This window comes from Heterocephalus glaber, unplaced genomic scaffold (assembly GCF_053883595.1).
Source record: "Heterocephalus glaber isolate CG9 unplaced genomic scaffold, H.glaber_assembly_v1.0 deba00001795, whole genome shotgun sequence".
Lineage (NCBI taxonomy): Eukaryota > Metazoa > Chordata > Mammalia > Rodentia > Bathyergidae > Heterocephalus > Heterocephalus glaber.
The window spans coordinates 2,178,265-2,283,108 of record NW_028258476.1 but is presented as its reverse complement, the minus strand read 5'-3'; the positions used below and the strand labels follow the sequence as shown (position 1 = coordinate 2,283,108).

The 104,844-nt window shown below is 51.5% G+C and overlaps 7 protein-coding genes and 1 non-coding gene across 25 annotated transcripts; 3 read left to right on the top strand and 5 right to left on the bottom strand.

The window, feature by feature from the left end:
* The first annotated feature begins 3,481 nt into the window (after window positions 1-3,481).
* Window positions 3,482-20,115, top strand: Slc25a44 (solute carrier family 25 member 44). Of its 6 annotated transcripts, none has more exons than XM_013067976.3 (5): window positions 3,495-3,644; window positions 3,775-3,961; window positions 9,191-9,828; window positions 15,359-15,486; window positions 17,605-20,115. In XM_013067976.3, exons 3-5 carry the CDS (start codon window positions 9,204-9,206, stop codon window positions 17,794-17,796), a joined length of 945 nt encoding a protein of 314 aa, XP_012923430.1. In that variant the 5' UTR covers window positions 3,495-3,644; window positions 3,775-3,961; window positions 9,191-9,203; the 3' UTR covers window positions 17,797-20,115. The 6 variants fall into 6 exon arrangements, with proteins under 6 accessions (XP_004871247.1, XP_087059566.1, XP_087059565.1 ...); XM_004871192.3 differs by lacking the exon at window positions 17,605-20,115 and adding an exon at window positions 15,771-16,276; XM_004871190.3 differs by lacking the exon at window positions 3,775-3,961 and having other exon boundaries at window positions 3,482-3,644.
* A 142-nt stretch (window positions 20,116-20,257) lies between these two features.
* On the top strand, window positions 20,258-30,869 carry LOC101706757 (uncharacterized). 2 transcript variants are annotated; one of them, XR_015448144.1, is made up of 8 exons: window positions 20,258-20,461; window positions 25,923-26,028; window positions 26,619-26,719; window positions 27,331-27,526; window positions 28,680-30,235; window positions 30,311-30,349; window positions 30,460-30,529; window positions 30,614-30,869. XR_015448144.1 is itself a non-coding variant. In XM_087203442.1 (7 exons), exons 1-7 carry the CDS (start codon window positions 20,307-20,309, stop codon window positions 30,741-30,743), a joined length of 735 nt encoding a protein of 244 aa, XP_087059568.1. In that variant the 5' UTR covers window positions 20,258-20,306; the 3' UTR covers window positions 30,744-30,869. The 2 variants fall into 2 exon arrangements, 1 of the variants encoding a protein (XP_087059568.1); XM_087203442.1 differs by lacking the exon at window positions 27,331-27,526 and having other exon boundaries at window positions 30,102-30,235.
* Window positions 30,870-30,957: 88 nt separating this feature from the next.
* On the bottom strand, window positions 30,958-34,639 carry Paqr6 (progestin and adipoQ receptor family member 6). Of its 7 annotated transcripts, none has more exons than XM_004871195.4 (8): window positions 34,347-34,630; window positions 33,506-33,580; window positions 33,183-33,310; window positions 32,921-33,123; window positions 32,722-32,848; window positions 32,120-32,216; window positions 31,857-32,007; window positions 30,958-31,647 (listed from the first exon to the last, which is right to left on the bottom strand). In XM_004871195.4, exons 1-8 carry the CDS (start codon window positions 34,521-34,523, stop codon window positions 31,373-31,375), a joined length of 1,233 nt encoding a protein of 410 aa, XP_004871252.1. In that variant the 5' UTR covers window positions 34,524-34,630; the 3' UTR covers window positions 30,958-31,372. The 7 variants fall into 7 exon arrangements, with proteins under 7 accessions (XP_004871252.1, XP_021105190.1, XP_087059564.1 ...); XM_021249531.2 differs by lacking the exon at window positions 34,347-34,630 and adding an exon at window positions 33,858-33,987; XM_087203438.1 differs by having other exon boundaries at window positions 32,722-33,123; window positions 34,347-34,639.
* Window positions 34,640-34,734: 95 nt separating this feature from the next.
* Window positions 34,735-67,408, bottom strand: Smg5 (SMG5 nonsense mediated mRNA decay factor). 3 transcript variants are annotated; one of them, XM_021249530.2, is made up of 22 exons: window positions 67,244-67,408; window positions 57,857-57,955; window positions 56,437-56,560; window positions 55,981-56,137; window positions 53,338-53,427; window positions 52,120-52,209; window positions 51,458-51,536; window positions 47,486-47,611; window positions 47,333-47,401; window positions 46,675-46,883; window positions 45,990-46,127; window positions 45,262-45,867; window positions 43,624-43,799; window positions 42,085-42,160; window positions 41,399-41,574; window positions 40,621-40,779; window positions 37,367-37,426; window positions 36,919-37,078; window positions 36,265-36,355; window positions 35,944-36,018; window positions 35,656-35,794; window positions 34,735-35,566 (listed from the first exon to the last, which is right to left on the bottom strand). In XM_021249530.2, exons 3-22 carry the CDS (start codon window positions 56,533-56,535, stop codon window positions 35,483-35,485), a joined length of 2,859 nt encoding a protein of 952 aa, XP_021105189.1. In that variant the 5' UTR covers window positions 56,536-56,560; window positions 57,857-57,955; window positions 67,244-67,408; the 3' UTR covers window positions 34,735-35,482. The 3 variants fall into 3 exon arrangements, with proteins under 3 accessions (XP_021105189.1, XP_004871255.1, XP_021105188.1); XM_004871198.4 differs by lacking the exon at window positions 67,244-67,408 and adding an exon at window positions 62,811-63,035; XM_021249529.2 differs by lacking the exons at window positions 57,857-57,955; window positions 67,244-67,408 and adding an exon at window positions 62,811-63,035.
* LOC147820820 (U6 spliceosomal RNA) lies at window positions 44,400-44,502 on the bottom strand. Its single transcript, XR_015448236.1, has one exon. It is a non-coding gene; the product is annotated as a U6 spliceosomal RNA (small nuclear RNA).
* On the top strand, window positions 64,683-70,518 carry Tmem79 (transmembrane protein 79). Of its 2 annotated transcripts, none has more exons than XM_021249534.2 (4): window positions 64,683-64,825; window positions 65,525-66,303; window positions 66,693-66,742; window positions 69,519-70,518. In XM_021249534.2, the coding sequence occupies exons 2-4, from the start codon at window positions 65,553-65,555 to the stop codon at window positions 69,705-69,707; spliced, it is 990 nt and encodes a 329-aa protein (XP_021105193.1). In that variant the 5' UTR covers window positions 64,683-64,825; window positions 65,525-65,552; the 3' UTR covers window positions 69,708-70,518. The 2 variants fall into 2 exon arrangements, with proteins under 2 accessions (XP_021105193.1, XP_004871254.1); XM_004871197.4 differs by having other exon boundaries at window positions 66,529-66,742.
* Window positions 70,519-70,731: 213 nt separating this feature from the next.
* Glmp (glycosylated lysosomal membrane protein) lies at window positions 70,732-73,610 on the bottom strand. Of its 2 annotated transcripts, none has more exons than XM_004871201.4 (6): window positions 73,418-73,610; window positions 72,792-73,046; window positions 72,408-72,491; window positions 72,071-72,289; window positions 71,435-71,691; window positions 70,732-71,352 (listed from the first exon to the last, which is right to left on the bottom strand). In XM_004871201.4, exons 1-6 carry the CDS (start codon window positions 73,535-73,537, stop codon window positions 71,187-71,189), a joined length of 1,101 nt encoding a protein of 366 aa, XP_004871258.2. In that variant the 5' UTR covers window positions 73,538-73,610; the 3' UTR covers window positions 70,732-71,186. The 2 variants fall into 2 exon arrangements, with proteins under 2 accessions (XP_004871258.2, XP_004871256.2); XM_004871199.4 differs by having other exon boundaries at window positions 72,408-72,605; window positions 73,418-73,609.
* Window positions 73,611-78,175: 4,565 nt separating this feature from the next.
* On the bottom strand, window positions 78,176-95,133 carry Cct3 (chaperonin containing TCP1 subunit 3). Of its 2 annotated transcripts, none has more exons than XM_004871205.4 (14): window positions 94,932-95,133; window positions 92,555-92,616; window positions 91,886-91,936; window positions 91,738-91,800; window positions 90,077-90,173; window positions 88,624-88,741; window positions 85,910-86,096; window positions 83,516-83,665; window positions 82,879-83,011; window positions 82,684-82,765; window positions 80,422-80,602; window positions 79,132-79,377; window positions 78,787-78,918; window positions 78,176-78,462 (listed from the first exon to the last, which is right to left on the bottom strand). In XM_004871205.4, the coding sequence occupies exons 1-14, from the start codon at window positions 94,960-94,962 to the stop codon at window positions 78,358-78,360; spliced, it is 1,638 nt and encodes a 545-aa protein (XP_004871262.1). In that variant the 5' UTR covers window positions 94,963-95,133; the 3' UTR covers window positions 78,176-78,357. The 2 variants fall into 2 exon arrangements, with proteins under 2 accessions (XP_004871262.1, XP_087059560.1); XM_087203434.1 differs by lacking the exon at window positions 94,932-95,133 and adding an exon at window positions 92,806-92,908.
* Window positions 95,134-104,844: the final 9,711 nt, after the last annotated feature.

Below are 104,844 nucleotides of genomic sequence, written 5' to 3'. Positions count from 1 at the left end.
AGTATCCAAAGTAAATGAAATCAGTATCCACACTTCCATGCTTCATTTGGCATTATTCTCCATAACCAAGAAATACCAGACATAGTGATTCACAGCTATAATCCCAACACTCTTGGGAGGCTGAGGCAGGAGGAGTGCCATGAGTTTGAGGCCAGCCCAGGCTACATAGCGACTTTAAGGCCAGCCTGAACTGCATAGTCTCAAAACAAAAACAAACAAACAAATGAACAAAAACTACTAAACTTTCCGTCAACTGAAGGATGAAAGAAAATATGTCACATATATACAATGCATACTGCACTGCCATAAAAAGGAAATTCTGTTATTTGTGACATTGTGAATGGAACTGGAGATCATAACATTAAGTGAAAGAAGGCCAGTGTAGAGAGATAAATTCCATATACTCTCACTCGTTTGTGGGATATATAAAATTATCTTAAAGAAGTTGTGAGTAGAATGGCGGTTCGCGGAGGCTGAGAAGAGTTGAAGGGAAGGAGAAGTGGAGGAATTTGACAACAGCTACTAAATTACAGCCAGACAGGATTAAGAAGTTCTAATGGGCTGAGGATTTAGCTCAGTGGTTTCGCCACCTGCTGCACAAGTGCAAGGACCAGAGTTTGATCTCCAGTACCAAAAAGAAAAAAAAGAAGTTCTAATGTTGGGGCCAGGGATTTAGCTCAGTGCTGCCGCTGCATGCCTCAAAAGCGCAAGGTCCTGAGTTCAATCACCAGTACCAAAAAAGAAAAAAAAAAAAAAGAAGTTCTAATGTTCTTGCATGTAAAGTGACTATAGGTAACAATTATATAATGTATTTTTTTTTGTACTAGAGATCGAACTCAGGACCTTGTGCTTGCCAGGCAGGTGTGGTGCCATTGAGCTACATCCCTGGCCCTATATAGTGTATTTTCCAAAAAGGTAGAATCAAGGACCCTGAATGTTTCCATTATAAAGAAATGATAGGGCTGGGGATTTAGCTCAGTGGTTCCAGTGCCTGCCCCACATGTGCAAGGTCCCGAGTTCGATCCCCGGTACCAAAAAAAGAAAAAAGAAAAAAATGATAAATGTTGAGGAGATAGATATGTTTAACTTGATTTAAAAATTATACATGTAGGGCCAGGGATTTAGCTCAGTGGTTTTACCGCCTGCCTTGCAAGGGCAAGGACCTGGGTTTGATCCCCAGTACCACAAAAAAAAAGTATACATGTATATATGTATTGAAACATCACATGATACTGATATAGGGGATATAAATGTAACTCCCAACCTCCTAACTGTTAGATGTGCCAAGTTTGTGTTCCCTGAAGAGGAAGAATGAATTTTAAGGAACAACAGAGGTTCAAAGTGGAAACTTTATTGAGGAACAGGAATGGGGAATAGAAGTGGGGGGTAAGAAGGGGAATAGGAATAGCTCCTGAGAGACAGGAGGGGTCCTGAACAGGCTGCCAACAAGCACACTTCTCTGAGAAAGTTTTATAGAGCAAAGTCACAAGGGGAGGGTACAATGTGGGCCAAATTATAAGCAAATAATACAAATACAAGTAGAGCTACTTAGCTAATACTGACCCAGTAGAAGCAAGGGCATATGGATGAGATCAGTAACCTTGATGGACAATCTGTAGTCTTAGTCTTCTTTTTAGTCTTAGTAGTCCTAGTCTCAGTACAGTGAACCCTGGAGCTACAACGGGCCTTACATATGAACAACTTGGGTTACAACCAGAATTTTAAGTTTTAACTTACAAGGTCTTGAGTTACAACCTGAATGTTGACCACTTGTGCTTCCAGATGTTCTCAGATACAGATTTATCCCTTAAAAAGTTCTGGAAGGAACATTACAACATCCTTTCCCGTGTGGGGTTGAGAAATCCTGGGTCAATGTCTCTCTAAGGACGCTGAGATCTACCTATGTACAGAAGAGAGACTTTGAAGGCCATGTAGAGGAGTCTGAGTCTTCAGTTGACCAACTGGAGTTACAACCAGCAGTCCTATTGGGTGGGAGAAGATGTTCCACCCCTAATGAGATAATGGTTTATTTACATGGGAAGTCTCAAAAGGGTGGTACCAATAATTTTAAACTTCCGTGGCCAGGCATTTAGCCCAGTGGTTCTGCTGCCTGCCTTGCAAGTGCAAGGTCCCAAGTTCGTTCCCCGGTACCAAAAAAAAAAATAATAATAATAATCTTAAACTTCCTTAGGGAAGTATGTATACCTGGCCATTATGACTTTAATCTTCTATGTGACTCCAGCCAGTTTTTGAGGTGTTCTTATCTTCTGCACAGACTCCCTCGAGGATCTAGCCCTGTCTGACTGTGACTGCCTATACTATTTCTACATAACTTAGCTGTCTATAATATTACTCCATATATACAATTTGTTTGTTTGTTTGTTTGTTTGTTTTGGTACCAGGGATTGAACTCGGGACCTTGCGCTTGCAAGGCAGGCACCCGAACCACTGAGGTAAATCCCTGGCCCAATATATACAATTTTTAAAAACAATTTAAGTTTGGACCGGGGATTTAGCTGATTGGTTTCACCACCTGCTGCGCAAGTGTAAGGACCCGAGTTCGATCCCCGCTACCAAAAAACAAACAAACAAAAAACAACAAAAAAACCAATTCAAGTTAGTAAAATTGAAGGAAATAAAAATGGAAGAATGGAAGTAAGAATAAACAAAATTTAAAACTATAGATAGGCCGGGCATGGTGGTGAACGCCTGTAATTCCAGCACTTAGGAGGCTGAGGCAGGAGGATCACAGAGTTTGAGGACAGCCTAAGCTACTTAGCATGTTCAAGCCAGCCTGGACTACACAGCGAGACCTTGTCTCAAAAACAAAAACACTATACACACACAACAAAAAATCTATACAAAACCAGTCCAGAGTTAGATGGTAGTTCTTTTTTTTTTTTTTTTTTTTTGTACCGGGGATAGAACCCGGGACCTTGTGCTTGTGAAGCAGTCGGCGGCACCACTGAGCTAAATCTCCAGCCCCAGATGATGTTCTTTTTCCCAACTCCAGGGTATCCCCTATTCCTGCCTTTTTTTGAGTTCCCAAACCTCAATATAGGTTATCTAATTTATCTAACTTCTGTCCTTCCTGCTTCACTTTGACCTCTATTTTAGCTCTAGAAACAATGATAAAAGTAACACAAAAACTAAAGATTAGATTTTAATGTAAAGATTTCAACAAATCCTGAAACACAAGGTGACCCATTTACAAGCGGATCTTCAAAAAAGTCCCCGTTGTGAAAAAAAAAAAAAAAAAAAAGTCGCTCAGTTTGCACGAATTAGAAAGAGCCCAAGCAGAACACGCACGCGCTGTTATGGGTGAGGGCACAGCGAAGCTGAAGGGGGCGTGGAGACTGCCCCGTGCCAAGATGGCAGTCAGAGCCTTCCGGCCTCGCTCCCGGGGGAGGGTCGAAGGCTCAGGACGCCATTGGTGAATGGCTTTTTCACGCCCTCCTCAGGGGGCGGTAATGACAGCGTCCCAGTTTCCGGTTCCGGCAGCACCAGGATCCGAGTCGAGATGGAGGAAGATGCGACCGGAGGCTTCCAGTCGCTGGGAACGGGGAGTCCAGCTGGGGCTGCGCCCTAGAGGTCCGGGCGTGGAGTGCGCCTCAGACGCGGGGGAACCTCCGGGGTCTGAGAAGGTGAGCCGGGTTTGGGGTGCCTGACGGCCGCGGTCTGAGGACCGGGACCTGTCAGAAGGTAGTGTGCAAGGTGCTGGGCTGCAGCGCCGGGGCTGAAGGGCGGTCCAGCGGGCACCTCTTCCTGCTGCAGGAGCGTGAGATTCGCTGACAGCGACGGAGCTGGCGAGGGGCAGATCTGAGGACCCAGCATCAGCTGCGGGGGGCCAGGACGGAAGATGCATAAAGGAGAGTGTCACATGGAGTGCATGGAGAGGCTGTCACGTGGTGTCTGTGATGCGTGATCCCGTGGGCACCTAAGGAAGACCAAAGAAGGCCGGGTGGGATTCTCATCATGTCTGAGGGAGGACATCGTCGTAAAGGAGGGGGTCTGTGGAGGCATGGCCAGGGATGTCACATAAGGAACGTATATTCAGTAGGACTGGTGAGCAAGTACGCACATGTATTCCCGGATGCAGATGCAGGGGGACAGAAGGGATAGAGGCTGTCGGCCCCTTATTTCCATCTCCAAGTGGGGATCCATGGTTGTCTTGTGGGTTATAGAAGGTGAGTTTTTTTTTTGAGATAGGGTCTCACTCTATAGTTCAGGCTGATCTTGAACTCACTGTGCAGCCAAGGTGGCCTTGAATTCAAGTCCATCCTCCTGCCTCAGCCTCCAAGTGCTGGGTTTACAGGTAGGCACCAAACCACCCCCAGCCCTTTTTATTTTTTGAGATAGGCCTCACTAAGTTGCTCAGGAAAGACTCTAACTTGTGATCCTCCTGCTTCAGCTTCCAGAGTGCTGGGATTACAGGTGTGCGCTACAATACTTGGCTTGCAGTTCTTATTATAGTGACAATCGATAATAACTTTGATATGTGTAAAAACCATCTACAGATATTAAATATTGCTTCATAGCTGGCCATGGTGGCCCACACCTGTGATCCCAGCACTTGGGAGCTTGAGGCAGGAGGATTGCCTTGAGTTCAAGGTCAGCCTGAACTACATAGCAAGACCCTGTCTCAAAAACAAAGAGACAAACAAAATTTTGGTTCTTATCCAGCAGATCTGTAGTACAGCCTGAAATCCTCTATTTCTAGCTCAGATGATGGCCAGTACTGCTGGTCTGTGGACAACACAGAGCATCATAATGAAACAGAACTTTCTGCAGTAACAGAAGTGATTTCCTGTTGACAAAATGCTTTTTACAGATATTAGCTCCTATGTGCTACAGCACAAATTGTCATTTAGCCATGGCAGGCTTTCTTAACCCCACTTCACAGAGGAAGAAACTGAATCTCACAGAAGTGACTTGGGTCCAGTCTCTTGATAATGAGTGATGGAGTGGAGTTCCGACTGCATCTCTGACAACTGCTGTTCTTTCTGTTGTCTCCCAGTGGACACTGCCTTCTAAGCCAGAATCTTATCTAAGAACCTAGTGGGATTTGTTTTGTGCAAGGAGAAAAGTGGAAAAGAGGGTTACATACCTGGGCCAATGTGTCCCTTTTCACTGGAGTCATCAGTAGGGGGAATTCTGCCTCCGACATTTTACTTAATGACTTCAGTACAAAGTGCTGTACATTTGGGCCTGAACAATTTTAAAGGTGAAAGAAAATCTGGAATTGGAGCCATGCATACAAGCAAGAGTCTGAGAAAGGGCTATAAAGAAGTTGGGCTCCTGTAATCCCAGCACTCTAGGAGGCTGAGGCAGGAGGATCAAAGGTTTGAGCCCAGCCCAGGCAACTTATTGACTTAGCAAGACACTGTTTTAAATTAAAAATTAAAAAAAAAAGCTGTGGATATAGCTCAACAGGAAGGCCTTGGATTCAATCCCCAGGGGGGAAAAAAAAAAAAAAAAGGTTGAAGTTCTTGAACAGAAGGCTGAAGGGATTTTGAATACAGGTGTCTGCAAAGAGGATTTTCCATAGGGTAAAGAAGAACTGGTTTTATTTATTTATTTATTTATTTATTTATTGGTACCGGGGATTGAACTTGGGACCTTGTGCTTGCAAGGCAGGTGCCGGAACCACTGAGCTAAATCCCTAACCCAAAACTGGTTTTATTATTTCAGCAGGAAGTTTGAGGGTTATGTAGCAGTGAGCAGTTTGAGATCCAGGCTTCTAAGAGTGGCCTCCTTTGGAGGGAACGGAGGCTGGTGCAGCACCCTGATCCTCTGAGGCGTGATGCTTGGTGACTTCCAGTACTGTGACAGTGGTGGCAGTCACCTGCTTCCGAGAGTCCCTGCTTCTTTTTGGGAATTTAAAACACACTGGCACATATGAGGATGGAACAAGGCGGGAGTGGGGCCAGGGGTGTTGCCTGTGGATTGCTCCTCAGGAGGTGTCCGGAAAGCCAAGTCCCAGAACAGAGCCTGTCACCACTCTGCCCTTCTGCCCTGTGTGCGTGAAGCTGGCGCATGCCCAGAGGAGGCCCTCCTGCATGAGCCTGCTGTGTTTGTCCTGTGACAACATGTGCCTGCTCAACCCCTGCGTTCAGCCACCCCACGAGCTCACTGGGAGAGAGGCCGCACTTGCTTTCTGTACAGAGCGGAGAGAGTCGCTGGGCAGCTGCATGCCCAGGAGCCAGTGGGTAACCTGTGGTCTGAGGGCATTAACTCTGGTTTCCACTGGTGGGCATGGCTTGGCTTTAACCTGAGCGGCATGGCTTTGGATTGGAGTCTTCAACTCCCCAGGGTGGAAAGCAGGACAGAGGAGAAGAGAAATCTTGGCTTGGATTCTGCTTCCACCACTGGGCAGCTGCATGACTTTGGGCCCATTACATTTAATCTCCCCAGCCCTCCATCTCCTCTTTACCGGGAGTATCTGATGGGCATGGGTTAAGCTGGAAGGATTGCAGGAGGCAGTAGGTATTCCAGAAATCCTAGTGTTTCCCATACATGTCCTGATCTGTTAATGGTGTTGGAAACGCAGTGACCACTTTCTCTCATGGCTCCGAGGAGATTGCCCTGCTAGATCGCCCGGTAGCTTAGGCTGGGCCTGGACAGGCAGGGCCACCTGTGTTACAGCAAGTGGCACTGTGTGTTTAGGAGTTCTGGTGCCTGTGGAGCCCCATCTTTAGCTGATTTCCCACAGCCTTGCTTTCCTCGTTTGGCCAACACCTGACTTCTCTTTTCCCTTCTCCAAGCAGTGTCCTCTCAGTTTCACTGCTCACAGGTTTCCTCCTTCGCTCACCTGCTTTGTCCTCCAGGAAGCCTGTGGTGGTTCCCTGTGTCCCTCCCTGTCTCAGCTTTTGGGACAGTTTGCACCTGAGTAGCCCACTCTTTGTGGAAGTGATGCAGTGCGGGTCAGGGATTCTCCAAAGCCAGTCTTGCCCCCCACTGGCTTCCACCCACACTGAGCGCAGTTGCCATGGGACACGAGATAACTGCACCCGAGCTGGGCCTCTGGTTGGGGATGAACTCTGATTAGACACTTGGGTAGAAAAAATCAAGATGGGTAAAAGGGAGACAAGGAAAATCATAATTTCAAAGTTGTGTTTTTAAGAAGACTGCAAATTCAGGACAATGAAAGTTATTCAAAGTTATCTATAGCTGTACTCCCTAGGCTTGTTTATGTCACTTTTCTTCCAGGCCTGTGAGACCCCAAATCCCTTAAAGATACTGTAAGTCCATAAATTAACTTCGTTGATAGAGGAAAGGGCAGAAACCTGAGAAACAGATTCAGAGAGTTAAAGAATGTTTTTATGCAAAAACATCATAGATCACTCACTTTCAAAACTAAAAGAAAATAAATAATACACCAGGCCCTGCCTTTCTCCTATAGTGGCCTGTTATTTGTTTTTTTTTTATAGGGTCTCCCTATGTAGTTCAGAGTGCCCTTGAACTCATCACGTAGCCTAAGCTGGCATTGAACTTGCAGCAATCCTCTTGCCTCAGCCTCCCAAGTGCTAGGGTCACAGGTGTGCACCACCACGGCCAGCTGTTATCTTTTTCCTGTGGGTGGACCATCTTTTTCTCCTGTAGACCAAGATGAAACTTCCTAAAGATTCACAATTTCCCCAGCCCCCACCCCCAATATTCCCAGCTCCAGAAAATAATGCTTCTCATTCTCTGAGCACACACATGCCCCTCTGAGTGTGTACTTTTCTTCTAAGTATATCTTTTCCGTGCCTTCTTTTCCTTGGTACCGGGAATCGAGGTCAGGGTCTTGCACTTGCCAGGTAGGTAAGGCACCACTGAGCTACATGCCCGGGCCTCCATTCCTCTTACTGACAAGTCCTGAAAATTATTTTTCTGTGTCAGACTCAGCGTGTATTCTGTGGGTAAAGTAGCTCCAGGTTCTTCGCCTCTTTTGGAAACTTTGGCCCTGCCCTGTGACAGTGTGGGGTTTGCTGCCAGAGCTGCTTGTGTGGGATGTGTCTGTCCTTTAGACTCCTGCCTAGGAGGTGGCTATCTCCTTCCCTAAAACCCAGGGGCCCCTGACTTCTCCCTTCTGGAATTCAGGTTCCCACTTTTCCTGTCTGGGTGAACATTTCCAGCACCCTACCAACCTGGTGCACATGACATTACCACTGAGAATATTTCTAATATATGGTGTCCTCTGACTTCACATTTCCTAAATTTGAAGCTCCTGGTTTCATGCGATTATCATATTAGTAAGCTTATTAGTTTTGTTTGAAATTTTAGGCGATGGATAAACTCACATGTGGGCTCCATCCATGCGCATTCATTTGCCCTGCTTTCTTTTCCTCTGTGTCCTCTACCCACTCCCTAGAAGGCTTTGCTGTCACCTTGGACAACCTGTGAGTGTCTCGAAAGCGGCGTCTGTCTTCTCTGTCCCTTCTCTGCCCTTCATTCTCCAGGCTGTGCGAGTGGGCGTGGCGTGGGGTCGACAGTACCTGGTCCCATCTGTCCTCCACCCCTTGCTTTCCAGGCTCTGCAGGGAAACTGTAGCTCAGGGCTCTTCTCTTTCTGGAGTCAGTTATCTGCTAACCGGAAGAGGATTCTGACCTTTGGCCTGCTCCCTGCTTCCCCCTTCTGTCCCTGGAGGCTGGCAGGTGGTAGCGATGCCCTGTGGCATTAAAGCCTTTGGACTCTTCCCCACACTTTCTTCTAACGCAGGCTGGGGAGACTGAGTGTTCCGGGAGCTCAGAGGGGCTGTGCAGGGATCTAGCGATGACCAGGCCAAGGCAGTGGGGAGTGGTGCTGAGGCGCCGCTGCATCCTCAGGGAGCCCAGGGGCCTCCTCCATGTCACTTGGAGGAGTCACCTGTGTCCTGCAGGTGCTTGGCTTGTCCACAGCGTGCTGTCCTGTGGCTGCATGAGCCAGATAAGGAGAAGGGTCCCTCCCCAGGGCTGTGCCGCCCTGGCCCAGACAGACAGTTCAGGGCACATGCATCCAGGCCAGGGCAGGGGGCTGAGGTGCGAGTAGAGCGGGGGGAGCCCCAGGTGAGGAGTGGCTTACGGAGGAAGGGACTGAGTTGGGAAGGGATTGGGGCAGGAGTCAGAGCCAGGCAGGGAGCTGAGCTTTGGGGAGCCGCAGCCTGAGGAGAGGGCTCTGGCGTCTGGCCGGGAGGGGAGCGCACAGGTCCTGACACCCGCCCCAACCCCAGTTCCTCAGGCGAGATGGAGGACAAACGCAACATCCAGATCATCGAGTGGGAACACCTGGACAAGAAGAAGTTCTACGTGTTTGGCGTAGCCATGACGATGATGATCCGCGTCAGCGTCTACCCGTTCACCCTCATTCGCACGCGCCTGCAGGTTCAGAAGGGCAGGAGCCTCTACCACGGGACCTTTGACGCCTTCATCAAGATCCTGCGGGCAGACGGGGTGACCGGCCTGTACCGGGGCTTCCTGGTCAACACCTTCACCCTCATCTCTGGCCAGTGCTACGTCACCACCTACGAGCTCACCCGGAAGTTTGTAGCCGACTACAGTCAGAGCAACACAGTCAAGTCCCTGGTGGCTGGCGGCTCGGCCTCCCTGGTGGCCCAAAGTATCACGGTGCCCATCGACGTGGTGTCTCAACACCTGATGATGCAGCGCAAGGGCGAGAAAATGGGCCGCTTCCAGGTGCGTGGGAACCTAGAAGGACAGGGGGTCGTTGCCTTTGGCCAAACCAAGGACATCATCAGGCAGATCCTGAGGGCCGATGGGCTTCGAGGCTTCTACCGAGGCTACGTGGCTTCGCTACTTACCTATATCCCAAACAGCGCCGTCTGGTGGCCCTTCTACCACTTCTATGCAGGTAAGCGGGCAGGAGGGGGGGGGAGGCCAGCGGTGGGCGACATCGGTGCGTGTTGGGGTGGAGGCAGCTGCACCGGGGAGTGGGCTCCACGCCCAGGGGACCCACAGGCGAGGTAGGTGTGGTTCACAGGGCACCGCACATGCCATGGGGCACTGGAATCGACCTGAGGCAGCCGAGTATGGACAGAGGGTTGGGAGGTGTCAGGGGACAAAAGCTGCCTGGTGTTTGGGGTCTGCGGATAAACTGATGGGTAACCTCGAACTTAAGAGCCTCAGCATTGTCAAACACAAGCAGGAGAGAACATTCAATCTTTTGACTCCCACAGTGTGTCTTTGTTAATAAGACATTTTATTCAAAATGTTTTCCAGAAGCTGGGATGCTAGGTCAAAGGACCACGTTTTATTTTTTCATTTTTCATTTTTTATTTTTTTGGCACCGGGGATCGAACTCTCGGGTCCTTGGCCTTGCACAGCAGGCGGTGGAACCACTGAGCTACATCCCCAGCCCCGCCCTACCATTTTTATTTGTCATTGCTGCGTGTCTGCAGCAGCAAAGATGGCATTGCTCACGGGGAGCTGGCGCAGGCCCGGGAGGGACGCGTCTTGACTCTGTCTTCACCCCTTCTCCCTCCCGCGCCCCTCCCCCATCTCTTGGCCCCTCCCATTTGTAAAAGACCCTGTCTCCGCTTTCCTGTTACCTGAAGGAAGAACATGCTCTGAGGCCCCTCAACAGACACACTGTTGAGCTGCTTCCTGAAAGGGCCATGCTGGCCCTGGCCCTGCGCGGGACCTGAGCGAGCTGCTGCCTGAGGCCCAGGCCGACTGGCTCCCCTGGGTTAGGGTGGTCTGTGCCTTGCAGCCCCCCTAGTCCGCTGCTGGTGCCTTACCTTTTGTGGTGGCCATTCTCTGTCCAGCTGAAACTTTGAAATGACTTCCTAACCTGAAATCATCTTGTTTCTGTGGCGCTGTACCTTTCTAGCGCTTCTTCTATCCTGACGATATATTCTTTTTTTGTTAGCGTTCTCTTCTTTTGTTTTGCACAATCTTTCATTTAATATTCATAAGCTATTTATTAAAAATTTGGATTCCTGAGCTGCACATGGTGGTGCACGCCTGTAATCCCAGCACTCGGGAGGCTGAGGCAGGAGGATTGCTTCCAGTCTGATGCCAGCCTGGGCTACATAGTGAATTCAAGGCCAGCCTGAACTACATAGCGAGACTGTGTCTCAAAAAAAAAGGGCCAGGGATTTAGCTCAGTGGCACCACGCCTGCCTCCTAAGCGCAAGGCCCTGAGTTTGATTCTAGGTACCAGAAACAAAAAGACTCAAGATGAAACACATTGAAAGAGTCAGGGTAGCTCAGTGGTAGAGCAGCCCCTGGGTTCCATCTACAGTACCACCAAAAAAAAACGAACCCAAGAAGAAGCTTCCCAGGAAAGGTGAGCATTTCCTCTGCAGTCTGTGTCTGTTCTTATTTGATTTCACTTACAATTACAGCTCATTTCCCTGTGTTTCCAGCATCTCCGTTCTCACACTAACCTGTCCGGAGTTGCGGCAGGTGTTCCTTCTGGGTGCCAGACCTCCTGGCGGCTGCCACATGGCTCAGGCATCTGCCTCCTTTTGTTCTGTTGTTCCTCCTCTTGCCCAGCTCAGGGTCTGGGAATCAAAAAGGCTTGGCAAGTGTTTTCCGAGTGAGTAGACTGGTCATCGTCCTCCTTTTTGGTACACATCTGCCAGTGCTGAGGGCATTTAGGGCAAATCCACTTCCTTCCCGCCACCTACACGGCCGAAGAGGAGTTTGTTTCCGTCTGATGTTCCAGCCCCAACCCGTGCCACTGGTCTCCAGGCTCCAGCCCGACCTGGCCATGGGCTCAGGTCCTGCTCTGTCCTGTCTGCCTGGGACACCTTTCCCCTGTTCTTTGTGTGGCTGGCTCCTCCTTGGGCTTTGGGGCTCAGATTTGCAAAAAAGACTTCTCTCCCTGCCCCATGAGGAAGAGGATTTTTTTGGTTTTCTTTTTTTTTTTTCCTTAAATTCTTTTATTGGTACATTGTAGGTATACAACACATTTACATTTCTCATTGGGAATTGTATCTTTACATAATGCATCTTGGTTCTTATTTTTTCCCCATTCCTAGCCCTCCCTTCACGCCCTCCACCCTTCCCTATTTACAGAGACTTTATTTCCATTTTTTCCATTTCTCAGCATTTTTCCTTTCCCTTCTTTCTTTTCCCCTGCCCCTCCCACTACCCCTACCCCTTTGGACCTTTTCTTCCTATTTTGCATTCTAATCATTGGTACATTTTAGGTATACAATATGATGACATTCATCATTGGAAATTTGCACCTTTACATAATCTCTCTTGGTTCTTATTTTTCCCCCTTCCCCTGCCCTCCCTTCAACCCCTCTTATTTACAAAGATTTTGTTCCTATTTTTCCATTTTCTCATATTAATTCCATTCCCTTCTTTCCTTTCCCCTACCCCTCCCACTTCCTTCCCCTTTGCCCCTTTTCTTCCTATTTCACAATATCTATTATACATTTAGTCCTTATTTACACTTTCAGTTTCTCACACCAGAGAAACTATTTGGTATTTATGCATGTGTGTCCTATTAGCACCTTATTTCTTTCTTAGCACTTGTCATAATTTGGAATATTTTACCCCCAACTTCCAAATCCCATATATATATATATTTATTTTTATTATTTTTTTTTTCTTATTCAGACACTTTATTTTTATTATTTATTTTTATTTTTATTTTTTTGGTACTGGGGATCGAAGTTGGGTCCTTGTGCAGCCCCTTTTTTTCTTTTTTGTTATTGGGAATCGAACTCAGGGCCTTGTGCTTGCCAGGCAGGTGCTGTGCCACTGAACTACATCCAAGGCCCTGGTCCCTAATTATAAGGTTTTTTTGTTTTTTTGGGGGGGGGGGTTGAGACAAAGTCTCACTATGTAGCCCAGGCTGGCCTGGCACTTGAGGTGATCCTCCTGCCTCAGCTTTTTGAGTGCTGGGATTACAGGCATGTGCCACCATGCCTGGCTCAGAATATGTTCTCTGAGGACATTTCCCAGATTCATGTCTTATACAGTAGACTCTCAAGTTATGACCAGCCTGACACACGAACAACCTGGGTTAATTAGGTTAATGGAAGATTTACCTGCCTCTTGTTATCTATAGCATGTACCCAGGTAAACATCCAGATCTCAGCTGTATTGACTTACAACCAACTTGAGCAACAACCAGCCCTCAGGAACCGATAGAGTTCATAAGTCCACTGTACTCATCTCAGTGCCTGGCATTTAATAAGCATTAAATAAATGTTCATTTATATTACTTGCCCAAGTCAATTAGTTAACAGACTTCTCATCTTCTCCCTGCAGATAATAAGTGTTCAAGAAATTCCCTCTTTTTTAAACGAGTTATATATTTATTTTGCAGTATTGGGAGTTGAACCCCAGGCCTTTGCCCTGAGCGACATCTCCAGGCCTTTAAAAAATTTTTTTTTTTAATTTTGAGACAAGTCTTTGCTAAATTGCCCAGACTGGGATCAAACTTAGTGATCCTCCTGCCTCAGGCTCCCAAAGTGCTGGGCTTCCAGATCCGTACCACCACACCTGGCTCAATAAACATTTCTTTCCTCTCCTTAGTGAAGAGGAAGGGAAGACATGGACTCCTCACCACCCTTTTGCCTTTGTTATTTCATTCTTTGCTTAAGCCCAGGAAGGTGGCACATTGCACCCTTAGAATGGGAACCTGAATCCCACTGCAGCTTGTAGGCCCAGGGCCAGAGCAGAGAGGCCCACGAAGGCAGCGGTCTAAGGATTGCAAAATACCTTCCTTGCGGGAGAAATAGGGCACCCATGAGACACAGCCCAAAGTTCACGTTTCTGTTTACAGAACTCTGGGGAGAAAGAGATTAGAAACGGGGAGAGGGCTCTGGCAGGGCTTGGGGGATTCTGTCTTGCCACCTGGGACTGCACAACTGTCCTTCTGCCCTGCCGGCACCACTGCTGCACTTCTCCAGTCTGTAGTCGCCTGGGCACAAACTACCAAAGGTAGGAGTATGAGGGGAAGGGTCTTACAGGTAGGGTGACTGGTTGCGGGAGAGAAAGCTGAGAGGCAATCACTGCGATACAAGGATTTTATGTCCAGTCTCACTCAGTGTAAAAGTTTGATTCCATGCAGTGCTCCAAGGCTGTAAGTGATTACCTGCTGGGTTTCCTTTACTCTTTTTCTCTCATGCATTCTTTTATTTTTTTTGTATATCCATTTATTGGTACATTTTAGGTGTACAACATAATGACATTCATCACTGAAGATGTGCACCTTTACATACTCTCTTGGTTCTTGTTTGTTTGTTTGTTTTTTGTACGGGGGATTGAACTCAGGTCCTTGTGCTTGCGAGGCAGGTGGCGGAACCACTGAGCTAAATCCCTGGCCCACTCTCTTGGTTCTTATTTTTCCCCCTTGCCCTGCCCTCCCTTCAACCCCTGCATCCCTCCCTCTAACCTCTGCATCCCTCCCTCTCTCTTGCATTCTGCTCCAGGCTACTGGACTTGATGCTGGGAACACTGCCTCAGGACCCTTGCATAGGCGTTGTCCTGTGGCTGAAAGCTCTTTACCTACAACGTGGGGCTTACTTTGAGGTCTTTGCCCAAGCTTTAGTCTCTTGGAAGGGCTTCCACACCTACGGTGTTTAAAATGAAATCCTCTCTCTTACCCCTGCCTTGGTACTTTATTTGTATCTACAGCATATACTTTCTGGTATGGCTATGCATTTTGCTTTTTTGTTTGTCCATTGTCGTCTTCCCCCACTAGATTGTGAATTTCCTCAGGGCAGCAATTTGAGGCTCTTTTATTCACTGTTAAACCCTCAGGAGGGGGGTGGGGGGGTGACCAGTTTATGACTTGCTTAATAAGTCTTCCTGGAATAAAGGAATGAACTTTTTTGTCTTTCACCCCCAGAAGGTATAAGTGCAGTATTTAATTGCAGGGAGTGGGAATGAGTGAATCTGTGTCCATCGTCATTAGCAATTTGAAAAGTGAATTCTTTCAGGATATAGGCCAGTGAAAAGCTCCTGCTGCAGAATAAGACTTTCTATTTTAATATTAATTGTTTCATTTGTGAAAGCATTCGCATGGCCCCAGTACAAGAGCTGGGGAAAGGTACAGGTGTGAAGGAGAAAGGACTCCTGCCCACTGCACCCCCTAGCCGCCGTCCCTCCGAGGCCACAGACGTCAGCCACCGTTTTTAATGGGATTCAGCACTTTCTCGATGCATACGCAGGCAGTGTGCAGCCGCTTCTGCAGCCTGAGTTGGGAGGAGCAGAGCAAGGGCCTGGTGTTCTGTCAGGAGGGGTTTTCTGCCCATTGGATGAAAGAGTCAGCAAGCAGGGAGGCTTTGCAGGACTCCTGCCCAGTTTTAAAGGGTGACTTCTGGCGGCAGAGGTGTATGACAGTTCGTAGCGGCACCGGTGTAGGGGTGAGAGGCGCGGGGCGCATCTTGAGGCTGCATCTCTCCTGGTTGCAGAGCAGCTCTCGCACCTGTGCCCTAAGGAATGTCCACACATCGTCCTCCAGGCCGTCTCCGGGCCCCTGGCTGCCGCCACTGCCTCCGTCCTCACCAACCCCATGGACGTAATCCGGACCCGTGTGCAGGTAAAGCCCGCCCCCCCCCCCCCGCTCCCGGGAGGGGCAGCCTCTGCGAGGCCACAGAAAGCAACCAGTACTGTCCACTGCCTTGAGAGCTGTCCTGTGACCCATGCCTGCCTCCAGGAATTCTTCCTGCTCTTTAAAATTAATTATTGTTTTTTTCAAGACAGTGTTTTGCTGTGCAGTTCAGGTTGGCCTCAAACTCTAGGTGATCCTCCTGCCTCAGCCTCCCGAGCGCTGGGATCACAAGTGTGCACCACTGAGCCCAGCTTTCTTACTGTTTCTTCCAGCTGTCAACTGGAATCCTGTTCCTTAGCCTGTAAACCACGCTTCCCTCGTCTTGCATACTTGCGGTTCGTGGAGGTGTTGATTTCACTCATTTCCTACGTCTGGTTTTTCCACCAGAGCATGGGCTGTTTACAGAGACTGGTTCTTTTTTTTTTTGGTACTGGGGATTGAACTCCGGTCCTTGCACTTGCACAGCAGGCGACAAAACCACTGAGCTAAATCGCCGGCCCCAGAGACTGTTTTTAAATAGCTTTCACAGACTGGGCTGTGTGGGCCCGGCAAAAACACCAACAGAGCCCATGGCAGCACTGTCCAGAAATGAGTCTGTCTGCAGTCAACTCAATGACTCTGGTCTTTCCCCTGGAGGGAGAACCTACTGATGGTGTAGGGCAAGCCAAGGGTCGGGGGTTTCAGGTGGGAATCAAGGGAGATTTTAATGCTGGGCTTGGGTACCTCAGGAAGAAAGGTGGAGTTCCCAAGCTTGATCCCCGGTACCAAAAAAAAAGAACGTATACTGAGGAAGAAAGGCAGAGAATCAAAGATGTACGGGGGTGTGGTCATTCTAACCAGATGGTGAGGAGAGGAGGAAAAGAAAGGAACCTTAGTAGGTAGGGGAGCTGGGTGTGGCAGTGCAGCCTGTAGTTCCTGCTACTGGGGAGGCAGGGGGTCACTTGAGACCAGCCTGGAAATGACAGGGGACCCCCATCTGAAAAAAGAAAAGAAAAAATAAACAACTGGTTGAGGATCAGTGTCAGAAAGGAGATGTGTAGCAAACATAGGTATTTTTGTCCCTAGGAAAAGAATGCTTCCCTGACATTTGAAAATGAACACATTGCCAGGCATGGTGGTGCACGCCTATAATCTGAGCACTCAGGAGGCTGAGGCAGGAGGATCACCATGAGTTCAAGGCCACCCTGGGCTACATAATGAGTTCAGGGCCAGCCTGAACTACATAGGGAGACCCTGTCTTAAAAAAAAGCACCAAAAAAAAAAAAAGAAAGAAAGAAAGAAAAGAAAACTTTGGTATCTGAATGTTTTGGAGCAGAAGTGTTCAGGGTCAGACCCCCCCCCTCCTGTGGACCTAGTGCTGGTGTTCTGGGAGGAGAATGGAAGAAATAACAGGTCTCTACTCTGAGGGGCTCCCAAGCTGGGGGTAAGGGGATATGGAGAGCCTCAGCCAGCCAGGCGTGGTGGCGATGCCTGTGATCCCAGCACTTGGGAGGCTGAGGCAGGAGGATAGCAGTTTGAGCGCAGCCTGGGCTACATGGTGAGTTCAAAACCAGTCTGAGCTACATAGCCAGACCCTGTCTCAAAAACGAGAAAGAGGGCCTGGGATTTAGCTCAGTGGTTCCACTGCCTGCCTCACAAGCGGAAGGACCCAAGTTCGATCCCCGGTACCAAAAAAGAAGAACAAGAAACCCAGCCTCCCTGATCAGAGGAAGCCCCCGGTCCAGAGGCAACACTGAGCACTTAGTGTCTGCCAGCCACTGTTGGCAGCATCTAGAAATATTTCCTTTTCATTCAAAACAACCTCATGGTGGAGGTACTGTCACTGCTATTCTACATTCGAGGACACTGAGGTGCAAAGCACTAATTACCCAGCGCTGTGCTGTGAGCCAGGGAGCAGACTCCACCCCACCCCACCCACGCCTGGTGCCCCAGCTCACAGGAAATCACTGCGGCGCTGCCCCCCCCCCCCCAGCAGAACCAGCCCCTGACTCCAGTCTGGCTCCCCACCTGCACCCGAGGCAGAGGCAGAGCCAGAGCCAGAGCCAGGAGGAGCAGAGGGGCTCTGACCGCCGTGGGCCGTGATCCGCCACCTGTGGACTTTTGCAGGTTGAAGGCAAGAGCTCCATCATTCTAACCTTCAGACAGCTGATGGCGGAAGAGGGGCCCTGGGGCCTCATGAAGGGGCTCTCGGCCAGGATCATCTCAGCCACGCCCTCCACCATTGTCATTGTGGTGGGCTACGAGAGCCTCAAGAAGCTCAGCCTGCGTCCCGAGCTGGTGGACTCCAGGCACTGGTAGACGCCGAGGCTGAGCAGCTTGCGTTTCCCACACTACTCCGGGCTAGGGCAAAGCAGGGAGCGAGTGCACTCTCCTCCGATGTCCCCCGGCCACGTGGCCGGTCCAGGACGGGGCGGAGCCTGTGAACTGCTCTTGCTGAAGAGGTTCCACGCCTGGCCCCCTGCCCCTGCTATTTTTAATTCTCCTGAACTGGGCCGCCTCATGCAGTCCCCGTGCTCCATCCGACCGACCGAGGATCTCACCCCACCTCCATCCTGCTGGCTCCTCCCTCTTCCTGCTGCACGGTCCTGAGATGCTGAGAAGGGCCTCGAACTCAGCCTGCTTACTACCACTGGTTCCAGCCCACATGCCTAAGCAGCTGCTCCCAGCCCTCCCGCTTCATCTCTTACACCTGCTTTTTAAAATCTGGGACTGACCTTCTGTTCCCTGCCTCTTGGGGCAAGTGCCCAGGCACCTTTGCACAGGGACTGTGGCTCTGCAGAGCCCTCGTCCTCTCTAGAGGAGTCGTTAGGGTAGGGACAAAAGTGAATACTAGTTTATTTTTTGTGTGTGTTTTTTAAACATCTGTGAACTAAGCTATGGTCTTAGTCCTGCTGTCAGAGCCTACCCTTCCTCAGACAGGTAGAAATGTCATATAGCTTCTCCCTTGACCCGTTTCCTGTCCTGTATCCTTTCAGCATCCCATTGGTCCCAGCAGCCCTGAGCTGTTGACTTCCCCAGGGCCAGGGGACTACAGTGGGAGGGACAGGCTGTCTGGGGCACACTGGAGTTGGAGCACCATCTGGAAAAGTCTGGTTGAGAGAGCAGTTGGTTTGCAAAGCAACAAGAGGCCACATGTCACCTACCACTTCTCCTCAGGCCACTGAGCCAAGCCTAGGAGAAAATGGTGGAGGTTCTCACCACAGGCAGCTGAGGGACACACGACACCCCAGTCGCCAGACTGGGCACAGAGTTGTCTCACCATGCAAGTTTTTGAGGTGTGGAATGTTGTTTTCCTCTCCCTGGATATGAAATCTTCCTCGACACAGCACCCATGCTTGCAAGAGAATAAGGAAAGTTCAGGAAGTTGCCCAATACTAGGACCACCGAGTTCACCAGCCAGATACTGCCGAGATCATCTGCAGTCGCCGTCCTCGGGAGCCGGGAGGTGGCGCTCCTTCCCTGCGTCATCCTCCCCACTCCACCTCCTCCACCAAGCCTGGGTGGCGGGCTGAAAGCTGCCATAAATGGAATGAGAGGAAGGCAGTCAGTGCCTTCCTATTTGAGATATTTGGCCTGAAAGATATTTAAACCTTTTTAATGGTCCCACTCTGGGAAAGGCCATGGTGCCAATTTGAAAGGTGCTAGTTACCTGAAGCCTTGATTTCTTATGGCTGCGCCTCGTTCTTCCATCCTGGCCAGGGAGAAACCTGAAAACCGTATTTCTCTACCTTCACCGCTACCGCTCCCCACCTGGACCCATCTTTAAGGCTTTTCTCCCATTCACTTCTCTTATTTTTTCTTTGTCCCTTCATGCACTTTGTCAAGAGAGCCCTTCAATTTCTACTCACAAATGGCTGTCCCAAGAGTTGAGCCCACAGATCATTTGATTCTTCTGTCCCTCGTCCACCCTAAGAACCTCCATGTATCATGGCAGCAAAGGCCCTCCTCTTGGAGCTTTTCCTGTTAAGACCTTTGGAGATTGGTTTTCTCCCATCTTCCCTCCTTCCCTCGGTGGCAGAGTGGGTGAAGCATCACGGACAGGCCGGGCGTGGTGGCACAAGCCGGGAAATCCCAGCACTTGGGAGTCTGGAGCAGGGGCTCACAAGTTAGACCGAGGCCGCTCTGGAAGTACAGACAGCCGTGTTTCTCTCTGCCGGACTCCTTTCCTTCGGATTCATTTTTCCTGCACAGTATTTCAGTCCTTTCTCTCTTATTCATTCATACTCATCCTCCCTCCCTCTCCCTTCCCTCTGTTTAAGAGGATGCTCTGTGTGGAACTAAAGAACTAAAGGGACTCCCGGTATTAAGTTGAGGGACCGGGAATGGGTTTTAAATATGTCTGGGTGGGGATGGGACAGTGGCCTTCTGTTTTCCTAAAACTGGAGACCAAAGCAGCTGGAAGTTTTAATGTGTTGGTAACCAAAACTAAAAAGACAAAAACAACACTTGGAGAGCCTGGGGGAGACAGGCAACCTGATTGGAGTACTGAAGGACGGGGATGGAAATGCAGGTTCATTTAAAATGCTAACATGGACTCTTGTGAACACTGTACTAGCGAATATTCTCTGTTGCACTGTACGAAGTCTCTGAAGTGTAATTAAAAGTTTTTATTCAGCCCGTGGGCTTTGGTTTGTTTGTATTTTCCCGTTCTGTACGTTGAAGCACTACTTGCCAGTTCCGCCAGCCGCCCGCCTCGGTGACAGACATTCCACCGCCCCAATCAGAGGCAACCAATGCAGGGGCGGCCAATCGGGAGCACCAATGGGGGGGACGGCCGAGGCAGTTCGATTTGGCGGTTTGACTTCAATATGGCTGAAGTCAGCGGCCTCGATGAGGCGGCGGCTGAGAAAAGGCTGGACGGGCCCTCTTCGGAATCCATGCCACCTGGCACTAGCATTTCGCGAGTGGAGCTCCTCGACACCATGGTGGACACTTTTCTCGAGAAGCTGGTCGCCGCCGGGAGGTAAAGCGGGAGACGGTGAGGGGGAGAGAGGTTGGGCCCAGCCGCGGTCCAAATCCCGCGAGATCGGCCCGGAGGCACGGTCACGTGGGCAGCGGGTTCGGGGTCCGCGGTGGTGGTCGCTGAGGCCGCATTGCGCTGTCAGATGCGGAGCCTGGAGGGCTCGCAGGTAACCCGCGCCACCTGGCTGCTCCTTCTGCAGCAAGCCTCGTTCCGATGAAAACGCGGCGTTTAGGGAGGGGTTCCGGGCTCGCCGGGCCGGTTCCTGGTTGTCGGACGCCGCGGCAGCGCCTCCCCTCGGGGTCCTTTGGAGAATTAACGGGGCCAAGTGCACGTAGAAAACTGCTAGCACTTGTGGGACTCATAAATGCCTTCGCTGGGAGGTTGTGAGGACCAAGCATTACCATAAGGCATTTTCCCCCTCTGTCTTTCGTTGACTTTTATATCAACAGTAAGCAATAGTGGACACTTTTTTTGGCCATTCTGGAATTTGAACCCAGGACCTTTGCAACGAGTTGTATCCCCAGCCCCCTTTATTTATACATTCATTTATTTTTAAATTTCTGGGTCTCACTAAGTCGCTGAATTGCACAGGCTGGACTCAAACTTGAGATCCTCCTGCCTCAGCCTCCCGAGTGCTGGGACTACAGGGGTGCACACACACCACAGCGTGCGTGCACCCTTCAGAGGAAGAGTTTCACCCCAACCCCATCAGGTGGACGCGTAAGTGCTGCAGCAGTCACCAGAATTCCGTGTGGTGCCCTGGCACTGCCTATCCGGGCCTCTGTCGCCACTGTCCCTGGTCTACCATGAAGACTCCATCCTGTGGCCCCGGTCAGTGATGTGTCCCTGCAGTCCCGGCCACCCGGGAGGCTGAGGCAGCAGGATCAACAGAGCCCAGAGATCAGGGCCAGCCTGGGCAGTGTGGGGAAATCCCAACCCCCATCTCAAAAACAAAACGCAGACTTCCGTCTTTTCTGTCTCTGTCCCTCCTGGGCCCAGATCTTTCCCATCAGTGTGCGCACTTTCTCCTCATGACCACGTCCATGCCGGGTTAGCATGAGGTGCTGGAGGCCTCGGTCCTCCTGGAGTTCCGTTCAGTGGGCAGATACAGCTCCAGATAGGGTGATCACAGAGCTGTGGGAAGAAGAGCCGCAGGAAATATGTGTGTCTCAAAAAAAATATCTTTTTTTCTTCGGACCACCACTCCTTTTTACAAAAACATTGAGGGTTTTTTTGTTTGTTTTTTTAAAATTTACTGGCATTTGTGGTACAGGCAGAAATCTCTCTCTGTGTCAGATGTTGCTGCAGGTGTGCTCGCAGAAGTATTTTCTGTGAAAGGCTCCAGGAGCCTTTATGGCAGATAATTGTTCTGCCAGTCTTGTGTACTGGTTGTTGGGGGCGAGGGAGGTTACTAGAGATTGAACTCCAGGCCTTTGCACTGAGCTACATCCCCAGAGGGCCCCTCCACCTTTTTTGGTTTTCAAGACAGGGTCTCACTATGTGGTCCAGGCCAGCCTTGAACTTACAACAGTCCTCCTACCTCACCCTCCCAAGTGCTGGGATCACAGGCGTGCACTACCACAATGCTCCTCTCTTTTCTTTTTTGGTACCAGGGATCGAACTTGGGTCCTTGTGCTTGCGCAGCAGGCGGCGAAACCACTGAGCTAAATCCCCAGCCCTCTTTTCTTTTTTTTAACAGTGTTATCAGTTATGTTAAACAGGCAAGTGTGCTGGCACATGCCTGTAATCCCAGCACTGATGAGGCTGAGGCGGGAGGATTTCAGAGAATTCAAGACCAGCCTGAATTACATAGTGAGACCCTGTCTAAAAGAAAAAAAAGTTAAACAATAAGAATGATAATTATTTTTGTCTTCTTCCTAATGTAGATGTCTTCGTAATCTTTAGTAAAGTCCCTGTCTCATTCAGTTTTTCTGAGAATTTTCTTTGAAGAAAATCATGATTTGGGCTGGGGATTTAGCTCAGTGGCTCTGCCACCTGCTTCAAAAGTGCAAGGACCCGAGTTCAATCCCCGGTACCAAAAAAAAGAAAATCATGATTACAGCTGGGTATGATGGTACACCCCTGTAATCCCAGCACTCTGGGAAGTTGAGGCAAGAGAATCACTAAGAGTTTGAGGCCAGCCAGGGGAACTTAGCAAGACTGTGTCTCAAAATTTAAAAAAATATATTGGGCCAGGGATTTAGCTCAGTGGTGCTGCCACCTGCCTTGCAAGTGCAAGTACCCGAGTTCGATCCCCAGTACCAAAAAAAATAAAAAATAAAAAATATAAAAGGCTGCAAATGCATAAATACATGTTGAACTTTATCAGATGTTCATTTCTTCCACTGTTAAGATCATCTTGTAATTTTTCTTTAGTTCATTAGTGTTGATCTGCACTGGTAGATCTCTGTTCCTTAAGTTTGGACTTTTAAATCTGGAAAAGCGCAGCAGGCTGGGGCTCTGGGGAATTGATGGGGCTCCCAGCCTTTGTGGGGCAGTAGTGGTGCTAGCAGACAGGGCTCTCTTCTCGGCAACGTTCTGCACTGTACTTGTTGCAAATCTTGGTGTATAACTGTTCAATCGCTACAGATCTTTGCAGGGTTCATTTTTCTTTTCTTTTTTTTTTTTAAGACAGGGTCTTGGTATGTAGTTCAAGCTGGCCTTGAACTTGTGGTGATCCTCCTGCTTCAGCCTCTCGAGTGCTAGGACTATAGGTGTGCGCCACCATATCTGGGTGCAGGTTTTATTTCTTCTTGTGCCAGGGATTATTTTATAGTCTTTCTCTAAAATTTACCCCTGTTGTCGTATTTTATTAACTTAGAACTGTTCAAAATATTTCAGTTATTTAATTTTTATTATTTCCCCCTTTTCCATTATGTATTGTTTCTATTTTTGGACTTGATCTAGCCAGAGGTCTATTTTATTAACTTTTTTGTTTTATTTTATTTGTAATGTTGGGGGTTAGACTGAAGACCTTGTGCAAGCTAAGTGCTCTACCACCCCTAACCCTGTTCATTACGAGTCATGGTCTTGCTAAGTTGTGCAAGGTGGCCTTGAACTTGCAATCCTTCTGCATCAGCTTCCTCCCAAGTAGCTGGGATTTTAAGTGTACGCTGCTACATTTGGCTATTTAATTAATTAATAAGAGACTGGGTGTCAGTATATATTTCAGGGCAACCTTGAACAATCAGCAGTTCTCCTGCCTCAGCCTCTGAGTGCTGCTTACAGGCACATACCACCGCACTTGGTTTATTGATCTTTTCAAACAATTACCTTTTATTTTATTTTATTTTTTATTTTTTGGTACCAGGGGTCGAATTTAGGATCTTGCGCTTGCGAGGCAGGTGGCGGGCACCACTGAGCTAAATCCCCGGCCCAAACAATTACCTTTTAAAATTTTCTGTTTAAGAGCTAGGCGTGGTGTTGCACACCTGTAATCCCAGTACTCAGGAGGCTGAGGCAGGAGGACTGCTGTAAGTTCGAGGCCAGCCTGGGCTACATAGTGAGTTCAAGGTCAGGCTGAACTACATAGCAAGACCCTGTCTCAAAAAATTAAAAAAGGGCGGAGGGTGTAGCTCAGTACAGAGGCCCTGGGTTCAATACCCCTCTTTTCTATTGCCTCTTCTCCCTTTCTCCGTCCTGGGCCTGCCTAGTGTGCACGGGTCCACAAAGGCGGAAAGAAAAGTCCAGACACAGACGTGTTTGCTCGAGGAAGACCTAGCATCTGCGTCCTTAACAGGCCCCGCACGTCCTGTCCTCCGCCTGGGTTGCGCCGCTCGCTGCTGCCCTCTGGCGGGAAAGCTGTGAACGGGCCGCCCGCCTGCCACCCGCTGGTCCGAAGCTGTGGCCCGGTGATGTCCTGCAGTGTATCTGCACTTATCACCTGACAGACTGACCGACGGCCGGGCTCGGATCGGGCCTTAACTGCCCCAGTAGTCTGAGTCAGACTTCTGTGAAGGCTTGGTTTGGGGAGCCGTTTGTCCTGCGGTCCTGGGCTGGAGGCCTCACCTCTGCCGAGCTGCCTGCACTCTCGCGTCCCTCAGTGGGGGCACTGAAATGCTTTCTCAGTGTTCAGAATCTGCAGGGTTCTCAGAGCACAAAGAGCAAACTCAAGTCAGTTGCTGTGGTCACTGGAACACAGCAGTGTGGTTTTACTGGATTTTCTTTAGTGCAGTTTTTAAAGGTTACTTTCGCTGATGATAGGCTTAGCCTTGTAATTTAGCCTCTTCTCTAGGGCGAGGACAGACCCTGATGGCAAGGTGACAGGCTCTTCCTGGCGCTGGGGTGGCTTCTGTATATGCAGCCAAAACACATTTACGGCCTTCCGAGGGGAAGCGACTCCTCGGCTGCAGGACACCTCGACGTTACTGGCTTCTGCACCCCCAGGGTTCAGAGTGCTTGTGAGAACAGGACCGAGGAAGCTGGGGGTCAGTGTGCCAGGTGCCAGCTGACCACTTTGTACATGGGACTGCAGTGATGCTCGCAGCAGCTTTGAGATACAGACGTCATCCTCGTCCGTACTTGGCAGACAAGGAAGCCGAGGCTGACAGGAAGAGGTTGTCCAAGGTCTGAGCGGATGAGTAGTAGTATCAGGATTTGAACCCAAGCAAAGCCAGGACCCTTCCCAGGATGCAGCTGGGTGGCCTCCTGCATCCCCCAAAGGCCAAGGCAGGGCCCGATCTCTCCTGGGGTGAAGGAGAGAGGCAGAGAGGCCACAGGGGAGGCTCCAGCAAGGACGCCTGCCCGAGCAGGCCAGGCATGGAGCTGGGGCCCGGAGTGGGCAGCCAGAATCGCCTCAGTCCCAGTTGCACCCTGCTCATGTGGGCCTGCTGTGCCTGTCCCACTGCTACGAGTCCCTGGGGGGCCCCGCAACCTTGCAGAGGGCAGGACGCCACGGCTTGCATGAGAAGATAAAATTTTCCTCTTGAGGGATGTGTGTTTTCTGAAGTCTGTCACTCTCCTGCTTCAGCTGAGTGTTTTTCAGGGAGCGCACAGGGCAGTCACACTGCTCCCAAGTCCTCACTGCGCTCGCTCGGGGAAGAACCTGCTTTCCTCCTGTGCTCCTGAGGTGGGCCCTGTCCCGCTCCTGGCCTCCTCTTGGGTACCTGAGCAGATGCGGCTTTCTGGGCTCCTTTGCAGTAATCTCGACCCCTTTCTGTTGTGTTCCTTCATTGTTTTGTGTTTTATTTTGGAGATGGGGTCTTGCTGGGTAGCCAGGCTGGCCTCGGACCCCTGAGCTCAGTGATGCTGCACCTCGGCCCCCTGTGAAGTGGGGCTGCACACAGGAGGGCACTGCGGGCACTGTGAGGCCGAGCCATCCTGTCACTCGCCCTGCAAGGGAGATTTTCATCCGAAGCATGAGCCAGCCCAGAGCAGACAGCTGGAGGCCATGCCGAGGCAGAGGCCCAGGGCCCAGGCGGGTGGGTGGTGATGGGCAGGGTCGACCTTCTTCTCCTGCCAGCTACCAGAGGTTTGCTGACTGCTACAAGCACTTCCACCAGCTGCAGCCTGAGATGACCCAGCGGATCCACGACAAGTTTGTCACTCAGCTGCAGGCATCCATCCGGGTGAGTGGCCGGAAGCCCAGAGCCACCATCAGCGGCTTGGCTTCTGTCTCTAGCTTGTCCTCCCGGGGCAGTGACCTATCTCCTCTGCAGCTGCAGGCCCGGCACCCCTCCCTATCATGAGCATCCTAAATGGCCCCTTCGCCCCTTGGCCTATGGTGTAATTATGTGTTTCTCCGTCCTGAGTTCAGCAAGGGCAGGACAAAGCCTCCCTCGCTGTGTACGTCCTGCTCCCACTCCCGGCCCAGTGCCTGGCTCAGAGAGGCATTAAACTGACTGAATCCTACTGGGGATGCAGAGGAGGACTTGGCTCCCTCCTGTCCACCACTGCCGAGGATAGCCCAGGCAGCCGGCAGTGTGCAGAGGGGAAGGCCAGCTGGAGGGGCTTGCTGCGGGCTCTTTTAAAAGTTTGCCATTTATATCTTATTGCCTCAATTAGAAAAGCCACATATTGTAGAAAAGTTGGAACTTCTGGGAAGGTAGAAAGAGACAATGGAAATTGGCTGAATCTTCCTGAGTGGGGTTCTCGGATTAGCATATTTGCCCCACCAGCTTGTCCAGTGTCATTGCTGCTCTTTCCTCCTTTCCCTTAGGAGGAAATCTCAGAAATCAAAGAGGAAGGGAACCTAGAAACTGTCTTGAACTCCTTGGATAGAATTGTGGAAGACGGCAAAGACCACAAGGGGCCGGCCTGGTGAGAAAGGGGCTGGCAGAGGCAGCTGTGGGCTCCTGGGCCCTGAGAGGGTGACACACAGCGCACTGCTGGAACAGGCCGTGGGCCAGTGAGAGGGGAGCCCAGGGCAGAGGGAGGAGGTGGGAGACAGCTCGGAAGTACACGTGGGCCAGGCTGCCCAGGCACCTGGCTGCGATTTCTTTCTTCCTTCCTTCAGTGAATGTTTAGGGAGCACCTGCTGCACGCTCAGTGCTGTCACAGGGCCCCCCACGCTGCCGCCATGGTGGGCCTGGCCTCTGGACCTCCACTCCCTCGCGTCCCTCCAGGCCCCCAGGCTGCAGGGCTGCTGTGTCCTTGCCACGGTTTTGCCCTCTGTGACCTTAGAACATAAGAGAATAGTCCACTCCCCGCGTGCTCGCGCCACTTCAGCCCTGCTTCCCAGTTCCCTCTGAGCAGCTCCTGGGCCCTCCCTCAGGAGCCACCAGCTCCCACCGCCCTGCTCTCGACAGCTGTCAGCACAGTCCGCTGGGGCCCAGACTGCGCGAGGCGGTACAGTGGCGAAGGCCAGGCCTAGGACGGGGCAGGGGTTGGAGGTAGGACCCTCCGGCTCATGGCCTTCCTGTGGCCCCCAGGCGCCCCAGCGGGACCCCCGAGAAGGACCTGTGCAGCGTCCTGGCACCCTACTTCCTACAGCAGCGGGACACCCTCCTGCGCCACGTGCAAAGGCAGGAGGCCAAGAACCAGGCGCTGGCCGAGGCCGTCCTGGCAGGGCGCAGGCAGGTGGAGGTGCTGCAGCGGCAGGTGCAGGGCCAGCAGCAGGCCTGGCAGGCAAGTACCCAGCCCGCCGCTGCTCCCCTCTAACAGGCCCTGGGGAGCTCCAGATCGGTGGCTTCCCCTCTGCCAGCGGTCGCGGTGTCCATTGGCGCCTCAGTGGGGGCTGCCGGGATCCCCTCCCCTGGCCAGCGTGCCTGTGAAGCCTAGCTGAGCTCGCTTTCCCTGCCTCGGCTGCCATGCCAGGTGCTGGGTCCTCCAGTCAGCTTCCGGGCCCAGTGGTGGTGTGAGTGCCCTGTGCGCAGAGTGCACACCTCACAGTGGCGCTGGAGCCTTCGGTAGAAACACACACACACCCCCACCCCCCAGCAGGTGGCCCTCAGGGACTTGGGGAGGAGGGGTGCAGGCAGTCCAGTGGGCCGTAAGAGTGGCCTGAGGGACAGATGAGCTGCTCTGGGAGAATCTCTCAGCCTGATGGGGACACTGCTGGTGACTTCTCTCCATCTGTCATGTAAGTGTCCAGCTTGTCCACTCGCAGCCCCTGGATGCCTGCTTCCTGGGGCTGACCCTCCTCTCCCTGAGACAAGCGGGTCCCCAGATGTGGCTCTTGGTGCCCCACCTGCTCTGCCCAGGCCTCGGTGAGGGGGCAGCAGGGGAGGCTGGAGCCCTGCTCTCTCTGCCCGTCTAGTCTCTGTGTGCCAGACTGCCGGGGACCACACCGCAGGCATAAGGGTTGCAGTGACTGAGCCCCTCAGCCTATTGCTGTCTCAGGGCAGGCTGCAGGGTGGTGTCCTGGCCACGGCTCCACCTTGCCCCCATCACAAGACCCTGGTTCCTGCATGGGCTGAGTGCTGACCCTGAGCTCCACTGGCTTTGCACCCCAGGCTCCTGTCCTAGGAGGGAGAACGCAGCCCCTGCTCCGGAAGCCACACCCTGCCCATCCCAGCTCTGGCTTCTGGCTTCCCTTAAGTGGGTGTTTGGTGCTGAGCCCCACATGGGAGCTCCAAAGATGCGCTGTCTGCAGCCCAACCAAAAGTTCTTAGGGCTGGGATGTGGCCCGGGGATAGAGTTGTCCCTGGCATGTGTGAGGGCCTGGGCTCCATCCTGATAGAAAGCTTTGGGGCGGTCAGAGGGTTGGAGTGTGGTGCCACAGGAGAAAGGGGCTGGTCTCCTTGGACCCTGACAGGCTATTCGTTCTCTGCCATCTCAGGCCCTGCACAGAGAGCGGCAGGAGCTGGCAGCTGTGCTGACAGAGCCCGAGTGAGGGGCGGGAGCCCTGGAGCAGAGAGCAGTCAAGGCCCAGGGCGGTGGCCAGCATGCTGGGTCCTAACCCAAGGACAGGTGAACCGGTGCCCATGCCAGGGTGACAAGGACCAGCGGAGAACAGCAGCGTCCACTCCCCACTCCAGTGGTCCCCACTGTCCTCCACCTGGGAGTGGGACGGTGGGCTTTCTCCGAGGTGTGGCCTGTGCTGCCCCATCCCTGGCCTGGGAGTGTCTTCGGGCTCCACTGATTGCCGTCTTGCTGGCCAGCCCAGGGGCCCTTGCCATGTCCTACCCACATCTGTAAATAAACTTTCTCTGTCACACTGTAATCTTCGAGGACGCTTCCGGGCCTGGCGTCTTCTTGGCCAAGACCCACTTTGGGGTTCTGGAGCCCTGCGCTGATCAAGGCTGGAGCCATGTCCCAAGAGCCTGGGGCTGGGGTGGCAGAGGGTATGGGAGGCCAGGTTTCTGCGTCCCGGGGACAGCTGCCCACCCTCCGGCTCAGTCCTGAGCAGGGACAGTGGTGGGCTGCTCGGTGTTGTGAATGGGGGCTCCATGGAGGTGGATCTTCTTGCCTCCCTTTGATCTCCAGCCAGGCAGGGCCCCCAAAAGCAGGATGATGCGACTGGGCTTTTCCCTGCAGAGCCTCCCCTCACCCTGTGGGCAGAGGCCTGGACAGGAAGACCCCGGCTGGCCCTGCTAGAACTCCAGTCCCCAGCAGCTGAGCCCAGCTCTATCTTCCCCCCTGCCCCTTCCTCACCCAGACACATGCCTCCTGTTCAGTCCGGCTGGGCAGAGGTTGAGCCTGGGCAGAGTGAGGACAGGCCAGACAGGAGTGCCAGGCCCCGTTAGCTGGGGCAGTGGCGCTCAGGCTGGGATGCTTTGGCCTTCCTGTCCCTTCCAGGAGGAGACGAAGGTGGGGTGCCTGGGCAGTGCGCCGTCTCCCTGTGTCCTGAGAGGGAGGGGCTGTCTTGTCTCACAGCCCTGCCCCCTGCCCTGACATGCAGGCCTGAGCCACGGAGCTGCCCTTGTGGTCTTACACTGCCAGGCCAGCCCTCCCTGGGGTCTGGCTCCTGCCCAGGGGCAGACTGCAAATCACAGCCTGTGAGGGATGCTCTTCTCTGGCCTATTTCGGGCCTCAGAGGCCCCCTCCCTCCCTCTCTGGGCTCTCCCTAGGCCCCAGCCAGTATTTCAGGCTTTGGCTGGGCTCCGGGCAGCCCTTCCTGAGGAAGGGGCCGGGCAGTGTCCTGCGGTTGGCAGTCCTCCGCCCCGTAGGGCCCAGCCACATCCTCTGGGGTTGGCCAGAGCCAAATGATGGCCCCCAATTAGTCCTGGCCGCATCCCTTGCGTCCCACCCGCCCCAGCAGGTATAAATGGTGCTGGCGCAGGAAGGGCAGACTGAGTCCCTGCAGCAGCCCAGCCGCACGGACAGACACCATGAAGGGCCCCACGGAGCTCGCCCTGTTGGCCCTGGCTGTGCTCTGCCTGGCTGCCTGGGCAGGTGAGTGTCTTGCCCACCTGGCCGGCGAGGGAGACCGGGGCTGGTCAGGGTGAGCCTGCTCCTTTGTCTCCGCAGATGCAAAGCCCAGTGGCGCAGAGTCCAGCACGGGGACAGGTATGTGGGCCTGGGGGCTCGCTTGGGACCCAGCCTCACCTCACTCCCCTCTGCTGCCCCTCTGCCCGCCTGGCCTGGCCCACACTGCCTGACCTGTTCCTTCTCCGCAGCCTTCTTGTCCAAGCAGGAGGGCAGTGAAGTGGTGAAGAGACCCCGGCGCTACCTGGACCAAGGGCTGGGGTAAGAGGGGGCGCCGGGACACAGAGGAGCGGAGGGCGGTGTGGCCCGGACCTCACCTGGGCTGATGCCACTGTGGGGCCCCAGGGCCCCCGCGCCCGCTCCAGACCCCCTGGAGCCCCGGAGGGAGGTGTGTGAGCTGAACCCAGACTGTGACGAGCTGGCGGACCACATGGGCTTCCAGGATGCCTACCAGCGCTTCTACGGCACGGCCTAGGCCTGCCCGCCGCCCGCCCGCCAGACCCTCGCTCCCTCCCCTCACTCCCTCCCCTCGCAGCCTCCGCCAGCCTTCCAGCGTGGGCAGCCCCGCTGCTCCCAAATAAAGCCCAGGGGAGGAGCTGGTGACCTGTGTGTGTGTCCAGTCTGCGGAGCTGGTTGGGAGGGGAGGGCCCGCGGCGGAGGGGAGTCCCCACCTCCTGAGTCCCACAAAGTATTTCCCAAGTCGTTTATTCAGTGCTCTGCTCTGCTCGGCTCCAGGAAGTGAAAGCTGCGCCCTAGTCTAGCGAGGCCCCTCCCATCGCCCAGCCCGGCCCTATGCTAGGCTGCCGCAGCCTGGGTGCAGGCTGTTTCCGCGCGGAAGGCGGCCTCTAGCCTGTTAGCAAGCGTCGGGCAGGCGTAGGTTAGTTGTGTCAGGTGCCCCAGGCTAAGCACTCACAAGCACCAGAGTGGGGCCTGGACATATGCATCTCCCCTCGCAGACCCTCAGCACATCCCGACCCCCACGGCCCTCTCTGTGGATGCCCTGGGTGCCCGCGTCCTGTGCCCTCTCCCTGTTCAGCCACTCTGCTTCCAGGCGCAGCCCGGGGCCTGGCCTCTGCTGCCCTCCGGCTGGGCTCCGGAAGGGCCTTACTGCTCTTTGACTTGGGCTCCCCCGTCTGGGGGGCTGCCCTGCAGCAGGAGGCAGGTTCTGGGGGCCCGAAGCAGAGCGGCTGTGAAGGCAGCAATGATGAGCAGGTTCCCAGCCACCGCCAGGCCCAAGGTGGCCACAGTGCCCTGCAGGCCCAGGGGTGGCTCCTGTGTGGCCAGCCAGGCTTGGCGCGCTCCCATGTCGGCCAGCACCGCCTCCAGCTGAAAGTGGGTGCCCAGCACGGCACAGATGTGGAACAGCTGGTGGCTGTGGCCTGCAGGGAGGGGCAGGTCAGGGTGCCCGCCCTGTCACTCAGCACCAGCCCCATCTCCTGGGCCCACCACACCCAGCTGGGCCCACGAAGCCCCTAGCACACCTGCTGCTGGTTCTGCCATCAGCCTCAGGGAGGACGAGGGGCTGAGGGAGGGTGGCTCCTCCTGCCCAAGCTCCCCGTTCACCTGGCCCTTGGCCCCAGGCCCTCACCAATGTAGTCAAAGCGCCCAGGTGCCAGCCGCTCAGGCAGGTGGGAGGCGAAGAGGAAGCCAGTGAGCAGTGCGCACAGGAGGTGGTAGCCGTGGCTGGGGCTCAGCTCCTCCTGCCCACAGCTGTGGGTCCTGCCCCAGCATAGCCCGAGCTGGCAAAGGAACAGCAAGGCAGGGAGAAGGCCTGAGAGGGGTCAGGCGCTGGGCTGGGAGAGCTTAGGGCCAAGACTGGGGCCGGGGTCCTGGGGCCTCGAATGCTCTTACCCGGTAGAAGAGTGGGAGGTTGTCGAACAGGAAGGGGTAGGCGAAGGCAGCTGTGCGCAGGACCTTACTGAGCCCCGGGCTTTCTAGCTCCGGGAACCTGGGGTGCAGGAGGGACAGGCTGATCACCGCCCCTGGCTTGGCCAGGCAGGGGTGGGCAGGCAACAGGGCCTGGGGCCAAAACTGGTGTCAAGGAAGCTCATTGGCTAAGGAGGCCCTCAAGTCACGGGACCTTGCCCGTAACAACAGGCCAACAGGCGGGGAGGCTGAGCCTTAAAGGAGTGAGCATGGGGGGGGGCACACCTATCATCCCAACACTTGGCAGGCTGAGGCAGGAGGACCTCGAATTCAAACCCAGGGTGGGCAATTTAGAGACTTAACGAGACTCTGTCTCAAACATAAAGGGGCTGAGGATGTGGCTCAGTGCAAAGGCCTGGGTTTGATCCCTCCCAGTACTGCAAAAGAGAGAAAAAAGAGATGGCGCAGAAAGTGCTAGCCTGCAGGTTCTGAAAGCCCGGAATAGGGCGCAGTGGCCGATGCTGTGGCCGTGCGGAGGCCCTCGCCCTGCGTCTTGCCCTGCGCCCCTCGGCCGCCTGAGAACCCACCGGGAGTAGCAGGAGAGGCTGGTGCACAAGAAGGAGTTGAGCGCGGCGGCAGGCACGAAGAGCCGGTGCAGGCGGCCGTGCAGCCAGGAGGCCGGCATGGAGTAGGCGGCGTAGGGGAAGGCGCAGCCTGCGGTAGGCGGGGGTTGAGGCCGCGGCGCCCCTCCCGCCTTCCCCCGCCCGGCTGACGCCCGCGGCTCACCCAGGCTGTAGAGGCTGAGCGCGCCGTAGTCCAGGAAATAGCAGATGTGGCGCGCGCGGGGCGACATGGAGCTGAAGGTGTGCGCGCAGCACGACGCGAAGGGGTAGAGGCAGGCGGGCAGCAGGAAGACGAGCAGCGGCCGGCGGTACGGCTCCGCGCCGCCCGGGCCCTCGGCCAGCGCCAGCAGCCGCCACAGGAAGTACCTGCGGGGGCGGCCGCTCAGCGGGACCCCGCGCCCCGCCCCGCCCCCGCCTCCGCTCACCAGGTGGGCAGGAAGTGCGTCCAGATGTTGACCGTCTCGTTGGTCATCTGGAAGGAGCTAAGCACGCAGTCTACGGCCGAGCTGGTGGGGCGGCGGTAGCCGGACATGATGCCGTCTTCCCAGAACACCTGGGCCGGGCGGAGGGGCGTCACCCGGGGGCAGGGCCGGCGGCCCGGCCCCCAGCTCACCCGTGGCAGAGAGGGCGCTGGGGCGGGGCGCCCCTGTCCTCCGAGGACAGGGTTGCCCTGGCACAGGACTTAGCGCCAGAGCGGGAAGACTGCTGCGGCCGCCCGAGGGGCCGGCGCGGTGGGTCGAGCCCTCACCCGGGGGACCTGGTGGACTCGGAGGAGCTGGGGCAGCTTGAGACTGAGCATGACGCCCGGCACCTCCACGCTGACCTGGAACAGACGGAGGCGAATCGGGCATCGGGCACCGGCCCCAGCGGAGACCCCTGGTCACTGGCTCCGGGGCAACCTCGGTCACGGCTGATGGGCTCGGTGCACGGGAGCTGTCCCCAGGCCTCCCTCCCAGTCCTGCCCCACCGGGGACAGCCTGTTCTCCGAGGCAGCGGCAGGCGGCGGCCGGGCACCCCCAGCAGCACGCTCGTAGACCGCAGCACCGCACCGCGCGCCGTAACTCTCGCCCTCGGGGAAAATTCCTGAAGGAGCAGGATACCAGCCAGTAGGGCAAGGAATCCAGGGCTGGCCGGGCCCTTCTGAGGCCACACTTGTGCCTCGGGGCCCCCAGGCCCTGTCCCTCCGGAGCCCGCACCCCCAGCCCAGACTTGCGCGCCGCCAAGCTCCCCCGCGCTCCGGCACATTCCTTGGCACCGGCGGAGGGGCAGGGCCGGCGAGGTGGGTGGCGCCCTAGCCGAGAGCGAAGTCACTCCCCCTCCCTGGCCAAACTTCCCGTACTCCAGGTCCGGGCCCGCCCTTCCCGTGCCCGCCTGCTTCGGGACCCCCGGGCCTCTGCTCCCTGCCGGTCTGGGGAACCCGCCTGCGCTGGGGCCGGGGCCACGAGCGCCCCCCCCCCGAGGGGTGGGAAGTGTCCCCTTTCCCGAGGGCTGCCCAGCTGCCTGGGGGAGGGCGAGGGTACTGGGGTGTCCCCCCCCACCACGTGCGCTGGAGATTTCAAGACAGCGGGGGGCCCAGGGAAGAGCTTTACCTTGGGAGGAGTCAGCCCGAGAAGGGGAGCGTCCGTACCCAGAGCTTGGGGCTCGGAGCGGCCGACAGCCGAGTGGCAGGACAGCCGGGGCTGGGCGGGGAGCAGGACACAAGGGCGCCCGGAACAATCCCGGCCTTGTCCAGTCTGAAGGGGCAGCGCGGGGCGGCCCAGCCCCATTAGCAGGCAGCTCACTCGGCTCCTGACCCGGCCTCGCCGAGCACAGGCCCAGCTGGGGCAGCGGGGTGCGACCAGGCCCAGCTGCGGGGGCGCAGTGCAGCCCCAGGCCCGGCCCCGGGACCCAGCCCCCCCCCCCCCCGCAGCCCTGCAGTGCGGGCTCCTCCAGGGCCCAGCGACCCGTCCCCGCCCCACAGACGGCAGACAGCAGACGGACGGACTCGGGGTCTTTATTTAGTGATGCTTTCGTCTCAACCTGCCAGGAACTGGGGCGACCCCATCCCCATCCCCCCACCCCCCGTTCTCTGGACACTGTCGCGGAGGAAGCGGGCAGGAGGCAACCTCCTCTCGGAGCACGGCCTGGAAAGAGAGCGGCCAGGCCTGCTCACTGCCCCTGACCTCTGCTCCCGCCGTCCCGGGAGGGCGGCCCTCCTGCTGCCCAGCGAGCCGGCCCCGGGTCCTCGGGCCTCTCGACAGACCGGGGTGGCGGCCTCCTGCGCCCCTTCTCTCTTGGTGGCGCCCTTCTGCCCAGCACAGCCCAGCACCTGCGGGGCACGCGGGCCACATCCCGCAGCGGGGCAGTGCGCAGGGCCCCGCTCCGAGCCACAGGGCAGGCGGGAAGCCCGTTTCCCTAGAGCTCACAGCTGGCTCCAGACCCCCGGCCCGGAGGGAGGCAGGAGGGTCTCAGACACCACGGACACCTGCTACCGCCGCCGTCCGCCTGAGCCTGGAGGCTGCCACTGCCGCCCCAGCCGCAGTCCAGCGACCCGACCGCTGCGGCCAAACAAACGCCCGCGCCCGCCTCTCCTGCTCCAAGCACCTGCCCAGGGCTCCTGCCGTCGCCTTGGCAACAGGGGGACCCCCCCCGCCCCCCAGCTGGCTGGGGCTCCGGCGCTGCTGGGGGCTACAGGAGGCGCCCTGGCCGGGAGAGCAGGGGGGTGTGCTCTGCAGGCGGGCCAGCCTCAGCCCATCTCCTTCCACTGCCTGTAGAAGTCCAGAACGTTCTTGATGTCCACGCTGGCATGGGCAGCGGCCTGCAGGGCGGCCTGCGGGCACGGGAAAAGTGAAGCAGGTCCGGACGGGCGGGCAGGCTCCTCTGCGCCCCTGCCCAGCCCGGCCGCGCCCGCCGACGCACCTGCATGGGGCCCGAGAGCGCCCCGGGGCTGTCCAGCGGAAGGCCTGTGACGATGGTCACCATGCCGCTCGGGTCCTCCTCTGCTGCCCCCTGGGCCAGAGTCAGCTGCTTGCAACTGTCCAGGATCTTATAGAGGGTCCTGGGGGCAGGGGACCCGCATTAGCACAGCCCTCGCGGGGCGGTCCCCAGTGCCCAGGAGAACCCGGGGCTCCCGGGCGGGGCGCTCAGCTGCCCCCAGGCGGGCCGAGGCAGGCGTGCGCTGACCGCCCGGGAGGGGTGAGGCGGTACCAGGCGTCCGCGTCCTGCCGCTTCAGCTTGTGCCGCTCCAAGCTCCTCCCCACCTCCTTCTGGCAGCGAATGTACCTGCGGGGAGGCAGGCGCGGTCAGGCACGGTCGGGCGCGGTCGGGCGGGGGGGCGGCACTGGGGACTGGGCCCTCGGTGGTCCCTCCAGGCCCGTCCCTCCAGGCCCTCGGGAGAAGCTGGCCCCGGGGCAGGGCCTTTCCAAGGCCGGGCTTCTGAGGTCGCGCTCCGCACAGCCTGCCCTGCCCGCTTGTCCTTGGTAGGCAGGACCCCGCCTCACGGCCTGGCGCTGCCGCTCGCGCTCCCACCTGTTTCCTTTCTTAAACTCCGCCTCCAGGTAACGGATGCCGTCCCGGGCCCCCGGGTGCTCCTTCTTCAGCAAATCCAGGCCATCAATCACTGCGGCACAGACAGCTGGGCTCGCACCGCGGACCCGCTCCGAAGGAGCCGCTGTGCCTGCCCTGGACACCCCAGGAGGAGCCAGGACCCCGGCTCCCGCCTGCCAGCCAGTTCCCAAGTGCGCACACGGGTCTTCCACCCATTCCTTCCAGTTCTGTGTGGCCAGGTTTAATGGGGACTGTCACGGACCGAACCAGGGCCTTGTGCCTGCTGGCAAGAGCTCCATCACTGAGCTCATCCCCAGGTCTTTTTATTATTTGCCTGATTAATTTTAATTAATCGAACTCAGGACCTTGAGCTTTTGAAGCAGGCGGTGGCACCACTGAGCTAAATCCCCAGCCCCTAGGTCTTTATTTTTTGAGACCGGGTCTTGCTGAGTCACTAAGTTGCCCAGGCTGGCCTTGAACTTGAAATCCTCCTGCCTCAGCTTCCCAAATAGCTGGGATTATAGTGTTCACAAGTACACCCAGTCCACATGTGGGCCCCAAATAAGGGTTTCTCAATCCTACACCAAGAGCCCCTTTTAGCCACATTCCACCTGTCCTGCTCCCCAGTATGCCCACCTGTCCTTGGGATGATGACAATGAAGCGGCCACTGGTGGCCAGCTGGCGGATGACAGGGAGGTGGTGGCAGAGGGCCTGGGTGTCAGGGACGAGGTAGGGAGACATGGCCGACTGAGCCTTGGGTTGCTGCAGGCTGCCTTCCAGCTGAGAGACTTCGAGCTGTGAGAGAAGGCAGAGAGGGGGGCTGCGGGTTCCCGGCCTCGGCAGGGGGACGGGAGCAGCCAAGAGCCAGCAGCAGGGTGGCTATGGTGGCCCATAGGGGCTCCTCCTGCTGCTATGAGGAGCACAGGAAACACGGAGAGAATGAAGGTTAAGGGAGAGACGGAAAGGCACAGAGGGCACAGAGGGCACACAGCCTCGGGAAGAACGGCACAGCAAGGGCAGTCTGACTGGGAGCAGCCCAGACCCAGGGAGGCACCCGAGAGCAGGCACCGGGCCTGTGCCTACCTGAAGCCGCAGCTGGGCCATGTCCCGCATCAGCCGGTTGCGCCGGGCCTCCTCCTGCGCCTGCAGGGACCAGAGTGGGGAGCTGGGAGGGCGACCCCTCCCGGCAGCTCAGCCCGGGAGGAGGCCTTCCAGGCCCGGCTCACACACGCTGGGGGCTGCTAGGACCACACCCACACCGCCCTCCAGCTGGGGCGCCCAGGGAGGGCTGTCTGCAGCCTCCTGCGCTCCCTGCTCTGCTCTCAGCCAGGTCTCCCTCCGGGCTGTGGGCCCTCACCTGTCACACCTGCCAATGTCTTCCTGATCTGCAGCCTCAACCCAACCGAGCACTGTGACCTCCAGCCCCGAACATCACCTGCCTGCTGGCAAGCAGCCCTTCCTCTCCTCAAACCTGCTACTTTCAGCTGGCGTGGTGGCCATGCCTACAGTCCCAGCTCTCAGGAGGCTGAGGCAGGAGGATTGCTGCAAGTCCAAGCCAGCCTGAACTACATAGCGAGACCCTCAAAACTAAACCCTGCTGATTCCCTCCGAAGTTCCTTGCTTGCTAAGTGACTCCTCTGGCTGAGTTAGAAGTGCAAAGCTGCCTGTCTTCCCTTTCTCTCAGCCTAGGAGCCAGTTGCTCCCAGTCCTGCGCCTCCCTCTCCCTGTGCAGAGAGGCCTCGCCCGCCGACATGTCTCCTCGCTAGCCAAGCTCTTGTCCACCAGCATCCAGGCAATCTTCCAAAACTGAGTGCCCACCATGGCTCTGCTTAAATCCCAAGCTAGGCGTTGGGGCGCACGCCTGTAAGCGTAAGGAGGCTGAGCCAGGAGGATCATGAGTTGAGTCCAGCCCAGACTACACAGTGAGGTCCTGCCTCAAAAACAAAACAAAACAAGGCAAAAATAAACTTTTAATCTTTCCTTTGTTTTCTGGATAAAGTCCAAATTCCTTAATATGGTCTAAAAGTGGACATGGGCCTCTATCCTGTGAGCTGACAAAGGCTGGCTCCTAAATGAGCCAAGTGTTACCATTGGCAGGTTGGAGCTTTCAAATATTAATCTCGTTCTTTTTCTTTTCTTTTGGTACAGGGGATCAAAATCAGGACCTTGCGCTTTCGAGGCAGGTGGCGGCACCATTGAGCTAAATCCCCAGCCCTTCTTTTGTTTTTTTGAGGCAGGTCTTGCTATGTGGTTCAGGCTGACCTTGAACTCACTATGGACCCCATGTTGGCCTTGAATTTATGGAGATCCTCCTGCCTCGGCCTCCTGAGTGCTGGGATCACAGGCCTGCGCCTCCATGCCCTGCAAGTTTCACATTTTGATAATTATAATACGGTTAGACAAGATCTACTTCAAGCCTGCAATGTCTACAGTAAGGGTCTGTTCTTCCCAACGTGCCAAGAGTGTCCCTCTAGAAAGCAGTAGCACCGGAGGACAGCAGGAGGCAAAGAGCCCAGGAGAGCCATTTCCTGACAGGCCTGCGGGTGGACTAGGAAGGGAGTACAGGGACAGACTTCCCTCTCCTGCCTGCACAAGTCAGCCGGGAGTCTGACTTTCGTGCTGAGACTGTTGCTGCGGAACCGTGGCCCAGAGCCAGGGCACTGTGTGCAGGGAGTGGGAGCCACCTGGAGCGGACTCTGAGGCCCCGGGCCAGCCGCTCAGGCAGCTGTGCCAGCACTGCCAGCCCCCTGCCCCGTGTGCTCTGAGCAGACAGCCCTGCCACCCAGCAGGTGCTGAGGAGCCGGGAGTGGAGCTTGGCAGGCAGAGGTGCGGCCCTGGCACAGCACCTGCCTGGCTGGCACGAGGACTGGTCCCACCCTCCACCAGAGACCCGAAGAGGAATGAGCAACAAAGAAGTGGAGTTGGCCCGACTCTGCCCTGACTATGCCTGCTGACCTTGGAAGTGTAACTATACTCGTCCTCACCCACTGAGTCAGGAGGCAGGCCAGACAGGGAGGTGGGCACCTGTGATGCCACCATTCGGAGGCTGAGGCAGGAGGGTCACTGCGAATTCACGGGCAGCCTGGGCTACCTGGCGAGACCAAGTCTCAAAATGAATCAAATCCAATCAAATCAGGACGCAAGCACCCACCTCACAGCTGCTGCAAGGGGCAAACGAGCCCAGTGAAAACCAGGCTTTGCACCTAGTCAGGTCTGGAGATGACAGGAGAGGGTGACACTGCTGCTGCCAGGTCAAGGCCTGGGGCGGAAGTCGGCACAGCAGGAGCAGGGTGGCCTGGGGCTCCCTGCAACCCCCTCCCCAGTCTCCAAAGCTTTCCGCTGAGGAAATGCCTGCAACTACGCTGACAGGTTTTGAAGCTGTGCAACTTCCCCATAATTATTTTTGTAACCCGTGTTTTCCCCTGTGGAACAGCAGTAAAAGCCCTAACACAAAAGGTTTGTTTTTAACAAAATGTGCTTGTTTATGAGGCAGCAGGAAAGGAGTTTCTGGGGAGCTGGGCCCATTCCCAGCATGGTAGTGTCCACCACATACAGGCTGAGGGTGGGTGCTGCGGACCCTACATTGGGAAGGGACCAGGCTGGGAGGAAGAGACCCTCAGGCTGGCACAGACCCCTGGTGGTCCCTCTCGACCCCAAATGCGCTGATGGCACAGGGCTGTAGAGGCCCCGACTGGAAAACCAGCCTGCTGCTCAGTGTCAGGCCCTGGGAGAAGGCACTGTGCTCACCTCAGCAACACCGGGGCGGGAATGACTGATCTGGCAGAGCCTGGCTCTCGGTAAGCAGGAGGAGATTGAATAGATATCACAGGCTGCTCCCCACCCTTGGGCCCTCTGCCGGACGAGGAGGGATGGGGTCTGGGCTGAGAGTGCAGAGCCTCCAGGGCCTTCCAGGCCTCTGCTGCGCTCTAAGGCCGGGCGTCCTGGCACCTGCCCCACAGGGACTGTGTGCACCAGCCATCCATCTTCACAAGGTCTCAGGTCTCACCGTGTGGCCCAGGCTGGCCTCAAACTCACAGTCCTCCTACCTCGGCCTCCCCAGGGCTGGGGTCACAAGTGTGCGCCACCACGCCCAGTAAGCTAATTGTCCCCACTGACAGCAATGATTTGAGTGACTTACTCAACACAGACCAGGAAGTCAGAGGGGCCTCAAGCCCCCGTCAGTCCACAGCTGTCCTGAGCCAGTCTGTGCCGAGCAGCCTCACCATCCCCTCCTGCCAGCCCCCCTTGGTCCCTGCCAGGCCTCCTCCAGTCCAGGAAGTCCGGACCTGCCCCTGCCCCTGCCCCTGCCCAGGCAAGGCCTTCGCCCCGTGGCTCACCATGCGGAACTGCGCCTGGGCCTGCTGCAGCAGGCTCTCCTGCTCCGCCTGGGCCGTGCTGACAAAGATGCCGACTTCTGGGTTGAATTGCAGGATGCTGCCTTGCAGGCGGGACACAAAGTGCCCGAAGCTCCGGATGCAGCAGATGCGAACCACCGACTGGGAGGACACAGCATCAGGTGCTGCTGAGTGCCTGGCTCCCCACCTCCCCTTCCCCTGGGAAAGAGGAGCACTGGCTGCCAGAGAAGGGGAAAGTGAGCAGGGCGAGGGGAGTGGGTGACCCTGGGGAGGAGCAGGGCCGTGGGGCTGCAGGTGAGGAGCCTGCTAAGGCCATCTCTCCTCAGGGTCTCTGCTTCAAAACAGATAGACATTTTGAGAATTATTTTTCAGCAAAAGTGTCTTTCTTCTCACACAAAAATCTTACCTGGATCCCCCAAATATAAAACAGATCTCAGCCAAGCGGCTCTGGCTGGATGGAGGCAGGTGGCTGGGGAGGGGCTGGGGCCCAGCCTGTCTGTGGGGCTGCCCTCTGCTGCCCCCCGCTGGCCCACGTGGGTGCAAACTGCAGTCCGGAGCACTCTCAGCAGGCCACATGCCCGCTGCAGCTCAGAAGGCTGGGCCCAGCAGCTGATGCAGGTTCCCAGGCCTCACTCACTTGCCCTGTCCGTTTCAGAAGGCAGAGGAGGGACCTGTTCTCCAACAGACACCGCCACCCACAGCAGGACCTCTGCAGGACATGCAGCCCTGAGACCTTTCCCTGCCTGCATGACACTCTCACCTCCTCCAAGGTGCTGAGCAGGGGCCGGTCCGCATCCAGGTTAAAGCACCTGTGAGCAGCCCGGAGGGGAGGCAGGTTGCGCAGCGCCATGTCCTCTGGGAGCAGCAGGCTGGAGGGGAGGTCCGGCAGTTCACAGCCTCCCAGGAGATCCTGGACCTCAGGACACAGGGCCAGGCCTGGGTGGGGAGAAGGCACCATCAGGGAGCCGCGGGCAGAGACCGACACACTAGGCTGAGCTCCAGGCATGGCTCTGGAAGAACAGGAGCAGCTTGGCTGGGAACCACAGGACAGAGATGAGGATGTGTCTAGGAGGGAAGAGCTGGGCAGATGGGCTCTGGGAGGTCAAAGCCAATTCTTTTGTTTGTGACAGGGTCTCACTATGTACTCCAGGCTGGCCTGCACCTCATGATCCTCCTGCCTCAGCCTCCAACGGAACTCTGAAGGTCCACGGACAGCAGTGTGGCAGCAGACCCTGTGCTGTCCCCTTGCCCACCCTGCTGCCCCTGCATACCAGGCCTCCTGCCCAGTAAGGCAGTGCGGGGTGGAAACCCGAGAGGCCTGGCCCGTACAATGACTGCTGTGTGCGCGTCCCGGTAACCTCCTACCCTAGGGCTGAGTCGCAGGAGAGGGGTGTGGAGTGGGGCCAGAGGGGGCAAAGAGGGATGCAATGCCAGGGACCCACTCACCAGACTCCTGGAGCTCACCAGCAGCAGGCAACAGATTCAGCAACACAGACAGGCGATTCCACAGACTCTGAGAGCTCTGGGAGGGGAGAAGGGAGGGCATATGAGCCAGCACTGTGCTGAGGGCAGTGGCCCCGAAAGGAAGCACAGGGGCCTGGGCACGTGCAGGGGCCGCAGAGGGGGCTGGTCCCCCCTTGCTGCTCCATGACAGAAGGCTGAGGCTGGGAAGGACTTCCGGACCCTGACAGCAGAAAGCCGAGCGCCAGAGGAGGTGGCGTCTGCATCTCACACTTTCTTTTCCTTCTTTTTAAATTTGCAGTACTGGAGACTGAACCCTGGGCCTTACCACTAAGCCATACCCTCACCCAGTTTTTATTTTTTAAATTGAGACAGGATCTTCCTGAGTCACTGAGTTGCCCAGGCTGGGCTTGAACTTACAGTCCTCCTGTCTCAGCCTTCCGGAGGGCTGAGGTTACAGGCCTGTGCTGCCACCTGACTACAGAAACCTTTCCCTTCTCCCCTCCTTGGCGTTCCCGGCCCAGTACAGCTCTCCAGCAGGGTGATCAGCACCAGCACCTCCCCTGACTAGGGCTGAGTAACTGGCCCGCAGAGGGGTGTGCTTGCACCCAAGGGCAGGGACACAGCTCCCACCTTGGGGAGGCAAAGTTCTTAGAGAAAACACTCCACATGTAAGCTGGGGGTGTCTGAGGCTCGAAGCTGCACAACTGCAGCCCCAGCACCTGGGAGGCTGAGGCAGGAGGATCATAAGTTTGAGACCACTCTAGGCTACTTAAATGAATGAGCTCAAGGCCAGCCTGGACTACACAGTGAGGCCGTCTTAAAAACCCAGGGGGAGGGCTGGGGATTTAGCTCAGTAGTTCCGGCGCCTGCCTTGCAAGCACAAGGTCCCAAGTTCAATCCCCAGTACCAAAAAAAAAAAAAAAAAAAAACCCAGGGGGGCCGGGAATTTAGCTCAGTGGTTTCACCGCCTGCTGCGCAAGCGCAAGGACCCAAGTTCGATCCCCGGCACCAAACCAAACCAAACCAAACCCAGGGGCCGGGGATGTAGCTCAGCGGCACCGCCCCTGCCTCAGAAACGCAAGGTCCTGCATTCGATCCCCAGTACCCCGCCCCCCAAAAAAACCCTGAGCCAGGTTAGAGGGACTGAGGCTCTGAACCCAAGGACGAGGAAGAAGAGAAGGTGGCAGGCGAAGCTGTGCAGCCCAGGGCCCCAAGCCCACACCTCCTCGCAGCCTTCTCCAGCCGCTGCCCGGGCCCCTAGGCCTCCTCCACCTCTGTCCAGAGCTGCTGCTCCTGCTCTCCCTCCTCCTCTTCCTCCTCCTCCTCCACGTCCCCGCTCTGCGCTCTGCACTCTGCACTGTGCCTGTCCTCACATCTCACTGGCACTGCTCACAAGGGCGGGCACTATGCCCAGCACTGGGGACAGAACAGCACTGGCAGCTCTCCGACTCCAGCCACAGGCTGAGGGTGAGGCCCCGCCCTGCCCTCCAGGGGAGCTGGCAAGGGAGCGGACGAAGGCACCTGTGCGCACACGACGATGAGGTCGGGGTTGGTCCGCAGCCAGTCCAGGAAAACCTTCACAGCAGGGAGCAGGCCCTCGGCGGTCAGGACCTGCAGCTTCTCCTGCAGGCTGCGCTCATTCTGGCACGAGCGCCCGCTGGACTCGCTGCCCTCCGACTCCGAGCCCTCCTCAGAGGCTGGGGCAGGGGGAGAGCAGGGTGAACAAATGGCAGCTGCCACCTGACCTAGACTCTGCAGGGAGATTCTGGTACAAGAGGCGGGGACTTGGGGTCAAAGCCCTGAGCAATTCTTCAGGCCCACTAACTGGCTGCTCTGAAACCTTCAGAGTGATTCAGACTCGAGCCAATGTGTCCAGCCACTCTGCAGCGGCTCATCAGCCAGGGTTTAAGAGCTCACGCTGCCGCAGGGCTGCAAGCGGGCAAAGTGCGGGGCATGGGGCTGCGCCATCTCTGTCACCTCCCAGCTCTTCTCTGTCTGGCAGACCCGGGGCGGGTTGCTTCACCTCTCTACGCAATAGCGCCACATCTCCTGCAGTCACTCAGATGTCTCAGGCCTCACCTGGCCTGAGGACACGACGGCAGACAGCTCAGCACCCTGCCTGGCCGAGGGAGAAGGGCAGGGGCTGCGCAGGGCAGGCACCCATGGGAGCCCACAAGACACGAACTGGCCTGGACTTGGAGGAGTCCCAAACCAGGCAACTTCTGCTCTGAGCCCGAGCACCCCACACATGTGCTCTGCCACTGCGGTGCACTCTGGCCCCAAGTTACTTTTTAAAAAAAAATACGGAACGCTTCATGAATTTGCCTGTCATTCTTGAGCAGGGGCCATGCTAACCTTCTCTGTATCATTCCAATTTTAGTACATGTGCTGCCAAAGCGCGCACAACTTTTAAACTATAGTCTAGGGGGCCAGGGATTTAGCTCAGTGGTGCCGCTGCCTGCCTTGAAAGCAAAAGGTCCCAAGTTCAATCCCCGGTACCAAAAAAACAAAAAACCAACAACAATAAACTACAGTCTAGGGGGCAAGGAAGACTTAGCCAAGTGACAGGGTTGGGCTGAGGGAGGAAAAGCTATGTTCCAGACAGAAGTAGCCCATGTAGAAGTTCGGAGGTAAAAGACAGCCTTTACAGGAGGCAAACTAACTTTTCCACAAAACTCTATGAAAGCTGGAAAAAATACAACATCCTAGAAGAGTCTAGCCCAGCGATGGCAAACCTTTTACAGCTTTCGATGACACAAACAGCCCGCTGTGGCACACATGCTGTGGGTTCCCGCCACTGGCCTGGCCTCAGCTCGGCAGAGGGGCCCGACTAACACTGCTGTGATGAATGCTCCTCTGCCTCAGCCCAAGTCTCACCCAACCCACTGCCCTGATGGGCCCTGGAGGGATCCAGGTGACACCGGGAAGAAGCTGCAGTTCCAAATGTGTGGGGAGGACAGCCCCAAAGTCAGGGCAGCACGCAGCAGGAGAGAGGGCAAGGCAAGAAGAGCTGGAGGCTGGAAATGACGAAGGGAGTGGGAAAGGACGCGACAGGAGCAAACTCCTGGGCTGCACACCAGCGAGGCAGCAGGCTGGAGACGAGAAGCCGCGCATAGAGAGGACAGGGCCTGTGGCAGGGAGGCGCAGAGGCCCAGGTACCTGGCTCTGAGGGCTTATCCACATCCCCATTGACACAGGGCCTGCAGCCAGCCAAGCCCTGAGGGGCAGCGGGGGGCTGCAGGAGCAGGTTGCTGAAGGTAGGGGCCAGTCGGAAGCAGCGCTTGGTCTGGAACATCTGGGTGGACATGGCTTGCAGATTGCTGGCAATGCTAGCCTCACTGGGGCCCAGAGAGCCGTTGAGGGCCTCGGGAGCCTCTGATCTGGCCCGAGGCGGCTCCAGGGCTAGGGACCGGGTCCCGTCCTCGTCCTCCATGTCTTCCAGGTCTGACCGGGACTCCTGGCTGTTCATTTCTGAGTCTGTCTCAGCATCAAAGGCTGTGCCCCCACCTTCTAGACTCTTGTCAGAGCCGCTGTCCGAGCCTTCACTGGCCCGGGCTGAGTCACAGCTTGAGTCTGATTCAAAGCCTTCACTCAAGTCACTGTCATCACCAGCGTTGGGTGGGCGGCGGTGGTGGCGGCGGCGGAGGCAGGAGAGGCGCGAGAACTTCCGGTTCTTTCTGCCTCCAGCAATGTGGGGTGCCATGGGAGGCGGCTCGGGGTCCGTTTCCTCCTCTTTCTCCAGTGCTTCCCTGGACTCTGCCTCATCTGTGGCGGGAAGAATGAGGGGCTGGACGCTGGATGGTGTCTCTGACACCTCCCCAGAGTCTGTCCCTCCCTCCCTCCTTCCCTCGCTTGCTCCCCAGCCCCAGCCTCCTGCCCTTTCCCACCTGCGCCATCATTCTGGAACGCTGGGACGGGGTTCTCGCCCTCCTCCAGCTCAGCCTGCAGCCGAATGTTGACATGGTTGACGAGGTGGGAGAAGAGGGCCAGGGTGAAAGCAATGGCTGCACTGTACTGCTTGGATCCTGAAGCCAGGAGAGCCAGGCGTCAGGGCCCTGGCCCTGAATGAGGAGCAGGAACCATCACATCATTCCAGCCCTGTCTCACCCGCACTCAGTTACCACGGATGCACTGTCCCGCAAAGCTCCTAGGGTAAGAGCCTGCCTGAGCCCCAACCCACCATCCCCTACACCAGAACACACTCCCTCTGCAAGGATCCTCTGATCTCAGCTCATCCGCCCTGGCTTCAAGTACTCAGAGAGCCCAGGAGCCAGCCCGCCCGACCCCTCCCTCCCTCCCTCTTCTCTGTACACTTCCACCAGAAAGCTTCCCAGCAGGGCCTGAGTGCCCCTGAGCACGGTGCAAATCTGACTGATCCCGGCTGAGCTCGCTGGCCCCCAGCGTGTGCGTGTGCGTGTGCGTGTGTGTGTGTGTGTGTAGGGGACACACTGCTCCCTCTGCTCATCCCCAGGAGGCGCCAAAGGGCAGGCCCCGCTGCCCTCACTCTCCCACAGCCAGGTGGTGACCGGGCAGTGGGCAGTGCTGTGGGGCCGGGGGACACAGGAAGGTCACCTGCTCTCTTCAGGCTGTGCACACCCATGAGGCAGATGATGAGCATCTGAAAGAGGAGCAGGTCTGGGAGGAAAGCACACCCGCCCTCATACTCCTCCTCCACCTCACTGGCCAGGCTGAGGCTGGGTGAGGAGGGCAGGTAGAAGAGACACAGGTTGAAGTCCTCCAGGACTGACTGGCAAAGCGAAGTGAGCTCGGAGTCCACAGAGCTACAGAAGGGCAGAGGTAATGTCGGTCAGGGATGGGCGGGAAGAGGCGAGGACTTGGCCACACAAACTCAAACAAAAGATTTGAGGGGACTTCAGAGACGGGGGAGGGTGGCAGCACCGGACTGGCTACCAAAGCAGACAAAATAAAATGGGGTGTAACTCAGTGGGAGAGCTTGCTGAGGGTGCAGGCCACCTGCGAGCGGTTCCATCCCCACCGCCGCAAAACCAAACACAGCGAGCAGAGCAGACAGCAGGGAAAGGGTGCGTTGCTCCTGCAGCCCGTTCAGCACCTGCTCTGGGTGCGGTCAGCTGCTATGAGCTCAGCACAGGACCCAGCACGGAGGGACACCCAGCACGGCCTGGCTGGCTGGGGTTGGCCCAGGAAGGCAGACTGCAGTCCTGGCTGGGTCCTCAGCACACCGTGATGGTGCCTCTCCTCCTCCACTCACCTGCTTTTGGGCTGCAGGAGGCTCTGTAGATACATGAAGTTCACCAGCAACCTCTTAATGTCTTTGCATCTGCAATGACAGGACCCCAGGTGAATGCGGACTGGTCCAGCCACACCAGGGCAGAAAGCAGGCACTGGGCCCAGCCCCACTCACCGCTTTCTGCCAGGAGAGAGTTTCCGAGTCTCACCCTTCTTCAGCTGGTGGTACATTTTGGCTGCCTTATCGTACAGCCGCTTCAGGTTCCCATAGGCCCCCTCGAAGGACACTTCTGACTGGATGCTGAGGAGACACAGGGGAAGCTGCTGTGTCTTGGCAGGGAGAGGTGGGGACGCGAGTGTCATTCCACCATGGCCTTCAGGACCATGTTCCCAGTAAGTCTTGGTGGCCCTGGTCTCACCGCCTGCAGCCTCACCTTCCTCCTACACGCTCATGTGAAATACACACACCAACTTCCAGATTAATCTGAGTAAAGACAATGCTTTTACTCTCCTCCCCATATTCTCTGCAATTTATCCTACTCTATTACAAACTTAGTAACCCTGAAGTATGTCATCCTAACTTTGTAATAGGCAGCATCTGATAAGCACCTACTACAAAGAAGCACAGTTCCTGCCTTACGCCAGTTAGTTCTCTCAGCACGCATTCAGCACTCACACAGAGCTCACACCCTGCTGCATCAGGGTACAATGAATGCCAACACTGTCCGCACTAAAATTGGGAAGTGGGGGCTGGGGATTTAGCTCAGTGGCTCCGCCAAGGACCCCAGTTCAATCCCTGGTACCAAAAATAAAGATAAAAAAATAAATAAAATAAAATGGGGAAGTGGAGCTCAGAGAACAAGCATGTTGCCAAGGCCACACTGATAACATAGAGCAGAGCTGAATCTCCAGTCCCCTCCATCTCACTACAAAACCAGGGACCTGCTAGACACAAGGGTGCACATGTGTAATCCCGGCTACTCAGGAGGCTAAAGCAGGAGAATCACAAGTTCAAGGGCACCTGTGCAACGTTTAACAAGACCCTGTCTCAAAATAAAACTAAACAAAGCCAGACCCGGTGTGATGGAGCACATCTACAATCTCAGCACTCTGAGAGGCTGAGACAGGAATATTGAGTCTGAGCCCAACCTGGGCAACTGAGCAAGACCCAGCTCAGTGTAGCTCAGTATGAAGGCCATGGGTTCAACACCCAGTACTACAGAAACAAAAAAAAACATTGAAAGGGTCGAGGATATAGCTCAGTGGTAAAGTGCTTGCCTAGCATGTGCAAAGCCCTGGGGTTCAATCCTCAGCACCTCCCCCCAAAAGTATGGTACTACGCGCCATACTTTGTTTTTTTTTTTGGATACTGGGGATCGAACTCAGGACCTTGCACTTGTGAGGCAGGCGCCAGAACCACTGAGCTAAATCCCCGGCCCTTCTATCTTATTTTTGAAAACAACTTTCTAGGTCAACCAGATGCAGTGGGGCACACCGGTAATCCCAGCACTCGAGAGATGGAGGCAGGAGAGTGAGTTCAGGACCAGCCTGGGCTACATAGGAAGACCCCCATCTCAGAAGGCAAAACCAAAACAAAGTCAGCTTTTCAGGGCCAGAGGTATAGTTTAGGGGCAGAGTATGCACAAGGCTCTGGGTTCCACCCTGAGCACCAAAAAACAAAAAAACAGGGCCTGGGCTTTAGCTCAGTGGTGCCGTGCCTGCCTCGCAAGTGCAACGTCCTGAGTTCGATTCCTGGTATCGGGGGGAAAAAAAAAAACCCCAACTTTTTATTTATAAAAACAATACAAGTGGGCCAGGGATGTAGCTCAGTGGCACAGAACCTGCCTGGCAAGTGCAAGGTCCTGAGTTCGATCGATCCCCAGTACCACAAAACAAAACAAAACAAAACAATACAAGGGCCAGGGATTTAGCTCAGTGGTTCCGCTGCCTGCCTCGCAAGCGTAAGGTCCCAAGTTCAATCCCCGGTACCAAAAAAAAAAAGAGTCACTAATTCTTTGATACTCCTTCCACTAAGAAATAGAGGCCCTGAGACTTTGTGGACAGGGAAAGGGGAGGCACCACCTGGGCCAACCCTCCAGAGTTCTCCTTTTTTGGCAGTGCTGGGGCTTGAACCCAGGGCCTTCACAATGACCTACCTCCCCAGCCCTTCTGAGATAGGGTCTCCTTGAGTTGCCCAGGCTGGGCTCCAAATACCCCTGCCTCAGGTCGCAGAGAGCTGGGATTACAAATATGCTGCCACATCCAGTATCTCCAGATTCTTGCCCTCCAGATCAGCAGAACCACAATGACTAACCCCAGACAATGCCACGGGGAGGAAAACCCCCAACTGAGCCCAGCCCGTCCAAAAGCTAACCGTTTCAGCACAGAGGGTTCGGGTTCGCTCTTAGTGGTTACCTCCCAACTTGGACGTGCCTGGCTCTATTTGGGAAGGGACTCACCCTATAGCAAGCTTCTGAGTGTGAGGAGGGACCTAGGGCAAGTAAGAGGGGCATTCTCTGGAAAACACTTGAGGACAGGAAAGACACATGGGCTGGGTATAGTGGCACATACCTGTAAACCTGCACTCTGGGAGGCTGAGGCAGGAGGATCACAATTTTGAGTCCAGCCGGGTCAATTTAGCAACTCAAAATTTCAAAGATAAAACAGAAATATACTAATAAAAAATAAAAATCAAAACAAAATTTTCAAAAGGGGGCCAGTTGTGGTGCCATACACCTATAATCCTAGCACTTGGGAAGCTGAGACAGGAAGATCACCACAAGTTCAAGGTCAGCTTGGGCTACACAGTAACTTCAAATACAGCCTGAACTACATAGCAAGACTCTCAAAACCCCAAAAAAAAAAGAGGGCCGGGGATTTAGCTCAGTGGCACCACACCTTCCTTGCAAACTCAAGGTACTGAGCTCAATCCCCAATACTGAGAAACAAACAAACAAACAAACAAGAAGCCATGGCCAAGCATGTTGGCACATGCCTGTAATCCCAACACTCAGCGGCTGAGGCAAGAGGATTACCAAGAGTTTGAGGGCACCCTGGGCTACATAGTTATCAAGTCTTGGAATACATAGGGAAACCCTGTCTGAAAACACCAAAAAAAAAAAAAAAAAAAAAAAAAGCCAGGCATGGTGGCACATGCCTGTAATCCCAGCACTTGGGAGGCGAGACAGGAGGATCACTGGGAGTGAAGAGGTCAGCCTGGGCTACACAGTGAGTTCAAGGCCAGCCTGAACTATACAGTGAGACCATCTGCACTGACCGGGGGGGGGGGTGGGGGGGGGTGTGCCCGGGAGCCAGCACTGTCTTGCTATTGAGTAAGTTTCCTCTCCCAGCTGAGGTAGGGACCACAGGACGTGGAATTAGGAGATAGAATTAGGCATTTCACTGCTTCATGATCAGATGTGTGGCTACTATTTGAGTTCCCTCTTTTTTGAGACGGGGTCTTGCTGTGCGGCCCAGGTAGGTGTGAGCTCACCGCCATCCCCTTCCCTCAGCCTCTGAGTTCTGAGATTTCGGGTGGGCACACACCTGACTTGCATTTGCTTTGGTCCCTGAAGATGACCCTATCCTGCCTGCATACAGCCCAGATCACCCCACCCTCTCCCGAGGAGGAGCTGGCTTTCTTCCCCCACTCCACAGTGGCCACAAGCTTCCTGGGCAGGTCCCCATGCAATCCCTTCAGCAGCGGCATCTGTGCTATGTCTTCCTGAGGAGGACTCGTACCTGACATCCAAGCCATTCCGGGTGCCCTGAAATTTTTATTTTTATTCTAAGAGCTAAGGGTCAGACCTACCCTGCTGCTGAGCAGGTTGCTCCACGCTGTGACCACATTAACACACTGGAGCTGTAGAGTCCTGAGGATCTTTCCAGAGCCACTTCGGAACCATTTTATCAAACATATCAAATTTATTTTCTTGCAAGGACAGATAGAAATATCTATTTTGCATAAAATAATGTATAGTCATTTTGGCTGCACCCACGCCTACAAACCCTCATGGCTCTCTGAAAAGCAGCAGAGCTGAGTCAGGGCCCCTGGATGGAGGGACTCCTCGCTCCAACCTCCCCCATCTACCCCACCAGGAGCTGAAGTTCCTCAGAGCAGGGCTGGAGAGGGCTGGTGAACACTCACCAGCGCAGGTAGCAGTACATGGCCTCCACGTTGTAGTACTTGCTGCCCGCGAGCGTGCCAAGCTGGTTGAAGGGCATTCCTGCAGAGAGCGTCCATGCAGCACAAGTCAATCAGTGCTCCAAGCCCGGCTGCCACTAAGGACCAGTGCACTCATGGGAGACCAGCTGGGTCTGCAGGCAATGCTGGAGCCTCTGTCCCTCTGGGGCATTACTGACTTCCAGCCTGCTGTGCCGGAGCTGCCTGCCCCCATGTGCGTATGCCTTCCACTTCCACTGCGGCCTCTCCAAGGGCGATGGGCCTCCATGGAGCCCTCTCCTCTCCCCCAGCTCCATTTCGTACCTCTGAGTTCCTTGCTACCCCATCTTTCCCCACCATGCAATCACACTCCTCCTCTCGCTCCACCTCCTGTGGGGAAGTGACCTTGTGGACAAGGGAGCCATCTTCTCCCCTCTTTCTCTTCCGTCTCCCTCCTTCTTAGATAAGACCTTCCCATTCCTCTATCTCTAGTGTGCGACAAGGTGGATGGGGCATAGAGGTGAAGTGTAGAGAGCTCAGGGTGGCAAGGCCCTGGGGAAAGGAGGAGGAGACTGCCTCCCTTCTCAAAGCATGTCTTCCTCTTGGAAAAGCTACTGGTCAGGAGACTCCAGCAGGGCTTCACTTACCAATCTGGGGAGCTACTGACAGGGCCTGGTAGTAGAATCTCTCAGCGAGCAGTTCAGTGTCTACACCGGCTAGTTCATTCTGATAGCGTGCTACAGGACAGAGAGGAAGGGAGATGCAGTGACTCTGTGTTTCAGAGCACTCCCCCTTCACCAGGAGCCCACTCTGAAGAGCTGTGACTAGAGCCTGGGAGGAAGGGACCCAGGTGAGGAGGCAGGCTGAGGGGTCTCTGGCACAGTCTTAGGCCCGCACGACTACAGTCCAATCACCCAAAGGCTCTTCCTCACTGGTTGGTTCAAAAGATAAAGAGGACCTGGTGTGTGTGAAGCAGAAAGGCTTCTTGACTATGTCCTCCCCATGAGAGGAACCACAGCATGTCCGGCTGCTTGCAAAGACCTCTGATATTTGGTTCCAGAATCCAAATGCCTGATGCTACAAAGACACTGCAAGGGCACTCTGGTCCACCCACTGTGAAGTGTCCACCTCCATGCACAATGGCCACAAGGTGCCAGGGCAGGGCTAGAGGTACTGCAGGGAGCCAAGTCTGTAACAGGTAACACACCTCGCAGCCACACCCCAGCCACCTGACAAGGACAGAGACTCAGGGGCCACAAGCAAAAAGCACTTTCTGGGCCTGGGGCTGTAGCTCAGTGGTACCACCACCTGCCTCGCAAGTGCAAGGTCCAAAGTTTGATCCCCAGTACCAAAAAAAAAAAAAGATCATTTTCTGTCCTCAGGAACATCCATCAGCTATTTGGAAAAGGAAGAGGAAGAAAGAAAAGAAAAAGAAAGAGGAAGGAGGGAGGAGGAAGTCAAGTCAAAATCTTGTGAATCCACTACAGCAACAGATATCACCCTGACTTCTCAAGCCCAAAAGTACTTCCCCTTTCCTATAAGCACTGACCCTCTGTGCCTAAGGCAGGCAGTGAACCAAAGGACCCCAGGAAGCAGAGGGAGGGAAAGGCCAGGCGCGCGGATGCTCGCCTCTAACCCCAGCTCGTCCCCAGCTGAGGCAGGAGGGTCATGACTTCAGGACAGCCTGGGCCACTGAGCGAGACCCTGTCTAAAAGAGTAAATAAAAGGCCTGGAAGGGAAAGATCATCAGAGGCCAAATTGTTCCTTCTGCTCTCTCATCATGTGAAAGGTGGAACCAACTACTGAAGTAGCTGGGGCCTTGCATGTGCCCCAAATCAGAGCAAACAAAAGGCCTGGACTCTTACACAGGTCCCCCAGGTACACGAGACATCGGTGGCAGGCCATCTGTGCCCAGTCCATCTCCTTCCCCGAGGCCAACACTGGCTTCTTGCATCCTGCAGAGAGAGGGAAGAAGTGTAAACGCCCAGCCCCTGCCTGCACCTGGGGAGGAATGCCCTACCAGGCCATGGCCTGACTTTGGGAATGTCTAGGGCTCAGAAAGACAGGGCTCCTTCGCAGGGTGAGAGGAGCTGGACAAGGAGGGCTGGGCTCTAACCCAGGACGGCACCACCGAGGCAGGTCATTTCAGCAGTCACAATAGACAGGTGTCTGGAAGGGGGAGATACGGTGCCTATACCACAAAGACCCAGAGTTCCTGGCATAGAAGCCAGCTCTGTAAAGACAGAAGGCCTAGGGGACAAAGGGACGCTAACCTGCTAAAGGATGGAATATGAGTGAGCCCAGGGAAAAGCTCCTGGCCTCTGCCTAGTGGGGGGTCCCCCAGGAGCCGGCGGCCACTGGAAGGTCTGCCCGTGAAGGAGATAAGCTCCTCTTGCCTCAGGACCAGTGACAACCACAGCCGAATATGCCTGGGCTCTCTTCCTCCCCTACCCACCCTGTCATCTCAGTTCAGAAAATTTCAGCTCCCTGGGTGCCAATTTCCTCCCATGCCAGGCACCGGATTAAATGTCCATAGCATCAACAAATCTCACAGCAATTCCAGGAGGTCACTGCTACTAAGTCACACAGCTGGTAAGTGGCACAGCCAGGATGGAAAAAGCAACCTGAGGCCAGGAGCAGTGGTGCATCCTTCTAATCCCAGCACTCAGGACACTGAGGCAGGAGGATCGTCATGAGTTCAAGGCCAGCCTGGGCTATGTAGCAAGACTATCTCCACAAAAAGAAAGAAAAAGAAAAAAGCAATCTGAGCCAGGTATGACAGTCCACACCAATAATCTCAGAATTTGGGAGGCCAAAGCAGGGAGATCATGAGTTTTTGAGGCCAGCCTGGACTACCTAGTAAGATCTTGTCTCAAAAACCCAAAAACTGGGCCACGGATTTAGCTCAGTGGTTCCAGTGCCTGCCTCACAAGTGCAAGGTCCTGAGTTCGATCCCTGGTACCAAAAAAAAAAAAAAAAGCCCAAAACTAAAAAAACAAAATAAAAAAGCAGCCTGGCCCTGGGATCCAGGAATCATCCCCTAACCCACTGCCCCTTGCAGCCTCTCCTCGGTGTGTAAGTGCTCCCCAGTACTTCCCGCAGACACCTCTTAGTTGGCTGAAGGAGAAGACTGGAGGGAAAAGCTAGCGGGGCTGGGAACTGACCCTCGGAAGCCTCCCCAGCACATGCCTCAGTGAGGTGCTGGGGACAGAGCCCAGGCTGACACGTGGGGGCCCGATGCCGGCCACTGTGCCCAGCCGCACAGCTGTTGTTTCAGGTGCGTTCAGTGCACAAAGCCTAGATGCTCAGCTTCTGACCAGTGGGGCTGCCTCATGGTGGGGGGCTGTGGGGAAGAAGGGACCACAGCAAGGAGAGCTGGGAAGAAGCTCTACAGAATGGCTGAAGCAAAGAGAAAAGTACCAGCTAGAAATGGAATAAAACTGCAGCCAGGGCCAGGGATGGAGCTCAGTGGTGCCACACCTGCCTGGCAAGCATAAGGTCCTGAGTTTGATTCCCAGTACCAAAAAACAAAACAAAACAAAACAGCAGTCAGTACTCCAGTTGCTGAAAAGAGATTTGCAGTCTTTTTTTTCGTTTGTTTTTGTTTTTGGTACTGGGGATCCAACTCGGGTCCTTGCACTTGCCCAGCAGGCAGCAAAACCACTGAGCTAAATCCCCAGCCGATTTGCACTGTCTTGAATGTCCCCATTTCCCAATGTTTTCAAAGACTTCAATATTTATTTATTTTCTTTCTTTCTTTTCCTTTTTTTCTTTCTCTTTCTTTTGGTTTTTTGAGGCAGGGTCTCGTTATTAGTTCAGGCTAGCCTTGAACTCACTATGTAGCTCAGCCTCGAACTCATGGTAATCCACCTGCCTCGTATCAAACATGCACCACTACACCAAGCCAAAAATTTCAGTATTTTCATCAAATACTGGGAAACAATCTTTAAAGTCAAAGGAAACAGTGCCAGCAAATTTCAACTCAGAGAAAAGACATTAATTAATGCCACCTGCCAGACCCCAACCTACTCTAGAGCCTTCTGTCCCTCCCCTCCTCCATGACAGCTCACAGACCCAGGCCTCTCTTCCCCTTTAACATTCTACCCTGACTCATGTGCATGTGTGGACACATCCAAGTCTCAGGAAGCATTTGCAGGTGTGCCCAGAACGCCGTCTGCCAGGCTGGGCACAAGCTGTACAAACCCTGAGACACATGAAGGTCAGAGAAAAAAACATGAGAATCTTCTTACTCGATACCACATTTTGGGCACCAACCATGGTGTCACGTGCCTGTAATCCTAGCCCTTGGGCTTAAACAGGGGGATCTCCACCCGTTTGTAGCCAGCCTGAACTCAAAAAGGCTTGTTTTTTGAGACCCTGGCTCAAAAAACAAAAAGGGTCAGGGATGTAGCTCTGTGGCGCCTCGCCTGCCTGGCAAATGCAAGGTTTTGAGTTCTATCCCCAGTACCAAAAAACCCCAAAGAGAACACCTTTCAGGTCTCACTGACCGATGAGGGGGTCGGTGACATGGGTCCAGTCAATGCAGCACTGCAGCTCCAGCTGGTAGTGGGACTGGATATAGAGGAGGAGATGCTGGTAGAAGCCAATGCCAGCAACCAGATGCGTCCGGTAGGCACATTCCAAGGTGCTCCGGCTATGGATGTGCTGGAGGTTGGGAAAAGAAGGGGCTGGCTAAGCAGTAGGTCAGAGTACCACTCCCCCCCCTCAACCTGTGCATCTTACCAAGGGAATTAACTGAACCTCTTCACCTTGGAACCTGTCCACATCTCCTCTCTCACAAATTTACCCCTACATCCTTCCTTCTCCAATCCCAGTTCCGTCTGACCCCTCCCTCCTTTCTGCCATCTTTTCCTGGGCTAACCTGCCTTGAGCCACATGCTAGGCCCACTTTCCTAGCTGAATCTTCCTTCCTTAGCCTTCCACATTCTAGGGCCCTGCCCTACCTTCTTGTTTGTCTTGATAAGCTGGATAACTTCATAGTACACCTTTCTCCACAGCAGCTCCTCAGCCTTCCTCCCATAGTCCACGGGATGGAGGAACATAAGCTTGACACAGAGTTCACGCAGCCTGGGAGAGAAGGGGAGGGAGCATGAGAGACTGCCCATCCAGCAGCAGGGGACACAGGAATGAGACTGGAAGTATGGGCAGCACCCCCACCAAGGAATCTGCACGCCTCTCAAGTGACATCCAGAGTCTGCATGAGCACAACAACAATGGTCTAGCAAAGCACTAGGAGCAACAGAAGACAGGAGCAGAAGGTTGGGGATTTAGCTCAGTGGTTCAGCTGTCTGCCTTGCAAGCGCAAGGTCCAGAGTTCAATCCCCAGTACCAAAGAAAAAAAAGGATAGAAGCAGAAAGCAATCAGAATTTTAACAATCTTTTCCTGCACCCTGCACTCTTTTACCCTTCCCTCCCTTTGTCTCCCCTTTCTTTCCCTCCATTGTGCCAATTGTACAGCCAATTGGTTTCACTCATAAGCCATTCTTTTATGCATATGTATGTGGTACGGAGGATCAAACCCAGGGCTTCCCACATGCTAGGCAGGCACTCTACTACTGAGCCACAGGCCTCATTTCTTTTTTTATTTTGAGGATCGTTTTTGGGGGGGGGGGTACCGGGGATCGAACTCAGGACCCTGCACTTGGGAGGCAGGCGCGGTGCCACGGAGCTAAATCCCCAGCTCTGTCATTCCTTTTTGAAACAGGGTCTCACTATGTTGCCCAAGCTGGCCTTGAACTCACGGCAATCCTCTTGCCTCAGCCTCCCAAGTGCTGGGACTACACCAGGCCTGGCTTTGTATGCCATTCTTATGGTACCAGCCCAATGGATATAGTAAAGCTGCAAACGGAGCATGGATCCCCAGCTCCTTTTTTTTTTTTTTTTTGGTACCGGGGATCAAACTTGGGTCCTTGCACTTGCACAGCAGGTGGTGAAACCACTGAGCTAAATCCCCGGCCCCCCAGCTCCTTTTTTGTTTTTTAAAGGAGAAAGAAAAAAAAAAGCCAGAAAGCCAGGCTGGTGGGCACACCTGTAATCCTAGGGCTCAGGAGGCTGAAACAGGAAGATCACTGCAAGCTTGAGGCCAGCCTGGGCTACAATAGTGAGTTCAAGGCCAGCCTGAACTACCAAGCAAGACCTTGTCTCAAAAAAACCCATAAATAAAAATAAAAAACGAAGGAAGAGAACTCTAATTTGGCTCACACCCATCTCCTCCCTTAGGAAGACAAGAGATTTTACAGCCCGTTATTGGTCCCATTGGTCCAGAGGTTAAAAAAGAAAACACACGTTAATATCCAGCAGGGTTTCTGACAGAGACAGGCAGGGAAACAGTAAGGATTTGTGGTTTTTGAGTCTCCAGCTTACTTGTTCCTCAGGCTAATGTTCTCAGGTTTGAACACTTCTTGATAAGCAGTTTTGTTGCAAAGAATGAGGTCAAGTCGATGCACAGCCTCCACCACAGCCCTACAAGGAAACACAGGCAGAGCCCTCAGCCGTGTACATGGATCATCTCAGATACTAATTCAAAGGAAAGGCTGAAGAAGTAGGGATGAGGAAAGCAGAAAGCTACAAGCTAAGCTCTGCACAAACAAAATGACTGGTCTCCACCCTGATACAGCAGCCCCAGCCAGGGAAGATGCAGCAATGATGGAGACATGTTCAGGTGTCATAACCTGTGAGGCATAGGGGTTGCTCCTGCATTTAGCAGGTCCAGCTAGACATCCCACAATCCACAGGTCAGTCTGCCATAATAGCGAATTACTTGCCCAAATGTCAACAGTACTGACATAGAGAAACTCTGTGACACCAGACAGCAGACTCTCCCAATGCACAGGCTGTGATGCCAGGCAAAAATCTAAGGTTCGAAAGCACAGGGTCCTAAGTTCGGTCTCCAGTACAAAAAACAAACAAACAAAAAACTTTGTGCCCTGGCTGTGTCTTTGGGCCAATTACCTAACCTTTTAAAGATTACCATATCAAGGGCCGGGTATTTAGCTCAGTGGTTTCTGCCTGCTGCGCAAGCTCAAAGACCCGAGTTCGATCCCAGGACCAAAAAAATATATATACATATGTGTGTGTGTGTATGTATGTATGTGTGTATGTGTATATATATATATATATATATATATATATATATATATATCATATCAATATATGTGATAACAGAGGTAATAACAGCAGCTACTCAGACTTTTGTGAGGATTAAATACAATCATTTGTCAAAAGCTTTGGAATATAGTAAGCATCTAACAAAGAACAGTGGAATGAATGAATTATTATTATATAAGGCTTATGATCTCTGACATCAAGGAAAAGCATTCTTGATATAAAATTTTGCTTTGTAATTGCAGCATAGGGGAAACCAGAGAGGACTGCTGAGGTGCTCAGTCGTAAAGTCTCCTGATTTCTGATAAAGGAGTATTTGTACAGTACAGTGGCTAAAGAATGCAGGCTTGCAACTAGACTGCCTGGATTCAAATCCTATCTCTCTGGTTTGTTTGGGGTTTTTTTGAGACAGGGTCTCATTATGTAGCCCAGGCTGGCCTGGAACTTGTAGTGATCCTCCTGACTCAGCCTCCCAAGTGCTGGGATTATAGGCGAGTGCTTCCTATGAAATTCTGAGCAAAACACCTAACTTCCTTAGGTCTCAGTTCACCCCATAAAACTGAGAATAAAATCAATCACCTACCTTGGGAGGATTAAATCAGCTAGTACAAAAAGCCCTTGTGACAGTGCCTGTTACCTAGTGAACACCCAACATGCCTTTCTACTGTAAGTATGAGGGGAAACTCCAAACAGTGTAAGGTAAGTCTGTCACCGCTGCAAGTAAGAATCACAGAAACTACAGTGGATGGCCAACTAGTCCCAGAGGCAGATGTCACCTCTGGAAGGGTAAAACCCAGAGGACAACAGACAGTGGCTGTGAGAACGTGTGAATTAGACATGGCTGTGGACACTTGAGCAACATAAAAACAAGGGTGCTCATTCCCTGATAAACCACACGCGCCCGAGCTGGGAGACCAGTGCACAGTAGGCCAGTGCTCCTCGGTGATGACGGTGCAGAGCAGCCCTGCACAGGGCCAGGTGACTGCAGGACTCAGGATGAGGGTGGGGAGGCAAGCACAACCTTCTCGCAGCCATCCCAAGAGCTCAACATTTCGCAAACCTTCTGGGCCACCCTTGGAGGAAGCCAAGCCCTTCCAGCCAGCCTGTCCCAGATGCCAGGGCAGCAGCAGTGACTTACTTGATACAGAGACAGGGTCTGCAGGCTGTGGCCTCTAACTCCTGGGCTCGAGCTCTATCTACCTCAGACTGCTGAGTAGCTGAGACTACAGCCACACACCTCTGTGCCTGGCAGGCAGGCCAAGCTCTCAACTTCAGTCCTGCAGGCAGATCTAACAAGAGGAGCATTTTTTTCTTTTCATGCTAAGGACTGAACCTAGGGTTTTCACTAAGCTACAACCTCAGCCCAAAGGTGTGATTTTTATGGAAAGATTCTCACGCTCTCCTTAGATTCTCAAGCCAAAAAATATGAATAAGGGCTGGGGACATAGCTCAGTGATAGGGCATTTCCCTAATGTGCATGATGCGGGCCTAGATCTGATCCCCTGCACTGTTCAAAAAAGAAAAAAATCCTGAAAATAAAAACCAATAAAAAATACTTTATTAATAGCCACTACTTTGGAAAGCTCTAATCACAAATAGTTAAATCTGAAAGGGCTCAGCATTTTTTTCTCCATTCCCCATCAGACCATAAGCTCACCCAATAAACTATAATTTCCTTTAGAACAAAAATTAGTTGTGTAAAGCTGGGCATGGTGATGCATGCCTGTAATCCCAGCACTGCGCGGAGGATGAGACAGGAGAATCACCACAAGTTCCAGGGTACCCTGGGTGACATAAGTGAGGTCAAAGCCAGCCTGAACTACATAGGGAGACCCAGTCTCAAAAAACAAACAAATAGGGCCAGGGACATAGCTCAGTGGCACTGCACCTCCCTCGAAAGAGCAAGGTCCTGAGCTCGATTCCCAGTACTGGAGGGGGGGGCATACAACAGACAAACAAATTAGTTTTATAGCCAGGCTACATGTGCTAGCACATGCCTGTACCCCAGCACTTGGTAAACTGAGATAGGAGGATCACCATAAGTTCAAGGCCAGCCTGGACTACATAGGGAGACTCTGTCTCAAAAAACAAAACACAGGGCTGGGGATCTAGCTCAGTGGTTTTGCCACCTGACTCGAAAGCGGAAGGACCCGAGTTTGATCCCTGGTATCAAAAAAAAAAAAAACACCAAACAAACAAAACTTTCATAATGCCAAGCCACCAGTGTTCAGAAAAAGTGTTTTTTGTTTTTTGTCCCAGGGATCGAACTCGGGTCCTTGCGCTTGCAAGGCAGGCGACGGAACCACTGAGCTAAATCCCTGGCCCAGAAAAAGTGTTTTTAAACAGTAACTGAGGACCGGGGATTTAGCTCAGTGGTTTCGACGCCTGCTACGCAAGCACGAGGACCCGAGTTCGATCTCCGGTACCAAAAATAAATAAATAAATAAACATAAAACAATAACTGGGCTAATGGAGTAACTGGTGCTATGTTCCTTCCAGCACCCTCTTTTGCTTCTTTTTCTTCTGACAGTCTTAAATTACTTCAGAACATCACATCTGTACACAGGTTAGCGTATGACTTTCCCAAATTTACTGAGGTCCTAAGACAGACAAGTCCATAGTCTCAACAACAAATTTATCTTAGGCAAAGAAATTAGACCTTCCTCCCAGTTCCTTCCACCAATTACTATTGCTTTAATAAATAATAAAAACATCGGGCATGGTGGCACACGCCTGTAATTTCAGCACTTGGGAGGCTGAGGCAGGAGGATTGCCGCAAGTTCAAGGCCAGCCTGAACTACATAGTGAGACCCTGTCTCAAGAAAAAAAAAAAAATAATAATAATAATAAAACTAGAGACTGACTGCCTCCAATGTCCTCCCCACTCAAAGTCAACAATACACGATGACAGGGAGACATCCCTGTGCACACATAAAGCCACACATGCAAACACACCAGCTCAAGTCAGTCCCATAATGACAGTCCTGTGAGAGAGAACTCGATTTGAGAAAAATCAGAAGGCTGGGCAGTCACCTCCAAAGCTGGAAACAAGTAAGGAATATGCAGACACTGCCCACTCGCTGTCTGACAGGCAGCACCACACTCAGCAGCGTGACAAGGCACACGTGCACCGAGACCACCTGGGGACTGGCTTGGGGCAGCCCACAGTGGGAGCTCAGGGGTTACAGGATTGGACCGCTTTTCTATTTCTGGAGCAGCCTATATTCCATTCCCCTCTGCCTTCTGGTTTACAAGGCCAGAGCTGACAGGATGCCTATTCAGGGAGGAAAAGGCAACAAGCTCTGGACCCTTTCACTACCAAGATAGACCCCGCGGCTCTGAGGGTTAAATGGAAACCCCACACCCTACTTCCGGCTAGAAGACAGAACACAGCTTGGTCTCTCTGCTTCATCGTGTTGCAAGCCAGTTCGTAGGCCTGTGTTCTAGATGACCTACACAAAAACTCCAACACCTAGGGCGGGAAGAGCTCATGCTGGTCTGTTCCCAACAGAGAGGGTTGAAGGGCTGAAGATGTGACTGAAGGAGTGTGGGTGGCACCGTGGAAATCAGAAACCAGGAATGGAAGCTGCCTGGCAGGAGACTCGTAATCATGAGGCTGGGAGGAAGGCAGGACTGGCGAGTCCCAAGCTTTCCTGAAATGGGATCCCACGGCCTAAGAACACTCTGGACCCAAAGCCCTTCATGGCGCTTCCAAGCCAACACAACTAGCCTTGTAGTCTTCTTCTCATTAAGATTCTCCAAAATTAGAGCCGTCAGGAATTTCAGAGTGCATCCAATTCAAATCTCTCCTTTTAAGTAAGAGAAAACTGAGGTTCAAGGTCACAGAGCCAGAGAGCGGCAAAGCAAGGACCCGACCTGGCTCGGTGGACTTGGGTCTAGGGTGCTTCCCTGTAAATCCTACCCGGTTCTAAGTAGGACCGTTCACTGGCGGGTTCTTCGCCGCGACCTCCACCCTAACCTACCAAACCCCTCCGCCCCCAATTCCCACCTCGTGACCCCAACTCTGCGAAGCCCACGCCCACAGCGGAGGGGATTCCTCCACGTGCTTCCCACCACCCAGTCCCTCCCGCCAGGTCCACCTGGGATCCGGGACCCCGCCCCTTTGGCAATCGGCTCTCTCTGGAACCGCACCCTCCCGCTCCCGGCCCGCGGCTCCGCCCCCCGCCCGCAGCCCAGCCCCGGCTCCTCTCACCGGTAAAGCCGCTTGGTGTGCAGAACCTTAGCTTCGGGCTCGCTGCTCTCCCCGGCGGGGGGGCCCTGGCTCATGATGCCCGGGCCCGCGGGCGGCTCCTGGTCACAGGCCCCCGCCACCCGCTACTACTGCCGCCGCCGTCTCCGGCCGTAGCCGTGGCCTCTGCCGCCACCGGCCCTGCTCGGCCGCCATTGCTGTGAGGCGGCTGCGTGCGACGGCTCCGCCTCCCCCCACCAAATCTCGCGATAGCAGCCGCCTTGCTTCAGAAAAGTGACCGGCTGGTACCAAATCTCGCGAAATCGGTTTCCCTCCCGGGAAGTTGCCAGAACTAACTCTGGGCAGCATGGCCTCTTTCTGGCTTCTCCGAGCCCTTGAGAAAAACTTTATTGACAAAGGCAACGGAGAACCGACAGTGGGCCGGGAGAGGCGACTGCTGCGAAACTGTACACGGGCAGGGGGACTCAGCTGGGAGCGTGACTTTGCTGTGCCCTACAGTGGTCTTTCCCAAGCCCGGACTGGCTTCTGGGGACACAGATGAGCAAGCTAGAGCCTGTCCCTCCCCTCACAAAGCTCAGATGACTCTAGGGTTAAGGTCTCATAGGAATGAGAAGTCCCTCCTCACATTTTGGCCCCTGCTCCTCCCACTAGGGCGCCTCTGGGCTGAGGATGTAGTAGGTCTGTGGAAGACCATTTGCTTAGCATTCAAGAAGCCTTGAGTTCACAAAAAAAGAAAGACTACCTCCTCCCTAATTTGGGTTAGAGTTTTGGTTTGGGGAGTTGTTTTGTTTTGTTTAGAGACAGGTCTTACTGTGTGGTTCAGGCTGGCCTTGAACTCACTACGTAGTCCACGCTGGCCTCAAACTCACAGCAATCCTCCTGCCTCAGCCTCTCCAGTGCTGGGATTACAGGTGTGCGACACCATTCCTGTCTTGGATTCCTTTTAGTTTTTTTAAACCTTAAACGGGAACTAAAAAGCAGGTGTTCCGGGTCCTGTGTACACAGTATAATGGGACTCCCGTTCTACCACCACGCTCCTGGCTCCCGCTGCCAAAACTTTCTGTTCCTGAAACAGCCCAAGTCCCACCTACTGGCCTTTCCCTTGCATTTCCTCTGCATGGAACACCCTCATTCCAGCTCATGTTGCCTTAGCAGTGAGGTTTTCCCTACTGAAATGCTCTTACGGATTGAATTGTGAGGCTTCTTACCATCTGTTATGCCACAGAACATGAACTCAAGGCCAGAGACCTTGACCTTATCTTCTTCGTCTGTCCCTAGAATAGTGCACAGCCAATGGTCAATTTATAAAACTTTTTCTTTTTTTCCCAGTACTTCAGATTCAATCTAGGGCCTCTGCACTGAGCTGCACATTCAGCCCTTATTTTTTATTTTGAGGCAGGATCTCACTGAGTCACTAAATTGCCCAGGATGGACCCGAACTTGCAGTCCTCCTGCCTCAGCCTCCCAGAGTGCTGGAATTACAGGTGTGCTCCACATCTGACAATAAACAGTCACTTGTACTTTGGGCCGGGGATTTAGCTCAGTGGTTTTGCCGCCTGCTTCGCAAGCGCAAAGACCCAAGTTCGATCCCCGGTACCAAAAAAAATAAAAATCACTGAATGAGTAAATGTACAAATTCCATCTCCTTTTCTAGGTATCCCATGGTTACTCCAAGCACCTTTCGGGGCACAAACTCACTCTTCCCCCTCTGCTTGCCTGAGCTGGGCATCCTGACACCTCCCAGGTGCCTGGAACATAAACTTAACACCTGCCGGGCTGCACTCCTTTCACAAAGCACGACCTTGTTCACTGCTTTTTCTGTCAGCGGGCCGGCGGCGGAGTCAGCAGGGCAGGGCCTGCCCCTTTAATTCAGGCCCCACCTGCTCTGGTCAGACAGGTTTGGAGACACAGGTAAAAGGAGTCAGACTGAGACTGAGAGAAACACTTGCCGAGCCAGCAGAGACCTGGGCAGCTCCTTCCCGGATACTGGGAACCCTCACCTCTCTCCAGATGAAAAAGTAAGAGGGTGTCATGGGTCCAAATGGCAAGGGTGGGAGAGCCCTGGAGGAGGTGAAGGAGGGGAATCAGTTCCATCCAGAGCAAGCTAGATGGAGGTAGCGAGGAGGGGAGGATGACAGGAGACACAGCATGAAAAACAGCCATGATTAGACCTACAAGTCAGAATAGATAGAGCCAGGACACGTGGAGGTGACCAGGGTGGGTACTGAGGCATTCGTGAACTGACTGAGCACCTAGAATGCAGACAGAAAGACTGAGTGTCCTGCAGTTGCCAGCTCCTTGGGCTCTGCAGGGAGGAGGGACGAGCTTGGTGGGAAAGAAGCTCTTGACAAAGTTCTAACACCTCCTCTTCCTCCCGTTCCTACTCCAGGCTGGCCATGACCCCAGGGTTTTTGGTGTAGGGGCAGAAGCGTGGGTGGGGCTGACAAGAGGCCAGAGCTGCCAGGGCCTGTGCCCCCTGACTCACCGTCCTGCTGGACGGCATTTGGTGGTGAAATGGTGGTTCCATTGCAGCTGCTCACCAAGCTCCGGCATCCCTGTTTCAACACCTCCTCTGCACCACATTCTCCCTAAGGTCCCGGGCGGGGGGCGGGGGCTGGAGCCGTGAGGCCATCTGGCCTGGAGAGCCTCACTCTCATGGAACCTTCAGAAGGCCAGAAGACAGGGGCTTCTGACAGAGGTTCCCTCTGCTCTTCCAGGATGACATGAGCTTGTGGAGCCCCCAGCATGACAGAACCCGAGACGCTGGCCCTATTGGAAGTGAAGGGGCCTGAAGCCCCAGAGAAGAGCCCGCCCCAGACTCTGATCCCCAATGGCGAGCAGCCAGAAGGGGGAAGTGAGGCTGAGTCCCCCGGAGCTGAGTCCCTCAGAGTGGGGTCATCAGTTGGGTCTCCCACAGCCAGAGAGGGGACCGAGGATGGGCTGGAGAGCACAGTAAGTGAGGCTGCCACTCTGCCCTGGGGGAGTGACCCTCAGCCTAGCGCCCCACTCTGTGACCCCCCGGGCTGGCGGGACATTGAGCCGGACCCTCTGGAGCCACTCACCAAGGCAGAGGAGCTACCTGGAGATGACAGCAATGTGCTGCCTGAGAAGGTGGCCCGCGCCTTTGTGCCCATTGACCTGCAGTGCATCGAGCGGAAGCCCCAGGAGGACCTCATTGTGTGCTTTGAGGCGGGTGAGGGCAAGCGCCGGACCTTCGTGCCCCCCCGGGCCACCCATCCTGAGCCCCCCGAGTGCAAGTGGGCTGAGGCAGTCGTGAGGCCACCTGGCCAGTCCTTTGGGGGCTGCAGGAGCTGCAGAGGCCGCGAGGGGCTGAGAGCCATGGCCTCAGTGGGAGCTGCTCTGCTCCTCTTCCCCTGCCTGCTCTACGGGGCATATGCCTTCTTGCCTTTTGACGCCCCGCGGCTGCCCACCATGAGCTCCCGCCTGGTCTACACACTGCGCTGCGGGGTCTTCGCTACCTTCCCCATCGTGCTGGGTGAGTCTGCACCCTGGGAGAAGAAAGGGGATCTGGGGAGTGAACTTGCGGCGCAGGGCCCACATGCCTGGCCTTTGCTCAGCCTGTACCCCAGGCCAGCTCTTGACACTTGGGGCCCATCCGCTCCCGGAACCACTTCTGCCCCATGCATAGCGCCCTGTAGTGCCCCCAGTCCTCGCTGTGCACGCCCCTCCGCCTCTTCTGACCCTGGGCCCCTCCCCCCAGGACTCCTGGTGCAAGGCCTGAGCCTGCTGTGCTTTTCTGCCCTGCGGCCCTTTGGAGAGCCAAGGCGGGAGGTGGAGATCCACCGACAGTACGTGGCCCAGTCTGTACAGCTCTTTATCCTCTACTTCTTCAACCTGGCTGTGCTTTCTACCTACCTGCCCCAGGACACCCTCAAGCTGCTCCCTCTGCTCACCGGGCTGTTCGCCATCTCCAGGTGAGTAGGGGCTGGGCTGGGGCGAGGGAGGTGACAGACAGCGCTCACTCTCCTGGCGTTCTCTCTCTCTCTTTCTCTCTCTGTCTCTCGGTTCTAGTGATTGTACCCCAGGGCCTTCACTCTGAGCTACATCCTCACCCCTTTATTTTTTATTTTGAGACAGGGTCTTGCTACATAGTTCACCGCTGGCCTTCAACTCACAATCTATCCCAGACTGGGCCTAAACTCTGTGTGACCCTCCTGCCTCAGCCTCCCAAGGGTTGAGACTGTGTGTGTGTGGTACTGGGGATTGAACCCAGGACCTTCACACTGAGTTACATCCCCAGCCCTTTTTTATTTTTTTATTTTGAGACAGGATCTTGCTAAATCCCCAGGCAGGACTTGTGACCCTCCTACTGAAGCCTCTCAGAGTGCACTCCATCCCAGGATTTTGTGTGTTTGGTTGATTTTGTTCTTTGAGTCGGAATCTTGCTATGTAGCCGGGGCTGGCCTTGAACTCACCATTGTCGTGACTCAGCCTCTCCTGAGGCCTGGGTTGCTTGGATCCAAATGGAGATGTTTTGCCGAGTGTAGTGCCACAGGCCTGTAATCCAGTGCTCAGGAGGCTGAGGGAACGGGATGGCTGTCAGTTTGAAGCCAGCCTGGGCTGCACAGTGAGGTCAAGTCTTACCTGAACTACATAGTGAGACCCTGTCTCAAAAACAAACAAACAGACAACACCCAACCACACACACACACAGCCAAAACCCCAAAACAAAAAAAGGAAGTGTTTTCATTCTTCCCAGGTACATTTCCTCTGTTACTTTCAGCAGGAGCAGAAGCCAGGTTTGTAGCATGTCATCACCCCTCCACAAAGAGGGGCGTGCATTTTTGGTAGATTTTTTTTCTTTAAATAGTCCTTTTTTTGTTTTCACTAGTCCATGTTTGCAGTACACAGAGGTTACATTTAGGGCAGGGACTCAGACATACATCACACACTTTCACTCTCTTTATTCTCCTTCTCTCCCTCCTGGAGGGAATTCTCCAGCAGGGGGTTTTGCATTTTGGTGGTAGTTGATTCATTCCTCTGATCTTCAAGGCTGAAAGCCCACTTAAGCTGGCCTCCTTACTCTCATTTTTCCTTCTGCCCCCCTGAAATGTGCGAAGAGGGGGTGATGAACAACAGGCTTGGGTTCAAATCGTGGCTTTGCTATTTTCCAGATGTGACCTTAGAGCCCTTTGGAATCCTAGTTTCTTAATCTGCAAAAGGCAAATATAGGATGGGCCACACCCCAGCCATAAAAGAATGAGGAAACTGCACATATTTACGGTGATCTCCACGATAAATGACATGGGAAAATGTCAGCATGCAGAGGTCTATATAGTCTGCTGCCATACTTCAAAAAAGGGACAAAGAAATCAAAACTTTTCATCCAGAGGGCTGGGGATTTAACTCAGTGGTTCTGCTGCTTGCCTCGCAAGCACAAGAACCCGAGTTGATCCCCAGTACCAAAAAAAAGCAAAAAACTTTTCATTCAGGCTAGCGTGTAGCTTGGTGGTAGAGAGCTGGCCTAGCACAGCAAGGCCTCTGGCCTCGAGGAGGCCTTGGATTCCATCCCAGCAGTGCACACATTTTATTTACATATATATAGAACAATCAATGCACAAGACTAAACCGAGTGTGGTAGCACATGCCTGTGATTCCAACACTGAAGGAGGCTGAAGCAAGAAGATCACCTCTAGTTCACAGCCAGCCTGGGCTACATAGCAAGACCCTGTCTCCAAAAAAAAAAAAAAAAAAAAAAATGCATGAGAAACCCTAATACTGGATACATGGGGTGCAAATAGGGGAGAATAGGTGGGAATCACCCAAGGGAGTAAGATGTTTGTCAATATGCATTGGATTTAGAGCCATGTGGATATATAATGCTCTTTGATTTTTTTTTTTTTCTGGTACTGGGGATTGAATCCAAGGTCTTTGATTGAGCTACATCTCCAATCTTTTTCATTTTTAAAAATTTGAGACAACCTGCTGTGCAAGCACAAGGACCCAAGTTCGATCCCTGGTACCAAAAAAAAAAATTTGAGACAAGATCTTATTAAGTCCTTAAATTGCCCAGGCTGGGCTCAAAGCTTGCAATCCTGGGCCAGGGATTTAGCTCAGTGGTTCCGCCACCTGCCTCACAAGCACAAGGACCTGAGTTCCATCCCTGGTACCAAAAACAAAGACAAAAAAACTTGCAATCCTAGGACTGGAGAGTTAACTCAGTGGCACCACACCTGCCTTGCAAGCACAAGGTCCTGAGTTCGATCCCTGGTGGTGGTGGGGACTTGCAATCCTCCTATCTCAGCCTCCCAGAGTCCTGGGATTACAGGCTTGTGCCATTATGCCCCGCTACCGACTCAAAGATTTTTAATTAAAAATTGAAAACTAAGTAAATAAAGAGGGGAGAGGAATAATGTACTTAACTAGTTGGGATGTGGGAAAGTCAAAATTAAATAGTGCACTTACAGTAACAAGCCCTATTCCTGCCACACAGTAAATGCATAAACTCTGGCTTTCTTTGAGGTAGGGCCTTGCTATGTAGCCCAGGCTGGCCTTGAACTTGGGGAATCCTTCTGCCTCAGCCTCCTGAGTGCTAGGATCACAGGCATGCGCCACCACACCCAGTTTGGCTGTTTTTAGAAATACAGTACCAGGCATAGACACCAACCCTCTTCTCCCTGCCATCAGCCTTCTGCCTGTTAGTTGAGCTGGGTCCCTGGAGTAGCCCCCTCGACACTTGTCTGCCTACAGGCTGATATACTGGCTGTCCTTCGCCGTGGGCCGCTCCTTCCGAGGCTTCGGCTACGGCCTGACGTTCCTGCCGCTGCTGGCCATGCTGGTGTGGAATCTCTACTACATGTTCATGGTGGAGCCAGAGCGCATGCTCACGGCCTCGGAGAGCCGCCTGGACTATCCGGACCATGCCCGCGCTGCCTCTGACTACTGGCCTCGTCCCTGGGGCTGAGTAGCTCCGAGACACACCTTTCCGTACCCAGCTACAGGCCCAGGCTAGACCGACCAGACGGGTGAGAGGAAGCTTGCTGCCCCATGGGAAGAGACGGGGTCCACCCTGGCTTTCCTGAGTCACCGCTTCCCTTTGCTTTGGGAGGGGCTTTTTTTTTTTTTTTTGACACAGGGTCTCACTCTGTAGCCCAGGCTGGCCTTGAACTCGGGCAATCCTGCTGCCTCAGCCTCCTGAGTGCTGAGATCACAGGTGTGCGCCACCAAGCCTGGTAAGGGACTTTTCTTGCAGGGAAAGATGTGGATGTCCCTTAAGGATACTGAGGACAAGGGGCCAAGACCAGGAGGAGAAGCATGGCTCCTTCCTGAGCCGCCTTGCAAACTGCCGATAGGCCCCCAATTTTGGACTCTGGCCCCTCCCCAGCTTCCCGTGAGGCCCAACTCTGTCCTGTTCTATGCCAGTGGTGCAGACAGAACTCAAGGCCACTGGAAACACTGCAGATGTTTAGTGAGGACCCTCCTGGGGCCCTGTCACCTCCCCAGAGCTGCCACCTCCTCCCATCCGAGCTGTGCAAGGCCCTGGGACTTCCCGCCTCCAGACCTCCCGGAAGTCACGCCTTCCACAGGGAGAGAATAGCGGACAGGGCGTAGGGCGTCGGGCGTCCTGCCGCCTCCGCAGGCAGTGCGCATGCGTCTGACCATCTCGTCCGCGCAGCGCCCGGGGTGCTGAAGTGCATGGCTGAGGTTAGCCTGTTGAGTGGGTGTGTAACAATAAATCAGCGCCACGGTCTGCACTGGCTTTCTCCCTCTTTGCGCCCCTGGCCTCAGGCGTTCCTCCTTGTCTGATTCCGACTGGACATGGAGGGTGGCTAGCAGGACCCCAGCTCCAGGGGAGGGGCACAACGGGGCCTCAGACGCCTGCCTTCTAGCCCATCTCTTACACTCCCATTCCGGGGAATCAGCCTCAAGCCCACCCAACGCCACTCACACAGTGAGCCTGAAACCTTGTGAAAAAATAATTCTATTTTATGCTGGCAGAGGCAGCCAGCTAGACACTCTTTCAGGGCTTTGAATGTCATCCAGTGGAAAGGGGCCTGGGTTTATGTAGTTTGGGCTGGCCTTGAACTCACCATGTAGCCCAGGCTGGCCTGGAACTCATGGTGATCCTACTCCCTCAGCCTCCCCAGTGGTAGGATTACAGGCGTGCGCCACGATACCCTACTTGGAACACGGATTGGAAGGAGTGACTACACATGGAAGCAACACAAAGGGGACCTTCTTTCAGCAATAATGCTGGCCCCTCCCCAGTGAACTCGAGAAACCCCACCTGGGGGTCCTCAGATGTTGAGGCTGTTCTCTGAGGCTCTGTAGAAAAGCAAGATAGGCGAGGGAAAAGGGCTGGGAACATTGACCTTCCAGCACGGCAGGTCCCGCCATGGCCTCCCTGGTGAGTGGGCCTCAGGTTATGGATCGGTACTCTGAGGGGTGCGTGCGGTGCAGGAGCAGGGCCACGCCTACCCCCAGCAACAGGAGCCCTGGAGCACCCAGGGCCACGGCCATGATTCCCAGGATGAGTGGGGACAAGGCATCCACTGGCGGGGGGCCCAACCCCAGAAGCACAGACCTGGAACAGGAGGGGAAAAAGAGGTCAGCAGTCTCCAGGGAGGGCGGGCCTCACCACATCCTCAGCCCAACCATGCCCTCACCAGCTGAGGTAGTGCTGGTCCCAGTAGCCAGGGCCTGTGGAAGCCCCAAATGTCAGGCTGAAGGTACAGTAGTTTTGCTGGGGTCCAAAGAAGGCTTGGACAACAGGCGACTGGGGAAGAGAGTGTGCCAAGGTGGGGTGAAGAGGGGAAGCCTGGCAGGACAGGGCTGAGTCTCGGTCTGCCTGTTCCTGGGAGAACACCACGGGGCGCCACTGCACAAAGCCAGAAGGGGGCGAGCCCCACAGCAGCTGGTCCAGCTGGAGAGAAAGGTGAACGCGAAGCGTGAGAAGGACCACAGTGGGGCGGGCTCTGCCTCTCTCGGTCCCCATCTGTGACAGTTTTGAGGACCCTGCTGGGCCCGGACCTAACAGTCCAGGGCACCCGGCCCACAGTCCTTCCAGCAGAGCTCTGCTGCACCCAGCTCCTCCTGGGCCCCAGGCCCCGGTGGAGAGCCTCATCCACAGACCAGTCATCTGCCTCTGCCCTTTGTCTCTGGGAGGCAGAAGGTGGGACTCCTTAGCACCCACCCAGCATTTATAAAGGGGCCGGGAGAAAGTGTTCCGAAATGCTAAGTGCTTGCAGGATTCTGAGGTCCCAAGAGGTCCCGCCTACATCCTGGTCTCTGCGGGGCCTGACCTGGAAGACAGCAGGCGCATATTCATCGTCGATGGAATGCCGCTCCTGAATCACGGGGCAGCCGGGGCCCTGCCCCAAGGTGGCCACCTCGATCCCAAACAGGGAGCGGTTCCCTCGGGGAGAGGCCCCAGCCAGGACCAGCTCTAGCTGGCAGGTGTCTGCTGTGTGCAGGAGGCGAGGGGGCTGAGCAGCTCGGCCCGCTCTGTCGAAGGCCTGGACCTAGGAAGGAGGACGTGGGAGGGGTGGAAGTAGACCCATGCCTGGGCTGGGGGGTACCCGGCTCAACTCCCACCCTCAGGAACCAGCCTTCAGACTCCTCCTCTTTCCCCACACTCACCCTGAAGGCCAGGCTACCATTGGCAAAAGTCCCGGCTGGGTCACGTGCAGGGTGGCCCCAAAAGGTGGCGCTCAGGGTGGCAGGCTGCAGTGAGTCGGTGATGTTGTTCCACCAGAACTCGGCCAAGGAGTACGGAGGATAGGGTTTTCCCGGGGGCTCTGCTGCAGCGCCCGAGGCCGCGCTGTCAAACTCCAGCAGCTGTGGGGCGGTGGGGTGGACCGGGGCTTGCCTAGCCTGGGTTTCCCCAGAGGCCTCACCTCCCTCGGCCAGGCCCTCACCTGACCCTCTTCGCCCACCCCACCCCCCGCACCTGTAGTCGCGGCCTTCATGGGGGTAAGCCCTCCTCTGTGCTCTTTCCCTCCTGATCTCCCCCAACCTCCTCACCCTGGTAAAGACGAGAGCAGACGAAAACTGGATGCTGTCCTTGGGGAGCACCGCCAGGCCCCCGTCTGGCTCAGGGGACAGCAGGCGGGTCCAGTTGATGCTCAGGACACTGTGGGGGGTGTTGGTGGCCACCAGCACCACTGCGGGAGGCCCCAGGCTGCTCCACACGTAGTGCAGGGTGGAGTTGGGGCCCACCGCCCGGATATGAAGCAGGTTCTGGGGATGGTCTGGCCAGCCCGGCACCTCCAGAGACACCTAGAACATGGAGTAGTGGAAGGGCGGGGACGGGACCAGGGAGAGACACAGCGCCGGGGGAAGTGTGGGGCCTGGAGCGCAAGGGAAGCTAAGCGGGCAGAGTTGGGATGGGGCAAGGGTTGGGGGTCGAGCCAGCACTGCCCGGGCCTGGTGGGAAGGCGGCCAGGCACAGAGCCTAGAAGAAAAAAGCCAACATCTACCCGGACCTGGGTCATCCAGAGCTGGAAGCCTGGGAGCCACGTACCTGCCATTCCACAGTCCCTCCCTATGGCCCACAGCCGCACCCGCTTCTCCGGCAGCCGCCCTCCTCCCCGGGGTCCCCCACGTTGCAGCTCTGCCGGAGACCTCTTCACTGCGGTCCAGGCCCTCACCTGACGGGTCTCCTCCCCCAGCAGCCCAAACGGGGCCGCAGACACAAACAGACTCAGGAAGAGCACGGGGCTGGGGGCGTAGGGCCCCCAACCCCGGCGGGACTCCCCACAACTGCACATGCGGAGCAGCCCCAGCTGCCGGAAGTCGCGAAGTCATGTGACTGGGACTCAGCCGATCCCTGCGGAGGGCGGGGCACCACACTAGGTTTTAGAGTCTGCCTCCTTTAACCCAGTTTCAGCATGCGCTGGACCAGAACTAGGGAGGCTGGGCGTGCATCATCCCCGCAAGGCTGGCAAACAAGATATTCCAGGTCAGCTTTGTGGACGCCCTCCTGGCCTCTCCTACACAGCCAGTCCCACTGAGTCACCGATAGTGAGCGGGGGGCGGGGGGGGCGGGAGTCTGGATTGAAGATCCCAATGGGATCCTAGTGTCTGGCGGGAAGGTCCAGAGTGGAACTGGAAGGAATTCTGTGGAACGTCGCAGAGAGGGTTCTACTGTCAACCTATTTATTTTATATATATGTTTTTGAGATACGGTCTATGCAGTCCAGGCTGGCTTTGAACTCGGGGCGATCCTCCCGCCTCAGCTTCCAGGGTGCTGGGATTACAGGCGTGTACCACCACAACCGGGCTTAACTGCCAACTTTTTTTTTCCGTACCGAGGATCGAATTCGGGTCCTTGCGCTTGCGAGGCAGGAGGCAGAACCACTGAGGTAAATCCCTGGCCCTTAAAAGTTCTTTAAGGACATTCTCATGTTGAAACATTCTCTTTCCATTTTTGTTTTTTTTTGGGTACTGGAGGTTGAAACTAGAATCACCATATAGTACTGAGATTCAGCCCTTTGTTTTTGGCCTCAAACTTGTAATCTGCCTGCCTTAGCCTCCAGATCAGCTAGGATTATAGGTGTATCCCATCATGGCTGGCTCTTCTACTTGTTTTTTTTTAAAATAAGCATTTTATTTTATTTTTTGGTACCAGAGATTGAACTCGGGTCCTTGCGCTTGCGAGGCAGGCGACAGAACCAGAGCTAAATCCCCGGCCCGTGTTTTATTTTTTTTAATTAATTTTTTTTGGGGTACTGGGAATTGAACTCAGGGCCTTGCACTTGCCAGGCAGGTGCTGCACTGTGCTGCTGAGCTACATCCCCGGGCCTAAATTTTTTTGGGGGGGGGGTACCAGGGATCGAACTCAGGTCCTTTCGCTTGTGCAGCAGGTGGCAAAACCACTGAGCTAAATCCCTGGCTCCAGCCCTAAAATTTTTATTCGTACATTTTAGATATACATAACATTCATCATAGGGAATTTGTACCTGTACATATCTTGATTTTGCTTTTCCCCCCAATCTCTCCTCCCTTAGGTATTTTTGTGGTTGGCTTGATTTGTTTTTTGAGACAGGGCCTGGATATGTAATGCAGGCTGGTCTTGAACTCACTGTAGCCCACACTCAAACTTGCTGCAATCCTCCTGCCTTAGCTTCCCAAGTGCTGAGATTATTGCACTCGGTTTAGCTGCCTGGAGCTAATTTTGCTATAGTAAAATAGGGATCGAACTTCATTGTTTTTTTCCTTCCAAATGGCTACTCTAGGATGAAGTGTTAATCCTAAAACTCCCTTGAGAAAAGCACATGTATCCTTTATCAACTCTGGGATCTGTAAGGGAGAATAAAAACAAGTCTTAGATCTGGTACATGCCTGTAATTCCCCCTACTCAGAAGGCTGAGGGAGGGGACCCAAGTTCAAGGACAGCCTGGGCAAAGCCCTGAGGAAGACCCTGTCTCAAAATAAAGGGCTGGGACATAGTTCAGTGATAGAGCATCCCTGGGTTCTGACCTGGTTGTTGGGAAAATTAATCCTGATTTATGGGGGGGGGGGGATAAGACTTGGCTGGAACTGAGAGTGGGAATAATCAACAGAGGCGGCAGCAAAAGTACTCACGGACTTGCTAGGTTTAGTGAACAGGGTTCATGCAGACTTTTAACCACTGTTAACTTTTAGAATGAAGGATTCCAAAAGCTAGAGCGAAGAACCCAGATGCATCTAGCATGTCACAGATGTACAGTTTTTGAGGAAGGACACTGTAGGTCCAAAAGCCAAAAAAAGGACTGGAAAAACCGCACTATCTATGCTTAGATATTAGAACTGCCATCAAAATGTGCACAGATGGTAAGAATCCACAGGATGTGACTAGCTTCTTCAGGACTTCCCTAATTCTTCAGCTCTGGTTTTTATTTATTTTTGTTGTTACTGGGGATTGAACTTGGGTCCTTGCACTTGCACAGCAGGTGGCAAAACCACCAGCTCTGGTTTTTAGACAGGGTCTAAATTCAGGCTGGCTTTGAAATTGTGGAGATCTTCCTGCCTCAGCCTCCTGAGTGCTAGAATTACAGGCTTGTGCCACCATGCTCAGCTCTTGGAAATATTTTTTTTTCTTTGCAGAGCTCAGGATGGAATCCAGGACTTCACACATGCTAGGCTTATTCTCTACCCCTAAATTGCATCTCCAACCCCTCAGAGTAGTATTTCATCAAGATTTTTTTTTTGGTAACAGGGATTGAACTCAGGACCTTGTGCTTCCAAGGCAGGCATGGTGCCACTAAGCCAAATCCCCAGACCTCACCAAGATCTTAATTGTCAATTTGAGAATTTACCCATCATCCCTCTCAGGACTTAGTGCTCAGAGGCAACTGACACTCTTAATAGAGGCAAGGACTTCAGCAAAGGCCTTAGGGTTAGTCTTGTAGAATTCTGCGTAAAAGGTGATGGCTTTAGGCCCAGCAAAGCAGCTCAGGTTAGGGATGGACAAGGCAGTGTCCAGAAGTGGACTCAGTCATTGGCTCTCCACTCCCCAATTCAGTCACAAGAGCCAGCAGGGACCCTGGCTGGCCTTCCCCAGTGTTCCTTTTTCTTTTCAAGACAGGGTCTTGCTATGTAGTTCAAAGTAGCCCAGGCTGGCCACTCAAAATGATCCTCCTGCCTCAGCCTCCCACATGCTAGATCAAACTACAGATGTGCTCCATCACACTGTGTGATCCCACACTTGGGACCCTTGGATGTGTTACTTTCTATTTTAGATTCCCACTCACAAAATGAGGGCCATTACCTCTCATATGGGGTTGCTGTGAAAACTAGTTAACACATACAAAGTATCTAGTACGTCCCTGGTAAGCAGTATGTTATTTACCAAATATTCAGCTTATAGTCTGAATGTGTGAATCAAGGACCAAGGTAAAGGCTGAAGGGAAGGACCCGGTGCCATGGGTTCGCCACCAATGAAAGGACCCTTTGCAAGAGGAAGGAAAAATAAGAAGCTGTGATTCTGGGCCAGGGATGTAGCTCAGCAGTGCAGCACCTGCCTGGCAAGCTCAAGGCTGAGTTTGATTCCCAGTACAAAAAAAAAAAAAAGAGTGCTTCTCAATCCCACTGGCCCTTCCAAACAACTGTCCCTTGCAGGGGATGGTGGCAATTCCAGCTGAGACAGGACTGCCAGGAGTTCGAGACCCAGCCTGAACTGCACAGGCAGACCTTGCCTCAAAAAGCCAAGAATGAAAAATAAGAACCGAGATACATCATGAACAGGTTCAAGCACCCAATGACAAATGTAAACATACTGTATACCTAAAATGTACCAAATAAAAGAACTTAAAAAAAAAAAGGCCAAGAATGTGTCCTTCAGCCTCAGCATATTCTCATTCTTTTAACATTATTCCAAGTGCCCGCGGGAAGACTTAGCTTCTTGTACAGGTGTCCCCACAGAATAAAAAATGATATATTCTAGTTACTAAGCTGTGTTATCTTCCTGTTATCTACTTCAGTCTTCATGTTTGTATTATCTGGAGCTGGTCATTACAAAAAAGGTCATCCATTCTACAACAGAGCCCTACAGTAAAAACACAAAAATCTTTAGTGTATTCCCTCCCATTGTTATAATTCAAAGAACATTAGATTTGTCTGACAAAACGGGAGACTCCACATGCTCTTAAACGCCACATGTTGTACTTAGATTAACAGCTCTGGACAAACATGTTAATATTAAAGATGAAAAGCTTATGCAAATGGTGATAATTTTCTGACTTGCACAACTTTTTGAGCTACTTTTCATTAATATTCTCCTTCCATCCAAGGCCAGGCAGTATCAATGCCCTGCCTCAGCCTGGAGCAGTTATAAGACAGACGCTTACCTCTCTACATCCCTTAAGAATAAGGGATTGAGGGCTGGGGATTTAGCTCAGTGGTGCTACCCTTGCCTGCCTCGAAAGCGTAAAGTCTTGAGCTCATGCTCCTTACCACCCACCCCCACCCCCACCCCAAACTCAAACGCAAACCAACAAAGTACATGTCCTCTAAGACAAATCCTGAGTCCTAGCACTTACTGGGTGTGTCCACACAACCGGACTGGGAACACCTGCACTTCAAGCAGGTTCCTCTTGTTCTTTAGGTGATGAATAGTGTTTATTTTTATTTTGCTGTGCTAGGGCTGGCACCCAGGGCCTCACAAGTGCTGGGCAAGCATTCTCTCACTGAGCTAATCCCCAGGTCTAAAGAGGTGTTTCCTAATCTTTACAGAATCATCCTTTGCAGGATGATTGCAGGTCTTCCCAACATGATCGATGGAGAAATCTGAAGAACACCCCTTCAAGAAGGCAAATAGAGAGACTGGATGACCTCATTCCCATCTCCTGTCCTCCCAAGTAAGGTGTTCTACCTATCCCCACCTGCCAGAAGGTAGAGGTATGACCCAAGGCTGAAACACTAGGAAGTATCTCAAATGACAGATTTAATCATACGAAGCAAACTAAATGGAAAGCCTACAATAGAGAAGAATTACTTGTCAGTGCCTTCTGCAAACTGAGCTGGGACAGAAAGGGCCTGGGGGCTGCCCCTCAACCCGATCCCTTGCAAACAAAGAGGCACACAGTGCCCTGGCCCAGGCCGGTCCCATTCACTCCTGGCCAGCACCCGCAGCCCCACCCTGCTGGCTCTGGTCATCACCCTTCTTTTTGTGGCCCGAGACGATGTCGTCGATCCTCAGCAGCAGAACTGCCGTCTAGAAGAAAATCCAGTTTCAAAGAGGTCAGCAGAGAATGGAAGCACGTTTCTTTCTTTTAAACAGACCTAGCTCCTCCCACAGAATTACCATTTTATCTGAAATCTACCTTTTCAGGGTCTGAATGTAAAACAGTTCTTCTTAAGCAATGTGGCTTGTGCTAAGTTACCTTGCTTTTAAATTAAGGTAGGGAAATGGAACTCCCCGGACAATCTTTGGGGATACTCTGGGGATGCTCCACCTTCTACTGCCCCAGCCCCAAGACTAGGCCCAGCTGCCGGGAAATGAGCAGCTCGCAGATCCTGCGTACAGGGCCTCGCTCACCTCCACTGCCGTCTTGTACGTCTGCAGCTTCACAGCCAAAGGCTCCCAAATGCCCAGCTCCTTCATGTCCACCAAAGCCCCCGTCTCCCCGTTTACCCCCCAGGTCTCGCAGCCTTCCTGCGTGTGTTTGGCCTGCAGTTGGAGCAAACATAAGAAGTTAAAGAAGAAAATACTGGGAATGAGTAACCTGGCAGAGAACATTAAGACACTGAATTGTCACAGAAGAGATAAAAGGGAAAAAGGTAACGACAGCAAACCAAGTATTAAAAGGCAGATTTTCGGGGACCCCTTAGGCCAGTGACTGCTCTCCCCACCCCATCCAGACAGTAGCCAGGAGGGACTCACCCGCAAGGAGGTCAGCAGGCGGATGGTGCTGGCCCCACAGTTCTGGATGAGGGTTCGAGGGATGACCTCCAGGGCCTGGGCCACAGCCCTGTAGGGCCACTGCTCCACACCAGTCATAGCCTTGGACTTTTCTGTCAAGGCCTGGGCCACAGACATCTCGGAGGCCCCGCCTCCGGGCACCAGCTGAGGGTCAAGGAGCACATTGCGGCACACTTGCATGGCGTCCTGCAGGTTGCGTTCCACTTCCTTGGGAAGCAAACAGATGCCCCATGGATAAGTCAGACACCAAAGGGCTCCCTCTCCCCCAGGTTACAAACCACAGTGGGAAGATGGGCACAGCTGTGGAACCCCCGTGGGGAGGACAGATGTTCTTTCTTGGGAAGAATTCCTAACTCAAGGGTGCAGAGGGCAGACACATCGTCTGCAAAAGGACTGTGTGGGGTCAGTGCCACCAAGAAATGAGGGGTTAGACAGTTACACTCCACTGTAGACCTTGCTACTTGCACTGTTTAGGGGACTCCAGTGTCTATGCGCTCTTGAAAGTTACTTAGTCTCACTGAGGAAAAAAAGTAGTGTTTATAATTTCAACTTAAAAAAAAAACTGAGGGGCCGTGGATTTAGCTCAGTGGTTCCGCCACCTGTCTCGCAAGCACAAGGACCCCAATTCCAAAAAAAACTGAGGTGGGCCGGGGTCAGACAGCTCAATGGCAGAGCACTCCCTAGCCTGGGGCTCTTGGTGGGTGGCAGAAACTGCAGAAGTGGAGCTCAGCAGAAAAATGTCTCCTGATCACATGGGATGTACCCTCAGAGCAGACTGGGGCTTCTGACCCCAGCACTCCAGGAGGGGGAGCAGGAGGATTGCTAAGTTTGAGTCTAGCCTGGGCAATTTAGTGAGACACTGTCTTAAAATTTAAAAATAAAAACAGCAACAACAAAATAAAAACAAAGGGCTAGGGAAAAAACAAAAAAACAAACCCAAAGGGTTTGGGATGTAGCTCAGTGTGAAGGCCCTGGGTTCATTCCTCCCTGATGGGGAACACAACAAAAGCCTCAGGTTGGTTTGTTTTGAGACTGGGACTTGCTATCATTCAGGCTGGCCTTGAACTCAGTGATCCTCCTGCCTCAGCCTCCTAAGTGGTGGGATTATAGGTGTGCACCACCAGGTCGGTTCTCAAGTTATTTGTTATAGTAATGGAAAAGTGTCCAACACAAAGATGACCTTAGGCCCTCTGCAAACTCTCAAGAAGCAGAACAATTAGTTGCCTTGCTGCATTTCTAAGGGTGACTCACTGAGAGAATCTCTTTGCTGGCCCCTCGGAGGAGGATGGTGCAGGCCTTGGGGTCTCTGCACTCAGTGATGAACGTGAAGTACTCGTCTCCAATTTTCTTGATTTCCAGCAGGCCTGCTCCTGTCCCAACATCATCTTCTCTCAGCTCTTCGGGTCTGCTGACTATCCGGGCCCCGCAGGCTCTAGTGATGGAGGAAGTGGGGCGATTTCAGATCCCTGTCTATGGCCTGAGGCTGGGGATGACTAAGGCTAAGTGACTGCTAGAAACATTACTTGACATATGCTGGGTGCTTGTTGGAAAGGATTTCAGATATACACAGGCCACGCTCCCTTAAACAATAACAAGGCTTTACTAATTCAACTATACACCCAAGGCAACCAGTCAGTCATCTCTGCTGTAACAGATCCAGTTAATTCGAAATATTCTTTTTTTTGGTACAGAGATCGAACTTGGGGCCTTGTGCTTGTGCACACAAAATATTCTTTATGGTCACTAAAACTTGGAAAAGTGGGGCTGGGGATTTAGCTCAGTGGTTCCACTGCCAGCCTCGCGAGCCACACATGCACGTATGTCACACAGTGGTCATTTCTAGGCATAACGTATCTTGTACCACCGAATTGGGTCTCGTAGCCAGTAACAGGAAGGTGATTAAGTAAGAGTCTTTGACCCAATGTTAAGGACTATAGAACTGATTTAACTGTCACTGTTTTTCCTAATCCATGGACAACTAAGTGTATGTATGTATGCCCACAGCCACTTCAGAACAAGCAAATGCCTTGGAGCTGTGATACATGTGAGTAGGTGCAGTAATTTGTATTGTGTTTGTTTTGAGACAGGGTTTGGGTTCAGGCTGGTCTTTTTTTTTTTTTTTTTTTTTGGTACCGGGGATCGAACTCCGGTCTTTGCACTTGCAAGGCAGGTGCTGGAACCACTGAGCTAAACCCCCATCCCATCAGGCTGGTCTTGAACTCACTATATAGTCCAGGCTGGTCTCAAACTCTTGGCCATCCTCCTGCCTCAGCCTCTTGAGTGCTGAGATTACAGGGATACAACACCAAGCCCAGCTTATAGCTTATATTTTAAGTGGCCCCAAAAGGTCCAAAGCTGGGGATGTAGCTCAGTGGTGCCACACCTGCCTGGCAAGCACAAGGTCCTCAGTCCACTTCCCAGTACTGGGGAAAAAAAAAATTTGCCGGACATGGCTGTAATCCCACCACTAAGGAGGCAGAGGCAGGAGGCTCTCTGCAAGTCTGAGGTCAGCCTAGGCTAGTCTGAACTACATGGTGAGAACCTGTCTCAAAAAAAAAAAAGTCCATATGGTAGGGCTTACTTCCCAGGGACAGGCTAGTGGTGGCGGCTTTAGGAAATGGACCCAATGGGAGGTCTTCAGACAGTGGGACTGGGCCCCTTCGTCCTTTGCCACTTCCTGACCATGGCACAAGTGATTTTGTTGCACCCTGCTCCTGCCATGTCATACTCCTCACTACAGGGCTAAAAGCACTGCAGCCATCTGATCACAGACTAGAAGCTCCAAAACCTGAGTCAGGCTGGGCATGGTGGTGCATGCCTATAATCCAAGCACTTAAGAGGGCTGAGGCAAGAGGACTACCATGAGTTAAAGGCCAGCCTGAGATACACAGTGCGTACAAGGCCACCCTGACCCATGTAGCAAGACCTTGTCTCAAAAGACAAAATAAGGTTGAGTCAAAATATACCCTTTCTAAGTTGAACCCTGGTACTTATTAAAGTGACAAAAAACCCTGACACAGTAGGGTATATCTGTCAGCTTATATAAATTAGTATTAAAAAAGGATGATATCCTAATAGAGACATCAGTACAGACACAGTAAATGGAGCCTGGAGTTGCATTAGTAACAGCCAAGGATTCAATCAAGGAGCTGATGGCTCTGCTCCTCTGAGTCAGTCAAAACGGTCTCCTGCAACAACATCCATTCAGCAGTACCTCGATGAGAGCTAAGAGCAGTCTTTGACGAGGGATGGTTTAGAAACATGTCAGACATCTACCAAGGTAGCAATTACACGTGTCTAAGTACAACGTGCTCACTAACGGTCAGGGCCGGCACTGAAGGGACTCATGAAGTGCATGACTGCTGCATTACAGGATACTGAAAAGGGCAAACAGCTATGCTCAGCTTGCTCCTACCTGTTATTGTATTCTATCTTTTCAGATAATGACATTACACAGCTACAAAAAAGAAAACACACGGGAAGGAAGGATATCATCTTTATCTGGCTACTCACCTAGCAATCCGATTGTTGTCTGTCTTCCGGACTCTGCGGATGGCTGTGATATTGGCCCGCAAGAGGTAGTGCTGAGCTAAATCTATGAACCCAAGAACAGAGGTGTCAGGCTGGCCATGACTCTGGGGTTCTGACCTGTTTTGTCCTAAGCATTCTGCCCCATGTTTATCAGGCTCAGAAATGAAGGAATCCTACCTGAGATGCCCTTCTCCGTGATGACCACATCGGGCTTCAGCTGGATGATGTCCTCACAGAGCTGCTGGATGTACTCCTCTTCCATCTGCAGGATGCGGGCAAAGTCCTCCTCTCGTGTAATCTCAATATCTGTCTGTGTGGTGAAGAAAAGGCAATGATTTAAAAATCCCTGGACTAGGGCCAGGGATTTAGCTCAGTGGTTCTGCCGCCTGCCTCACAAGCGCAAGGGCCCGAGTTCAATCCCCAATACCAAAAAAAAAAAAGAAAAAAGAAAAAAGAAAAAAAATCCCTGGACTGGTGAAGCTCCTCAGGGTCACCCCAATGACTATATTTCTTCCCCCCAGCCCTCTCTGATGTACCCCAGAAAATACACGTTACAATAATGTTAAAATTGGGCTGGGTGTGGTAGCCCACACTTATAATTCCCGCATTCATGAGGCTAGGCATGAGGATCCCCCAAGTTTGAAGCTAGCCTGAACTACATAAGTGAGACCCTGTCTCAAAAACCCAAAGTCAATACCAACTACTTTCAAGGAATATGGTTACAATAAGCACATAGGAGGGACACAATAAACTTTCTTTCTTTGTCCTATTAGTAGTCAGGCTCTACTTTAAGCAATAGGGCCAAGAATCTGACCTGACTTTCTCCCTTCTTGTATTCCAGAGAAGAATCCAGCAGCACAATTCGAGGGTTCTTTATATAGCGTCTCATTCGAGAATGGGTCACATCCTTGTTAATCATGACGCCACGTAGGACACACGAGTCTTCAATGATGCCCCCAGGTATCTGAGCAAAAGAATCCACAACCAAGAGGCAATCTTTCAATTCCATTTCAAATGTTTTTTCCCAAACGACCACTTCAAGTTTCTAAGGTACCCATTTGACCCAATCATTCCCCTTCTTGGTATCTTCCCAAAAGAATTAAAAACATCATACCCCCAGTGATACATGCACACCCATGTTTATAGCGGCAGTTTGTAATAGCTAAAGTTTAGAAACAGCCCAAATGCTCATCAACTAACGAATGGATAAAGATTATCTGCACCCCTCCCCACCCCTATACTAGGGATCAAACTCCGGGCCTTGCACTTGTGAGGCAGGTGCAGCACCACTGTGCTAAATCCCCAGCCCCAAGAAGGTATTTTTTAATGCAATGGAGTGCTACTCTGCCATAAAGGATGAGCTTCAGACATTTATAGCTAAATGGATGAACCTTGAGACCATATTCCTAAGTGAAATAAATCGAACACACAAGTTTAAATATGTTTCTCTAGTGTGAGAAACAAGGTGGAAATAAAGACTAAAATGTGTAACAGATATTGGAAAATGAGAAGAAAATGTTCAAATGGGAAGAGGAACGAGGAGGGAGGAAGAAGGGGACAAGAAAAAAGTGAAAACAGAAGGAAAAAATGGAAACAAAGCTTTTGTACATAGGCAGGGGAGGGAACTTGAGGAGAGGGGGTCATGGGAAAAAAGGGGTGGGATGTACCATGTACAGGAACAAATTCCCTACGATGAGTGTTACCATTATACATGTCTAAGGTGTACCAATAAATACGCTTAAAAAAAAAAAAAACGTTTCTGGGCTGGGGATTTAGCTCAGTGCTGCCACCGCCTGCCATGCAAGCACAGGTCCCGAGTTCAATCCCCAGTAGAAAAAGTTTCTAAGGTACCTTTTCCCCACAAAGCCCAAACCAAACAACTAATACAAGACTTGGGTCTTTCTTCTTTTGTTAAAGATATTACCACTGAGAGCCAGGGATTTAGCTCAGTGGCACCGTTGCCTGCCTCACAATCTTGAGGTCTTGAGTTTAATCCCCAGTACCAAAAAAAAAAATTACCATGGATTTTTAGGATTGAGCTCCATCTACTGGCCAAAGCTATTAGCTTCAGGGATTTTTTTTGGGTGTGTGTGTGTGTGGAATCGGATCGAACTCAGGACCTTGTGTTTGCGAGGCAGGTGCAGCGTGGCTGAGCTAAAGCCCCAGCCCAGCTTCAGTTTTTTCCTAAAATTTACTAGAAACATGACAAAGTACAGGCCTACCAGACCCTGTCAGGTTTATATTATGAGCAAATGACTGCTATGTATACATATGCAAAAAAGGAGGGCCGGGGATTTAGCTCAGTGGTTCCACTACCTGCCTCGCAAACACAAGGTCCAGAGTTCAATCCCCAGTACCCAAAAACCCAAAAACAACAACAAACAAACAATTTCGCTGCCCACTGTGCAAGCGCAAGGACCCGAGTTCAATAGCAAAACAAAACAAATAAACAAAAAACATGCAAGGCCAGGAATTTAGCTCAGTGGTTCCACCGGCTGGGCTGCCTCCCTCGCAAGCACAAGGTTCTGAATTCGATCCCCGGTACCAAAAACAAAACAAAACAAAACCATATGCAAACAAGGAGATACCAATAAGTCTCTCCCTAGTCCTTATAAACCTTGTGGTGTAGGGACAGCATCGAGGGTCAAAAACCTATTTCAGGGATTCTTCCTTGATAACATCTTTCCAGGCTGCAAGTATATTCTTTTTTTTTTTTGGTACCTGGGATCAAACACAGGTCCTTGCACTAAATCCCCAACCTGCAAGTGTATTCTTTTTCCTTGTTTTTCGGTTCCAGGGATGGAACTCAGGACCTTATGCTCGTGAGGCAGGAGCAGTGCCACTGAACTAAATCCCCAGGTCCTCTTCTTCCTTGTTTTAACTACAGATGTCTCGCTCTCATTTAAAAGTACTTCCTAGGGGCCGGGGATTTAGCTCAGTGGTTTCGCCGCCTGCTGCACAAGTGCAAGGACCTGAGTTCGATCCCCAGTACCAAAAAATAATAATAATAAACGTAAAAGTACTTCCTGGGCCAGGGATTTAGCTCAGTGGTTCCACCGCCTGGCTCGTGAGTGCAAGGTCCCGAGTTTGATCCACGATACCAAAAAAACAAAAAACAAAACAAAAGAATAAAAGTACTTCCTACACAAGTGGGATGATTCATGTGTGGCTATAACTTACTCATGAAGCACACACTGGAAGAGTTTACCTTTTCCACCCTTGCATATTTCTTGATGTCAATCTCCTTCCGACCATTCTCCTCGAACTGCACGGTCTTGACAGCATCAAGGGCAATGTTACAAGCCAAAGACGACCACCGACTGATTACCTTTGTAGTAATGGAGCTATTGATGATGTTTAGCATCATATCACGGTTATTGACATCAACTGGGGTGCTGGAGGAAACAAACCCAGGTGGTACAGTCAGCAGGCAACTTACATACTTGAAGAAGTCTCTCTCATGCATCTTAAGAGACTGGAAGAAGGGGCCGGGGATTTAGCTCAGTCGTTCCGCCGCCTGCCTTGCAAGCGGAAGGATCCGAGTTCAATATCCGGTACCCCCCCCCCCCAAAAAGACCGGAAGAGTATGCTAAGAGGGAGAAAGGAGAAGGGCTCTCTGCAGGAAAATGGAAAGGGACATCAACAGCTAATATTATCCATGCTCTGCTTCTCAGCAAGATTACAACTAACCTAGCTGGGTGTGGCAGTGCACGCTTGTAATCCCATCACTCTTGGGAGACAGGCAGGAGGATTACAAATTCAAGCCCAGCCTGTGCAACTCAGCAATTTTAGCAAGACCCTGTTTCAAGATAAAAAAGGACTGGAGATGTACTCAGTGGAAAGGCAGTGGGTTCAATGCCCAGTACTATTAAAAAAAAAATACAGGCCCGGGGACTTAGCTCACTGGTTTCGCTGCCTGCTGCGCAAGAGCAAGGACCCGAGTTCGATCCCCGGTACCAAAAAAATAAAAAAAATACACATCATTCTTAGAAGGTGCTATAATTCCCATGTCTGACAACTCTACACATACATAAAGCTTACAGCAAAATAAATTTCTTACCTCCTGCTTCAATCAAATAAACTCTTCCATGTTTACAACTCAGATTAAGATACATTTTGTTTATGAAGCCTTATCCCATACAGAACTGCCTTTTGATTAAACCACCAGTCTTATCTGTTACAAATACTGGACTCTAAATCATGCTGTATCACGCAGCGGTTACTTACGACTTTTACATGTTAGCCAAGTCTCCCCTCACAATACTACAACAAGTTGGTACATGGCAAGACTTTGTAAGAGACCTTGGATAACCACTTGCCCACATTTTCACATGTTGCTAAAATCTCCTTGTTAAGAGCATAAACCTGCAGTGGTGGTGAACCTATGGTACATTATTACTTGTTTTTCCTATAAGACAAAAGATGTTAATGTAATAGTCATTCTTTTTAAACTAAAATCTCAGTATTTCAATTTTAATTCCAATGTTGGCACTTTGCGATAAGTGGGTTTTGACCTGCACTTTGGGGACTCGTCTCTAAAAGGTTCACCATTACTGGGAAGGTAGATAATATGCAATTATATAGCAGCTGAATTATCGACTTTTCCCACTCTTTTGATTAACTCACATTGGTTATGCAGTTTTTTTTCCTTTTATGTTAGCTTTTAAAATGTTTTTGTTATGCAGATTAATGGGTTTCACTTCAGATTTGTACATGCATATAACATACTTTAATAATTTCCCCCACCTCAGAATTATGAATTTCAGGAGAAACAATAGCTCCAAAAGCATTATCTAAGATAAAACCTCAGAACAAAAAAATCACCAACAACAAAACAAAAAACCCCATATGCCTCCTCCTCCAAATATGCTACACAAATTACTGTAGACAGTATAATACAAAGTCCACGCTGGGCATGGTGCCGCACACCTGTGATCCCAGCACTGTGAGGACTGCTGTGAGTTCAAGTTAAGTCTGAGCTACACAGTGAGTGTAAGGTCAGTCTGAACCATATAGTGAGACCTTGTCTCAAAAAAACAAAACAAAGCCCACTAAATTATTAAATACCCATGCATCTAGTGACCTGAGCATATACTAGAATAGAATGTTGTAGGTTTTACCTTTTTAATGTGTTCTGGGGATTCAACTAGGCCCTTACACATGCGAGGTCAGTGCTCTACCATGGAACTACATTCTCAGCCACATAGGTTTTACATATTTAACAAGTTTTACTAGTAGGAATGCTTTTTGTGACTCTACATTATGCCACAACTAATATTCCTGAGAGAAGACATTCACTGACCCATGAAAACTAAACAAATGTAGACTTACATCAAGTCCTGCAATTACTGAACGCAGCTAACATTTTCAGTCTCTCCTTTTCAATGAGAAACTGCTGGCTGCCAGCCTCACAGCACTTATTGAGCTAGTCACACATGATGGTAAGATATTTTAACATCAAATCCTGAATAAATAGTTATCGCTCCCGCCCCCAACTAGAGCCCAAATCTTTGAAGGTTAGGTCTATTTCACTTACAACATATTTCCCATGGCGATGTGTAACCAACACGGAAACTTACAGCATGTACCCAGAATATATTTTGAAGAACTAATTCTAGTAATGCCTTTTATATTTTACTATTTTGAATCCTTTTTTTCAAACTTCAATTTTCCTTACCTTCTTCCTCATTTCTCCTTCCAACAAAATGACACCAGGGGATAAACTATATATGTAAATGTGCTTGCTCTTCCTTTACCACTATGCACAGGTACCTCTTCTTGGTCTTCTAGACCTGACACAACCCATTTCTTTTTCCTTTTTTTGGTACCGGGGATTGAACTCGGGACTTGGGCTTGCAAGGCAGGTGGCGGCACCACTGAGCTAAACCCCCAGCCCGACCATTTCTGGTGCTCTCTCCATACCTGATTTTCTTCAGAGTGCTGATCATATCGTCCAGTGCCTTGCGGTAAGCACTGATCACTACTGTTGGGTGCATCTGCTGCTCCAAGAAATGTTCAGCCACAGACAACATCTCTCCCGCTGAAAAAGGGAGAGCACCACACAGTGTTTTATATTTTCATTTTTCTTGGTTCTTTTGAAGCAGGGTCTTGCTATGTAGTTCAGACTGGCCTTGAACTCACTATGTAGTAGTAGTCCAGGCTGGCCTCAAGTGAGCAGCGATCCTCTTGCTCAGCTTCCTGAGTGCTGGGATTACTGGTGTGTGCTACCACACCTGGCTATACACAACATATTTTAAAAAGAACCAGGAGGGCCAGGAATTTAGCTCAGTGGTTCTCCCACTTGCCTCGCAAGCGCAAGGTCTCCAGTTCAATCCCTGGTACCAAAAAAAAAAGAAAAGAACCAGGCTATCAAGACCCCTTCACTATGCTCCGAAAAATACATTTTTCTCCCAAAAGATGTCATTTGTCTATCAATATTATTTGAAATTTTATACTTTGTATAAGCCAATTCATAAAGACAAAATCTTTGTTAGACATCTTCTAAATGATCAAAGATAGTCCTCAGCGGTTTATTTTGTGGTCTAAGTATCTGTTGACAGTTTCCTAAGAAAAAGTTTTTCCACACTCTCAGGAAAGAAAAATACTAAAGGACAACGGACTTACTATCCCAACATCTTAGGAGGCAGCCATACTGTAGGCACCTGAAAGAATAGCTACAAGAATGTAATAAACTTGCCAGGTGTGGTAGTGCACGCCTGCATGCCTAGCATTTGGGAGGCTGAAGCAGGAGTATCACACATTCAAGGTCAGCTTGAACTACAGAGTCCTTATGTGCGGGGGTGTGTATTAAAAATGTTCACCATCAACTCGAAATTTATACAAAAACTCAACTGGTTGGATTTCAGAAATGATCCTTTATGATCCTATAGGAATGTAAAATAACTTTTTTTTTTTTTAAATAACTTTTAAACTTGTAAGAGAGGCTCATTATTTTCAAGATTTCCTATCTGCCCCCAATCTTGCACTTCCCAGCCTCTAGAACCATGAGAAATAAATGCTGCTTAGGCTCCCCCACAAAAAGATTTCCTCTCTGTGAATTTTCACATGTGCTAACATTTTTTGTTTTGAAACTGGGTCTCACAATATTCCAGGCTGGCCTTGGACTTGCAATTCTGCTTTAGTCTTCCAGAGTGCTGGGATTTGTAGTCCTGGACACTGAACTCAGGGCCTTCATAATGAGCCTCATCTCTAGCCCTTCTTTGTTTTGAGACAGGGTCTTACAAAGTGGCCCTAAGCCGGGCTCCAACTCACAATCCTTGTGCCTCAGCCTCCCCATCTTGGGGTTACGACTGTGACACCACATCCAAAAATAAAGATCCTTCTGACCTGTCTTTCCAACCTCCCCTCTCCTTACCGAGAATAATTACAGATGTGGTTCCATCTCCCACCTCTTCATCTTGGGTCCGGCTAATTTCAATCATTGACTTGGCTGCTGGATGCTGGACTTGAATCTGAAAAAAAAAGTTGATCACCACTGAATCGAATGACTGGAAGACGCTTGAGCTTCTTGCTTCTACACACACACTCTTACCTTCTATTATTTTAGTATGCCTTCAAGAAAAGCGGCCCTCTGGGCCAGGGACTTAGCTTCATGGCACTGCACCTGCCCAGGAGGCGCAAGGTCCTGAGTTTGATTCCCAGTATCAAACAACAACAACAACAACAAAAACCCTCATCCCTAGTACCAAGGGGAGGAGGGTGTTAAAATATTGTACAGAGGCCACTTTTCCAAGTTCCTTCTTGGGGGCGGGGTGTGCATCATGAACTCAATTATTAAGCTTCTGGAGAACAGAACAGTATCTTCTAGCTACACCACTGTGCTGTGGGTGAACTGTGTCCTCTGTTGTTTGGAGATAGGGTCTCTGTATGTTGTTCAGGCTGGCTTTGAACTCACTATGTAGCCTAAGCTGGCCTTGAACTTGTGGCGATCCTCCTGCCTCAGCCTCCTTAGTGTTGGGATTATAGGAGTGCCCCACCACACTAGGCTTGAATTGTGTCCTTTGAATAGATATTCAAGCTAATACCTGGGACCTGTGGATGTGACTTTATTTGGAATAGGGTCTTTGGAGATGTATGAAAGAGCACACTGGATTAGTTCTGATTACCAAATCTAATCAATGCTCAATGCTGCCTTTTTTGTTGTTGGTACCAGGGATCTAACTCAGGACTTTGCACTTTCAAGGCAGGTGGCAGCACCACTGAGCTAAATCCCCAGCCCTCAATCCTGTTTTTTTTTTTTGGTACCGGGGATTGAACTTGGGTCCTTGCGCTTGCGCAGCAGGCAGCGAAACCACTGAGCTAAATCCCCGGCCCCAGTGCTGTCTTTTTAATACATGTTGGACAAAGACTCTGAGTTTACAAAAGCCAAGGATGGTGGAAACTATCAAAAGCCAAAACAAAAAAAAAAGCCAGAACAAAGGATTCTTCCCTAGAGCTTTTGGGAATAAGGCCCTGCTGACACCTTGATTTCAGACTTCTAGACTTAGTTTATGAGAATATATATATACACATACACACACACACGTATTTTTTTTAAAGAGACAAGGTCTCGCTATGCAGTTCACACTTGAACTCACTATGTAGCCCAAGCTGGCCTTGAACTGAGGGCAATTCTCTTGCCTCAGCCTCCTCAGTGCTAGGATTACAGGTGTGCGCTACCATGCCCAGAGAACAGATGTGGTTTTTTTGTTTTGTTTTTGGTACCGGAGACTGAACTCAGGACCTTGCGCTTGCAAGGCAGGCGCAGTGCCACTGAGCTAAATCCCCGGCCCTAACATATTTTTCTTTTTTGGGGGGGGGGGGGGGGGGTGGTGGTGCCGGGGATCAAACTTGGGACCTTGTGCTTGTGAGGAAGGTGGTGGAATCACTGAGCTAAATCCCCAGCCCCCTAGCATATATTTTTAAAACATCCAGTTTCTAGTCTTCTGTACAGCAGCCCTAAGAAATGATTCACTATCTACATATATATGAACGGATCCTGTATGTTTAAAAAGCAAATGAGAAAAATAAACACACCTCCCGAAGAATTGCGTTGCCATCATTGGTCATCACAATGCCTCCCATTGGATCCAAAAGCATCTAAGAGAAAAGTAAAATTAAATATCTCAGATAACGCAGAGGAAAAATCTGCAGCCCAAGAGTTTTAATAAAGAGATTAGCCTACCTTCATCATGGACTTGGGTCCTAAACATGTTCGGATGATATCTGCAATAGTCTAATGGAAAGGAAACGTCAGACATGTAAACTCAAATCACAAAACAGTGTGTTGCAGAGCCAGAGCCAGTATTTTAACAATGATACCACAAAAGTAGGGTTTCAGATATAGTAAGAAGTAACTTTTCCCAAGAAAAAGAGGATAAATGCGCCCTGATGGTTTAGTGTCCAAGCAGTCCAAGTATTAGTGTTTTTTTCCACAACAGTGCACTCCATCCCACCCTATGTCAGAACTCAGGCCATTTTACTACTTCATTCAAAAGACATTTATGGAACACCTGAGTAGGACCTAAAATGGGTACTAGGAATACAAAAAAAAAACCAACAGTCAGTCTTCCCACTCAAGTAACTCAGTCTGATATGGGAGGTAGCAAAGCATATTATAAAATAATAGCAACAGAATTATGCGAAGATTACCAAACTTAATTCATAGGAGGAGGGGGCTTCCTTCCCTCTACCACCATCAGGGAAATTTCCTGAAAAAAAGGAAGTCAACTTTTCCTTTGGCTAACTCCATACTCTAAAGCCTACAACATAGAAAGTTTACTGCTACAAACAGATATAGAAATATTAGAGAAGACAGTGGAGACAAATGACTATAAACTCTTAAAAAAGCTACCTTAGCAGCATTGATGTTTCCAGATTGAACTTTTCTTCCAGATTCACGCTTTGTATTCTGGCCTAAAATGAAAGGGGGGAAAAACAGTTAATAGCCCAGGATTGCCCTATTGTACACAAGCTATTTACTCCCCAACCTTTGAAAATAAATTCACACGTTTCAGAGTATACACAGAGACTAAAGCTTATCAATTTATATACGTTAAGTATGTGCAAATTATATGCCAAGGAGCCGAGGATGGTGGCACACACCTGTAATCCCAACACTTGGGAGGCTGAGGCAGGAGGATCACAGGGAGTTCGAGGCCAGCCCGGGCTACACAGTAAGTTCAAGACCAGCCTGAACTACATAGTGAGACTCTGTCTCAAAAAACCAAAAAAGAGGGGCCTGGAATTTAGCTCAGTGGTTTCGCCGTCTGCTGCTCCAAGTGCAAGGACCTGAGTTCGATCTCCGGTACCAAAAAAAAAAAAAAAAAGTTATATGCCAATCATATCCCCCAAATTGTCTTGTTTATTTTTGGTTTTTTGAGGCAGGGTTTCGCTATGTAGTTGAGGCTGGCCTTGAACTTGCAGGGATCCTCCTGCCTTAGCCTCCTGAGTGCTGTGATTAGAAGTATATGTCACTATGCCTGTCCCCCCTCAAATTGTTAAAAAATAACATTTACACTTTTTTTTTCTCGGTACCAGGAATTGAACTCAGGATCTTCTGCTTGACAGGCAGGTGCTGTGGCGCTGAGCTACATTCCTGGCAACATTTATATTTAATAGCTGTTTACTTCTTTATTTCAACCACTGGTATGCTAAAAAATAACCCATAATGCTTCAACTTCATAATCTTGGTAAACACCTTCCCTCTAACATTTGTATATTTACAACAGGGATACATAACCTGAGACCCATTAACCGGCTTCAGCAGGACAGTCAACTTCCCAATATTACATGAGAAAATAAAAAATACTGCATATTTTTTTCTGGGAAGAGGATTCAAAGGTGTGATCAGATTCTCACAGGGCTAGTGACCTAAAGAAAGTACCAATCACTGCTTTATGTAAATGGGAAGAATTTAGGGGCTCAAAATTTCCTCCTTGGATAAATGGGGTCATACTCTTCACACTCCAGGCACAATTACTCATGGAGCTCCACAGCATGCTGTAGATGAGAATCAAATCTGTGGAATGTGAACACACTCTTCCAAGTTATCCCAGTTTGTAAGATAAAATTATACATAGTACCACGTATTTGGATATAATAAGAATGTCTCAGTAACTCATTCAACAATTTTAAGAGCTGGCTACTGCCACTAATGCCAGAAATTAACACAAACCTGTAAAGAGCTTTATAGACACATCACTCACCCCAGGGTCCTCTCAATCATAACCAAGTTAGCACAATCCCTATTTCACCCTCTTCTCAATTACACGTCCCTTACAATTTCAGTCTGTAAATCTTTTAATCCAGTCCGATCAAATCCAAACACATGTCGTAACCTTCAGGGTTTACATTTGTGTCTCAGATAGTGGTAATCAAAAACCTTGCACGGACCCACATCAGAATAGGTTCCCTCCCAGGCTTAAGTGTTTTTCCTGAAAAATTACTTTAAAAGTACAGATAAAATAAACTCTCATCAGCACTGTGTATACAGAAGATACTAAGGGAGAGGAAAGGACACCCAGACTCGCAGGTGCTGCAGATCAGTTACAGGAGTTACACACAAAAGGGAAACACACCAAGGGAAAGACAACAGAGAGAGGGGTGCTCATTATTCAGAAAGAAATAAAAGGCTATTCCTGAAGGGAAAAGAAAATCTGCAGAGAAACTGGGGAAAACCCAATGGGCTAGCGGGAAAGACTACGTTTAAAACCAAAGAGGGAGGCGGTCACTTCAGGAACAGGGTTGCTGAGCGACTGCTACTGAGGAGAACGTGGAGAGATCAAGGATCCCATTGCCATTTGCCTCTTTCAAGCAGGTCACTACCTGTCTCCCAATCAACGGGGCGCTATCAGTCGCCTAGCGCGGATGCAAAACTTGAGCAGTTTGCCCGCGGTGAGGCCGCCGAGGAGTGGCCGAGGATGGAAAGCTCGGCCTAACGTCGGGAACCATCATTCATTCAGCCAGAGGTCCTGCAGAAGGGGGTGGCTTCTGGAATGGGAACACGGAGACCAGGGACTCCGAGAGGCAGGGCCAGCGTGCGTTTGCGAAGGGAGGCAGGGAACGTGAAGGGTAAAAAGGAAAGCGGGAGAAAGACCTCCTAAAACGAGATGCTGGCCGGAAGGCTCCGTAGCCGGGTCATAGCGGGAAGGAGCTGCGGGAACACTGAAAAGTGTGGAGAGAAGGGGGGGGGCAAAAGGGATCCCTTCTCTGGCTTCCCCAGAACTCACTGAGCACGAGCACAGGACGGTGGCCCATCATGGCGGCACGACGCAGAGCCGGGTACCCAGAGCCGGGGTAACCGAGAGAACCTTCTGGAGACAGAGAAGCAGGGACAAGCCCAGAAAACGCTGCCTCCTCAGGACTGACACCTAAACCCGCTACCCTCCGAGTCGCCACCAATCACCGCACCCATCTCATTGACTGGCACGGAAGTAGACCAATTGGCAGTATTAGCCCCGCCCCCTACCTAAAACGTAAGGGCAAGCTAGATAGAGAGAGCATGATGATGGAAACGGCGGGGCAGAGGCGCTTGCGCAGTAGCGTGGCCGCGCCCAGCCCCGTACGGAGCGAATGTCAGCGCATGTGCAGAGACTGGCAATTGGCAGGCACGCTACAGCGCCTGCGTATCAAGTCCTGGGTGGGTGGTGGCGTGGGGTACTCTGTTACCACTGCTGGGGAGGCCATTAACTTGCGTGGTCTTTCGGGTCCACTCAGGCAGTGAAGGTCTAAAAGGGAGATGACAGTTTCTACTTTTATTCAGCCTCAGCGACGGGGAGGAACAGAGAGGTGGGACTAAAGGCCTGGGAAGACCTGGCCAGTTTGATGCCAAGTGAAGTGGGAGTCGCAGTCCTGGGGCGCAGGCTCGGGTGGTAACGACTCTTCTAGCCTGCTGGCAGTTGTGGTTTGTCGCCACTGGACTCGTGTGTGGATCTTTCCCTTTGTAGGCAGATGGTTTCTACTGAGGCTGTGAGCAGTATTGGAGAGTGATGGTTTACATTTTCACCGAGTTATCCTATTTTAGAGACATTTTCTTGAGTATTCCCCGCAGTGCTTTGAGATTTTTCTCTCCCTGTACCCATTCTTCTCCCGCCTTTCTCATCACCCAAGTCTGGGTCTGTTGGAGATGATGGGGGAACTGGTGTTCTTCAATTACCAGGGTGGCAAGGAAAAAGACTGATAGTGTAGCAATCAAACACGTATAACACACCGAAAATTACCCATTCGTGAGACACGTGAGATTTGGATTTGGGCAGTTTTGTTCAGGAAAAAAGAAAACAGTAAAAATAAAAATAATTGTTTTCCAGGGGCCGGGGATTTAGCTCAGTGGTTCTGCCGCCTGCTCTGCAAGTGCAAGGACCCGAGTTCGATCCCCGGTACCAAAATAATAATAATAATAATAATTGTTTTCCAAACTAGTGAAGGGAAAGTGAGAGAATGAACAATTCAAGAACAGTAGGTACTTGGGCCGGGGATTTAGCTCAGTGGTTCCACCGCCTGCCTGGAAAGCGCAAGGTCCTGACTTGATCCCCGGTACCAAAAAAATAAATAAATAAAAAATAAAACAGTCAATTATACTTCTTCCTCCACGATGGAACAGCCTGAGATATTGTCAGTAAAAACAGTGGCACGGGCGGTTTGATCATGTGATGCTATGATCCTTTCCCATGCACCAGCCAATTGGTGTTCCAGTGGGGCAGCACACCTCCCCCAGACCTCCTTAACTTCTCAACATTTGGGGAAATGATACAGAATGTGTGTACCTGTGTTAATTGGGAAGTGTTTACGTTTTCTGCATTCCCCACGAAAGGGAACAGTCTCAATTCCTAGAATTGGATCTGTTAAGTAGTAGATTCTCAATTATTTATTTATTCTTAATTATGTATTGAATGAATTTATTTTTTCTTTGTATCTCCAGTTAGTACTTAGAACAAAAATTTGTATACTGGGACAAATTTTTGAAGCAAAACATTTATTGGTACACTTTAGATATACATAATAACATTCACCATAAGGAATTTGTACCTGTACATGATACATCTTGCTTCAGAAGACATAATGTTAACTGTAGTGAACAGATACTCAAAAGTTTGAGTAGATTACTTGAACTGAGAGACCTGCCATTTCTTGGACGATCTCTTAGGGGTTTTTTTGTTTGTTTGTTTTTTGTATGGGGGATCAAACTCAGGACTTTGCACTTGCAAGGCAGGCAGCGAAACCCCTGAGCTAAATCCCTAGCCCTCTTGGACTATCTCTTTTCACAAGAGTATGTAGAGCAGTGGTAAAGAGCATTACCTCTGAGTCTACAGGTCCAGGTTTAATTCCAGCACTACCCCATGCAAATTATAGAATCCTGAGCTAATTTCCTAACTTAGGCTCCCTCAAATAAAATGTTGATAATATTACCTACATCATGGAGTCATTGTAAAAATATATATAAGAATGCGTATCTGGGTGTGGTGGTGCATGCCTGTGATCCCAGCACTTGGGAGGCAGGTGGATCTCTGAGAGTTTGAGGCCAGCCCGGGCTACCTATTGAGACCCTAGGGGAAAAAAATTGGGCCGGGGATGCAGCTCAGTGGTGCTGCACCTGCCTGGCAAGCGAAAGATCCTGAGTTCGATTCCTGGTACCAAAAAAAAAACCAAAACAAACAAAAACCATGTATGCCCAGGCAGACTCAGGTGATTTAGAAGTGCATTTGCATGGATTAGCACATTTTTCAAATGATAACAAGTCTGTGACTTGAGTTTCAGCTTCTCCTGATGACTGCATGAATCATCAAATGATTGATGTGATGACTGTGGAGCATGAGGAAGGGGAAGATGGAGGCACTAAGTAGATTTTGGAGTAAAGAACAAGAAATCATCCTTCATCCAGCCCCCTGTGCCCAGGCCTGTTTTGCATGTGCTCCCTCTTTACCCTTCAGCTCCTCCCTGAGATGTCACTTTCTCCAACACAGGCCCCGGCTCCGCAGTGGGGCAGGTACTCTCACTGCACTGACCGGGACAAGAGTAGTGTATGTGCCTGATCAGTTGTGACTGTCTACACTGCGAGACTGCCGGTCCGGGAAAGTAGTTACCACGGCTGTTTAGCCCACTGCGGTATTCTGTGAGTGACATGTAATAGGCACTCTTTTTTGTTTTGTTTTGTGGTACTGGCAATTGAACCCAGGGCCTTTGCACTGAGCTACATCCCAGCTCTTAAAATTTTTTATCTTAAGCACAAGGACCTGAGTTCGATCCCTGGTACCAAAAAAAAAAAAAAAAAAAAATTTATCTTTATCTTCTTTTTTTGTTTTTTGAGACAGGATTTTGCTATGTAGTCCAGACTGGTCTCGAACTCGTGGCAGTCCTCCTGCCTCAGCCTCCTGAGTGCTGAGATTAAGGTGTGCACCATCAGACCAGGTTAATAGGCATTTATATTTATGCATGAATGGATCAATATTTTGTCCTTTTTTTTGGTACCAGGGATCAAACTCGGTACCCTGTGCTTGCAAGGCAGGTGGTGGCACCACTGAGCTAAATCCCCAGCCCTCACTTGATCTTGATGACAGTGATTGATTGAATCCCCCTCTGTGCCAAATGCTTTCAGCTCTTCCCTGGTCCCAGCTCTTCTTTCCATCTGTTATGGCTTAGATCTAAAAGGGCCCCGTTGCCTCCTGTGTTGGGAAGGTGACTGGTTGTGGGGCGTCTCAGCTGGCTTGCTGTTAGGTGGGGTCTGGTGGGTAGACAGGGTCAGGGCCCATGGCCTGGAGTGGTCTCTTCCTGCCTGACTCTTCCTTTTTTTTTTTTTCCACAGTAAAAAGTTTTTATTACACAGATTCAGTGAGATATGGCCTTCTGCTATAAATTCATCAAAAACTACAAAATTATACGGTTTTAAAACTTAGATTTCTGTCTCTTAAGTAGTATCATTACAATCTTTGATTACTAATACCTGATTAAATGTAAAGCAGTAGAATATATATTTTTTAAAACCAAGGCATCACTTAAGATTTGCTTCCCAAAAATCAAATTCCTGGACCTAGATATATATACATATATACAAAAAACAGAATTATCAAGAAGCCAGGTGAATGGCCAGTTGAGATAGCCGAGAAAAACACCCCAGGGACGAAGGTTAGATTTATGCAACATGGTGTAAAGAAATCACCACCAGGCTGTAAGCCAAAGAACAGGTTTTGCTCTTGGATGCTGTAACTGGTTATGTGCCCTTGGTCTCCTAATAACCTGTTTCTATTTCTTCAAGAAAATTAGAAAACTAGAAGGCTTAGACCAGATAGTTTTTTTTTTCCCAGTACCGGGGATCGAACTCAGGACCTTGAGTTTCTGAGGCAGGTGTGGCACCACTGAGCTAAATTCCAGCCCCTTAACTTTTTTTTTTTTTTTTTGTACTGGGATTGAATCCAGTACATGTATTTCACACTGAAAAACATCTCCAGCTCTTTTTTTTTTTTTTTTTGGTATCGGGGATCGAACTCAGGACCTTGCGCTTTCAAGGCAGGCAGCGGAACCACTGAGCTTAATCCCCAGCCCTGCAGCTCTTTTTTATTTTTATTTATTTATTTATTTATAGTACCAGGGATGGAACTCAGGACCTTGTGCTTGTGAGGCAGGAGGCAGCACCACTGAGCTAAATCCCTGGCCCCTTTTATTTTTATTTTTATTTTCGACATAGGATCATGCTAAGTTGCCCAGGCTGGACTTGAACTTGCTACTAAACTGCTAAAATTTTAAATCTTCTGAGAACCACCTGTATCAGGACAGCCCTACCAGGAATGGTATATTCAGATGGAATGTGAGCTTGTAGGAATGTCTATATGACAAAATAGAATAAAAACTATAGGTTTTGAGAATATTTTTCAGTCACCATTTTCAAATTCCCATGGTTCACGGGGTCATAAGTTGGTTTTTTCTTTTATTTTTTTTTGGTACCGGGATTGAACTCAAGTCCTTGCGCTTGCTCAACAGGCAGCGAAACCACTGAGCTAAATCCTCAGCCCTCTTTTCTTTTTTTATTTTGGTACTGGGGATTGAACTCAGGACCTTGCGTTTTTTGAGGCAGGCAGCAGAGCCACTGAACTAAATCCCTGGCCGGGGTTTTTCAATCAATACAACCAGGTAGTTATTAAGTGTCTGTTAGCAGCAATACTTGTTAAATTTGAGGGCAGAAACATACATAATTAGGTGGGGTTTTTTTCTGTGACAGGATCTCACTGTGTAGCCCAGGCTAACCTTGAACTCCTGGTGCTCCTCCTACAGTGCTGGAATTACAGGCCTGCGCTACCACACCCAGCTTTTTATTTACTGAAGGTACCACAGAATATGCTCTTATTTGGTGACAGGATTTTATCAATTTAAAAGGAGGTTGACAAGGTGGGTCCTAATTTGACTGACATCCCTATAAAAAGAGAAAACTTGGAGATAGACTTCATGTACATGGAGAATGCCACATGAATAGGAAGATATCTACAAGCTGAGAGAGGGCTGGAGCAGACACTTCCCTCACAGCCCTCAGAAAGGAACCAGCTCTGCCAATACCTTACTGCCTGGCTCTCCCTCTAAGGCTCTGCTTCCTGGCTGCCATGATGTGAGGAACTATTTTTCTGCCTGGCAGCCAGCCTACCAGCTAGGACTGGAGACTACTGAAACATGAGCCAAAATAAACGTCTCCTCCTTGAGTTGTCAGATATGGTTTCAGTGACAAAGTGACTACATCTGTTGCTCTCCTGTCTGCCACTTTCTTTTCATCTTCCTCACTGAGGTTCAACATTAGGTTATTTGAGCTCACTCTGTTTTTCTGTTACGGGAATTCACTGCTATAACTTTCCCTCATAGGACTGCTTTTATTACATCCCATAAGTTCTAGTATGTTGTACTGGCATTATTGTTTAATTGTAGAAACTATCAAATTTCTTCTTTAATTTCATCTGTGACCCATTGGTTGTTCAGGAGGGTGTTATTTAATTTCCATGTGTTTATGAAGTTTTTGTGGTTTCTTTGACCATTGATTTCCAATTTCATTGCACTATGGTTTGATAATATCCATGGGATAATTTCAGTTCCTTTGCATTTACTTAGATATGTTCTACAAGCTAGTACGTGATCTGTTTTGGAGAATGTCTCATGTGCAACTAAGAAGAATGTGTATTCTGATGTTGTGGGGTGGAACATACTGTAGACATCTACTAAGTCCATTTGTTCAAAATTTTGGTTCAGTTCTGATATTTGTTGATTTTTTTGTCTAGTTGATCTGTCTGTTGTGACGGGGGTATCGAGGTTCCTCATTACAACTGTATCAGTGCTTATTTGATTTTTTCATGTCTGTTAATATTTGTCTTGTATAGTTGAGTGACCTGGTATTTGGTGCATATATATTATGATTGTTACATCTTCCTCTTAGATTGTTCCCTTTACAAGGATGTAGTGACCTTCTTTGTCTCTCTTAATCAGTCTTGGCTGGAAATCCACTTTATCTGCAAATAGAATAGCTACCTTTGCTTTTTTTCTGGATCCCTGTTGAATGGAGTATTGTTTTCCATCCTTTGACTTTCAGTGTATGAATTTCTTTTTGAATTAAATCATTTTTTAATGCAGAGTATTGTTGGGTCTTGCTTTTTGATCCCTTCTGCCAGTGTGTTTCTTTTGATTGGTGAATTGAGACCATTCTCATTGATGGTTATGACTGATAGGTATTGACTTATCTTGGTCATGTTATTTTCCTGTTGTTCATTCCCTTTTTCTTCCCCCTCTGTTTAATTTCTTGCCTTGCCTGGTGGATTCATTCTGTTGGGGTTCATGGAGTTACGGTCCTTGCTATCTCTTTTTAGAATATCCTTCAGAACATTTTGAAGTGCTGGTTTGCTGGTCGTGAATTTCTTCAGGTGTTCTTTGTCATGGAAGTATCTTATTCTTTGTCATGGAAGTATCTTATTTCTCCATCAATTTTGAAAGATAGTTTTGAAGGGCACATCAATCTAGGCTGGAAGTTGTTTTTGTTTACAGCTTGAAATATTTTAGTCCAAGCTCTCCTTGATTTGAGGGTTTGTGTTGAGAAATTTGCTATGATTCTGAAGGGTTTTCCTTTATAGGTGATTTGCTTCTTTTCTTTCAGGACCTTGTACTTGCCAGGCAGGCAAGGCACCACTGAGCTACATCCCCAGCCTTGGAATCTCAACTAGTATATGGTTTGGAATAGATTATTTTGGAGTTCTATGTGCCTCACTTATCTGTATGTCAAATTCTTTTTCCATGCTTGTGAAGTTTTCTGCCATTACTTCTGTGAACAGGTTTTTTAATGTCATTTGCACTATGTCCTGGTTTTTCATTGACTCTGATCAATCTTATATTATTCTTCTTTGGATCATCTAGCAACTGTTGGATAGATTTTTCATGGTCCCTTGCATTTTTTTCCATTTAGTTTACTGGTACATTTTAGGTATACAATACAGTTACATTCCTCAATAGGATCTTTTTTTTTTTGGTACTGGGGATCAAACTTGGGTCCTTGAGCTTGTGCAGCAGGTGGCAAAACCACTAAACTAAATCCCCAGCCCCCTCATTGGGATCTTGTGCCTTCACATGATGTATCTTGGTTCTTGTTTTTTCCCCATTCCCCCTCCCTTCACTCCCTCTACCCTTGCCTATTTACAAAGACTTTGTTTCCATGTTTTGCTTTTTCTCATATTTTTTCTTCTCCCTTCTTTCCTTTCCCCTTCCCCTCCCACTTCCCCTATTCCTTTAGACATGTTCTTCCTATTTCACAATATCAATTGTACATTTTAATTCTTATTTATACTTTTAGTTTTTTACACCAGAAAAACTATTCAGTATTTATGCGTGTGTGTCCTATTTATTTCACTTAAGAGTATGGCCTCAATGTGCATCCACTTAGCTATAAATGTCTCTAGTTTCTCATTCTTTATGGCTGAGTAGTACTCCATTTTATTTAAAAAGCCCACATCTTTATTCAGTCTCCAGTTGATGGGCAATTGGACTGTTTCCAAGTTTTAGCTATTACAAACTGTGCCACTATAAACATGGATGTGCATATATCACTGTGGTATAATTCTTTTAATTCTTTTGTGGACCCTTACATTTTTAAGAAATCTTTCTTTTCATGATCACTAACTGCAATCCTGTCTTCTATAGCTGATATTCTCACAATGTTCTCACATTGGTTCATTCTGCTATGTATACTTTCAGTGTAATTTTTAGAATCTTGGCTATCTGTTTGAATCTGTTTCATAGATTCTATTTTTTTTTCTGAGGTTGGGCATTCATGGTTTCCATCGTTTTCCTAAGCTCCTCTATTTATTTTTCTTTTTTCTTTTTGGTACCGGGGATTGAACTCGGGTCCTTGCACTTGCAAGGCAGGTATTTTTTTTTTTCTTTATCTGTATCTGCTCTAGATTAACTAAGCATGTCCTTCACTATGGTCACCATCCCTGTTTTTTTTGTTTTTGTTTTTGTTTGGTACCAAGGATTGAACTCAGGACCATACACTTGCAAGGCAGGCACAGTGCCACTGAGCTAAATCTCCAGCCCAGATCACCATCTCTGTAGTTATCTGAGATATTATTTCTGATTTAATTTTTTCTAGAGCCTCATTCATATGCTTTGTTACTTCTGCTGTGACCATTTCAGAGTCCATGTGGTGGCTTTCTAATTGTTCTACCTCATTGTCCCCTGGGGTAGCCTTTGGCGAGCTGAAAGTGTGGAGTTCCATCTTGCTTCCATGTCTTCTCATTTTCTTTTATTTTTTTAAGTTTAATTCTTGGGTTAATGCTTGTAAATTGTTCATGACAGGTAGCTTTATTGCTAGTATCAAGAACCCTTAGGAAATGACTACTTCTCAGAGATGTCTTCCAGGTGTAGCTGGCTTTTAGGTTTTGAGTCTGTTGCAAGATCCTACCTCTTCAATTTATTGGGAATGAGAAGTTGCTGCCTATTTGGCCTCAGCCCTGGTTCTTTGGCACTGGCCTATAGTATTGTTAGGACCCTCAGGCAATCTCAGTCTTGGGATACCAGGAAGAACAACTGATCCAACTATGTCTCTTTGGCTAAAGTAGGATAATCAGTAATAGCAATAGCAACAAACACAACCTAGAAAATGACAAACTGTGGTAACTGTTAATTTGCCACCTTTAATCATATGAATTACATTTCTGGTTATATAACAAAATCTAAAACAAATCAAAAAATTGTGCATAGTAAATTTGCCATCAATATGATTATTTTGCCCTCAGAGGAGAAAATTTAAAAGGGGTTGGGGGAAAAAAGTGGAAGAAGATAAAGACATTAGAAACAAAGCTATAGGACAAAGGAAGTTTATGCAAACTTTGGGAAACTGGTGAAGAAAACAGGAGGAAAAGAGGGAAGAAAGAAATAAAAAACAAGAGAACAAAAAGTTAGGCTGGGGATGTAGCTCAGTGGCGCCACACCTGCCTGGCAAGTGCAAGGTCCTGAGTTTGATCCTCAATCCAAAAAAAAAAAAAGTGACAGTTTGGGGGCATTTATTGCCTAATAAGACAAGATGGGCACTTCAGTATAAAACTGAGTGGAGTTCTTAAGAGAGAATGTTGGTAGCGGGATGCTGTGGCACATGTTTGTAATCCCAGCACTCTTGAGTGGATGAGGCAGGAGGATCACAATTTTGAGCCCAGCCCAGGCAACTTAGCAATTTAGTGAGACCCTGTCTCAAAAAATAAAAAAAATTAAAAGCACTGAGGCTGTAGCTCAGTGTGAAGGTCTTGAATTCATTTCACAAGTACTGCTAAAAACAAAAGGAAGGGACAGGGATTTAGCTCAGTGGTTTTGCTGCCTGCTGCACAAGCACAAGGACCCGAGTTCGATCCCCGGTACAAAAAAAAAAAAAAAAAAAACTACACAAAACAATAAGAGACAGCATCCTGAAATTTCTCAGCTGGGAAGTCAGGGTAGCTTTAATTAGGGTTTGGGTCGAGCCATAAGTTTTCCGTGTTTGAGAAGGTGACCACTTGGAGACTGACCATAAGGAAACAGGAAAACATAGAAGTCTATCAGATGGTGATGAGAACTATTAAAAACATAGTGCATGGGCCGGGGATTTAGCCTAGTGGTTCTGGCACCTGCCTGGCAGGCACAAGGTCCCAAGTTTGATCC

Coding starts and splice junctions, on each gene's coding strand:
- Slc25a44 (XM_004871190.3), top strand. CDS start 9,204: ATGGAGGACAAACGCAACATCCAGATCATCGAGTGGGAACACCTGGAC. Junction 9,829..15,358: donor CTTCTACCACTTCTATGCAG/GTAAGCGGGCAG, acceptor TCCTGGTTGCAG/AGCAGCTCTCGCACCTGTGC. Junction 15,487..17,604: donor TAATCCGGACCCGTGTGCAG/GTAAAGCCCGCC, acceptor GGACTTTTGCAG/GTTGAAGGCAAGAGCTCCAT.
- LOC101706757 (XM_087203442.1), top strand. CDS start 20,307: ATGGCTGAAGTCAGCGGCCTCGATGAGGCGGCGGCTGAGAAAAGGCTG. Junction 20,462..25,922: donor AAGCTGGTCGCCGCCGGGAG/GTAAAGCGGGAG, acceptor TTCTCCTGCCAG/CTACCAGAGGTTTGCTGACT. Junction 30,530..30,613: donor TACCTGGACCAAGGGCTGGG/GTAAGAGGGGGC, acceptor GTGGGGCCCCAG/GGCCCCCGCGCCCGCTCCAG.
- Paqr6 (XM_087203438.1), bottom strand. CDS start 34,523: ATGGGGCTGGGCCGCCCCGCGCTGCCCCTTCAGACTGGACAAGGCCGG. Junction 33,124..33,182: donor ACGCACTTCCTGCCCACCTG/GTGAGCGGAGGC, acceptor CCGCCCCCGCAG/GTACTTCCTGTGGCGGCTGC. Junction 31,648..31,856: donor TGGGCGCTTTGACTACATTG/GTGAGGGCCTGG, acceptor CCCTCCCTGCAG/GCCACAGCCACCAGCTGTTC.
- Smg5 (XM_004871198.4), bottom strand. CDS start 62,884: ATGAGCCAGGGCCCCCCCGCCGGGGAGAGCAGCGAGCCCGAAGCTAAG. Junction 47,402..47,485: donor CTCTCTCCTGGCAGAAAGCG/GTGAGTGGGGCT, acceptor CTGTCATTGCAG/ATGCAAAGACATTAAGAGGT. Junction 41,575..42,084: donor TGGTGAGCTCCAGGAGTCTG/GTGAGTGGGTCC, acceptor CTCCCCACCCAG/GCCTGGCCCTGTGTCCTGAG.
- Tmem79 (XM_004871197.4), top strand. CDS start 65,553: ATGACAGAACCCGAGACGCTGGCCCTATTGGAAGTGAAGGGGCCTGAA. Junction 66,304..66,528: donor TACCTTCCCCATCGTGCTGG/GTGAGTCTGCAC, acceptor CCCTCCCCCCAG/GACTCCTGGTGCAAGGCCTG. Junction 66,743..69,518: donor GGGCTGTTCGCCATCTCCAG/GTGAGTAGGGGC, acceptor GTCTGCCTACAG/GCTGATATACTGGCTGTCCT.
- Glmp (XM_004871199.4), bottom strand. CDS start 73,537: ATGTGCAGTTGTGGGGAGTCCCGCCGGGGTTGGGGGCCCTACGCCCCC. Junction 73,047..73,417: donor TGGGGGAGGAGACCCGTCAG/GTGAGGGCCTGG, acceptor TCCATGTTCTAG/GTGTCTCTGGAGGTGCCGGG. Junction 71,353..71,434: donor GACCAGCACTACCTCAGCTG/GTGAGGGCATGG, acceptor CTCCTGTTCCAG/GTCTGTGCTTCTGGGGTTGG.
- Cct3 (XM_004871205.4), bottom strand. CDS start 94,962: ATGATGGGCCACCGTCCTGTGCTCGTGCTCA. Junction 88,742..90,076: donor CACATCTGTAATTATTCTCG/GTAAGGAGAGGG, acceptor TCCCTTTTTCAG/CGGGAGAGATGTTGTCTGTG. Junction 78,463..78,786: donor CGTACAAGACGGCAGTGGAG/GTGAGCGAGGCC, acceptor ATTTTCTTCTAG/ACGGCAGTTCTGCTGCTGAG.